Here is a 110,146-nt window from a genome sequence, read left to right as displayed (position 1 = left end):
TCCAGAGGGAAGTTAAACAAAATAAAATCAATCAATCTAAAACCGATAACAACAGAATCAGAATACTTATTCTGAAAGTGTTTCTGAAATGCCAAATGCACCTTAAAAACAAGCGCAGAATGAATTCAAGACTTTCGTTTCAAGTGACACTAATCTTGACAGGCACCCAAATATTCATCATGCTAGCTGTGGTTCCCATCTCTTGGGACCTTAAATCTTGCACATTTTGAAATCTCCCCCGCACTGACCTAGACTTGTTAAATCTCACGTTAAAATCAAACGGCACCCAGATATACTATTCCTGAAAGTGTAATAAACATGTGATATAAAATTTAACTTAGATAATGCATACAACGAAGTTTGCACTTCCGTTTCCAAAAACTTTATTTATAACAGTATTTTATTATGATAAATCATAACAGGACCGTATAACAGGCACTGCCTATATACATTGTAAGTCCTCTCCAGTAACCTTGACTATTTACAGTTGACCTTGAAAGCTCAGACCTTCATTCAATGTACCATTTTCTGATGTATTGACAAAAATCGGATGTATGGCTAAGATTTTGTGGAACGAAATTTCAGAAATTCCCTTATAGTAAATCTAACGTGTCATGTAACTTTAGAAACCATTAGGAATGGTACCAAGCCGAAACAGTAGACACATGAACGAGCGAGTGGATAAATCCTCCCTACAACTCTAAATTGTAAAACGATAATCACAAGGAATTCCTATTCTAGTGGCTTTGACCTCTTACACGTAACCTTGAAAATCAACTTTTTAGGCGGGGGACTATACCTGTTAGTTTGTCTAAGACATAGAATGCTTACCCTTACTGACTACCTAATCCCACCTCTGGTACGTGTTTCCGGGGTCCGTGTTGGCCCTGTTCTCGATTTATTATGATATTTATAAAATTGATAATGTACGTTATCTTTACCTTGGTATCTCGATATGAAATATTAAATATTTGATAAAGGTATTTCGTTCTACATTGCAAGCTCTCTTAATGTCAGCAAATTTGCGTTACGGTTTCAAAGTATCCACATTTTCACACCCAATCACGTGCAGTGGGAATGATTAGAAACCTGATCAGTTTATTAGACTAATTTGTAATTTGACGCTTGCGAAAAAAAAGTGATTATAAAGGAATAATCCATTAGGAATATCCACTCCAAAAGAGAAGCTTTTAGCTATTATGTATTTTCCTGCAAGTGAAATATTAAATCATGTATAAAATTTACGCATGTTTCATTGTCGGTGTAAAACCTAACATAATCAAACACTACAGAAAAGGAATCACAATGTTATCTTAGTGTGTACTAACTGCATTTAACAGAATGGAACAAATGTGTCCAGATTAGATCTAGTGAGGCCGGACATCCTATCCGTTCTGTGTAAGAAGATGGCTGCTGTGGTTGCAATTAATTCATTCAAGTCATATCCAATCACCGAACGTGCATGCCTGTCCCTAAATCTCGGGATTCCGCGCATGCAATTCATCAGTGTACCTTTGCTCAGCCGAGTTGATTTGCCAAACTCTATTTCCCAATAAGATGTAATAAAACTGTTACTTGATTTAAGCACACAGCACTTGGCATTGACAAGACACGCTCTTTTGTAATAGCAGTGAACGAGTTCCCTTCATGAATTGCCAGAACTTTAAAGCTGAATGAAAACTGATGATCCACGTATTTGCTTTGAGCAGAATAATTGCTTTACGCATTTGATTTACTATTTTATGGGAGTTCATGACCATTGTGTAAAGCTTTGTCTTGGAATGATTTTAAATTAACAATGTATAATTAAGCAACAAACACGTGGCCATCTTTAGCCAGACTCGGCTTGACTGAGAGTTGGAATGCTTTAATCTTGTGTTTGCATTTAATTTTACTTATACTGATAACTGAATTTTGAATATTAAGGTAAACTGGTCAATTTAGGGTTGTATTATGTATTATTCAGGGATAATGGCGCTGGTGATTGTTACAGGATTGTTAATCTTGGATGACTTGATGAATATGATCAGAATAACTTATCTTAAATCTCTCAATCTGCAATAGATGACTTTGTTCTGAAAGTACAAAATAGAAATATATCTCTCTCATCTGTCCCGTGTCATGGTTAGTGTTGGCACGATAAAGAACCTTTATTCGCTCAAACCACAATGAAAGTGGTACGTGAAATACAATACAGAAATTTCATGCATTAATACAAGGAACGTCAGAAGAATGTATAAACGTAGTGAAATATATACATAAATATACACAAAAATATATACATAAATATGCACAACAATATGAAGTTCTGTGTTGAGGAGAACATACCTCATGTATTTTTAAAATAAAAACACACAGTTTTCAAAGTTTTTAACATTACTTGTTGACATAATTTAATAAAATTTCATTATATTTGGCCCCCTCCTACATTTTCTGTGTAGGTATTCTGTTCTTATACTGGATAAAGCACTGCACTCTAACACAAAATGGTATTCATCTGCAATTTCTGTTTCATTACATGTAATGCATTCTCTTTCGTTATCTGGTATGCTAAACCATTGGCCAGTCTCTACTGGGAGGCCTGCCGAGTTCCTTAGGTAGCAACACCCCTTCACTTTGAAAATTGTCCGCCCGTGCACGTAGACTGAGTTTGATATATGTTGTATGTTAATGATTTATTGTTGGTTCTTATATATATATATATATATATATATATATATATATATATATATATATGTACATGATAAAGAGACTGAAGCAGTTTATATATATATATATTTTGCAAAAGAGAATATATTGAACAACGTCCAGGTCCAAAGTGTGGACGATTTTAGGTGTGCTTTCCAAGAACAGTTGAACTGTTTACAATCTGCTTTGTTAAAATCTGCTAGAACAATTTTCAACAACAGAGGCGAGACAATCAATAAAGATGGTCAGCAGACGGTGAAGCAATCATGAAAGGTGGGTGTGTTTTGTTAGTTGTATGTATTACACTCAGTCAGACACCTGCAATAATTTTTACCATTGTAGATACATGTGTCTTTCTAACAATAATAGATATTGGTATCTTGAAAGAATACATATATTTCTGTTATTTCTGGCAACCATGTTAGCAATCATTGTGATGCGAAAAAAGTCAGTAGATCGCACTATGTTGCAAAGACAGGACGAAATCTAAATTAATTCTTTCCATTTCATGCTCTGATTGTTTTTCTGTTTGGTAAAGCTGCACAGCGGTCCTGTGTGTGTGCGGAGGAATACTGCAATCCGCACCCTGGTTTCTGCCTATAAACAACCAATGAGGAGAGATTTAAAGACCACAATAAATTGTTTTATTAATAACTTTTTATTGATGTAGGACGGTAAAATGTATAGGAAAGACGGTTGCTAGAATGTTAATGAGAAAATTGACGTCATTGCTTCACAATGATAAATAAATTAAAACAAAAAAACCCGGAAAAGGTTGATACAATTATTTCAACCGAATAACTTTGACATATTTGCAAATGCAAAATTACTCAAGGAAATTGGTCACTTTTTTCTAACCGGTTAACAACAAATTCTACACAGTTCCAAATATCACAAGAAAAGTAAAAATACAAATGAATAAACAAACTAAAAGAATACAAACAAAAGTGGAAAGAATTTTGTATCCATCCTTTAAAAATGTCAGGAATTTTCATCGGAAGAGAGTCGTTTGCTTTTTAATTGAATGGAACTAAACTTTCGAACAGGAATGTTGGAGTTATTTGTTCGAAGTTCTGTTCCAACTCGGTGAAGTTTTCTCATTGGACGTGAACTTCCATTTCCAGCTGTCGCTTTAAGCGATTTACCGGAAGAAGAGGAGTTGTTATTTAGCGAGGTCTGCCTCTGCAACATAGTGGTTCGCCGGTAGATGACGCTGTCATATGTGGAGAGGCTGTACGTCCGGGTCATAAGGTTACGCAAACAATGGCTCCATGGGAACCAGTTGTGCAACAATACGACCAAATCTGCCTGTAGAAGAAAAGAGATTTTTACAAACATGCAAACACTCATTATAAAAATTCAGAGTTTAAATGAAAAGTCACACATAACAGGCAATGTCTTGTTTCAATTTAAGACGAAACATAAGCAAGTGAAGGCTATAAATCACAGTTTTGAATTATTGACCGAGAGACTGAATTTTAATACAAAATTTGGGTTTCATTGATATAGACGTTATTAAGAATCGGTGTTTTGTTTGGGAAAACATATCAACGAAATCCATTAATTTACAACACGTGATTTAGTTTCAAGTATATGCTATTTGTATTATAAATACATTTATGATCCTTAGCTCAAAATCACTAGCCAAGTGGACTGCACTCGTTTTTTGCTCAAAGCAGGCAAATCAGAAAAAGTTTAAGAATAGAAAATGGGCATACTTTAAAACCTGGCCTGGCCCCATTGGCCTGGCATTAAAATTGGCCTGGCCCCAATTTTGGCCTCTAATTATGCTCCATCCCAAATTTTGGCCTGGCCTCAAAAGTTTGCCTGGCCTCAAATTCGGCCTCTAAAAAACTTTTTGGCTTCAACCCAAATTTTTTTTTTCAAAATTTTGATCGAATTCATTGATTTATTATTGGTTTAAGTTTTTCAGTCATGTAGCAGATAAATGATATGTTTCTGTTGTTTTGTAAATGTGCACTTTAAAATAATCATGAACTACCACCAATCTGATTGATTTTATTGAATATCTATTGATCAGTTTATTGATCAAATCATTTTCTTTTCCCTTCATATCTGTATGTACTAGTACACTCCAAAAACGTATACACAACTAATGAAACGATTGGCATTTTGATTTTTTTCTTCAGAATAATGATTGATTTCATTGATTTTTTTTTTGTATTTTCAAAATTGTTGAACATGAATGATATGTTTCTGTTGTTTTGTGAATGTGCACATTAAAATAATCATGAACTACCACCAATCTGATTGATTTTATTGAATATATGTTGATCAATTTATTGATTAAACAATTTTCCCCTTCCTAACTTATGCACTATTACACAGCAAAAAAAGTATACCGAACTAATGAAATTATTGGCTTATTGATTTTTTTCTGAATTATGATTGATTTCATTGTTTTATTATTGGTTTTGAATTTTCAAAATTGATATCTTTGTGTTGTTTTGTAAATATTCACATTGAAAACTCTCATTTGACTAATTATCCACTTCACTTATTGATAATGAATTTAAAAAAAATAAATTCACATTAGTTTAATGATTTATCATCACACTTCACACACTGCAATGTAGCGTACTGCCTTTACTCCCATTGATAAGAACAATGAGTTTAATATTTAGGTATAAAAATACTACCATGAATCATACAGATTGAAACTACAACTTTGATGAATTCAGGATATTCATATCTGGTTAAACTATTTGAAATAAACATGTAACACTAGTACTGTAATGGAATATCAGATTATTTACAACATATTATTCTACAGCACGGGTCGTGACAGGAAGTCAAGGTTGAGGTTAATCTATGATATACGGTTTGAAATGTCACACAGCTCTGCACAGAACGTTTATTTTCAATAATTATCAGAATGAAAGATGATTTTGACGATAGTCTAAAAACGTTAAGAAGTAAAGCACAAAATTAAAGCTGCACTTTGTGAATTTGTAGATGCATAAATCTTTTTTCTCCATTATAAGACAATAGTGTGAGTATTACATGTATCCGATATTTGCTTAGATATACTGCTGCAGTGGTTAGATAAAGGTACAGTGATTTTTTTTTGGTTAACTAATTAATGCAGGCTTTGATATAAAATAAGTAGAAGGTGGACAGATTCAATGTAATAATTGTAATTAGTTCTGTTTTACTGTTGCTTTATCACAAAACCAGGAAAAAAATCACAATTTTGAAAATTCAGACAGACAGTTTTGTATATACCTTATTTAGTTTAGGCACAATCATTCTGTTGTATCGAACACACCCTATTTGCAAATGTTGGACTGCTCCATTGTTTCTGTATAATGGAATTTCCAACTTCAGCAAAAGTTTTCATCACCATCCTTTAATATGGTGATAGATATTTCCTTTATTCTGACAGGGCAGGCCTTCATAGCATGGGAACTTGTCACTTTTACAATGAGTATTGAAAATTAATTATGAAATCAAGAAAGAAATATTTATAATACATCATATCCGTTTTAATCTCCATTGTTCATTCAGAGTATAGATAAATGAACACTAAAATACAAATCTAAAATCCTTAGTTTATTGGCTATTATCATTATGGTAGCAAACATTTCAGTGTGTTTATTTTGATTTTTTGAAAATGTCATTTATCATGCTTTGAAAATTAAACAAGTAACACTAAATGTGTGGTATCTGCACATTGAAAATATTAAGACCACATGCTCTGTTCTGAATGTGCGCTGATCTTAAAATCGAATTCATCATAATGATAACACAATTGTAACACTTTTATAATTTGTAAATTGATATCAAATTGAATTCTATTGAATACAAAAAATATCATTAAATCAATCATTTCATCAGTATACTTTTTGGTGTACTAGTACATACTAAACTAATCAATAGATAATCAATAAAATCAATCATTCCATCAGTATACTTTTTGGTGTACTAGTACATAAGTTAGGAAGGGAAAAGCAAATAATTTTGTCAATAAACTAATCCATAGATAATCAATAACATCAATCAGATTGGTAGTGGTTCATGTTTATTCTAATGTACATAATCATTTTATTTCTACAACTTTGAAAAAATAAAACCAATAATAAATCAATGAAATCAATCATAATTCGGGGGGGGGGGGGGGGGGATCATTATGCCTATTGTTTCATTAGTTGTGCAATCTGTTTTAGTATGTACTAGTACGTACAGATATAAATCAAGGGAAAAGAAAATGATTGATTAACTGATCAATAGATTTTCAATAAAATCAATCAGATTGATGGTAGTTCATGATTATTTTAAAGTGCACATTTACAAAACAGCAGAAACATATCACCTATCTGCTATGACTTTGAAAAACTAAAACCAATAATAAATTAATTAAAAATCAATCAAAATTTTGAATTAAAAAAAAATTTTTTCGTTGAGGTCAACAAAATCTTTAGAGGCCAAATTTGAGGCCAGGCCAACTTTTGAGGCCAGGCCAAAATATGGGATGGAGCATAATTAGAAGTCAAAATTAGGGCCAGGCCAATTTTGAGGCCAGGCCAGGCCAATGGGCCAGGCCAGGTTTTATAGAATGCCTAGAAAATGTCATTTAGTAAATGACAAAAAGTATATACACTACAAGGGGTCATTAAAACCAAGTAAAAATTAAGATCATATGCTGCAAATGACTAGATGACCGCCTGTTACATACATGTACATGAATATTAACAAAATGAAGTGGATACGCAAATCAAAAATTTCCTCCGCCACAAAATGTAGTCCTTTCCAAACACTTTCTATATTCTAAATAACAAAACAAAAATTCAATTGGGTTAAGTAACAAATATATAATATATCTGGGCCAATACATTATTCTTGAACACCTATATAGTTATAGCGTGCTCAGATACTGAGGAGGTAACCTCCTTAAGGAAAGTAATATTCAATATAAACCTGTGAAATAGTTTATACGGGCTTTATTATTACTAAAACGCAAATCTGTCATGAATTGTCTTCCATTATTTATAACTACATTTTCTTGTATTAGGATTTTAATCTGAATCTCGACATTGTTGTTACATGTACAATTATAAATAACACGACAAAGTTGAATCCCCTACCAACTATCGAATACATTTCATTGATGTACTCAGTATACTGTGCTTATTATTGATTTACATCGCATAAAATCCACTACATGTATTTACTAAAGTTCCCCCGCATTTTTGTTGGTTGTTTGTTTTGGTATTTGAGCTCATGCTTTATTTTTGTTAATAATATGAAATGTTCTGGTATGGCCTTATATTTAGTCAGCTATTCAGTTACAGATCACATGTCGATAGAGTTAATTTTTCCTCACCCCCTTCTCCCAACGCATTCGTCCAAACCACTTGATTTTTATGATCATTACATTATACACTAAACTGGTTTTGTTTTGAACTCTTATACTTAGCATCATCTGATAAATTGCAAAACTGTCAGAGAGTACGTCTCGTGTTTTAAAAGGCAGAAAAGAGCGGAGAAGATAAAATTGCAATAATGCAAAATCTGATGAACTTGATGGCATCGTGTCGATTCTGTCTTGAATGCTGCTAGATGTACACGTTTCGGATTTAATATTCGATCACATCAATTGATAGGCTGATTTTAAAGTAATAGGGATGTTTTTTCGATCTCGTAGGCGACATGTTTGCTGTGCTTGCAAAATAGATAAAGCCTGTTAATTATTACGGAATAAGAAATATGACGTAAAATATCATTCACTCTCGTGACCTCCTTTACGAAAATGAAAAGTCATTTAAGTTTGATTAGATGAGCCTTTTCGAGAAAAAATGGTGTCAGTGTTAACACATGTCTTATTAAAAATTTTGAATGGATTTTTTGTTTGTTTAAAGCTGAAATGGATGCAATTTGAAAATATGGGTATTGCAAGACATTAAGGCTAAACTTTTCTAAACTACACCTACATGTTCGCATAAAACATATTATATATAACAATGTTGCCTTTGCATCATTGAGTTTGAAATTATTTTTTTTAAATCTGCGCTCTGTATACCTGTACCAGTGCATACACTGGTAGTCTATAATTTATTTTACTGGATACTCTCTCTCTCTCTCTCTCTCTCTCTCTCTCTCTCTCTGGTTTAAATAACCAACAGTGTGATGGCCTTTTCAGTGCTTTTATAAATCTTTTTTGACCTTGTATCTTTTTCATTAAGAAAGTCGGGTGTTATTGCATTTTCGTGTTTATATATATATATATATATATATATATATATATATATATATATATATACACACGCGGGGTTACAGGAGTACATATGGTAATTAAGGACACCCATCCTGCACTGTACAGTTATAATGTTTTCGTCTACGATAAAAATGGAATCTGGTTAAGTGTAAGTAGACTTGCCGCTTATTGAGATGGATAGATTGAAAACCTTATGAATGACAGAGACAGCAATAACACAAAAACATGTAACCAAGGTTGCTGAGCGCCATTTGGTGCAACATTTTGGAGAGAAGTATGGATCCATTATTGAAATATTTTTTGACGAAAAATCAAATTCTTGATGGATGTAAATTTACATTGGTATAATAGAACATTTATTGACTGTGGTTTCGAACAGCATATGTTTTGTTGGACACTCAGACCAAAACGATGCCAGTTCACGGCCACTCAGGCAGCATTGTAGTCCGAGGGTCCAACAAAACAAATTGTTGCCCTAGAACATAGTCAATAAATGTATAATATTCGTTTTATTGTCGCCTTAGTTTTCTTCGGATGAAGTTAGTATGAGAAGACGGTTAAACGCATTGTATATAAAGTTATAAGCAGATAATTTTCATTGGCTCAAATCGTAATTTTTGTGCGTTATGGCAACAGGTTGTTCCATTAATTTTCGTTAGTATCCAATTCCGTGGATTTTTTTATACAATAAAGCGTTCGATTGTATGTTTAAAACTTGTATAAGGTTAATTTCGTTCTTTTCTCTTATCTAAAAATGTACTTCACTGATTTCTTGCTTTAAATTTGCTCATACATGAAAACAGCAAAAGTTGGTATTCGACAAATAACGAAGAAACTACAGTTGTAATGTCTTTTAAAGAACTGAATATGATTCCATACCCTGAATGTTTCATTCGTAAATCCATATATGATTGGATTGGCAAAACTGTTACTCATTGCCAACCAATGGGCGCTAAGAAATAGGCCCAGTATGTGTTGATGCGGAACGTTTCTAAGAACAGTAGTGAAGTCTCCCAAGAGGTTAAATAAATGGAGAGGCAACCAGCATATGCCAAACATCACAACGACGATGACTAACATCTTCACAACCTGAAAAGAAATTAGTATGTACACTATAAGACTGCGTCAACGGTATTTTCATTATAGCGTGGCAGAAAACAAAGAAAAGTACATAATACACTACTGTGCGTACTATTTACAACCCATCAAAAACGGAATATCTTTAGAAATGCAACATTGGATACGATATCCATTTTACAGGTCTATAGTAATAAACTGGAAATAATTTTTTTTAACTACAAAATCTTACTTTTTTGTAATTAGGTCTCTTTAAAAACGAACCTAATTTTTTTTTTATCGTTCATGTTTCTAGCCACGAACCCTTAGTGAAAGTTTCGTAATTCGGAGTCCACGTATATCAACTCTTCGTATTCGTGGTAGGAATAGTCAAAGAGAGAGACGTGTCAAACTGTAAAATGCGTGTTTATATTGTTTATGGGGATTGGAAAACATCGACTAACTTTTTACGAAACTGATAAACATGGCAAACAGCGAAAACACTGTAATTAATGTGATTAGCCGATAGTAAGTAATGTTTTATTAAGGGATGTCATTAACGGAACGGATAGTAAGTAGTGTCATTAACGGATAGTAAGTAGTGTCATTAACGGAACGGATAGTAAGTAGTATCATTAACGGAACGGATAGTAAGTAGTGTCATTAACGGAACGGATAGCAAGTAGTATCATTAACGGAACGGATAGTAAGTAGTGTCATTAACGGAACGGATAGTAAGTAGTGTCATTAACGGAACGGATAGCAAGTAGTATCATTAACGGAACGGATAGTAAGTAGTGTCATTAACGGATAGTAAGTAGTGTCATTAACGGAACGGATAGTAAGTAGTGTCATTAATGGATAGTACGTAGTATCATTAACGGAACGGATAGTAAGTAGTGTCATTAACGGAACGGATAGTAAGTAGTGTCATTAACGGAACGGATAGTAAGTAGTGTCATTAATGGATAGTAAGTAGTGTCATTAACGGATAGTAAGTAGTGTCATTAACGGATAGTAAGTAGTATCATTAACGGAACGGATAGTAAGTAGTGTCATTAACGCAACGGATAGTAAGTAGTGTCATTAACGGAACGGATAGTAAGTAGTGTCATTAACGGAACGGATAGTAAGTAGTGTCATTAACGGAACGGATAGTAAGTAGTGTCATTAACGCAACGGATAGTAAGTAGTGTCATTAACGGAACGGATAGTAAGTAGTGTCATTAACGCAACGGATAGTAAGTAGTGTCATTAACGCAACGGATAGTAAGTAGTGTCATTAACGGAACGGATAGTAAGTAGTGTCATTAACGGAACGGATAGTAAGTAGTGTCATTAACGGAACGGATAGTAAGTAGTGTCATTAACGGATAGTTAGTAGTATCATTAACGGATAGTAAGTAGTGTCATTAACGGATAGTAAGTAGTGTCATTAACGGATAGTAAGTAGTGTCATTAACGGAACGGATAGTAAGTAGTGTCATTAACGCAACGGATAGTAAGTAGTGTCATTAACGGAACGGATAGTAAGTAGTGTCATTAACGGAACGGATAGTAAGTAGTGTCATTAACGGAACGGATAGTAGGTAGTATCATTAACGGATAGTAAGTAGTATCATTAACGAATAGTAAGTAGTGTCATTAACGGATAGTAAGTAGTATCATTAACGGATAGTAAGTAGTATCATTAACGAATAGTTAGTAGTGCCATTAACGGATAGTAAGTAATGTCATTAACGGATAGTAAGTATTGTCATTAACGGATAGTAAGTACTATCATTAACGGATAGTAGGTCGTATCATTAACGGATAGTAGGTAGTGTCATTAACGGATAGTAAGTAATGTCATTAACGGATAGTAAGTATTGTCATTAACGGATAGTAAGTAGTATCATTAACGGATAGTAGGTCGTATCATTAACGGATAGTGAGTAGTGTCATTGACGGATAGTAAGTATTGTCATTAACGGATAGTAAGTAGTATCATTAATGGGTATTAAGTAATGTCATTAACGGATAGTAGGTAGTGTCATTAATGGATAGTAAGTAGTATCATTAATGGATAGTAAGTAATGCCATTAACGAATAGTGGGTAGTGTCATTAACGGATAGTAAGTACTATCATTAACGGATAGTGGGTAGTGTCATTAACGGATAGTAAGTAGTGTCATTAACGGATAGTAAGTAGTATCATTAATGGATATTAAGTAATGTCATTAACGGATAGTAGGTAGTGTCATTAACGGATAGTAAGTAGTATCATTAACGGATAGTAAGTATCATTAACGGATAGTAAGTAATGTCATTAACGGATAGTAGGTACTATAGTCAGTAGTATCATTAACGGATAGTAAGTAATGTCATTAACGGATAGTAGGTAGTGTCATTAACGGATAGTAAGTACTATAGTCAGCAGTGTCATTAACGGATAGTGGGTAGTATCATTAACGGATAGTAAGTACTATCATTAACGGATAGTTAGTAGCGCCATTAACGGATATTAAGTAATGTCATTAACGGATAGTAAGTAGTATCATTAATGGATATTAAGTAATGTCATTAACGGATAGTGGATAGTGTCATTAACGGATAGTGGGTAGTGTCATTAATGGATAGTAACAGATTTTTCGATCAATATGAATTATAGCAGATAAAATAATTGCCTGAAATAGTTGGTTTGTGTTGCAAACAAATACATGTGTTTTCATATGATATAATTGCTAATAAAGATATTTAACTCTTTAATCTCCTAATCAGATAATTAATTTTGATGTTTAACGGGATATGAAAGAACATGTTAGAAAACATCCTTTAGCTCAGTGGTATATTGAGAACAGATCCATCAAATGAATGGTGCGTATCTCCATTAGATATAAAAAAAAAAACCAACATAGATCAGGGTCATCATATCTTAACCTACAACCATTTCAAAATAAGGAAAATCCTTGAAAAATATTTTTATTATCACCATGAGGCCATCGACCTGTGAATTCTAAATAACTTGGTAATAGATCATGCAGCCATTGCATTTGGTGGATATCATCGTCGACAGTTTACATTTTCACAATTCAATTATTTTCCCCGAAAAAATCTTGCCATACACCAATTTTTCTTCCAAAATTTATTCTTCATAAATGAAACGTATTTCAGAAATGTCTGCTGATTTCACGTAAGGTGAAAGTAAGGTGAAAATTTATGAGAAATTTATGAAATTAAACATGCCAGACCTCTAATTTCGCTGAAAAATTGGATGCCAGCGGACTTTTTATGCGGTTCTCCTCTGGAATCATTTTTGTACACATATTATTCGTACTTTAACCCTAATAAATCGTATGTTTTTCATGCATGTACACCCAAACTAACGTGCTGACTGATAAGATCCAGATTTCAAGTTAATTGTGGCCAGTTTGAATCCCACTTCGATTTATATATTATATATATATATATATATATATATATATATATATATATATATATATATTATACATTTTGTGGGTCAGAAGTGCAGAATCTCCAGAACGAAAGAATCTATAATTTAGCAGTGACGTAAAGTTCTCTGAGATACTGTAAATACATTAGAAATGGAACTCCTTACATCTGTTACAGTTCCCTACACATTCATACCACTCGGCAGGTTAACAGTTTGAAGTTTGTTGTGTTTCTCGATTATTTTGTTTACATGTGTTCTATATTAATGGCGTCAGAAGTCACAGGTATTGCGGGATTATAAAATGCTGAATATTGAAATCATGTATCAATATGATCTAAACACTTATACATAGTATCCACTAGTAACTAGTATCTAAACACTTATACATAGTATCCACTAGTAACTAGTATCTAAACACATATACATAGTATCCACTAGTAACTAGTATCTAAACACTTATACATAGTATCCACTAGTAACTAGTATCTAAACACTTATACATAGTATCCACTAGTAACTAGTATCTAACACTTATTACATAGTATCCGCTAGTAAGTACATGTAGCATGCCCAGCTTTGTATCCACTATGTCATACAAGTATTCTTCTATTTTTGTGCGAATTAAATTTCATAAATTTTCGTGCGAAATGAATTGCAAATTTCATGGTTTTCCTTTTGCCTAAAAACATGCCGTTTCATTGGTAGGTAATATCGTGAATAGCCATGTGATCATCTTCCATTAAGAGAAAAAATGCATTGGTTACTTGCGTTCGTGATCTCGCTCGTTCACAAAGAAAAATTGGGGTTCGATGAAAAATGATAAACAACTTGTTGTCTTGATGAATTTCACACATACAAACATAAAATAGAAATTAATATGCAGTGGACACTCTCAGTATTCTCAATGAATCTTTGAACAAATGCCAAAAATCTAATCTTCAATCTATTTCATTTTTTTTTTAAAATGTCAATAATGAAAATGTATAAACATCTTTAAAGTATTTATTACAAGTTAAGAGCAGTATTATTGATTAAAAAATACCAATGTATGTATCAGAAGACGAGGTATCGGAACTAGAAAATTTTGGAACTCTTGAAAAAAAAGTTACAAAAATCATGCGTCACTTCGGCAACTCTTGTATACAAATTAGTGATGATTAAAGGCTGCTCATTTCTGATACAGAAATATCTTCCCCTGTTTTGAAGATTATTTTTTAGAATGTTGTAAACGAATGCCCTTTTAACAAAAACATGGGTTATTGGATTAAATTTCTGATGTTTAGTAGCGGAGATCCCCCCCCCCCACCACCACCAAAGTTTACTTTATCTACAGTATGTGCACGTATAATGATATTTTCTCGAGGCATTGAAACAACCGACCGCTATGAAATGATATGCATGTAGCTAATCACAATTCGAGCATCGGTCTCTAGAGTGGCAGACATGTACATGCAGCAACATGTACCTCCCCCCCCCCCCTGTTTTCTTGACATGTGACGTACTTATCGCGTTATTATCACATACAATTGTACAACGTTTGTTATACATCTAAATACATGCAAAGACCGAATTATTAGCTGGTCATTTGTTATCGTGACGGTGAATGGTAGTGGAAATGCAAGGTTATACCGATGAATATTGAATTCATACATGTACTGAAAGATTTTGGGGGTTGGGCAGAACTGCTTTTCACTGTTTTCTTGAGATTGAAAAGAAACAATGCTCTCTATTTTTAGTACAAATATCATGTCTACTTCAAGGTCATACTAGAAAAATTATTGTACAGTAGTTTGTAGTAGGTGGGTTTTTTAAAACTTGATTTCATATAAGATTTACCATTCTAAAAAAGTTTGATTATGTGGTCATTTAATAAAAATATAAGTACTTAATGCATATCATACATTTCTATTAGTATACTGAATATTAAACCCGCGACGGAATCGGAGACGAATAATGGTTCCCATATTCTGTATTACAATTAAAACATAGAAATGCAAATGCTCTACACCAGTAACATACAAACAGCAGGACCTCTGTCTGGAAACAAAAGCGGAAACTGGGTTTTCATGTCCATCGAATTATCATTGTCAGGGGAGATAATTCGATTTTATAGCGAATGCGAAAATACATTTCGATCATTAGTTTTGAAAAGATTTTATTGTTTGGAACCTGTTTAACGCACTGATTGCATGTTCATGCATTGATAACGAAGCATTATTTACTTCTCCTGGGTTTATATCTGTACCAAACGCTCCTGTCACCACTAACAGAAACCTGACACTATTCCCCAGGGTGATAAGGTCCTGCATTCCAATATATGAATATGGTCAGAAATCATGTATAACAAAAGGATAGACTATTCACAGGAAAATAGAGGGACATCTTGGCGAGGAGTTTCACTGTGCTGACTAGTCTCCGGTTGAAATGCCAGTAGTCGAGACCACTCCCATATTGTGTCATTTCAATGAGCTTCCATTATCGACACATAATGCGTTTTATGGAGTGAGCAGTGTATACTCATCAGCCTTAATCATGTTTGTCAGTGGGGATATAAGGATTTGTTAGAACAAACGCTAGAAGGAGGGACAGTGTTCCGCGGACCACTCAAATCTGATTGACAAAAGCCTTCTCTGGTGTCTCTTTAAGAGCCTTTTCACGGACTAATTTGAGATCAGATGGGACAGTCTTTGGTCTTCTAAGATTTCAATTGAGATTGATTGAGAGAAAGATAGTGAAACCCAGAGAGAGAGAGAGAGAGAGAGAGAGAGAGAGAGAGAGAGAGAGAGAGCTATTAACATGTTGTACCAGTAACCACGTACCAATTGCTTTAGTTCGACTTTGGTCACAGAAGAAGGAACATAATTATCGATGGTGTTTGAAATATTTTTCAATATAAATTACATGTATTTGCAACCTATAGATTTTTATTTTCTAAGTTGTCGCTTAAGGGATGCTGAGTTATCAAGTTAAACGTGGGTAGAATGTAACTTTGGAAATTACACTAAACCAGTAATCAATATACACCTATATAATCGCACACAAAACAAGCACCTGCTAAATTTACCCATCATGTAGTTATCACATCAGACCGGTTTTATCTGCGTAATGAATGAGATGAAAATAGTCAAATCTTGACCCAACACAAAGAGATTAAACCCTAATGTTTCGTCCGATATTGTATATAAGCCGTCACTATGTATCCGATGTGTATGGCTCACAGTGGTATATCTACAAACTGAACGAAGCCTGACGGTAAACTGTTAAGATTCCCTTACGTTAAAAAAGAAGGATTAACATTTTAATCGATGGCTTTTCTTCCAGTTATTTGTTACAACAAAGAGCCCAAACCTCATGAGTTTTCATCTCGCATCGTGATGTTTTGATGAATGTTGTAAAATTGATTGCAAATCTGGGTCCTAGTATTTAAAAAATTGCAAAATCTCGGCTAACAGGTTGAATGAAACACACACAGAAGTTGCCAGTCTCTAATGATTCCGTTATCAATTTTAGTAATTCATCTTCTAGATTATGCTTGGAAAAACTCGAGTCACCAGGTACTTTCTTGTCTGTAGAAAGTCATTTATTAACGTGCTGATCGCTGTCAACTACATGTACATATTACATACAGAATGAGGGGGGGGGGGGGGGTGTTGTGATTTTAAGGATCTGGATTCTAAATCAGAACATATCCGCCATAAGACATCTCTCTCTCTCTCTCTCTCTCTCTCTCTCTCTCTCTCTCAAGATGTTTAACATTTCTAACGTTAAAATGGAGTTTTGGAACATGAAATATAAGGGATTGTATTTCTAGTGGAATCAAAAAAGATTTTCAGAACTATGAGAAGAAGTGGTAACTGACAAAAGGAACAAACTATATATATATAGTGTATATATATATATATATATATATATATATATATATATATATATATATATATATCTATCTTTTTTTTTTCTTTTTCTTTTGCAAAAGAGACACCCGCATTTTACGTAAGGAAAAAATGAAGAATCTTTCACGTGATCCTATACATACTTTATTCTACGTCGTTATATATCATATTACACCGGTCTTATTCTACGTCGCTATATATCATATTATACCGGTCTTATTCTACGTCGTTATATATCATATTACACCGGTCTTATTCTACGTCGCTATATATCATATTACACCGGTCTTATTCTACGTCGTTATATATCATATTACACCGGTCTTATTCTACGTCGTTATATATCATATTACACAGGTCTTATTCTACGTCACTATATATCATATTACACCGGTCTTATTCTACGTCGTTATATATCATATTACACCGGTCTTATTCTACGTCGTTATATCATATTACACCGGTCTTATTCTACGTCGCTATATATCATATTACACCGGTCTTATTCTACGTCGCTATATATCATATTACACCGATCTTATTCTATGAAAATAAGCAGTAGACGTACGACAAAAATAACGTACAATGGACAAAAATATAAATTATCAGAGGAAATTCGATCTACGATGTTACAGTATCTTACTGAATTTGCCAATGTTGGTTTTGCTTTGCAAAAAGAGAGTCCTGAATGTATTCATAAACAGTGCTTTTGAAATACTTGTATGCTTTGTATTACATAATGTAATAATTTATTCAACTTATGCTTGCTCTAATGGCATTTCAAGGTCCTTTGGTATGCAAAAGTGTGAAACACATTTCTTTGTGTGTCGCTGTCAAACTCCAACAAACAAGCAAATCAGTAAATGTACGCTCCTTTGGAAGTTATGATCAACTAGTTTGTGCTTCTATTCTTCATAAGTTTTATTGCTAAATCACAATAGTAGAAATCTCATTCACAGGTCATTAATTACTACATGTGAACTGGTAACCTTGACCTTAGACCTAAAAATAACAGATGTATGGAGGTGTCATCTTTTAGTTATGGATACTTTTCATGTGCAATAACAGTAATAAATGTCACACAGTATTTGGTATTTCACTAACACATTATTTCTAATCATATGTAACCGTGTTACAAAGAGTATATCCACTAGTAGCTGCAGAACTGTAGCTCTCCGGAAAAAAAAATATGTTGACAGACCGGTCTGTCAACATAATCTTTTTCGGAGCGTTACAGTTCTGCAACTAATCCACTAGATATTCAATACTTCTCACTTACAGTCCAATAGTCAATGTTAGATTGCTTTGCTACAGACAACAAGACAGGCTTTCGATGTAGAATGTGACGGTCTCCATTTATCAAATGTTAAATACGGCCTCGTACAAAATTTACGACAAAAATCAACAATATGGTACATGTTTGTTTCGTGTGTTTATTGTTCTATGTGCTTGTTGGTTTGTGTGTTTGTCGATCTGTTTGTTTGTTGTTTTGTGTTTGTTGGTTTGAGTTAATATTCTGAAAATATGCATGTTTATCGATCTGTGTGTTTGTCGATCTGTTTTGCTGTTTGTTAGTTTACTTATTTGTTGATTTGAGTATATGTTAGTTTGTGTGTTTGTTGGTTTCTGTATTCGATGGTTTGTGAGTTTAGCTTGCAGAATGGTATTATGCATCGACAATTGAGTTCTGAAATATTTTCAAAGCTAAAAGATAAAAATCGAAATTTCTGAGGAACAAATTCTGATATTCCTTTTGTACAAGAATATGAGTGCTGGCTTACATAATCTATAAAATCCGAGGCCCAAGTACTCTTGTCAGTTTCACAGCGTACTATGTGTTTTATTTTGATTCGGTTCGCTGTACATTGTATTCGTCACAGTGCGCGCAGCTGACGCCGTGACATCATAGATGTCACAGCTCCCCTCGATCTTACCACATTTAAACCAAACGATAGTGACAAGTGCATGTCTATCACGATTCCATCGTCAGCAGAGAACGAGGAACTACACTGTCGGACGTCCCGCGATTGGAAAGACTCCAATTTCTGATGGGAATCTTGGAGAGCGCTAGTATTGATGCGATAATGCACAATGTCCAACACAAGCCAGCTTTATCTGCACTCATATTATTTCACACAATAGACTTTCCGAAATTGCTACAATTATCACACCATATTTTTGGTATTTTGTACTTTTGAATTATTAATCATTCGTTGTCTGTGCATTTTCTTCTGTATTGAATCATTTCGAAGACATTTTCTCTCTCTATGATTAATGTTATACCTTCCTGCTTCTATTTAAAAGTTCACAGTGATGCGGTATTGGATATTGCTCTTTTCATTTCGTTTTGATCCTGCTGTGCACTGCTCTTAAGAAATGCTTGACAAAAGAGGGGGATTGCAACATGAAAATAAATATGTAATCAAAAGTGATTATTGTAAATAACCCAACGGTTTCGTATCTGGTTGTCTTATTTAAAACTTTATGATAACTTTTTTTTGTACTACATATGTTCTTGAGGAAGTCAGAGAACTTGACTTTTCCAAGATAGTGCGATAACAATTACAAAGACAATTACGATGACAGTCTTTTACGCTCATTGTAGAGAACAGAAAATTAATACAAGTACACTGAGTAAGAATAACATGTACTATTTATACATTTCAAGTTTTGGTCAGTAACGCACGTGTACTTTCTCATCACCGGTAATTCACGGATCTGTCTCTCATCACCGGTAATTCACAAATGTTTTAAATCGATTCTGTCTCATCACCGGTAACTCAAGGATGTTTTAAATCGATTCTGTCTCTCATCACCGGTAATTCACAGATGTTTTAAATCGATTCTGTCTCTCATCACCAGTAATTCACGGATGTTTTAAAGATCGATTCTGTCTCATCACCGGTAATTCACAAATGTTTTAAATCGATTCTGTCTCATCACCGGTAACTCAAGGATGTTTTAAATCGATTCTGTCTCTTATCACCGGCAATTCACAGATGTTTTAAATCAATTCTGTCTCTCATCACCGGTAATTCACGGATGTTTTATATCGATTCTGTCTCATCACCGGTAATTCACAAATGTTTTAAATCGATTCTGTTTCATCATCGGTAACTCAAGGATGTTTTAAATCGATTTTGTCTCTCATCATCGGTGATTCCCGGATGTTTTAAATCGATTCTGTCACTCATCACCGGTAACTCAAGGATGTTTTCAACCGAATTTTTCTCTTTCTCTCTCATTACCGGTAATCCACGGTTGCTTTCAATATATTCTCTCTTTCATTCTGGTAACTTACGGACATTTAAATCGATTCTTTCTCTCATCATCTGTAATTCACGGATGTTTTCAATCCATTCCGTCTCCTTTTCTCTATCTCCCTCATCACCGGCAACCAACGGATACTTTCAATCGGTGCTCTTTCTCACAACCGGTAATTTCCCACGGATGCTTTCAATCAACTCTCTCTTCGTGGGTAATGCACGGGTATTTTCAATCGATTCTTTCTCTCATAGGAATTTGCAAACTTTTCTTGAAATAATACAATTATCTCTGATAAACTGCACATTACGTTTTTTTTTTAAAATTATTGTTAGGCCGTTCTTGGCACACTGATTTTGACTACGGATTACTCGCTCTCCGTTTACCCGATCAAGATATAAGGCTCACGGCGGGTGTGACCGGTCGACACAGGATGCATACTCCTCCTAAGCACCTGATCCCACCTCTGGTGTGTCCAGGGTTCCATTTTTGCCCAACTCTCTATTTTGTATTCCTTATAGGAGTTATGAGATTGGTCACTGTTCATTATCTTCACCTTTCGTCTGTGTGATATATGCTATTTTTTTTAAATACAATTCCTTTTTTTAAATTCTGTGTATGGCGACCTAAAAACATTCACGGAATTTTTGTTCCCGAGAGTCATAAACCTCCAAGGGAAGACTGAACTTATTCGCTCAAACTTTTACATACGTGTATAGGATAAAAGATTGGACAATATTATCATTGTAACATGTACGACGAGCATGTAACATAAATAACAAAATTGATTAATTATTTATCGTCTACTTCAAAATCTAACTCTTAGCAAGATCATGAAAATACTTTTTAAATACATTTGAAATATCACTATGTGTTTAGCCTGTAAACTAGAATAATTATGACTGGAAGCAATCACTGCTAAGAAATTGATGTCAATTTCATGATCGATGATGACAAAAAGCAGTTCTTTTCGTTTTAAGGGGATGTTCATCATACAGGACGAGCAACACCGCAGTCACTGCTGATAAAACAGAAAACGTCATTAAAAGGAATAGGGTCAGCGAAAAGGAGGTCAAGGTCAAGACCAGGCTTTGGTATTATCTAGAATTCCCAAAATAAATGTTGATGACTGATCCCATAAACGTGAAAATGGATTGTGAAACTTTCATATCAATGAATAAAGAGATCAATGCCCGAAGTTACTAAATAGAAAACTATAAGAATATGAGATTCGTTCAATGTTTTATCAGTTTTATTTATTTTTCTATGTTTTGTAAATGAGAGCACCTATAACTGTACAGCGGTAATTAACACAAGGGAACCATTCTTTCAGTATGAAGTAGGCTAGCTACAGTTTCTAACATTACCACAACCGATTAAACAGATTGGGAAGCTGTAAATCAATCACTAACACATCGTAAGTGTTCACTAATTACGTGCTGATCCTCACCAGTCATCGAAGAAGTCCTCTCTATTTATAAAAATAATGAGATCATCGACACAAGTTTGCTTTTTTTCGATGAAAAAATGAAACCTGGCGTACTTAGCACTGAACAGAGCAAACCGCTGCACTTTTCTGGTGTCAGCTCCTAAAATAATATACACCCTGTCTGTTATATATTGGTGTCTTAACGTGTCAATCTGAAGTGACGCCCTAGCCCGGTCCTTTAATTAACCGTGCAAAATGCACCTCAGATAAATTAAAGTTGAGTTTATGTGCCTCTTCTATGTGTTAAAAAATTTTTAATTGCACATTCTACTCTCGTGGATTTTTTTTTGGTCTTTACATGATTAAATTTTGTCCATATATTTTAGACGGGAACGCAATATAAAGCTTGGCACGGTGCAGAATTTATGGACGTTTCAGAAGACACTTTGATGAACAAATTCTTTTCATTTCATTTCTAGAAAAAAGCCACTTATTGCCTCTTAACATCGATTCTATTATCATTGAAAAATGATGCAAAATGCATATTAAACTGGAATGAAAATTCTGTTAAAAATCTACTCCGTAGACATGCAGACGGCGGTCATATTTTCGTTATTAATGCACTCTGTTGAATACATATATCTGTAAAATTCAGCTTAATGTATGGGATTTATCAATTTAATCGGTGATATAGTGTTTTCACGCTATATTTTGGTTTGTTTTATTGAAGTTTCTGGTTAAAACCACTATAATGCGCAGTTCCCCCCAGACGAGGTGCTTGTCCGCCCCGGATCCAATGTTTAATACTCATTACAGACGGGTAAAATTCCGGGGGGGAAACCAGTGAGCGCATGCATATGAAATAAAAGACAATCGATTTCGTTTCAAAAATGACATAGGAATTGATACGTTCTTATGCCCCAGTCCCTTTTTTTGTTTTCTATAGATGATATACATTATTTGTTAAATTTTGCCGTGGAGAGAGTTCATTGAAAACGGACATGCTGTGAACAGTTCATCTCTCATACAAGATTATCTTCGTTAAGTCGTATTCATCCGTTCCTGCTGTTGGCGATACCCAACTTCAAACAAATTGAACGATACCTGTCACAATAAATTTTCGTGAGAAATGTTTGCTAGTGTGTTATTACTTTTATATTGTCCACGGAAAGGTCAAAGATTTTCCTCAGTTACGACAAAGTTGAACCAGCTTATGATATGGTGAATTTGGCGTCAACATGTTACTTTTTTTTTTGCAATCTCTCAAGCACCGTCTGAACTTTATCATTGAAACTTCACATGATATTGGCCTTCATGATTATGTATACTTTCGCAAAATATAGGGGTACATAAGAATCTGTCTGTCTATCCATACGTCTAAATCAATTTTGTCTAAGTCCTAACTTTCTAATTGAAAAAAACCCACCAATATTGCAAGTTCATACTTGGGACAAAGGTTGCTTATGGGAAGGTCAAGGCCGTTAGCAAAAAAATTGGAAGGGGGCTATAACTTTCTAACAGAACTATATCAGAAACTCATACTGGGGAGAACGGTTGCCCTTAGCCAGGTGGTGAGTTATAGCCCTCACATAGGGTCATTTGATGAATGTCAAGGTTTCGTTGGCACAAAAGAAAGTTTAAATTTTTAATGGGTCATAAGTTTGTAATGAAGAGACAATAAGAAATTGATAACAGCGAGGTTGCATTTGGTCCAGGTAATGGCCTCTAACTCTGACACAAGGTTATCCCTTTCATTCATTACTTGATCATCTACATACAAACTACACATTTCTTTTTTCATTAATTTGATTTTTCTGCGCAACTTGGCATTTAGACCTTTGATGTTTTGGCGTTTGGACCTTTGATGCGTATGGTTTAATTTTCATGATCTTTATAGTCAGTTATTACTGGTCTACTCCTCCCTTTTATTTGTTGAATTTTGATGTGTGTGAAATAATTTGATAAATACCTTAATTTTCGATCGCAGTTGATGCCTGTCTCTTTCGTAGTGTTTGTTTCCCGGAGCGGTTCTCTTCCAGAGCATTATCCCCACTATCGTGTAGGTGAGGAGGAGAATGATGAGGGGCAGCATGTAGGTCAAGATCATTATAAAGAGGGTGTAGAGGGCCCGGGAGTTAGGGTGGGGCCACTCCTCGTTACAGATCACTCGACCCTTGTACACCGAGGACCGACCAATGAAAAGTTGCACGACCGACAGAGAAAACGCACAGATCCAAACCAAAGCAATTACATATTTCCCACGTCTATATGTAATTCTAGAATGTAGGGGGAAGGAGACAGCCATAAATCTATCAATCCCAATGGCAACGTTGGTAAAAACACTTCCGCATACGGAGAAAATTTGAAAAAATAACACTATGGGACACAAGGGGGCCGTGAACACCCAGTAGCCCATAATACTGTCAGCAAAGGTGAAAGGCATGCAAAATGCGGCCATGATTAGATCAGAGACTGCCAGATTGATTAGGAAGAGCCTTAGATCCGTCCTCGATCGACGCCCTTTCACGAACACTAGGACCACTAAAACGTTTCCCGCCAAAGAGAGAAAGGTTGTTATAGAATATAGAAATATTAATCCTATCAAAGCGTTCGTTGACAATTCATCTTCACTTGCTGGTGTTTTAAAAGGAAACGGCGTGCTTCCAGAATAGTTACAGAATTCCGAAAAATTCATATCCGCTCCATCAACACAGGAAAAATTGAAAGAAATGTCAGCGGTTGTAATCTCCGAATTCTCGGTAATATTCGTTGATTTCATGTCTTAAATATATTTGATTCCCATTAAGTAAAACACATTTCTTCTCCTTACTAATCCTCATAGATGCATATCAAGTTCATATCGAGAAACCTTTGTCTGTTACAGCTATTCATCTCAAAACTAAAATCCTGGCATTAAATAGAAGTAATTTAAATACATCCTGTAATCCTTAAATCCTTCTTTAACAGTGTATAATTGGTGAAGTCCACAACTGGGAATACACGACTTCTTGAAAAATTGTAATCACTGACCAGCACTTCATCGATCACGTGACACGATATTGCTCTTGATGTTCAGGACCACCAGTTCAGCCCAAACGGCAGGAGAATGCAAACCCCATCAGCAAACATTCCTCCCCGTGGTTAAGTGCGTGATATATACATCAGAGGGTAAACGATACTAATTATTATCATTGTTCAGGTTGCAAGCTACCACTAGCACCAACCGAGAAGTGCTTTGTCAATAACTAGGGTTCTGTCAAGACGCGCTCTTACTTTAAGGATTTTTGGCTATATATATTGCAAACACGAGAAAAAAATCATGAACGTTTTGACTTGCTATAGATTTATATACATGGATGTTATTTTTTTTTCAGACAGAAAAAACGTGTTCAACACATTGAAGAGACTTTTAGAAGTTCTGCTCACCTGCATAAATATTGATAAAGAGATCTTAAAACCTAGAGTTGCAATCGTGATAATGGCTGTTGAAGTACGATGCAGAGAGGAAATTATTGACATGCTTTTCATATTAATCTGACATGGAAATAGGCTTAATAGATTTTCAGGAATGCAATAACATGAAAAATATGCTTCATGACTGCAAAGCTGGTTACATATCAAGACCAATATGCGCAATTATTACGGTTAAAAATATGCAGTCGACATCCGAAAATCTGTCTGTCCCCTTTTTGAAAATAAGCAAACTCATCACTTTATCTAAAACATTGGATCCGGACAGTCTCTTTCTAAAAGTTCGAGTCGAAATTCTGTATGAGATATCATCATTTTTTCAGCAGTTTACAAAAAAAAAAAAAATTATCAAAGAGTTTGGTGGAATGAAATCATTTACACATACATCTACAGTATATTTACATTCATTTCATGTAAAAATTTGTTTTATTTTCTAAACGAATATATATGTTTTTGAGTTTTGATATTTCTTATACGCTACACATGTTAATAATTTCTTTATTCAACATTTGCAATAATTTTTCATATGAATATAATTATGGCAATTTGTAACGTTGCATGTTCTCTAGGAGAAAAAAAATCATGAAAGTTTTGTTTTTGAAAACAACTTTTGTACGAATTCATATATACGATATGTTCAAATGAAATCAAGGGAACAATAAAAAAAATCTTACATCCAGAGGGGGAATTGTAAGTTTCTCACCACTTCAATAACTTATCTGGAGAGGTAGAACGAGTCTTGGTGACAGGCACTGGATTAACAGATCAAACGAGAAGCAACGCATCAAATTGGATTTAATGATCCGCACCTGTTTATTTGACTTAGTTCGAATCATGGGATCAAGTTCCTATATTATTGTAACCACTTTTCTGTACAAGTTAATTAATGAAACAACACGAAATGGAATATTACGTACTTAAACTACACTTTATAAATCACTTTTATTTTTTTTGGTACAAACCACATCAAAAGATGGTGACTACATATTATTGCCATGTACAAGTGTCCTGCTACTTTTAACACTGGGAGTAGATTTGTTGGAATTAATACTGATACGCATCTGCCTTCGAGTGCTGCTCAGGTGTGACCTTGAACTCAAGCTTCCGGTTTGATATGTCCGGAATGACACCGCCCAGGAACGGTGAGAACCGAAGGGTGAGGATTTGGAAACGCTGGCATACCGTGACGTCATGTGGCCGAATCTCTGGTTTCTGTATGGTAGGTAGCTCCGCAAACAACAACAGCAGGGAAAGCAGGAGTACAGCAGCGAGACAAGATCATTCTGAAATAAGATATCGTATAACTCATTCTTATAAGTTCATATGACTGAGGACTTGATAAACAAAACGTTTGAAGAGACAAAAATCAAAATAGTTAAAAGACCGAGTTGTTGTGAATATCAAGTTATTGAGGACTTAAAAAACAAACGTTTGAAGAAGCAAAAATCGAAATTGTTGAAAGCCTGAAATAAAGAAAACAAATTTGTTAAATTATGCAATAAATACAGTATCGTTGTGAATTATGTTATTGAGGACTTTAAAAACAAAAGCATGAAGAGACAAAAATCGAAATTCCTAAAAGCCTGAGTAAAGAAACAAAGTTAAATTATGCCTTGATTACAATGTTACTGTGAATCATGTTATCAAGGACTTAAAAAACGAAAGTAAGAAACAAAAATCGAAATTGTTAAAAGCCTAACTTTATAAATTTCATTTTATTTGATACTTGAATCACTTAAGTAATGATTTTCATCCAGCATCAAAGTCTGTTACTAGATTTGCTTTATGTACGAACTACGAACTGGTTGCTGGCACTCATCATTAACCAAACTCAATAAATAGAACGGAGATCATATTGAAGTCTGTGCATATTTTAGATACGGTAAATTATCTCAGTGCGCGATTTATTCCATCTGTACAAAACCCCCGTCCCTTAAGGCTTGCGACAATATATTAGTGTCTATGATAAATCTTCTGGGTGCTTCATATAAATTCGTAAAATGCATAAAGCGATAAATTCTGACTTCTGGTAGTCGCAAACAGCGGTCCAGTACATGTATAATATCCAAGATGTCGCAACCACTAAAGGTCGCTGATCTTTCTACACGGAGAAGTTAAAACAATCACCACAGCTAATCATTCATTGATCAAAGTATAACGAACTAAAGAACGCAGATCTGTGGAAGAAACGTTATTAATTAGAATCTTTGTGCTTGTTCATTCAACTTCTGGGGGAAATTGGAATGAGCCGGTGTCCTTAGTTACCAGTTAATAAAGTAAATAATGACAAGGCATGTACATTCATACAGTCTGTTTAATTCTATGTTGTTTTATGCAGTCTGATTGTTTGTACATTTGTTTGTATGATGTTTATAATTTTTTTCTTTTGTATGTTATTTTATACAGTCAGTTTTTTTCCTTTCATATGCTATCTTATATTTGTTCGTACCATGTATGTTTGTATGTTATTCTATATAGTGTTTGTACATTTGTTTGTATGTTATTTTATCCATTTAGATTTATTTGTATGTTGTTTCATAATTCTGTACGTTTGTATTTGTCTGTTTTTACAAACTGTATGTTTGTATACAGTCTGTGTTGGTATGTTTTACATTCTGTGTGTTTGTATGTTTGTATACAGTCTGTGTTTGTGTGTTTTTATAAAGTATGTGTGTTTGTATACAGTCTGTGTTTGTATATTTTTATACAGTCTGTGTGTTTGTAGGTTTGTATACAGTTTGTGTGTTTGTAGAGATTTTTTTTTTACAGTCTGTGTGTTTGTAGAGCCTTTTACAGTCTGTGTTTGTATGTTTCTACAGTCTGTGTGTTTGTATGTTTCTACAGTCTGTGTGTTTGTATGTTTATACAGTCTGTGTGTTTGTATGTTTTACAGTCTGTGTGTTTGTATGTTTTTACAGTCTGTGTGTTTGTATGTTTATACAGTCTGTGTGTTTGTATGTTTCTACAGTCTGTGTGTTTGTATGTTTATACAGTCTGTGTGTTTGTATGTTTATACAGTCTGTGTGTTTGTATGTTTATACAGTCTGTGTGTTTGTATGTTTATACAGTCTGTGTGTTTGTATGTTTATACAGTCTGTGTGTTTGTATGTTTTTACAGTCTGTGTGTTTGTATGTTTATACAGTCTGTGTGTTTGTATGTTTCTACAGTCTGTGTGTTTGTATGTTTTTACAGTCTGTGTGTTTGTATGTTTATACAGTCTGTGTGTTTGTATGTTTATACAGTCTGTGTGTTTGTATGTTTATACAGTCTGTGTGTTTGTATGGTTCTACAGTCTGTGTGTTTGTATGTTTCTACAGTCTGTGTGTTTGTATGTTTATACAGTCTGTGTGTTTGTATGTTTTTATATTCTGTGTGTGTTTGTATGTTTTTATACAGATTGTGTATTTGTATGTTTTTACAATATGTGTGTTTGTATGTTTATACAGTCTGTGTGTTTGTTTGGTCTTACAGTCTGTGTGTTTGTAGAGCTTTTTTTTTTACAGTCTGTGTGTTTGTAGAGCTTTTTACAGTCTGCGTTTGTATGTTTTACAGTCTGTGTGTTTGTAGGTTTGTATACAGTCTGCGTGTTTGTATGTCTTTATACAGTCTGTGTGTTTGTATGTTTGTATTCAGTCTGCATGTTTGTATGTTTTCACCGTCTATGTGTTTTTTAACTGATTTTACGACACGGTCGATAATTTGTCATTTATATACAGACACCTACAGCCATACAGGGTATGCATACACTATTAAAAAAAATTATCATTTAAAACAAAATACATTGTAAAGTAGCTGATTAATAGATCCACCATTGTATGCAGTTGAGCTTACAGAAACGACACAAGCAAGGAGAAAACTCCCAAGAAAAAAAGTTTACGATCATAATTAGATAAGGCGTAACAGTATACAGACAAATTTTCATAACGCGCTAACACGCGCTTTAAATACTTTATGCATCAACACACCAACAGCTAATGCTATCACATGGTAATGTTGAATTTTGGGGTCATCGGCTTCGGTGCCTGTGTACAACTGTCTGTTTCAGACAAAGTTGACAGCCGCCATCTTAAAAGGTACACTGAATACGTTATATTTGTGAGATATGGACACCTTCATATTCACATAAAGAATATGCTTTACCAACTGAAACATCAATAATCAAAAATAAGCAATTCAAAATTTTCAATCTTGCATTACGCATGCGCTGACCACAGCTTATCATGCCGGTAACCCCGATCCAGATTCTCCATCAGAATTTGTTACTATTCGAAGCAATTTGATTTCCATTATGGAAATATGATTGACTATAATCCACCTTTCGTATCTAGAACGACTGCAGGCTAAGTCTAACGCTGATCTAAAGACAGATTCGTTACATTTCGGAGCGATGGCCACTACGGTATTTGATTGGCTGAGAAAAAAAAAATGATTTCTACACTACAGCGCCTACATACCGAGTCACTGTTCCTTGTAATGAGTGAAATAACACATTTCACAGAAATGAAATAAAGTTGTGTGAATCACCGAGTCCCATACGTTTGATACAATATTCAAAGTTATGTATAATAAGCTTATCTCAACAACAAAAAGATTAGGGTGCTAGCGCCATATCTATCATCTACTATGCAAATAGAGGTCATTAGAAATGTTCGATTAATTGTAAAATTTATATCACAGTAATTTAAATTACTTAGAATTTATATAGTTTTAAAGACCTTTATTTTCTGCAAGTGATGTTTGGGAATTTTATTTATCGGTATTGCAAACGTGATAGAAAGATAGTGTATATATAATTAGCCTACATTCAATGTAATACACAGAATAGAAATTGGTAAATGACATTTATCCCTAATAAATGCGAGGTCATTCGCATTCACAGAAAAGGAAAATCATCCAGGGAAACTACATTAACCAGGTCTTGAATATGACCATCAAAGCCAAGTACCTAAGTGAAACGATCACTGGGAGTGAATATTTGTATATATCCCAAAACGGCGTTTTAAATCTTTGACTCGGATCTTTGTGTCCGATCCGGTTCTTAATTATCCGAATATCCAGCGTGGTATTTAAAACATTACAAGTGTATGAGCGTTATCAATGATTCATCATGTAAAACAAATTAATATATTTTAGGCTACTTGTAACTTAGTCTGGTCCCCGCCCCACGCCACTCATTGATCACTCATTTTGGGGACCACAAAACGAGTGATCAATGAGTGGCGGGGGCGGGGACCAGAATACAAGTTGCAATATCAATATGTGGAACCTGTGTACCATATAATTAGCCAGCAAAATAAAAATCAGATAGCTACTTGTAAATCATTGAACACATTTTTATTTCTTGTGTAAAAAGTTTTCATCATCAGGGATTTAACTGTAAAATAAAACTCGAGACTACTGTTCTATATAAATCCCAGAATGCCACACTATGGCGCACAAGCATGCGCATTAGCTGCAAACACACTAACGTATATGCTATAGCCCGAGGGCGCTAGCAATCACAGTCCAAAGAAATCCAATATGTTTGTTGGTATACCGGTACTGCGCACTGCATTTTGCATGCGTTTTTAAAGTCGTGTAGATTCTTTCGGATTTTGTTTTTATTTCCATTTTTCTAGTTCTCACACAACCATTAAAATACATTACTACATTGATTAATTACTAGATATGGTAATACCCACGTTTATAAATTTCTATCACAATTAAAATTTAATGAAATATTTGAAATTAAACTATTGATTGACTAAACATCCCGTTTTGCTTCTCTCTCATCCAAGCCCAGTAGGTGGTGACATATTGCCGGGCCTGCGCTCTGTAGCTACATATACCAAGCCCAGTGGGTGGTGACATATTGCCGGGCCTGCGCTCTGTAGCTACAGATACCAAGCCCAGTGGGTGGTGACATATTGCCGGGCCTGCGCTCTGTAGCTACAGATACCAAGCCCAGTGGGTGGTGACATATTGCCGGGCCTGCGCTATGTAGCTACAGATACCCTTCCATTTCATCAACACAGGATGCGTTTGTGGGGGAGGAATGGAAACAACTTAGTAATTGAATCGTATATCTATAGGTATGAAAAGCGAATCTTAGAAATTCCCTCTGTCTTTTGATTCAGCCAGTTATTAGCCATCATTAGTTGGTTACACCCTTGTTTTAAATTAATTTGTATTAACAAAATTCCGTATACATTTTACGGCAAACTGTATCTAAAAAAAAAAAACCCGGCAGTGAAGACCTTGTAAGTTACAAGAAACTGAAGATCGAACCATTTGTATTGATGTTTCGTCATACAATAAAATACATTAAAACTAAAGAAACAGGTGCACTTAATGCTTTTAGATGCTATGAATTATTGTTGAACAGCTTCTACATTTAGACATCATCTTGAAATGAAATCGTTGAACTTGTAACGCTGTAAGTAATAAAGAGTCTATTCAAAATTATTTCAAAATTTTTTAAAAAGTTTTGAAAATATTTTGGATGAAAAAATCACCTTGAACTTTGACCTAAATATATGAAACAAGTCATGATGAATACTTTTATATGGTGGCAAACTAACAAAGATATTCATAAATATCCCCCTTATATAACGTTACTACAGTAGTGAGGTTTCTAATTAATTCCCGGTGGCAACCTTCAGGCCACATGCCCTGATTTAATTATGAACGGACATCTCAGCAGCAACTGGAAAAATGACGTCACTAATTCATTCTGTATATCTATTGATATAAATTGGTACTTTTAAAAACTCTATATTGGTCCTTAAAATAACATCCTTTTTCATCCATCATGTGATCTCCACCAGGAACAGTCGTGAATCCTGGTTATCACAAACAGAAAGGCAAGTCTTTTAAGATTTACATCACTTTCCTGGCAAAGTATTGAGAAGTCATAAAATGTGAACATTTACATGTTCAGCTTGACCTATGTGTGGGTAAAGAGTGTGCATGTGTGCCAGAAACCACGGTCGTCTGCTGCAAGATAAGGAATCTACAAAAGCTTCTGCGTGTATAGCACACTTTAAAAAGGAAAACATAATCATTTCTTATCAATTTCTTTTTGGATTTTCAGATTTATTTTGAATGCTGTGTACGTCAGTGAATTTCAAGATCAAGGTTTAAGTATTGCATTTTTCCTTGTTCTCCTGAGAAAACATAAAAACAGGTGCCCGTAAAACACGCTGATAATCCAATATACGTACTGTACATCGAACGAATTTGATGTCGTTGGTCAGTTGATGTTGTAGTTGAGCATATAGGTATGATTTGAAATCGTACCCAGTGATCATGACGTAGCCGAATGACATAAAGTAGACTATATATATACCCCCCCCCCCCCCAATGTGGGGATACAACTTGCTGGAAACTGCATGGGACAGGAGACATTCAAGGTGTCTTTAATCATGGTGGACGAAAGTTGTAGGAAGTACGAATATACTTCTAACCCTTTCGTCGGGGGGGGGGGGGGGGGGGGGGGCATCCCCCTGCTCCTCCCTCTTTAGCTTAGCGCGGATAAAAACAGTAATGCCTTTGGTTGTTGTATTGGGTACTGCATCTGAATTACCAGGTTTTCATATGTAATTAAAATACATGTAATTATTTCCATGCTGATTAAATTTCAGTTATATTTTTCATAGAATATGCATCCTGTTCTTCATTGCTTTTGTGAATAGAACTTTGTACCGAAATAACTTTTCCCTAACAACTTCTTACAAAAAAAACTAAGCTCCTCCCGTACGGCACGCATTGTCAGCAGGTAAAAAATATGTCGGTGAAGAGAGAATCGCTCTTCTATAACCTGGTTTTCTAACACCATTCTAAGGTGGTTCACCACATTCAGCAAAACTTACTCTTTGAAAAAAATCCGTGTGATTTATCATGTTAATAATCAATTACGTAGTACAAAACTGAAGTATATCGAATTCATACTTGCATGCAGAATAAGACTTTTTTACATAAAAACATGTAAATGACCGCCTAGCGATAACACCCGTGCAAGTCGGTAAATACACATTGTAACTAGTATATTGCTAATGTTCATTCTTGTTATGCCGTACTTTAAAAATAAAGATTATTATTACTATTATCATTCTTATGCAAAACTTGTACATGTAAGCCTATGTATTTGGTTCAACTCAATGATCAATAGGTGTGGTAGCCAGTCAGTGATGTAGGATTTTCTGGACAATATTTTCTGAATAAACAAGATAATGGGAGACTGGTTGTGGTGGCTCAGTGATTAGAGCACTTGCCTTGTTAGCGAGAGGTCGCGGGTTCAAGCCCCGCTCGTACCTTGGCCGTGTCAATCACTAGGTAGTGACTATATACTCTGTCGCCCAACGCTCGACATTTGGATGAGTCGTGGGTCTTTCAGATGAGACATTCCGAGTTGTGGCTGGTTTTGGCAAAAACAACCAACCAACCAACAAACAAACAAACAAAAAGTCCAACAATAAACCGCTCCTCTCTCAATGCTTTTGTTCTAAGTTCTAAGCGTCATGTACATGTATGAGTCTACATTTGTGACACTTTATCGCCATTTTGAACATTTGATGATGTAAATTAAACACAAAACCGTAGTGACGCTTATATATCTCCGGAAAAGAATGTCATGTTGTTTGTCATTTTAGCTTGCTTTATCTAATTTAGTGTTTGTAAAAGTAGAAGCATACTTCCTTCCTTTAGAATGATTCAAACACACTGATACATGTAAATAGAATAACAATGAATAATTGAATTCGTTTCCATCTGTATAACTCCGATCGGTTCATTTTAATTAAAAAGCCATTGTAAAGAACATTTGTTTTCTTGAAAGCTTTTAACAAGAAGGCGTATTTTCAAGAAACATTCTGACACTCGCATAGTGAGATAGATATCGCTAGATCCTCTGCTTTCCGACATTTTTCACGTTTATAATAGAACTAGAATAAAGTGCTCTAATCAATTTATCATTTAATTTCTAAAAATCACATTGATACAGTTTTCATAGAAGAAAGTATAGCCTTTAATAGTGTTCATTGGTGTTCCGGCACAGGAGATCAATAACAAGATATTTTCTTAAAGCATGTGAACATGTTCTAGACATAAACACTATTTTAACTGCAAGCATTTTTATATGCACACACACCTGAAGACAGATGAATGAAATGGTGTAAGAAGGAGAGAGAGAGAATGTTTTTAAAAGGTCATGTTTTGAACAATTCCTTAATCAAGTGTGATAAATTATATACATGTTACAGTAACATATGTAAGGATATGAATGTTAACGTTAGTACATCTAGGTCACCTGAATCACATTATTTAGCTCACCTGAGTTAGATGGTAAGAGGAGCCTACACTTATCCCAATCGTACTCTATTCATCCTCGGTCTGTACACAACTTTCGTATTTAGAACTCATCATCATCAGCACCTTGTCCGTAAATTTGGGTATCAAAGAAAGGTGAAGATAACGAACAGTGATCAATGAAAGGTCAATCTCATAACTAGTGTAAGCAATACAAAATAGAGATAAAACACGGACCCCTGGGTATACCAGAGGTGGGATCAGGTGCCTTGGAGGAGTAAGCATACCCTGTCTACCGGTCACACCCGCCGTGAGCCCTATATCTTGATCAAGTAAACGGAGTAATCCGTAGTCAAAATCAGTATGTCATGAACGGCCTAACAATCGTTATGAAACAGACAGCATTTGACTCAATGATAGGTTGTATTGGCAAATTAGATCATTAGAATGACCACAGAATTTATGTTTTTTGGTTTTTTTTTGCGAAATGCTGACCGTAAAAGAGACTGTTGAAACCTCTGTAACATCAACTTGTTGTCAGTAGCCTGCCTCGATTTAAAAACTGATCATACGCAGAACAAACTCTTGCGTATCGAATGGTTTGAGAGATATAAACACCATATACAGGTGATAATGTAATATTGCTATATAAACATGGGAAGTTGACGATGGAGAAGCTGAAATCATTCTGTTTGTCATAAAGTTGAGGTATTAGTTTGCCGTTAATAATTATTTTCAATAAAATATCTAAATACGAATCAGATGTGGAGGACTATGTGGTGTCTTATTTCGAGTTCACCGGGATATATCGAATCGAATATGAATGAAAATGATTATTGTTAATGGATAAAACGTCGTCGATATATCTGGAAACGTCGAGTTGAAATTACCTAGAAATTATACGAACCTCTATTTAGTTAAAAATCGCCACTCAAATCCGGGTAACACAGGTCGAACAGAAGTTTTATATGATTAACCATATGAATGTACATTACAATATTGATCATGACAAACGCATAAAAACGTAAGAATTATTGTACATGAGAATTATCGAACGTGTATGTGAAAATTATTGTAACTGAGAATTATTGTACCTTAGAATTATTGTTTCTATGAATTATTGTACCTTAAGATTACTGTACATGTTAGCGTTATGGCCATTACCAGTGGGGAAACACCTTACTTTCGTTAACGTCATTATATTGATGTATGTCACATATTCTCTACATCAAGGCCAACTTAACCCTGATTGCGGCCAAACCTTACTTCCAGGAATCGGGAATAACACGGAAGAGGTCCCCAGATGTAGGTCATTCGTGACTTCATTAGATGCTTCATTGCGAACACCGTAAACAGCGCAAAAAGAAATTTATATTTCTAACTCCTTTCCCTTATCATCCGATTTATGTGTAATCTGAATAAATCGCTTCGTGCGTCTATACATTAAGACAACGCAATCCTCGTAGTGTCCCGATACAATTGAACTTTTACACTGTGAAAACGGACACCGTGGTCTACGCACGCTGGTGGACGAAATGCAGCTAATTACTAAACGTTATCAACTGTGGCTCGCAGAGATCTCGATATTCAATTGTAGTTATTGACAAATGTCTTGGGATTAGGGTGATGTATGACCTTAAGTGTCACAGGAACGGTAGTCTAATTCTCATAAAAACTCGTAACAGATTAATGTGCCAATCCTGTTTTATTGGCGGGAAATCCAAGAAATGTTCCTGATGTCATTTCACAAAGAAACAAGTCTAGTGTTAATCGGCAAAGAAATTTCCTGCGATGCTGAATATAAGGAGGAATAAGACTTTATTTCGAAAAGCAAACGCATAAATAAAGATCAGCCACACATTCTTTGTCTTCTTATGTATACGTAGCTGGTTCCCCTGGGACATTCATAGTTTTTAGTCGTGTAGGTTTTTAAAAAAAATCCCTTGTGACTTAATGATGTAACTACAATCAATAACTATATGTGGTAAATCTTAAATTTAGAATTTAAAATCTTATCTAAGGAAGCGTTTAGGGGCCATATTATTTTTTCCGTACTTATTTTACATGCAATAAAATTTACTTATCAACACATTTTCACGCAATAAAATTTACTTATCAACACATTTTCACGTAATAAAATTTTCTTTGGTGTGTCATACACCTTTGATAAAAACTACTCCATCCGTGACTTCGTCACTATTTGCGTTCATTTATGGAAGCCTGTTAGAGTCACATTGGTAGTAAAGAAATAGTTTTCGCGTTTAAACGCATAACGTTCGCAAAATAACGCCAAACGTTTCGCTTAAATGTGTTACTCTAGCGAAATAACACGTAACAAATTATTCACCTACAATCCACCTTAACTGGGACTCCTACGTCTTACTGTCTCATACACAAGGTGAATTTCGTGTGCATGAGTGGACTGAATGAATTTATTATGTTTTTACCATTGATAAAATTTCCCAGTTTCATTGTATTTCATTCTTCGATTTAAGTTCTGTGACGCCCATGCGACTTTTTGACTTGACATAAAATTATATACTGTACTTATTCTTCAAAAAGCCAAGTCGAATCTCTAGTTTTAATGTTGAGTTTTGTTTGTTTGTTTGCTTTGGGGAGTTTGTTTTGCTTTTGATTCTTTAGGGGGTGGGTGGGTTGTTGAATTGTTTTATTTATTTCTTTTTTTATATACTGGGTATTTATTTGTCTGGGAGCTTAATTGGTTTTTTTTGGGGGGGGGTGTTGCAATATGCGAAATTGAAAAACAATAAAAGCTCAGTATATCGCTCTGTATATCATATTAATGGACTTATCGATTTCTGATAAGAAAGACGAATAATACTACACAAAAAGAAATGTGCATGGTATCCGATTCGTGTTTTGAGCGCTCACGATCATTGTTATAAATATGATGTATGTAATTAGAATCATTGGTTTAAATTATTTTAAATGAAAAGGTGAAGATAACGAACACTGATCAATCTCATAACTCCTATAAGGAATATAAAATAGAGAGTTGGGCAAACATGGACCCGAGGCGGGGGATCAGGGGTCTGGAAGGAGTAAGCATACCCTGTCGACCGGTCACACCCGCCGTGAACCCTATATCTTGATCGGGTAAACGGAGTAACCCGTAGTCAAAATCAGAGAGTATAAAGAACGGCTTAACAATTGGGGCATGAAACAGGTCAGACAACATTTGACCCAATGATATGTTGTATTAGCAAACTAGATCGTTAAAACGACCATAAAATTTGCGAAATGCTGACTTTAAACGATACTGTTGAAACCCCTTTAATAATCAACCTATTTACATGTATCAGTGGGCTGTCTCGATTTGAAAGCTATATTCTAAAAAATATCATTACAATGGAATTCGTATACAATTTAAGAAAATGGTGTAATGCAATTTTTAAATCTGTTTTGATAGCATCAAATCTCTTTATGACAACAAGTTATTGTAGGTTTCCAAGATTGTATATTGCTATATTTACTTGAAATATCTATCTTCAGAAGTGAATCAAATGAATATTATTATTATTTTTTGTGTGCATAAGATGCATTCAAAATCCAATTTTTAATTCATTCTGGACTGAAAATTACGAAAATAGGAAATTTTTCATCGTTAGAAACAAGAAACAAGGTCATAAAAAAGTATTTCTTTTACAATATACTGCTAAGAAATATTAATCATGTTCCTTCAGAAATTGAAAGAAATAGTTCGTTTGAAAGCAAAACATTAAGTTTTCATTCGAATTGGTCATTTTCATTTATATTTTTAATTTGAATTTGCTATCGCCGGACAACCGTAACGCTTAATGAAACATTAAGTCATTAAGCGTTGCTATATCGCCAGACATCCGTAACTCTTAACGAAACAATGCGTCATTAAGCGTTGATATCGCCGGACATCCGTCACGCTTAACGAAACATTGCGTCATTAAGCGGCATTGTAACATTGGCAGACATCCCTCTTCCTGAGAGTTACAACAATAAAGAGTTCGACACACTTTTCTACGGGTCAATGTACGATAGACTATAAATATCTATTTTAAAGAAATGGGCATCACCTTGGGCCTTTGAGAAAAGCTATACTGTCACAAAAAATAGTTTGGTGATGTTTGGAAGTAAAAGAAGCATAACCCGGATCATAAATCAGCATCCCAATGAAATCAAGCAGACATCGAGGACTCTTGAGAAATCTTTTAATCTTCTCTCTAATGAGGCAGTGTCTGTGAGAAGTCAATACACATGGATATAGTTGTCACTTATCCACTGAATTTTAGGAGTCAATAACAAAAAATAAATTGCAATCGATTTATATATACAATACCAATTACGAGCATATTTACTTTTTCGTCCACACAGACTTCAGGCACAGACACAGGTTGTGTCATCATTAAAACATTAAAACCCTGTACTATACCACTTTTTTTCTGGACACGTTTATTTATCTTTATTAGGTCCCGCAATAAGGCGGGTGTTGTATAATGGTCAGCCCCCCCCCCCCCCCTCTCTCTCTCTCTGTATGTGTGTGTGTTTGCTTGCGTGCGTCAGAGTAAAGGCTTTACCGGACGTTTTTCGGCTATGCTTGCAGCTATTGAATTGGCAATTTATACATTAACTTATATCAAAGGAATACAAATGAAGTTTGAGCTTTTGTTAACCTATTTTTTGAAAGAGTTATGAAATCTAGTATTTACATGAAATATGGCTTTAATTTGGCAATATTAACACGGTGTTGTACTAGCATGTTTTTGTTAATCTTGATAAAAAGAAGAAATGGTTACTGATTAACGGCAATGGCTGCAAGACAAAATTTAAAATTTCCCTCGTGAAACATCAGGCTAGACTGGTTCTCTTTCTGACATCTCGTCGGATGATAGCAGATAGGTAGACTTGTTTCCAAAGTCAACTTATAGATGACGGTCATCGGGAATCGCGAAAACGAAAGCAGAAATCTGAATAGAGACATAAGAGCGCTACAACTAAGCTTAGTGCTTTAACTCCGGCACATATGATTTGAACCACATATAGTTTTATACCTATGAAGACACACATGCTTTTATCCCTATGAAATAACATGCATATGATTTATCCCTATGAAATGACACCCATATGAATTTATCCCTATGAAATGACACCCATATGAATTTATCCCTATGAAATGACACCCATATGAATTTATCCCTATGAAATGGTACATATGAGTTTAACCCTATGAGATGACGGTATGCGAGACTATATAAAACATTGGTGTCGTTTCGAAATGAAGCTCAGAATTCGCCAGTTTGCTATATTTTAGTTTCGCTATTTGATGCTAAATTTCCCGATGGGACAAGGCCCTGGTCCCTCTAGAGAGATCGTGCATACATCATTTATTTCGTCTATGCTCTCTTATATGGTAAAACTTTGATCCGCCACTAACTCTCACCTGTTTTCGAAGACATTTTTCAAGTTTTTTTTAATGCAATCCATTTCATATATAGATTCTACCATGATCCATTTATTAATTGCAACTGTTTGCAAAAATGAAAAACAATATAAACATATACAATATGAATATTAATAAATAGATCATGTTATTATTAATATTACTACAAATATGGAAAAACCAAAAGTTAATACTTGTTGATTGCGGCTTGGGGTAATTTATGGAGTGGAGAGGAGTGAAGTGGAGTCGTGGAGTCATGGATTCTCTGTGCTTCATAACTTATCTATCCCCCAACTGTAACTCTGTATTTTAGAGTAATGTAACTCAACACCCTCATCCGGTACAAATAGGTGTGTTGGAATTTGGTTCAATCTGTTTGTTCTACTTTAGTTGCACACACATCTGTTAAAATCCCTTCATCCCCTTAGGTGGGAGGAAAATTTTCCTGTCATAAGCACCAAGAATGAGGTCAAATTTATGACCTGCAATGTCAGATAATCACTTCATGACATTTTAACACTGTGTAATGCATGGCCTTAGCAATGGCATTTCCTATTCATGTGTTTATATTAAAATAGCTGAGGATTTTTTTGGGATCAATTATAGATTGATATAACCTATCAATATTATTATAGGAGTAAATCTAGTATTTTATTGGGTAGCACATGAGACAGCTTAAAATGGGAAGGTTTAGCCTTTCTCCACAGCAGTGTAAGACATTACATGAATGGGTTTTTTTTTTCAATTTATCTTGTTTGTTTGGCTAGTTATGTATTTATTTATTGGGGGGGGGGGGGGGGGGTAAATTCTGAGATAAAAATGAAGAGCATTAAGTATGTGGTGGGGTTTTTTTTCATTATATATAAAATTGTTTTGTTACATGTATTTTCTCAAAGTTTTTGAAATAAATAAATTATATAGTTTTTTGAATACTTATATTTGATTTTCATTAAGAAACTTTTTACATTCTTAGAGTTACATGTGTATATTTTATACATGATAAACATGAATATTTTATTCATTGACTCCACTCCACGACTCCATGACTCCATAAATTACCCCAATCCGTTGATTGCTACATAATTATATAGGAAAAACAATAGTTATTGAATGGCAATCAAGATCTTCGAGGAACTTATGTGCATTTGTTCTTCATGTTTTTAACACGTTATCCCATACTAAATTTCTGAGGATTACTTTAACAATTCACATCACGTTATTAAAATGTATTCACAGATGGTGTCAAAATCGGGAACCATTAAACGAAATGCATCGTCAGCAAAACTCGGTTTTATTAAATCCAAACATGCTCATAGTTTATCGCTCAAAGCCAACGTTTTCAGCCGCCACTTCTCCTCATAAAGAAAATAGCAACCACTCAACAGGCACGTTTAAAGAATCAATCTGCTTCATTTTGTAGCGGGTCTAAAACCGCCTTGGCTTCGTCAAAACAGGGAAAGCTTTGACCTAATCAAATATCTCTTAGAACGTGTCCAGTAATTCTTACAACGTTAGGAATCCGACAAGATTTGCAAACGGACAGAGGTAACATGACTCCTATCTACAACAATTAATGTGAAGATAACGAACATGTAATAATACATTATTTCTAGTTCATCATATATATTTATAATCTTGCATGCAACCAAAAATAAATATAGAAAAAGGAAATTGAAAAAAAAAGAAAATAATAGCAAGGTCATTCCTTAGAAGTCAGTGTATATTGTCATTGTGTGACTAAAATAAAACATCTTCTAACTTCTATATTAGAATTTAGACTGCATGTCATAATCGTAAACCGTACTCCGTTTACCTGATCAAGGTAGAGGGCCCACGGCGGATGCGACCGGTCAACAGGGGACGCTTACTCCTCCTAGGCTCCTGATCCCACCTCTGGTATGTCCAGGGGTCCGTGTTTACCTTACATTTAACTTGGTGTTCTTTATAGGAGTTATGAGATTGATCAGTGTTTGTTATCTTCACCTTTTCATAGAATACTAGTATTCCGTTTAGAATGACATTCAGTATAAATATTAAAGGTTTGACTGTAGAAATTCTTTACCCGAAATATGGAGTTTGTGAAGCTGTAAATGATTGGGTTGGCAAAGCTGTTGGCCATAGCTAACCAGTGTGCTGATATGTAAATGGCGGCCATCGTGTCGTCTGCTCTGCAAGATGATTCAGTCCGGAAGTTTAAGATGACATTTAAGATATGCAGCGGCATCCAGCAGATTCCAAACATAGCAACGACCACGATGAGCATCTTAACAACCTGTCAAGAACAAGGACTAGAATATTAGGCATCGCTTATTGGGTTTACTGGGTCAAAGATAACGTATTTCCCATATTTTGATATGCATTGCCAATTTTGCCACAGCGGGCTAAACTTGTGGAGGAAATACCCCATATTGTAAAATATGGCTGGTGGTATTTTGAAAAAGTGCATTATTAGATACCGATCCAATTTCCTATGCAACTACACGATGTCAATATCGATGGTCCTATCAAAAGTTTACATTTCCGCAATATACAGTAAATCCATCAAAACCCCATTACACCGATGCAATCACATATTTCTAGCGCGTATTGAGTTTCGCTCTCCCTGGAGATGATTGTGTGACGTAACCCCCCGTCTCATGGTGATTGTCTGCAGCTTTACTTTGAAATACGAAATACATTTTCTAGATATCCAGTGAGATTCCTTTTTCAATCGCAGGCTGAATCGAATTTCTATAATAAATATGCAGTTATAGAAGCATTTACAAGTCACACGCACATGCTATATTTCATATGTTGATTTCATGTCCATTTCCCTCCCTTTTCAAGTTAAAATTCACTCATTTCTTTCCATGTTTTGTGTTCTGTTTAACCACCCTAACGTCTACTCTCAATGAGACATCTTCCAAACCAAACAATATACTGAGAAAAGATTTAATTAATCTACCTCTACTCAGGAAAAATAGAAATTTCATTATGCAAACCAATTATAACCGATTTAGAATATAAAAAAGATGCAAATACAAACTTTCAACAAATAGCATTGCTAGAGTGCAAACACAGCATTCCTCGCACTCCACAGTATTTAATACCATTCAGGTCAGAAAAATAACATCCTGAAAGCTCTACCGAGGGCTTTTAATGCACAGAACTTTTTAAGATATTTGGTTTGAGGACAGAAATGGCTGTTGAATGATTTCCTATTTGTCTTGAACTAATGTAAATCTGTAAGTAAACACATTCCGAGGCAAATCTTACTTTAAAACACTATACTTTCCCCCCGTACTTGACTGTGATGGGGACCATTAGCTACATGTACCGAAGTCATGTTTGCTGATTATTACTTAAATGGCGGAAACAGATTCCTTATTTTACGCGAGTACTTAAATATCGCGAAATGACTCGAAGACGTCAAATCGTGAGAACGCGAATCCACGAGTAGTGTCTTGATCAATAGTTTTTATATGCTATTTAGCAATATGAAAATTAAAGCGAGTTAGTACGTTTCTCCCGAAATTGCGCGATAATAAATTTCTCGCATATATTTAGGAAACGTGTTGTTGCCTGTTATTTAAACACTCAAAGTCAATAAAAGCGTGCAATCGATGTCGCCTGCACTTTATTAGAAAATAAGCTATATCAAATCATATATTGTGTGTGCTATACATTCATGGACCCATAGCCTCCCTAGGCATGGTATACTTTTTATTTCCCCTTTACTTATAAACTTGGTAGGAAGCGTAGATACCCTAATTTTGTAACATACGTGACTGTCGCCGACTCAATTTTTTTTAAAAATTGAACAAGCAAATATAAAAATCTGAGAGCGTGTTTTTTTTAATTTTCTTTGCGTTAATATCATTTGTATTTCCTAAATTTTCATTCAATAAAAGTTTAACACCTTTTGCGTATGATTTTAAGCAGTGGTGTATATATTACTCCATGTCGCCAGATTATATTATGTGATCATAGGGTCAATTAAACACCCATTGTATGGACAAAGATTTCGTATTATCTTTATGTTTTTGATCTATTTTGGCGCTAAAATATTCAAAAACTTTGGGAAAATATTCATCAAGCGATATTTGGATGTGGCATTGAGAAGAAGTTATCATTATTCTCAAAATTTTGCATTTCGATTTCAGAAATGTAACATACGATACAATAACCTTTTTATGAAAACGTATTTGCAGAGCAAATGTTACCCCTTTTATGAAAATCTCGTAGTGTACAGAGAATGAAAATATAAACATTTCTTTTGTAGAAGTCATTGGTTGGTATGAAATTTGACAAACGTGTCAAGATGTAACATTCGTTACCGAGAAATTAATTAAAGGGAATGATCTAACAATTCCCCGCGTATTTTTGCTCTCTGCCTGCATGATGTGGTATACGACATGAACGTCTACTATGAACATTTTAGTTTGAAAGTCAATACGTGTTAAACTTTGGGAATTAGGATTAATTTTCTCTTACGGTAAGTATTGTTACAACAACTGCAATGTTTGATATATGTACAATATTGATTAAGCAGATGGAATGTTTTGGTCTGCTGAATTTGTTCTTCTGATATCAAAGAATGTATATCGTATTCCAAATATCTCGAAATTCCTCTGGTGTAAGAATTACGTTGAGTAGAACGCTGGTAATATACGTTACTCAAAGTAACGTATGTTACTTAATGAAATGCTTGATTAGATATCAAATATTGAACTACATATTGACAAAATATCATAATTAATGATATGTTTGTTGAATATCAACTATGTTATGAAGAAACAAATGTGTTATTGTTCCCGTATTCACTAGCATATACAGATATCCTCTGCAAGAAATACAGGCCATGTTTTTCTCTGCTACTGTCCTATTTATGATACATGTAACTATGCAACTCTACATTTATCAATTTGCTAGAATTCAGCATCTTTTCATAATATATCTTAGAAATGAAGGGATTAATCTCTGATGGTTGTTCTATGCAATCTTATAGAGAAATCATTAAAAAATATTTTATCTGAGTGTAACGTATGTTACCAGAAATTCCGTTACGTAATATTATTCTACTTGTTTTTAATTTTTTATTTATTTTTTCAGAAATGGCGCTTGTGAGAGCAGAAGTACAGAATAACTATCATGAAAAAAATGTATTAAAACATAAGAACCATGAAAAAATGTTTTAGAAATAAAATTATATGTTCCCCTTGTGGCAATACTGAAAAGGTAGAATGTCTGTATAGACAGTGAAAATAAAGGTATAACTACCGGTCAAAGGCTACCATAATGATACATGTAAGTTTTGTCTCTCAAAATACTTATAAGCAACTGGTCATTTGAATAATTTTGTATGACCTTTGACCTTGTGACTTGAAATCCAATGGGGGTCATCTATTCATAAGGGGGCACCAGTGTTTCAAGTTTGTGTCTATCAAGGAAAGACTTCTCAACGGACAATAGCGTATATCCAGAGTAGTTTAACCGTTCAAAATCAATAGGGGACATCTATGTCTTTTAAAAGGTTCACGTTAAATATTCATTCATAACACCGCGTGGTGGATTATACTGACAGTTTCTATGGAAAGGTATTCCAAAATAAGCAACAAAAACATAAGATTCGGTATACATTTAATCAAAATGTTGGGAAATTAAACATTTTCTTTATATTATTATTGTAAACAGGTTGTTAGAAATGGGTAAATGTTTCTTTCCATTTTTTTTAAAAATAGAAATGATGTGTTTATAGTAATGAAAGGAAAAATAAGAAACATACGTTACTTTCATTGTTTATTATAACAAAGAGCAATACAGGTTTCAAAATATGTGCCTGTTATTTCTATAAGAATCATGAGCATTTATTTAGCGAAACATCAATCTTTTACTTTTGTTTTAATCGCATATTTATTGCAAATTAACAAATTCAGAAGAAAAGACACATTTGGTAAATTTTTTTTGCTTGTCTACGTTATATTTCTATTAAAATTGTTATTTCCATTTAATTAAGTGATGTCGTTATGATTTTGCAACATCAATCGTAAAGAATAACTGATGATGACATCGTTTTGGCTTAATATTTTCATGGATTTACTATTGTGTAAGTGTTGAAACATACGTTACATAATTATAGCGCTACTTCATTTACATACAAAAAAGCTATCGTTCTATATCTATTGCTAGTCTTTTGTTTTCATGTTTCATACATATTGAACTGTTCGAAAATATTTGTTAATCAATTTTATTTTCTGCCATTTCAAAGATATTGAAAGTGATATCTAGTCGTTTATTTTGCGCTCTTAAAATCTTATTGCTGACTTTTACAGCAGATAATTTCTTGTTGTGTTGATTAAATATTTTCTTTGAAAACCTGTATTTATTGTCTTTCGCAAAATTAGAAAAATATATGCTCAGTCAATTCCAATACAAGTTATGGAATAATACATGGAAAATTAATGTTTATCTTACATATTATCATGTCAAGGACTCAGTAACGAAGGTTACATGTGAGAAAAATCTCGAAAAATATACCATACTTTCACCTACTGTAAAAACAAATCTGTCATACTTAACTTGAAACAATTTGAGGTGAGTGTTCAACAGATATTTACCATTAATAAACGCATGTTACCATATATATTTTGAATGGTCGATAAACCATGATTTTGAAACTCTCAATTGCAAGCTTTTATTGACTTTGGGTGTAAAGTCCTCTGTGACGCCATAGGTTTTTGCAAAATCTTTACTTCATTAAAATTTGTGCATGATAGAAATATATATTTAGGAGGAATTGTATTCACTGGGTATTATAAAAAATCTGGTTAACAATTTGATATTGAAAAAGGTTTATATTTTCTATAAATAATTAATTTAGTATATTACAAACATGTTGTCAAGGGCAATAACTCCTATGCTGGTATTTCTCTATTGCATGTTTATTACACAATGATGATTGATTGGTTGTACATGTAAATTGTTTAACGTCTCACTCGAGATTTTTTCACTCATATGGAGACGTCACCATTGCCGGTGAAGGGCTGCAAAATTTAGGCCTATGATCCGTGCTTACGGCCTTTGAGCAGGGAGGGATCTTTATCGTGTCACACCTGCTGTGACACGGAACCTCGGTTTTTGCGGTCTCATCTGAAGGACCACTCCATTTAGTCGGCTCTTCGACATGCAAGGGATACTGAGGACCTATTCTAACCCGGATCCCCACTGGCTATTATACAATGATATCCTTGATGTCCACAATTAATTCATATGTATTTTAAAGCAGCAGTTTTTTAAAACTATTAAGATTCTAATTTTGTCATTTTAACCAGTTTTTGTGTATTTATTTCATGCTATTTAATGAAAATGTGCGATTTTCTGATGTTGATTTTTGTATGTCTGACATCTTTAAAAATCTGGCAACATGTACACTTTCTTCGGTTATTGATTAAATTAACCATTAATTTTGATATGTCCCATGAGGGTGGAACTACCTTAAACATACGTATATAAAAGTTTCTTTTGTTTATATGGAAACAATGGGAGATATGTTGACATATAATTCTTTCATATCGGAGAATTTTTTTCTCATAAATTTCACAAAATTTAATCAAATGTTACACTTCTTCAGCTCGGGCATTTAGAAGTTCAGCGATTCAACCATCGTTTAGAATTAAAGATTTTGATATATACTTCCTAGTTTAAATGTTTAGTTAGTGAGTTACACGTGTCATCTAGCTCATTAGACATTTTCTCTGGCAGGCATTAAAAAAAATCCCAGTAATATTCACGGGTAACTACACTTCCTTGTTGGCAGGTTTAATCACACATATTAAACAGCTCATTATACATTTTCTATGACAGGTATGAAAAGAATCACAGTTACATGTATTCAAGAAGAATCCAAGACAACATTTAATCTGAACGTAAGTGATATTGACCAGAGGCATCAGAGTTTTCCAAAATCAGCTGTTGCCGACTAACTAGACAGGCGCAGGCAGTAGCCTTTAATCATACTGGTATCACTGTACAAATGAGATTATGTCAATCAGCAATGTTATATTCTAAACACACGGCTAGTAATTAGCGGTATGAAAGCCTCGTATTTCAATGTAAGTTCAGGGCAGCAGACATTTCATCTGCCGGACTTTCTAACCCTCCGTAAATTTTCGACAAATCGCAATAACTCCTGCATTATCAAGATTTATCGACCATAAAAATTGGTGTTATGATTAATTAGAACGTCCCTAGATATGCATTTCTGGTATTGGCCGCAAGGTTAGGATGTGGGCTATAAGCCGTTATCCAACATTTATCGTTACATAAAACGGAATACATTTACGGCCTCCATTTTGTGACCCAATATTTTAACCTATAGGTTAGTAGGTGGAGACGTCCACGCTAAAGTAATGTTAAATCGTGAATTCAAATGTAGCAGTACAATAAAGCGACAATGGAATGACGAAACATGCAAATTTTGCTCATTTGTTCAGGATAATGAAATAGACTGACTTACAAATAAATACACACGTGCAAGTTACAGTGACACTACACATTTTATAATCATAACCCACGCACGAAGTTGCGGACGGTATAATGATTTTGACCCGTCCGTCAGTATGCCAGTCCTTTTCTTGTCAGAGCAATTCCTCTGAGACCGCTCAACAGCATTTCGTGAAACTTTGTAGTTGATATTGCCAGGATTTCTGATTCAATAAGTTTTCTGGGAGTTATGCCCCCTTTGAACTTAAAATTTCTTGCCCGTCTGTCCAGTTACCATTCATTATGTGAAAAGATTGTGACCTTAAACTAACCTTGACCAAACCAAGAACCAAGAACCGCAACACCCAGTTTTATGTCCATCAACAGATATTCTGGATTATTCTATTTACCTGATCAAGGTAGGGGGCAATCGGAACTCCTCGAATGTCTCGCGCACTGTCGAGTGCGCGAGACATTCGAGGAGTTCCGATTGAGGTAGGGAGCTCACGGCGGGTGTGCCCAGTCAATGGGAAATGCTTACTCCCCCTAGGCACCTGATCATATCAAGGGGTCCATGTTTGCCCTACTCTTAATTCTGTATTCTTTACATGATTTATGAGAAGGTTTACTGTTTGTCATCTTCACTTTTCATCCAGGAAATTTCATAAATATGATATGGTTATCATTATTATATAGTCACTGGGTAAAAATATCACATCTCAAAGCGTCCAAAATCCATCTTTAAATGCGAAAATATTTACAACAGGTGGATGCAAGGTGAAGATAACGAACAGTGATCAATCTCATAACTCCTACAAGCAATACAAAATAGATAGTTGGACAAACACGGACCCCTGGACACACCAGAGGTGGGATCAGGTGCCTAGGAGGAGTAAGCATCCCCTGTTGACCGGTCACACCCGCCGTGAGCCCCATATCCTGATCAGGTAAACGGAGTTATCCGCAGTCAAATCAGTGTGCCAAGAACGGCTCAACAATCGGTATGAAACACATCAGACAGCATTTGACCCAATGCGAGGTTGTATTGACGAACTAGATCGTTATAACGACCATAGAATTTGCGAAATGCTGACTTCAATCGAGACTGTTGAAATCCCTGTGGATGTTCACAGTTGTTGATTTATCATAAAATCTTAATTAATTTTTGTTCAAAATTTATCCGTCCCTTATTGCATTATTCTTAATGATTGCATTATTCTTAAGGATTAATTCCGTGGGGATCCGGATTAGAATAGGTCCTCAGTACCCCTTGCTTGTCGTAGAAGGCGACTAAATGGAGCGGTCCTTCGGATGAGACCGTAAAAACCGAGGTCCCATGTCACAGCAGGTGTGGCACGATAAAGATCTCTCCCTGCTCAAAGGCCATAAGCGCCGAGCATAGGCCTAAATTTTGCAGCCCTTCACCTGCAGTGGTGACGTCTCCATATGAGTGAAATATTCTCAGATTCAGATTCTTTATTTCCTTAAGCTATACAGCTCATCGGTTATAAATACAAAAGATTTACAAATATATACAAATAAGACGAGAGGGACGTTAAACAATATTCAATCAATCAATCAATCTTAATGATTAAATCTGGATCTGCTCCCTATTTCTGCTTGGCTCTCCAAAAATAAAATAGGTAAACATGGCGGTGTTGTTCCATTGACATCGAAAAAGAATAACAAATGGAGAATTAGTTCGATTTTTGGGCGCTTTGAAAATATAATTGATAATTTGTTCCATTGTGGGGGATTTAGAGTCCCACATACCAATAGAAATAATCTAAAAGCAAATGATGACAGTTTGGATTTCCTGAGTATAGCAAACATGCAGAATGATGAAGAACGGGGGCTACGTAATGTAGCGTTATCGCAGCTAATTGAGATTTATCATGTGTGATCTAATTTGTCTTCGTCATTCTCAAGAATTAAACTGATATGAATATCGATACACAGAATCAGGCATCTCTATGTAGCTTTTGATTACTGGCGGACGGAAGAATGGCCTTGAAAGATTAATCGAAATCTACATTTAGAAACAACGGCCATTTGGTTCGTCCAAATTGAATATCTATACATTGCTCTGCATAGTTTCACTGAAATCAGGTGAATATCGCAGTTGTGTTTTCAACATTAAAAAATGTTTACGGATATCAGACAGATGCCAGAATAGATTAGTTTCACATTTCCTTGTACAATTTTCATTGCAAATGTACTACATATATGTTTTCATGACTTTACAAAAAAATTGTGGGAAACTATTTTTTCCGTTTGAGATCTTTTCCGGATACGTAACCTTGGTGACATAGATAAAATGAACGTTATTATCCCCTCGCGCAACTAGTTGCGGAGGGGATATAGCATCGCTACTGTGCGTGTGTCCGTGTGTGTGTTTGTGTGTGTGTGTGTGTCCATTACAGCTTGTGGGCAAGATTTAAAGAGAACATTTGCACTAACGATTCTCAGCCTTCGCATACATATGTGGCATTGTAAAAAGACGAACCCTATTCATTTCCAAGTTAATCGATGAAATATTTCTTAAAATATCGCGTCTTTACTACCTAAAAACCGTGAAATTTTATGTACGAGTTGACAAGACTAACTTCCGGTTAATTCAAACTGGTACCCTGTCAAGTTACGATTCTGGTCGCTTCGGTTGCACCAATTAACAGGGAACCAGTTTAAAGAAAACGAGACAGCTTACGTCTGCTGCAGGTAAGTTTGTATTTGTGCATTGTCATATTAGGCCTAGTGCACGTTAGCATGCGCAAAGACAGTCTGTAGGAATTAAAAGCGCTATCTCTGACATTGTATAAATAAAATAATTTGATGAACGTCGCGGTTTCATTACCAGATTACCCTACGTGTTTACAATACAGAATTAATTCAGATTACCACACGTGTCTGTTTACAGAATTAATTCTTGAGGCGTACGTAATTCTTGAAAGCTATACAGATTTTTCACAAGCTTTGTCGACCTGTCAACACCGGTATATTGTCTTTTTACATAACGAAAAAATATTGTTTCCGTGGGAATTTTCTGAGTTCATGCATTCTGCATACAACTGTGAGGTATATTCAGGTACGTAAATTACTGAAATTTAGTGCATACGTGATATGTTTCTGCTAGGAATAAGGGAAACTGCCCAATCACGTATGTATATGCCCTCCTCCCCCCCCCCCCCCGCAAGATAATATGCACCTTGATAGGTTTATTAAAAATGCCATATTGATTATCCCCCCCCCCCCCCACCACCACCTAATGATGTTAGAGGTATTTGAATTTTAAACAATAATAAATAGCTATATATATTTAACAAAAACCTATATATGAATATATAGAATGGGAAGAATAAGGGAAACTGCACAATCACATATCCCCCCTCCCCAAATGATATGCACCTTGATATGTTTATTAAAAATGCCATGTTAATTATGCCCCCCCCCCCACCAAATGATAATATAGGTATCTGAATTTTAATCAATAATAAATAGCTATACAGTATAATCTGTCTAAACCGGCTGTGTGTGGTTCCAAAGAAATTGGGCCTCAGTTATGCCTTGATAATGCATGCATATGTTCATGCTATTTCCTGCCGCGAGGGGATGCTCCGCTTAGCGGTGCCCCTGTCTTAATTTGTTTTAAACCCCATTCGGGTTGGTGAGGACTGTGGAATCAAGACGCAATCACATGTTATTTTGTTCGTTTTTGTCATTTATAATCTAAATAAATTTTTATGGAGGAGTTGTTCTATATCCTTGTGGTAGACAGACAGCCATAAATGTTTGTTAAATTGATACCAAATAACGCAGTTGGAGATGTTCTATGTTACCTGTTTCGTCTGCCGACACCGGAAGAACAACATCCTACACGGCATGTTCTAATTTTTCAAGACTGTCCTCACATCCACGTGTTTTTCACTTAGATAATGAAATGCTTCCTTTGGTTTGTTAAATGGAATATGAAAGTCGCAAACCCGGGGTTGAACTCACGACCTGCAGAACCTAAATCTCCTAGCAGCATTACATGCATTACATATATATATATATATATATATATATATATATATATATATATATAATTAATTATATTTTCAAGCGCATGAAATATAGATATCATTGACCGGTATATAATTTAAACGTTACAGATGAAAATCACCTGACCTTGACTTGTCTCCGTATTTGGTAATGATATCCATCAAGGACAAACTCTAAACTCATAAAATAAAACATCATATGATGTAGGTAAGCGTTATGAAAGGTGAAAATAGCGAACAGTGATCAATCTCATAACTCCTATAAGCAATACAAAATAGATAGCTGGGTAAACACGGACCCCTGGATATACTAGAGGTGGGATCAGGTGCCTGGGAGGAGTAAGCATCCCCTGTCGACCGGTCACACCCGCCGTGAGCCCTATATCTTGATCAGGTAAACAGAGTTATCCATAGTAAAAAAAATCAGTGTGTCAAGAACGGCCTAACAATCGGTATGAAACACGTCAGACAGTATTTGACCCAATGATAGGTTGTATTGGCAAACTAGATCGTCATAACGACCATATAATTTGCGAAATGCTGACTTTAAACAAGACTATTGGACCCCCTACATCATTAACTTGTTTGTCAGTAGCCTGCTTCGATTTAAAAACTGATCATAAGCAGAACAAGCTCTTGCGTATCGAATTTTTCATTCTAAATTCAAAACGGTAAAATATAAATCAGAAACTTGTTTTCCAACAATTTCAACAATGCCGCAAAATAGGTCGTGGAGTTCGTGGAATGTATAATTATATTCACACGCGGACAGACGACTCTAAAAACCAGATCTAACTAGATACAAACAAAATGGCTCTTCATAGTTGCAAATGAGAAGCTATGGATTTTAATATATAATAATTATTAATCAGAATACACATAGTGAATGTAAAAATATGTGTGTAAACAGCCCAAGTGCACCATGTAAAATAGCATCAACTACCAACGTCAAATAGTTCCTGGGTATAAACAAATTGATTATTTCTATACATTACACAAATTTCCTAATCAGGGAATTTTGCTAGGTGTGGTCATAGACACTCTTTATACATATTGTGACTTTTTTTCCTGTGACTTACTTTCCTGTGACTTTTTTTCCTACCCAGATTGTGATTTTTTTCCCCTGTGACTTTTTAAAAATCCCGTTTACCCATAAGACAGGAATTATAAAAAATGATCTTTGTTTTCTTTTGGTAACAATTTTCTCTAGCAAATTGCACCCCCTCTCCAAATTTGAATTTGAATCCTGATACAAAATACGAATAGTAAAAAGCAGTTAACTTGCAGCACATATGTAATCATATTGTAAAAAAAAAATTAGTTTTTTTTTACCTGAAGTATTTGTCGCTTTCTATATGCACCATACCCAGATGGGTTTTTTTTCTCTCAGTATTTGATGAAGTTGAACATTCACCTTGGATAGGCCACTCAGCATCGGGTACAGCATCATCTTTTAACTGAGCACGAGCATTATGATAACCTAATTCAGTTAACCGGGGTGGATAACGAGAATACTGATCTGGCGTAAAGTGTTTCTCACATATTATACTGTATTTGGTTAATGTAAGGTCTCTTCTATGACAGTAATGTACCCATGCTTTTTGAAGACCTGCATCTTTGGGGAAGCGAAAAAACGACACATTTTTGTCCACTTTTGAAGAGGTTGAACAATTATAAACAGCACAATACGGCATCCTTACAAACTATATGAATAACTCTTTAGATGCAAAGAAATATGACTGTGCATGTTCTGTGTTTATGACAGCATTTAACCCATTACTGGTAATTAGGGAAACTGTTTGTCTTTGATCAGTGATAAGAAAGATTTATAGTATCTCTTCTGTAGAAGCATATAGCATCTCTGTGCTGTAGCTCATCTCTGACGTCACCCCGACTGTTTCCGATCTCTGGGGTTTAGAATATGCATATTGAGGTCAGGCTGCTTATCAGTACAGTGTTACAGCTTTAGCTGTGAAATGGATGCGTGTTTAACAGATTCAGTGTGAGAATCTGACTTAAGGATTATAAAGACAATGATTGCAGATAAATAATTTTTTGTGTCATGTGTCCTTTAAGAGAAAAAGATATGGGAAAATGAGAAAAATCGCGCATGAAAAAATCAAAACCAAACCAAAAATAAACCAACCATTATTTTAAATAATGGAACTACAATAGACTAAGTTCACTTAATTATCGGTGTGATATCTTGCTAAATTCACATTGATCGGACAATTACCGGTGTGATACCTTGCTAGGTCCACTTTGATTGAACAGTTATGGATGTGATATGTTGCTAGGTCCACTTTGATTGAACAATTACCGGTGTGATACTTTGAAGGACATATGGTCCTTTCAGCCATTTGTTTTTAAAAACTATTTTTCCATCTCCTCGATATGAAGAGTTCTTGCACGATTTCTGAGATAGGTTTAAATCATTAGCGTAGTAATATTACTATACGTGGTATATCGGCCTGGTTAAGCTCAGTGGTTAGATCACCTAACTAGAAATGTAACGTTTACTGGCTCCATCTCCCATCGATTAATATCCTTCTTTGCTACAATAATTTAGTAATGTCCATATATATAGAAACTTCTTTAATATACAACGGTTTACATTTTTACTTACATCAACCAGGAACTATCAAAATACGCAAATTCTAAAACAGACATTGTAATATATCTACCTGAAATGTCACGGGGGAAAATGATGTTATTCCGAAACGTCATGCATGTCCTTAACCATGCACTATTTATAACTAATATATCTAGTATTATATCAGTCCTTATTCTATAACTAATATATCAAGTATTATATCAGTCCTTATTCTATAACTAATATATCAAGTATTATATCAGTCCTTATTCTATAACTAATATATCAAGTATTATATCAGTCCTTATTCTATAACTAATATATCAAGTATTATATCAGTCCTTATTCTATAACTAATATATCAAGTATTATATCAGTCCTTATTCTATAACTAATATATCAAGTATTATATCAGTCCTTATTCTATAACTAATATATCAAGTATTATATCAGTCCTTATTCTATAACTAATATATCAAGTATTATATCAGTCCTTATTCTATAACTAATATATCAAGTATTATATCAGTCCTTATTCTATAACTAATATATCAAGTATTATATCAGTCCTTATTCTATAACTAATATATCAAGTATTATATCAGTCCTTATTCTATAACTAATATATCAAGTATTATATCAGTCCTTATTCTATAACTAATATATCAAGATTATATCAGTCCTTATTCTATAACTAATATATCAAGTATTATATCAGTCCTTATTCTATAACTAATATATCAAGTATTATATCAGTCCTTATTCTATAACTAATATATCAAGATTATATCAGTCCTTATTCTATAACTAATATATCAAGTATTATATCAGTCCTTATTCTATAACTAATATATCAAGTATTATATCAGTCCTTATTCTATAACTAATATATCAAGTATTATATCAGTCCTTATTCTATAACTAATATATCAAGTATTATATCAGTCCTTATTCTATAACTAATATATCAAGTATTATATCAGTCCTTATTCTATAACTAATATATCAAGTATTATATCAGTCCTTATTCTATAACTAATATATCAAGTATTATATCAGTCCTTATTCTATAACTAATATATCAAGTATTATATCAGTCCTTATTCTATAACTAATATATCAAGTATTATATCAGTCCTTATTCTATAACTAATATATCAAGATTATATCAGTCCTTATTCTATAACTAATATATCAAGTATTATATCAGTCCTTATTCTATAACTAATATATCAAGTATTATATCAGTCCTTATTCTATAACTAATATATCAAGATTATATCAGTCCTTATTCTATAACTAATATATCAAGTATTATATCAGTCCTTATTCTATAACTAATATATCAAGTATTATATCAGTCCTTATTCTATAACTAATATATCAAGATTATATCAGTCCTTATTCTATAACTAATATATCAAGTATTATATCAGTCCTTATTCTATAACTAATATATCAAGTATTATATCAGTCCTTATTCTATAACTAATATATCAAGATTATATCAGTCCTTATTCTATAACTAATATATCAAGTATTATATCAGTCCTTATTCTATAACTAATATATCAAGTATTATATCAGTCCTTATTCTATAACTAATATATCAAGTATTATATCAGTCCTTATTCTATAACTAATATATCAAGTATTATATCAGTCCTTATTCTATAACTAATATATCGAATATTATATCAGTCCTTATTCTATAACTAATATATCAAGATTATATCAGTCCTTATTCTATAACTAATATATCAAGTATTATATCAGTCCATAGTCTATGACTAATATATCAAGTATTATATCAGTCCTAATTCTATAACTAATATATCAAGTATTATATCAGTCCATAGTCTATAACTAATATATCAAGTATTATATCAGTCCTTATTCTATAACTAATATATCAAGATTATATCAGTCCTTATTCTATAACTAATATATCAAGTATTATATCAGTCCTTATTCTATAACTAATATATCAAGTATTATATCAGTCCTTATTCTATAACTAATATATCAAGTATTATATCAGTCCTTATTCTATAACTAATATATCAAGATTATATCAGTCCTTATTCTATAACTAATATATCAAGATTATATCAGTCCATAGTCTATAACTAATATATCAAGTATTATATCAGTCCATAGTCTATAACTAATATATCAAGTATTATATCAGTCCTTATTCTATAATTAATATATCAAGTATTATATCAGTCCACAGTGTATAACTAATATATCAAGAATTATATCAGTCTATAGTCTATAACTAATATATCTAGTATTATATCAGTCCTTATTCTATAACTAATATATCTAGTATTATATCGGTCCTTATTCTATAACTAATATATCTAGTATTATATCAGTCCTTATTATATAACTAATATATTGAGTATTGTATCAGTCCTTATTCATCTAATACACTAGTACAGTATCAGTCCATAGTCTATAACTAATATATTTAGTGGTGTATCAGCTTTTATACATGGGATTGGGACTAGCTGAGACAAGTCCGATTCCGGCAACTCGGGCTTATATCAGGACCGATTCCGTCAACTTGGGTTTATACCAGGGACGATTACACCAACTCAGTTTACAATAGGAGCGATATCAAAACAATAGTGTGATATTCTACCTACAGTGTATAAAACAATAGTGTGATATTCTACCTACAGTGTATAAAACAATAGTGTGATATTCTACCTATACACAGTATCTGTTCACTCCAGTAATCGTGGGTTTGGTGGATCAAAATGAGATTTGCATGTCATCATGATATATGGGAGAACAGAATTTTCTCGTTCTTTCATTAGGCTCTAATACTAAAATTAATCACATTCAATGCAAAGTAACACATTCGTGAGCCCTACAGAAACTAGGTCAAAAGGATAATCGGTTTTGGTTCAGGGGTACTGATGACAACTGTTTACAGTCGAAACCGAAAGAATTTCAATCAATTTTCACATTTTTGACGTTAAGGACATTTTGCGGTATCTATAATGAATTATTCAAAGGACTTGCGGAACAAGGCGTCTAATATGTTTGGTCATTAGACAGAACACGTATAACATGCAAACCCAATGGTGTAATGCATGTTTAATCATTAGGTAGCTCAATGACAGTTTGGACGCCCAATGCATGGTGTTACATATGTTTGGTCATTAGATTGATTGATTGAATATTGTTTAACGTCCCTCTCGAGAATATTTCACTCATATGGAGACGTCACACTGCCGGTGAAGGGCTGCAAAATTTAGGTCTATGCTCGGCGCTTATGGCCATTGAGCAGGGAGGGATCTTTGTCGTGCCACACCTGCTGTGACACGGAACCTCGGTTTTTGCGATCTCATCCGAAGGACCGCCCCATTTAGTAACCTCTTACGACAAGCAAGGGGGTACCGAGGACCTATTCTAACCCGGATCCCCACGGGATTTGGTCAGTCGCCTCTTACGACAAACAAGGAGGTACTGAGGACCTATTCTAACCCGGATCCCCACGGGATTTGGTCATTAGACATGGCACATTCATTAGACATGGCACATTCACGGTATGCACAATCAATGGTGGAATACTGTAACAGTACATAAGTTTTATTTGGCGAGATCTTATTTTCGAGTGTATACAATGATGTATTTATTCACATGATATAACTTTCGTTAGTCATTATTCATTGCTTGAGTCTTCTATGTGGTTTGGTTTGAACAGATTGTATTTGTCCAGATATTATAAAACTAGACTGCTAGCTTCAGCCTAGTTATTATAACAAATGGATTGGATGTATGTGTAAGGTTATTCGCAAGAACTAAATTTTGGCGTAAATACGCGTAAATAACGTTTTCGCGAATAAAATGTTATTTACAGCGCATGTTTGGTCGTTAGATTTGCATAATTACAGGATGACCGCCCATTGGTTCATTATAAGATTGATTATTTTATCACCACAATGACAATATGCACTCCAATTGGTGTTACAATGTACATATGTTCGGTTATTAGAGATAGTGCATTTACAGTATGCACCTCCAAATAGAAAATTCCGGTGGGCATCCGGGTCAGAATAAGTCTTCAGTACCCCTTGCTTGTCATCAAAGGCCGTAAACGCCGAATTTAAGTCTAAATTTTGCATCCCTTAACCGACAATGGTGACGTCTCCATATGAGTGACAGATTCTCGAGCGGGACATTAAACAATATACAACCAACCAACCCAATGGAAAAAAGTATACTTGATTATTTGTCATAAACTAAACGGACATAAAGAGAGGAAACCGGAGTCATGAGGAATGTTCATCTCGCTCTTAATTCAAAACCAGTCCGTAATGATATCTGATCTTTGTTTTGTCAGAAAAGTGCCAAGTTAATGATTCTGTTAAGCTAGGGACACGCAATAACCATGAAAAATTTATTGTTTGATTGAATGGAGTTTCCCGTCGACATCAAAACTGAATGAACCATATCTTATTTGTTTTGTGTGACAATATGGATGTGATCTTGGTACAGGAGTATCATTTTACGCGTCCATTCATTGGGACACAAGTCTACGGTAAATCTCCTAAAGTCCGCTTCGTCCCCGTAAAAGGGCCACTGCTCTCTAACAATATGAATTGTGTTGTACATTTGATGGACAATCACAATAAGAATATACATTTTATGTTTGTTTACGTCCCTTCGATAATTTTCTCTCATGATATTAAAATGTTCCTATTTGTAACTATAGCTGACGTTCCACCATTTTTTACCTCTGCATTTCAGTTCGTGTCTACACTTTTTTGCATTCTTTTAAAAACTAATCCAAAATTGCTTAGATATCTATTTTTAAACAAAAATATTTATATTTGCCAAGTTGGAAATCATTTTTAAACATTATCTGAATGGGGTTTATCTAATATGGATAAAATTATGATAAATAATAATGAAAAGGGGGTTAAAATTTTGAATAGAATCACATAGGAAATCTTTTAAAAAATTCACTAAGAACCACGATGGTAATATTTTGGAAGAACAAAACCTTTAAGATTTATAAAGAAAGCAACCTCTTGTAGTCTTGTAGGATTCATTGAAGTTTATTCACAGGATGGAGTGGAGATGAGGCACCCTAGGATTTTACCGTTTCCCCCTGTACTTTGTGATATGTAGAGGAAATGATTGATCCTTTTTTTTCAAGAACTGCGGTGCAATTCATCAACAAAATATACAAGCATCCACAAAACCGCCGCAGTGGTAGAGCGTTCGCCCTGCATGCGGAAGGTCGGGGTTTGAATGTCGGCGGCGACAGACCTAAGTCGTTAAAACAGGTAGTGATAGTTCCATCGCCAAACGCTCGACATCAGATGTGAATGTCACGGGTTCTCGGAGATGACCTTAAAAACGGATGTTCTGTGTCACAGAATATGTGGCACGCTAAAGAACCCTCACTGCTCAGTGGCCGTAAGCGTCGAGCATAGGCCTAAATTTGAAGCCCTTGAGTGAAAAAATTCTCGAAAGGGACGTTAAACAAGATACAATCAATCAAGCAACCAAGTAGCAAAAAATGCAAGTGTCTTCACACCATGACAAGTGGGTCCAGAGTGGGCCCACAATCCGGGTTTACGATGAACGTAATGATACCGGAAAAGTTTTAGAATTCGTCTGCACTTGCCCGAGTTATCTCACATCCTCGTATAGTGTGGATTCAACCTGTTTAAATCATGTTCCCTTGGACATTGTGCAGGGCTACAATATAATGGTTTTATATTTACATAGAAAACACGAGGGTGGGAGTTTAATAATTCTCCCTTTCAAGAACAGACAAGGATACGGTTAATCTAATTATTATACAAATGTTCCCATGTAGTGTAGATTCACCCCAAAAATGTAGCCATTTGATTGGACGACAAGCCGGGAATATGAGGTCATGCATTCTGCCAAGAATCCATATAACCAATAGTATTCTCGTATTGAGCAAAGCGAGGCAGGTGAGCTGTGTGGCCCATGGAACAGTGTCTTTTGTAACCTTTCCCCGTCTACTTTATCGGCTTCTACTCAATTACGACGTAAATAAGGTGGATGCTTTCTTCTGCTAACGGAAATGATGACGAATTTGCACGTCGAGTTTTATAAATTCGCATAGAAAAACATAATAAAACAGTTATTGACCTAATGTTTAGAAATTTTCAAAATGTACGTTACTCATTTTTGTCTGCAAACATTCGCGTATGAGTTCCAAAACACACGCAAAAAGTAAACAATCAGTGCTGAAGTAAGATCATTGTAATGCTGCTGTGATGTGACCGTTTCACCTTTATATATAGGTCATTATTTTATTGAAAGGCTGGAAATTTGACCTCCATCTGGTCTTTGCGCGGATGCTGCAGACCTCGCGATGTCGTTGCGCTTTATTGCGTAAAGACCACATGAGTAGTGACATTTCCCGACAGTCAATCAAAAAACTATAAAGCAGTCAGGTAATGGGGGCATTGAAACGATGCTACCTTAAATTTACCATTTTTTCTACACACCTTTTCCGGTTTTCTTTCATATTTCTAATCTGGTCCATGGCTCATATTATACATGTAAAAGCACTGTGTTTTGTGTAGCTTTAGCTACCTTGAGGTAGTTTGTGTTATTCCATCATTTTTTTAATTTTGCAATCCGTACGATGTAGTTTTTGACAAATATGGTATTTCACTACATGGATATATATAATCAAGACCGGATCTTCCGGTTTACTGATTTGGGGGGGGGGGGGGGGGGGTCATTCTAACGCTATGAAATGTTTAATACCTTGTGTATTTTATTAGGTTGAATTAATCTGTCTACAATAATTTATCTTGTTATCGTAAGACGTCAGAATTTACTTATTAGAAATGTATGATCAAGACACCAGTCTACTAATGTCTGAAACATGTCATAGACTAGCTCCTGGCTATAGACCAGTACACGTCGGAAGAAAAAGAATGAAGATGGAAGTAGGGAAGTGGGCGTGAAGCCCCCAGTCAGTCCTGCACTATGCCCAGGGCGATATTACTGAGTTATTTATTTATTTTTGTTAATTATTATCATTATTTGTTTTTATGGACTTAGTTCAAATAATTTCAGTAACACGCAAGGCGTTGTACAGGTGCATTTTTAACGAAATGAAACCAGGGATCGAGAGGGATACAATGTAGCTTAAACAAAACATAACTCTGGTAGATGAAACCAGGGAGAGAGATAACTTAAACAAAACACAAGTCTGGTAGATGAAACCAGGGAGAGAGATAACTTAAACAAAACAAAAGTCTGGTAGATGAAACCAGGGAGAGAGATAACTTAAACAAAATATAAGTTTAACAGCGTTAAGGGTTTTGAAAATGCACACATCATCCTTAATTTTGTGTGAAACAATTCTTATATGTCTACATTAAAAATCATTAACTGTTTATCATTATCCTACAGTTTCAAGTGAAGAGTAATTCCACATTTTTGTAGGAAAGCCAGTCTTTGCTACAATTTTGAAATAAATCAATTTCATATGATTTGAAATTTTTTGCTTCAACTTTTAATTATTCGACACTTAATTAGGAAACTCTCTCTCTCTCTCTACATGTTCCAACACAGTTTTAATGGCTTTTTTGACAAAAAAAACTGTGTACGAAAAGCAATTTCATTGTGGACAAGATTGCATTTTGGAAATCACGTCATTGATAGTTTTTCTCAGAGAGGCAGGGATTAGTTTTTTCCCTGAAAATTGTTTCGGATATAATCTTCGTAGAACAATTTGTAAATTGTTTTCAGATCCGCATCATTATGATTCGTCAAAAGAAATAAAAAATAAAGAAATACGATACCTTTGTATGAAACACAAGGTAACTCGGGATGTTGTATTTTTGGAATTATTAACCGAGAATACCGTTTTTTCTGATTTAGCAAGCTAAATCACTACCTGTAAACAGCCGATACCATGCTTGCTTATTTTAACAGAGTCCTCAGGCGTAGTCATATATCTCTGCTTTAATCCCTTTGTCATTTCTCAGGAATATTTTTTTATGTTCTAATAACCATTACTGAAAACAAGATGGAAATTGGTATATTTGTTGATTACTTTTAACTCTTATGACGACAAAGTGGCAGAGGGATGGGCATATCAACTTACAAATTCCTCTCCGGCCAGTGTCTACACGACACAGTACAGTAATCTCCTCACGCAGTTTGCAAGTGTGGTCGTTGTATTTTGCAAAGAGTATGCAGCATGGATATTGAGATATGGATGGTGATGTTGATATTTTGCTGTTCCTCATATAATTACCAGTCGTTAACACGTGATTAATAGACATAGACCAATTCTTTTACTTTTTTATACGAAATCACTGCTTATTCCTATTCCCATCATAGCCTCTCATCCGGGTCAGAGATCGGAGCATGCGCCTTATCTGACAACTCATTGAAAACCAAGTAGCATGAGGCTCTTGATCAGATCATCAAAAATTAATGATTAAAATGAAAACATTAACAAATGCATGTCGAATTTCTTACACGCCAGTGTTGAATTGGTCATTTATACATATATGGGTGAGTAACAAACTCCCCGTCGAGGCCTCATTACGTCACCTACGATAGACCTCTCCTATGTGACGCACCACAATATACAGATTTGTATATTGTGAGTCCGCGATTATCACGCAGACAAATTACACTAAAGAAGTAGTTCGCAGTTAAAAGTCTGAAGATATTAATATTAAAAGCATTAATATAAAAGTATGGATTTTATTTTAAACATAAAATGATCAAAAGATCATTAAAAAGTAGGGAGACTCTGTTCAAATTATTGTGTAAAGTAATGAATTTGATGTTTACGTTCTTGTTTTGAAAGTTGGTTACGTTTGACGTTATGTTTTTTCGTCATTCTACAGTGACGTCACAGTATACACGGCCTACGAAATCGCTATCCCATAATGCCTAAGTGGAAGAGTTTGGTTTGTGAGCAAACGAACTCTGGTGGAAGTTTGGGGTGAGTAATACATACACACCTCTAATCCCCGCCCCCCCTACTCCCCTCCCCCGCCCCGTAAGTATCACGTTTCACCTGTTCTTGTATAGTATCCATTAACACGTGTTTGTTTTATGTGGCATTTGGAATAAAATATATATGTTCAATTCTTTATGATTAATATCAATTTATAGTATTCATATGCACGCCACTCAAATTCCAAACAAAACAATATTGCTAAAGAATGACGTCACAGATTAAAGTAAAATGTCAGGCTCCATAGCAGTCGGACATTTGACAATTCATCTTTTAAAAATGTGTCTATGTATTGTCAATTCTGCGCTACAGTATTCCCAGGACTACTTTCCCTAAAACCATATAAGCTATAATTGACAGTACCTAAAGTGAATTTATAGAAAACATGCTCAATGGCATTTCTGTTGAAACTAAATATGATTACCATGGTATTTTGCCTTTAAAATCGTTAATAATTAATAGAATAAAAAGTCTGAATTAAAGGCTGCCAACTACTAATTTCTAGCTTTTATCGCAATATTCGACATTAATTCGAAACACACTAATTACACATGTGCGACTAGTATTCATATTCATCAACTGTTTGTAGTTGGATTTTTCATCTAGGTTAAATATATTGCATTGTTACAAGTTGATATTGACTCAGATTACGCAAAAAGATTCCATTTTGTATGCCTCTGTTATCAGCATCCCGTCAAGATTCGGGAATGATCTTTTTTTGTGTCCGAGAAATAATGATGTAATGGCCATCTCAAAGTGCACAATTTTAATTCAACAGCATTCCTCTGTATTTTCTTATCAGTACCGTGAGATTATCTTAGTTTCATCAGATTAACAAGCAAAATATCACCGTTGATTATAGCTCATATATCAAACATATACTTTCGATATTTTCTTAAAGCTACAGTTTGATCACCATCTCAAATTATAACAGTGGGGATTTTAAATATCATACATCCTAATACATGTATATGCGAACATCTTGTTTTAAACCAAATTTCAGGTCCAATTTACAGGGGGAAAATGTTTTAGGTTCCAGTTAATGTAATGAGAATAAGTAAATACATCGAACTGTGATAAATCTCATAAATTCTACAAAGAATACAAAATTAAGAGTTGAGCAAACACGGACTCCTGGATATACTAGAGGTGGGATCAGGTGCATAGAAGTAAGTACCCCTGACGACCGGACACACCTGGCGTGAGCCAGGTAATCCATTGTCGAAATTAGTATGTGAAGAACGGCCTAAGGATTGGTATGAAACGCATCAGACAGCATTCGACGACTTTAAACGAGACTTTTGAAACCCATGTAACATCGACTTATTTGCCAATAGCATGCCTCGGTTTAAAATTGATCATGCGCAGAACATGCTCTCGTGTATCGAATTAGTTGAGAGACCTAAACACCATATGCAGGTAATGATGAAACATGGCTACATGAATATGGGAAGTTGACGATGTAGAAGCTGAAGTAATTCTCTTTGTCATAAAGTTGAGTTGTTAGTTTGTCATTCACGTCTATGTTCAATAAAATATCCTTTGGTGACTTTTATTTTGAGTTCATTTTGGGATATTTTGAATCAACATACCGTAGAGGTGAACTTTTAGCGAAACACAAATTTAGTGACTTTTCCATAAAAACGGGTATATAAATTTACCGAGAGCTAATTTTAGCGACTTTATGATTTCATGAAAGGTAACTATTACCTTTGATATGGAATAAATAGTTAGCGATATTCAATTTTAGTGATCACATCACTCGTTAATAATGCCAAAGTTAAATCCTCGCTAAAATTTCTGCTTATACGGTATAAATGAAAGTGAATATCGTTAATAGATAAAACGTCGTCGATGTATCTAAATGTCGAGTTGAAGGTCATAAGAACAATTTTTTTTTCTCATGTAGAAATTTTTGAATAAATTCTGCCTTCTAAGAATACAAAAAAAACCCAGGTCAGCTTAGTGCGTGCCCATGGAAATTCCAACGGACTGTTGGAAGACCTGATCACCAAAGACTACGTAGATATTGTCAATGAGGAACTCCATCATCTTTTTAACATCAAATGCATAGAATTGTGCGCAGAATACAAATGTACAAGAGCATGCAACATTTTCTGCGTTAACAGGAGCTTATACAGGTGTTTATATTACCTTAACAGGTGCTGGTATCATATCAACAGGTTTATGAAATCAGCGTGTGTAGGTACATGTTCTACATTATCAGATGTTTGTATTACATTAACAGGTGCTTGTGTTGCATTAACAGGTGTTTATATTAAATACACTTGTGTTTGTGCAACTGGGCGTAACAGAATTGGTTTTGCTAGTAGAAAGTTACAATATGTAAAACTTGTACGGTGTCAATTTTGATGCACCAGATGCGCATTTCGACAAATAATGTCTCTTCAGTGATGCTCAAGCCAAAATTTTGGAAATTCGAAATAACAATAAACTTGTAAGAGCTAATAGGAAAACTAGAGTGCTAAAAACTGGAGCCAAATTCGTCCAAGGATAAGAGCTATGTATGAGGGAGATAATCCTTGATTTTGAAATAAATTTCTAAATTTTATCCCAGCAATTAAATATAAATCCGTATTTTCAAGCTAGTAACGAAGTACTTAGCTACTGGGTTGTAGAGACCCTCGGGGACTAACAGTCCACCAGCAGAGGCCTCGACCCAGGGGTCGTAATGTTAAACTTGTACGGTACCAATTCTGGTGCACCAGATGCGCATAATAAATCATATTTTGATCGATGCATGGGGTTCAGGGCCATAGCAGTGGGAGCTATTTACCGTGCCAATACTTGCCATACTGTTTCCTACTAGTGTATTTAAGAAATAAATTTCATTTTTTGAAAATACATATAAGTAAAAAATTATTATTTTTTGAAAGATGCATATATGTGTAGCCTCGTAAATGCAACGGTGTGTGAATAATAATGGAATAATAGTAACACGTGTTAGCGCGTTATGAAAATTTGTTTGCACACACTGTTGCCGTTATGAGACTACATCTTTCAAAAAGAATAATTGGTTGTTTATATTTACTTTTTTAAAACCTTTTAATGTGTGTATCTTTTATCTATACTTTAAAATTCCCGCCCAATCCTTTGAGTAAGTAGCGATTAACAGAGCAGCCATAGTACAGCACATGTGATGTCATATCGTAAAACAAAAGAGTGCGCAATGCTGAAAAAATAAATAATCCAATTCTTGAGTTGATTTTCAATTAGATATCATAAATGTCATATTATCTTTTCAAATTTATTTAACTAATCACTATAAGGTAGTGAACCGGTACCAGTCGACCATGTTGTCACTTCGAGAAAATTGCAAGTACAATTACTGAATGAAGAATTCTTGAAAAATCACGCTTTTGGATTGATTTTCTGTGTTTGGTTGGTAATATTAACCACATTAGAGGTAAGATCAACTAATCTATGCACCGAATGAGGTGCATTTACATTGTCTGAGACGGGAATGGGCAATAAAGCTCTGATTTCATTCTGCACATGTGGGACCGAGATTCAGACGCCATGCTCGATTGTTCATACGCCTAACAGACTTTAGTGATTCGGCCTTTACAGTTATAAACATATATCACTAAAACTTTTTAATGCATTTTTTTAAGGATTAAAAAGTGAATATTAGTGTATGAACTGCAACGCTTTACGTAAGCATACTTCATGAAGCGCTATATGAAAAATATGCTGGCGTTAAGTTTTACAGTTCATGCCCACATGTATTTTCAAAAATAAAGTTTATTTCTCATATTTACATTATGCTTTCATTTCTATCACATTCCCAGCTGTAAAAATAGACGTAATGTATTTATCAAGATTCATACGCGCTTTGTTCACAGCTACAGCGCATTAATGAGGAAATGGCTATCATTATAATTTGTAAAGATAACATTGGAAATATAAACATAAAGAATTAGAAATATGCTGCTAGTACAACATCAATATGACGGACATCTGAATAAACATTTCCCGAACATGTAGTCTTAACTGGGATTAGTAATCCTCGTGTTCTGGACAGAACATTCAATAAAGTCTGTAGGTTGTGGATTCTACTCCCGACCTCTTCAGCCCATAGTCGTAAAAAGGTAGCGATTGCTTCTCCGCCAAGTGCTCGGTATTAGAAGTGAAAGCCACGGGTCTTCTGGATGAGACCTTAAAAATATCTACCAAACCTAAGACATTTCAGTAGGTAGTGATTGTTTATTTGCCACGAGAAGTAAAAATCACAGGTTTTCCTCATCAAAATTGTAAGAATCAATGCATCGTTGTGGTGTGGCTGTTAAACGGGACAAAATTTGTGGAACTTTACTTAAAGCTCGACATCAGTAAGATATTTTTGAAAATTTTACTTAAAGCTCGACATCAGTAAGATATTTTTGAAAATTTTACTTAAAGCTCGACATCAGTAAGATATTTTTGAAATGACGTAAAATTCTGATCAATCAATCAATAACTTGTCAGTGACATGGCTGATTCAAAACACTGCCTTCATTATAAAAGCGTCGCAAAAAGGGGGGGGGAGAAATTGTAGTCACATATATATTTCATGCCCATCAGGTATACATATTTTCCATTCACTGCACTTGTGGCATACCATCTTCACACACTAACAGTTGGCAAGTCTATCGTCCAAAGGAAATTTTACTCGAGTTTTAGAGATACAGGAAAGTAACCGACATTTAACTACACATCAACTATATATGTTACTGTTTATATTCCCAATGATATCTTTATAAATTGCGTTGATAGCCATTTCCTCGCGGATGAGCTGCGGTTGTGAACAATGTACATATGAATCTTTTCAAATCTTGATGTTTAAAAATACAGACAATATCCTACCTTGACTTTTGCTCTCAGCTGCAACAAATCTCTCACGTGATCCCTGTTTCCGGGAGACGTCCTCTTCCACAGAATGATACCAACGATAGAATAGGATATCATAAGCACCAACAGAGGTAACGCATAAGTCAAAATAAATATCAGAATGGTGAAGGTTTGGTTGTGCTTGTGACTGGGCCATACCTCCTGACATAGGTATCTTCCGTTGTCGTGTTGCACTCGTCCAACGGGGGCCACCATACAGGCTAAAATTAGGGACATCAACCAAATGAATAAGAGAACCAGTTTAGTGCGGGATTTGGATCTTTTACACTTTAATGGAAACAACACTACTAAAAGTCTGTCTATTCCGATTGCAACATTTATAAAAACACTTGCTGAGACGGAAATAGTTTGCATGAAGATGACGACGGGGCACATTGGTTCGGAAAATATCCAGGACCGAAAGACCACGTCACCAAATGTAAACGGCATACAAAACACCGCCATAATCAAATCGGCCACAGCTAAATTCACAAGATAAGGTCTTAAATCTGTTTTTGACTGTCTACCTTTAAAGAAGACTAAAATGACCATGACATTTCCAAACACAGAAAGTATAGTGGTTGCAGCGTACAAACACGACAGGGTCACCACCCATCTCAAAGAAAATTGCAGTTCTTGCATTCCCTGCTTGGTATGATTATAAAGTGACGATGCTTCTGAGCAGTTCATTGTTTCATTCATGAGAGACTTGAACATAATGCCACCGGAATTACTCCAAGATTCTGAATCATTCTTAAATGAGCTAGCAGTTGTGAAGGTTTCATTCACGATAAATGACGTTTTGCATAAGAGGACACCCACGTGTGACAAAAGGGCAATCAATGGACGGACTCGGAAAAGCACAGATATAAATGAGGTCCGTAGGAACTGCTGAATGAAAGTACAAAATGCTCTGTCTTGTACGTCACCAAGCACGAGTTTTCCTGATTTTTTTTTTTTTATATCGAACGCTTCGCTGAGATGCATTTACTATTTTGCCGTGGTATGTTACTACGGTTTAAGTATTAGATATGCGTATGACCACTGGCAAAACCAAATTTAATAATTTTTACTGAGAGTTTCTTATCGATAATCAATCACAGGTAGAACATTTCCATTCGTAGAAGGTTTGCTCAGTATCAAATCATGTAAACGAATTGGGCAAATGACACTGCTTAATATAAAATCAATGCATATAGACAGCTTTGTTACATAATATGTTTCCGGTGGGAATGGCAATCTTAAAAATAAAACACCAGACGATCCTCAAGTATATTAAATCCAACTAATATCATCTAACTTCAACTGTCTTTTGAAATTCATCTTTCCACTTAACAATGGTTTTAACAGAACTTCCCAGGACGACCCCTCATCGACTACGAGTGGGATGGAGCCACTAAATGCCTCTTCGCGCAATGCTGTCAATGTTTAATCTAACGAGTGGAAGTCAGAAAAGTTTGTTTTTGGTTTTTTTTATTTCTTGCAAAAACAAAATGCTATTACATTTATCTCCAGTCAGCAAATTCAATTATATTTATCAACTGAGGCGAATGTGTAAAGTATACCACAATAGAGCAACTTGCCGTGGGCAGGTTTTTCCGCGCACCACTGACACCATAGCATGTAATGTTCAGATCTAAAAGGTTAGTAAAACGTTTATTTGCAATTCTTATGGTATCCATAAAGCATTAACTATTAATTGGTCAGCTCTAAACCTGTAGCCACCGAAAATATGTATGCACATGTATGTGCGTATGGATTTTTGAAAATACATGGAAGTACTTTAGTACAATGCTTCAAATTGAAGATACAAAAATATTTGAAAGTGTGAAGTGCGATGCTTCAAATCTCTCTCTCTCTCTCTCTCTCTCTCTCTCTCTCTCTCTCTCTCTCTCCATCTATCTACATGTATATATCGCTGAAATGTTCCACGACACGAACATGCAGTCAAATTTTTGGGACGACTCAAGACGAAAGACTACTGAGTTTGACACTAGATAAATAAGAATGCATACAACAAAGACTGAGAAAAAGCCCAGAACGTTTACATATTGAAATTATGGAGCAATAAAGTTACCCAACGACACGAAAAAGGAAAATAGTCAAATTTTCGGGATTACCCATACCTTCCTCGGGACAGCAAAGCTGATTACATGTAGAAACTAGTATTACGAACTATAACAGCGCAATTAATAATGGAAAGCTAAACTGATTCAAACTAGTGTCTACTATAAACTGTGATAATTTTTTGGATGAAAAATTGAACTTCAAAAAACTTGTCCGATCAGTTGAACTTACTACTCGTACAATGCATGATTTACATATATTGTTAAAAATGTGATGAAATTTAACATTCCAGGTGATACATCCACGGAAATTAAGGATTTTACAACGTTATCAGTAGTTCAAAGGAGGTCAGGCAAATGCGATGATGCTCTCGTGTAATAAAATGACTGTGTTAATGTACCTTTTTTTTTTTTTATAATAACAATAAATATACATGTATAGCAAAAGCGGAGAAAATACTCAAGTCTAAATGTTGATTACTTGCATCTAATATTTATCTTGCACATATGTTTAAAAAAAAACTCCCGGTTAATAAAAAGAGTCAAATTTAAACATATACAAATGTTTTTATTTGTTTATAAAAATTATTTCAAAAGCTAAATGGATTCGAAATTTAGATTTTTAAAGTCCGTTTTCAGTTTTTGGTCTCCAGGCCTAATTTAGTAATGTAATGAATTATAAACTGAATACTTTACTTGGGTGTTGACGGTCTTCTCAAACTTAGAGACACCAGCAATCAATCTATGTATTAATTGCACCTTAATACCACGTGGATAAGGAACGTTGCCATGGACACCAGTAATAAGCATTGGTGGGTATTTAATGCGTGAGTACAATCATACAGCGTTAATGATAAACAGGAATACAATGTTTAATGATAGTTAAACAAGATCTTGTACTCTTAAATCAGATATTGTGTGTGAATACAATTATACTGTTTAATGGTATTTGAACAAGATTTTGTAATTTGTAATCATACGTTAGTGATATTTTCGAAAGAGACCTTGCGCTCAAATACAAACATATGATTGTTGGTGATATCTATTGGTTTGGAAACAAGACCACGCGCTTGGATACAATTTTCATGATATTTAAACAAGATCTAGCGCGTGAATACAATCACATAATGTTAATGGTATTTGCTCGAATACGATCATGTTATGTTTAATTGTATTTAAACAAGATCTTATGCAAAAATACAATTGTTTAATGTTTGATATCGTAAGTCCTAAACTCAGCATTCCGGTTTAAATATTTTCTTTGCAGAGGACCTATAATTTTTCGAATATGAAATATAATCAAAGTACTGAAAGTGCTGAAACTAGGTGCCGGACCATACAAAAAGTTACAAAGATAATGCTATATACATATACTATATATCTGTTCTGTTTCCCATGTTGCTGCCTTGAATATGAAAATCAAAAACAACAGGGAATCGGATCAAAATATAAGTTTGAAAATCCAGCAACTGAACTGCCTTTGCATATAAAAATTGTACCAGTTCCTTCTGGCTGGTTTGCAAAATAGATGATTAAGGCAGAAGCAAGATAAAGAAAGGACTATTGTCTTGAAAATCATCAATCATATGATCTGAGGAAACATTCGATGTTGACATATGGGTTAGTTGTTCTTGAAGGTAGAAATGATTTGAGAAATCATGTGGATAAGATCTGAATAGTTACATTACACTCTGACAAATCACCTTTCTGGAGCTGAGTATACTCTGCAGCCCACGCTCATAGCAAGTTTTCATTAACGTTCATATGAGCAATACAAAGACGTGAAATGACTACGCATTGTTTTAAGGTATTTCCACCCTCCTGTGACGTCATACGATTTTGCAAAAGTCAATGGTTTAATAAGATTTATGCATGACAGGAACATAAATTTTGTTGGAGTCTTTTTCAATAGTTATTGTAAAAGTTCTTGTTAACCATAAAATATTTCCAAAGTCTAAGTTATATATGAATAATCAATTATATGTTTCAAAATATTGAATCCAAGGGCAATAACTCTGTTTTCATTAAATTATTTGTCAAATCCATTATGCGATAGATTTCTTTTATTTTTCACCAAAATTTTGTATATTTTTTTTAAAGAGACAGATTCATGAAATTGTTAAGAATACTATTATATCGTTACACCAGTTTTTGTGAAATTTTGATAATGCTGTTTAAAGAAAATTGTAATTTTCTGACGCTGCTAACAGGTATATTGTGCTAATTGATAAAAAAAAAAAATATTAATACCACAACATACTTATTTTATCAGTTTTATTTCTTACTAAGATATATTGTTTGAAGAATCAACAATCAAATAAAAGATTTAACCTATAATTCTAGAAGGGTAGAATTACCTTAAATCTGCAACTTTCAGAACGGAATATTGGATTCCTGGTGAATGTTAACATATACACATTTCTATATAAAAATCTCCTTTTTTTCTTATTCTCTTCTTGGAATTTTTGTTGTCCTTTTATCTGATTATTTTATCACAATCAAGTTATCTTTTCACACATTTCATGCTGAGGGCACTATTTTAAACACTTAAATGCCACCTGAACTGCCATAACAAAAATGAAAAATATGGATCAAGATACCATATCAATTTTCGAATAAAAACTCTGATAACAGCTAGGTCGCTTTTCCTATGAATTTGACTGTACTTATCCGGGCTCTGTGATTTGTTTCCAAACATGATGATAGTTTTAAAACAATAACTACACATAGTCAAAACAATTACTTCTCAAAATATTTCAAGAATTTAAATTAATAAATGTATCATCTCTTTAAAGTGCTGCACTCTTACAATCCAAATAATTGCCATTTTTTGAACTGTTCATCTCTTGCAAGTCAATTGTGTCAACTCTTGCATTAGTTGTTCATCTCTAAAAGATTTGAAAATCATAAAATACGTCAATTGTTGAATTATCCGACTCTTGCAAATCATATTAATGTTTCATTTCTTTATTTCATTCGTATTTTTAATCTCCCCTGATCATCAAAACCTGCATTTACCTCTCTAATATCATTTTTTTTTTGTTGGTAATAATAAATTCGACTGCCACGCCCTTCTGTACAATACATCGCATACAAACAAAAGAAGGTATTGGAAATATAACTTATTAGAAATACATTGCACTATTACTTTTTCACTTTTACACTTTTCTCCGTGGGGATCCGGAGTATAATAGGTCCTTGGTTACTGTACCCTTTGGTTGTCGTAAGAGGCGGCTAAATGGGGCGGTCCTACGGATGAGATCGCAAAAACCGAGGTCCCGTGTCACAGATGGTGTGGCACGATAAAGATACTTCCTTGCTCAAAGACCGTCAGCACTGAGCATAGACCTAAATTTTGCAACCCTTCACCGGCAATGGTAACGTCTTCGTATAAGTGAAAGATTCTCGAGAGGGACGTAAAACGATATTCAATCAATCAATCAATCTCAATACAATTTCATAGCAAATACAAGTGTCCACACCACAAACTGAACATTTTTTCGCCAACTCTACATTTGCTCTATTTCCTAACTACAATAACATAAATTGTAAAAAAAAATAAAAATAAAAATAAAAAAAATAAAAAATAAAAAAAAATAAATAAATAAATAAAATAAAAATTAATCCCACAGGACGTTCAAGTGTCAATGATGAGAATAATACATTTTCAAAAATCTACTTCCGAAAGGTCAATGTTTTCCCTTGATGAAATCTCAGCAATGTGCCTCATAATCTCAATCAAATCTAAGTGTATAATCTCAATAGATCTCACATTCTAATTAAATATCGAATCAGATTTATCCCACTTAGATTTCGAAGTTTTTTTTAAAGATTGTTTTACATTTTATCTTCAAGTATTACACTTCTTAAAACATGTAAAAGTAATATAATAGTTTCTTTTCTCAAACATTTACTGTACTATAACGGTGTCCAATCCAGGGTACCCTAGTTGAGGCGAGGATTAAAAGGGAGTCTCCATGGAGACTTTAACTCGATTAGTCAACCTGTTACTTGATAATAAAGACTTGCAAAACTGAAAAAAAGTATGCCTAGATTTTATATAATTTTGGATGTTTTTCAAATGATTCCAAAACAATATTGTGATTTTCGCTCCTTTTTTATATATATAAACTTGTATCTTCTCAATGTACTAGAACAAAGAAAAATATCTAAATTTCTTATGGGTCTTGTAAGTTGTATTAAAATCACATAATGATATCTTTAAGTCAAAAGTTTGGATCTAAATATAGTAGAAGTAAAAGTTCTGTACCCGAACACACCAAGAACAAAAGTTCAATACACAAAGTCCACAGGCCTCATCATCGTTTTCGTTTCAATCATGCAATGAAATCATGAGTGCAGTACACTGATGATGTGACATAGCAACAGACGTAGATATCTAATACATATTCGTTTCAAGTACAGTCAAGAGTTGATTATGCAATCTGTCTATAAATACTTTAGTACTCCATTTCATACAAATCATAGGTAGGCAACTCGGTCCGATGATTTTTCCGCCTACTTGTTTACAAACTTCCAAACAACGAGCTCTCTTCCAACCCAGGCATTCTTTATAACCTGTGCTATAGGTTTCAAAACATGTCACAAAATATTTGCTTGCTATCATAGCACGAGAATATTTTAGAAATGATATTTGAACTTTACGGAACTATATATGATACTGCGTCGGTGTTTTAACACACACGCAAATTGGTGCGAAGAAGCCCCTGCATACATATTGTAGAACCCCATTTGTTTGTTCATTAGCCGATAGGGGTCGTTGATTCAATAACTGCTCAACCCTAATAATTGCTGGCGTATGCACCAAGCGCTTAAAGAGTAGGGTGATATATCAGAAGCTACGATACAACGTATTTCATCAGATATATAATTCCATAATGCTTCTAGTAGTTATACATCTATAATGGAAGAATTCAAATTGTGCTTAATTTAAGAATATTGCACTTCCCTAGTAAGCTTCACTACAAGTAGGTGGCTGCAGTAATTTGTCTAATTTGCATATTTCCAGACAGAAGAGCGGTAACTACGTTTCGTCCCCGAACCTTCAAGATCGGTAATTTTTTACCCCATTTTGAAAATGTACACGGGCAAATTTCATATCAGATATTAGTATAATGAACTCCATTATACTAATTTATCTCGTCATTATCCAGTGGGAGATAAGTTGTAAAACTCGTAAAATTGAAGAAACTGGGTGTAAAATGAAAATTGTAGAAAATCAAAGGTCAGCCATCTTGAAGCGGATAAAAACGAAGTTAACTACGTCACCTGATAAAAAATTGTCCTGTTCGATAAAAGAGTACGGATGTCAGAAGTGTGTATTATTCTGCAGCCTCTTTCTGAATAAATTGGTTTTTTATTCAACAAAGGAATATTAATCAAGTCAGGGTTTTTTGAAGTTATTTTGATATTAGACATTCGGGAAAATCTTCAGTAAACTTCATAATTGGATGACAATTCCAGGGGTATGTCACGAAACCATTATTAATGGAACTCGGCGTCAAACGATGAATATCTGCATGGACCTCAGTCACGGCGGAACATGAATTTTATAAAGTAAATGACTTTCAATCAAAAGGCAGTTTATACGAATGACAGCACATCTTACGGAAGTCAATTTCCAATTGTATACTGTTACGTTCGCTTTTGTTGTTTCTCTAATACGGTCTCAACGTAATACCGGGTACGTACCAGGATACAACGCGCGACATACGTATATATAATTGACTATTGATTAGGTTGTTTTCCTGTTTATTCGAGATCATTCATTATAAGGCTGTCAGAATCACTAAGACACAGTTCATTAAAAACGGCCATGTTCATTAACAATAGGAAATCTTGCACTAATTTCCCTGATAAGGTAAAACGGAGTGCACCGTGGTCAAAAGCAGTATAAAACGAACAGCCTAACAGTTGGTATGAAACACGTCGGGCATCATTCGAACACGTGATACAAATGTAACTTGTATTTGCTAGTTAGATCATTGTAACGATCATAGAATTTGGAGAAATGCTGATTTTGAAAGCGACTGTTGAAAGCCATGTAACATCAACATATTTTTCATCAGCCTGCATCGATTTAGAACTTGATCATCCGCAGAACATGCTCGTGTGTATCGAATCAGTTGAGAGACATAAACACCATATTAACGTGGTAATAGAATATTGCTACACAAATATGGGAAGTTGACGAAGAAAAGGTTTAAGTCATCTCGTTTGTCATAAAGTTGTATTGTAAGTTCTAACCAAGGATAATTTTCCTTAACGTTTTCTGACCCTTATGTTGTACCCCATGCTTGTCGTATTATGTGATTAAATGGGGGCGGTCATTCGGATGAGACCGCAAAAACAGAGGTCCCATGTCACGGCATGTGTAGCACGATAAAGAACCCTCCCTGTTTATTATTATTATTCTTTATTGCTGAAGACATACGTCTTATGGCATACATGTTTACAAAAATAATAAACAAGTTAACAATTGTATAGTATGGCATGGCATGACATTATATGGTAAGTTACACTATACTGATGTGAATTTATAGACAGAGAATGCTACATAAGTAAATCATTACGTAAATTAAAGGCACAGTAAATATATTTCCCCAAATTACACAACTCTTTGAAATTTTTTACACTTAATAACTGTATAAGTTTAAAAACAGATGGGTTTTTCCAATAATACTTCTTGATATATTTCCTACGTAATTCAATAAAGTAAGGGCATTTTAAAATGAAATGAAATTCATCCTCAGTATCTAAATTACAAAGTTTACAATAGCGGTTATTTCTTGCTACATTAAAATGACGTCCACTCTCAATGGCAAGATTATGCGAAGACATTCTAATTCTACTAATATGTTTTTATAAACATGTGGTATAGCCTTCATCAAGTAAAATTGCAATGAAAAATAGTCATAAATGTACATATAAATTTTACATCTTGGTGAGGAGTTGATTTGTTCAACAATACTCTGCACAAAAATATCAGAAATTCTTTGCTTAATTATTGGGAAATAAGTATTACAATATACGCCATTATATTCTTGATTACACCAAATATGACCCAAACCTATATCAAATAGTTTGTTTTTTTATATGGATAGCCCAATTAATCATACGATTTCCACCCTTGTCTGCTTCTTCACGTAAACTTTTGTAACATGTTTTCAAAATACAATTTTCACTTTGTAATAATTTAAACCAAAATTTAAAAATTCTAAACCAGCGAACAATGTTCATGGGCAGTCTGCCTGTTTCTATATACACCATACCATTATTTGTATTTTTCCTGACACCCAGTACAGACTTCAAATATTCCAAGTGCACTTTTTCAACATCTTTTGCACTATGGCTACCCCAAACTTCACAACTGTAATTAAGTATACTTGCAACATATGTATCAAATAAGGATAACATTGTTTCTGTGTTTAAATACATTTGGCTGACTTTAGATTTCAAGGAAAACATTGCTTTTCTGCCCTGGCTGGCCAATTGCTTTTGTGTGGTGCTAAACTTCTATTGTAATTCATTAAAACACCCAGGTATGTGAATTTATCAACAATTTCTATAGGCTCCCCATTCAGATGCCACCTTTCATTACTGCTAATTTTACTCCCATTTCTGAAAATAACTATTTTTGTTTTTTCTACATTCACTGAAAGATCCCACTTTGTGGTATAGGTAAAAAGTGTATCCAGCATGCTCTGCAAATCATTAGCACTTTCGGAAAAAATAACCATGTCGTCTGCATACATCAAGACAAACAGATTTAATTCTTGTATTTGTACAGGGATCATCCCTTTTGTTAAGAATTCGATCTCAAAATCATTAACATATAATGAAAAAAGTATGGGTGACAATACTTCCCCCTGTAATAAACCGATATCATTTTTGAAAACCTCAGACAACATTCCTGCTGATCTGACACAAGACTTCATATTTTCATACATCACACGAATAATACCGAGTAGTTTCCCCTTTATGCCAACAGTGCTAAGTTTTTTCCATAATTTTATTCTTTCAATTGAATCGAACGCCTTTTTAAAATCTATAAAACAGCAGTACAACTTTTTTTTCTTACATAATGTCATATCAATAATTGAACTCAGGCTAAATATAGCCTCAGCTGTGCCCCGCTTTGGCTGAAAACCAAACTGCGCATCGGTAATAACATCATTGGAATTTGACCATAACAATAATCTCTGGTTCAAAATAGAAGTAAATAATTTACAGAAACAACTAACTAAGCTAATACCTCTATAATTATTTGGGTCTAATACATCCCCTTTCTTTAGTATTGGAACAATGACCGACTTTGACCACATTTGAGGGGAAGAAACCTGATGAAAAAATGCGATTAAACAATTTGTGAATAATAGGTACAAGAACATTTTTAAATTCAATAAAATATTCATTAATCAACAAGTCCGTTCCATGCGATTTTTCTCTCTTTAATCGTTTGATAGCATCGGTGATTTCAGTTTCTGTTATTTCACAGTCAAGTTCTTCAAAAACACAGAGATTGTCGTTCGCACGCTCAGGGTTGGTAGTCGCAGTCGTGTTCGAATTACTTGTTAGTTCCTTAAAGTGTTCATAGAAGACACCAGGGTTAACATTTTTGGGCTGTCCCTTTTTCCTTTTAAATAGTCTGTAAAATGCATTAGGGTTGTGTTTGCGCATACTATCAAGCATGTTCCCTTCTGCGCGTTGGTATCGTCTTTTTAATTTCGATGCTAAAGCTTTATATTCCTTCTTTGATTACATGAGATTTTGATGCTTTACAGAGTTTTTATTGCGATTGAATAATCGGAGGTCACTCCTGTAGACATTGTATTTTCGTTTCAGCTCAGTGGTTACCCATGGCTTGTCAATAGGCGATGATACGTTTGAGAGAGCAATTTTACGCTGATAGTTTAGTCTAGATTTCAGTGCGAAGAACGGCTCCATAGCATCCGCGATCTCTGTTGTAAAATGGTCCACAGACGAATCAATCGTTCCTTGTTGCTCTCCATCGGGTGTTTCAGCTGCTGTCTGTAAAGATTCCACACACGATATCAGTGCACAGTTGGCTTTTTCTAAAGAATCGGCATCCCACCTAACTTTCTCAAATAAAGGTAAATCGGTATTATTAGGCCGCTCTTCGAATTTAAAATTCCCAGCTTTAAGTTGAAGATGTAAAGGTGCATGGTCTGAGTAAGTGGTGAAATTGGAGACAATGAATTTATCTATTAACTCGAATATTTCCGGGGTAGAAATACAATAGTCCACCACACTTAAACCCCTCGCTCCCATGAATGTATAATCCCTGTCCATTGCTTGTTTATGTCGTCCATTTAATATACGTAGCCCACTGGATTTACACATCGATAAAAGTTTGGAACCGTAATCGTTCAGTATTACATCAGGGTTGACTCGAACCGGCAAAATACGGTCGTTCTCATAAGTGATCATTTCGGCCACTTCACTTAAAATATCGCTATTAAGTATATCATCCGCTATGAAATCAGACTTGTTTGAAGTTCTTGCATTTAGGTCCCCAAGTATCATCACCTTCCCTTTAGCCAGATATGACACTATTTGATTCTCCAATTCACTAAAGATATCACAATCATAAAGTTGGTAAAAGCTTGAATTACTTGGGGGGATATACACACATCCTAGGTATAAATCATCATCCAAATTCCGCAGCACATTTTGTATTTTAAGCCATATAATGGAATCGTGTTCGTTTTTGACAAGTTTCACAAATTTACAGATACTTTTGTAACCGGGTGTAATAATAATAACTCCGGTTTCGTGGGTTTTATCTTTATTGTGGTGATGATTGTTGCATGACCCTGAAAATGAATACAATAACAATAACTCTGCATAAGAAGTTTTACAATCAAGGTCCTTATCAAAATATTAAAAGAGAGGTTAAACTACATAGAAATTATGAATTACAATAATTTCTTGAATCAATAATCTTTCCCTAAGCTTAGCATGAATAAGCTTATCATAGTAAAGAGTTTATGATATACACAAACTGAATAAATTCTAAATAATAGATAATTCATGCTAAACTGCTAAAGTACATGAATTGAACAAAACGAAAACTGACTATAAATGCTTTAACAATTTGCTTGTGAAATACTGAATTTATAGTAAAACATCTCTACAATTAACCTTACCTCCCATGAGGTGCAAAGGTCGGTGCAAACATTAAGAAATCCTCCTACTTTATAGAATGTGTTGATGTTCTAACTGCTCAAATACAATAAATCTGCATCCAATAAATCAATCCACTAGTAAAGAACAAACTACTATATGAAACTTTTATCGAACAACCCTTCTGTGCCACTTAAGCATGAAAACAAGAATACCTGTCCTCAAAAGAAATTTCCCTCCTAAAAACCATGTGACCAAACTAGAGTGATCTATAAATAGTAACAATTATCCTAAAGAAAAACCTGTTCTGCATAGTAAGCAGTAAAATTTAATAAGTAATGAAATAACAAGACAAACACAAGTCATAGTTATAATAATGATTTCAATTAGATAAAACTTTATTCTCATATCAAAATTCAAAACTCTGTAAAGAAATTGAATTAAAGCAATTTATTTTCAATAAATAAAATCCCTGAAATAAAGTATTAAAAACATGTAAAATTCACTCTATTACATACTCCCCTGTGTTGAAAAATGACGTCTCGGCATTTACCTTTTAAACTGCGCAACAATTTTTATTTGTTTGATAGAATTTCAAGAATTGCTCTGCCTGCTTCTTCCTGCAAATTGGAAAGTAAAGAAGAATTTGATGCTAAAGAAGTTATACAAAATACTTTCTTCTCCCAATCTTCTTTCCGAGTAGATGGTACAAGTGTTGCAGATTTATTCAGCAGGAAGTCGCCAGTTTGATAGCGGACAGGTAATTTCCGCTGTCTGGTAGATCTCCTTAGAGGAACTTCTTCGGTCTGTTCTGTTTCTGTCTGAGATGTTGCTGCATCCGGAACTTCTTCCTGAGCAATCTCCGTATCGCTAGCGCTAGCATTCTGAAATGAAACATTATTAGTCTCATGAGCAATCTCAGAATCATCAGCAATCACTGGACTGCTGTCTTCTTGCTCTACCTGACTAACTATGAATCCCCATGAAGAATCATCTTCTGAGTCACTCTCCCCAGATTCTTCTTGATGAGTATTCTCTGGTCCCTCACTAACTTTTGCTGCTGCAGGCTTAACCCTTGATTTCCTTGGAGCTGGTGTTGGTGCATCATGAATGAAACCCACTGGAAGTAAAAGGTTGCAATGTAGAGTTCGAGTACGTCCTTCACCATTTTCTCTTCTGACAGTAAAAACAGGAATATCACCATTTGGCTGTGCAATGACTGTGTAAGGCTCCTGCTCCCATCTATCAGCCAACTTGTGCTTACCATCAAAAGCAACTATTTTTACTAGTACTCGATCTCCAACTTTCACCGTTCCACCTCTCACCTTAGTGTTGTAGGTGTCTCTCTGCTTGGTCCTTGCTTTCTCAGATGCTTCTGCTGCTAGTTCGTATGCTTTTTGGATTTTACTTCGCAAGTCAGTTACATACTGAGTAGTAGGTTCCTTCTCATTTTCTCTAAGGCCAAAAGTCATGTCCACGGGCAATCTTGGGATTCTACCAAACATCAGTAAGTATGGCGTTTGTCCAGTGCTCTCGTGGCGAGTGCAATTATAGGCATGTACTAACGGATTGACGTATGCCTTCCAATTAGCCTTCTTGGTGGATGGAAGTGAACCAAGCATATCAAGCAGAGTCCGGTTAAACCTCTCACACATTCCATTACCCATCGCGTGATAACTGGTGGTCCTTGATTTGCTCATCCCTGCAATGGTACATAATTCTTTAATCACCTTACTCTCAAAGTTGGCACCTTGGTCAGAATGAATTCTGGCAGGTATTCCGTAATGAACAATAAAATGATTAAAGAATGCTTCTGCAGTTGTCCTTGCTAATTGGTTCCTGGTTGGGATAGCTAATGCATACCTAGTAAAGTGGTCCGTGATCACCAACATGTGTTGATAACCTCCCTTGGATGCTTCCAGAGTCAGGTAATCCATGCATACCAATTCTAGTGGTGCACTGGTCACGATGTTTACTAGAGGAGCTCGTTGATTGGTTGGTGTCTTCCTCCTAGTACATCTTCCACATTCGGTGATCCACGTCTCAACATCACTATGCATTCCAGGCCAATAGAACCTATCTTTAATGAGTGAAAGGGTTCTGTCTTTACCAGGGTGTCCCATGTCATTGTGAAGAGCTTCCATTACAGTTGATGCATGAGCAATGGGTAAAACCAGTTGATGTTTAATTCCTTCATCTGTTGTTGTTACTCGATTCAAAACTCCATCTATTAACCTTAAATTTTGAAATTGTCGCAGTAGGGAGTTAGATCCTATTTCTTTCCTTGAAGGTTTCACATTGGATTGTACATAGTCCTTCATCCTCTTTATATCAGGATCCAGATCCTGTGCTTTACACCAATCAATGATGTTTCCTGTGCTGGTCCCTCGTGGATCTTCATCATCTAATACTATTGATGGTGACAGAGTAAGAGTTTCCACATAGGCTGGTACAGTAGAGTGACAAATGGCTTGTACAGTCTCGATGTTGATAGTTGGCAAACGACTAAGAGCATCAGCATCTGCATTATTCCTTCCAGTTCTATATTTGATGTCAAAGTTGAAGGAAGCAAGAGCTGCTAACCATCGATGTCCAGTCGCATCTAGTTTGGCTGTTGTCAACACATATGTAACTGGATTGTTATCAGTTAAGACTGTAAACTGTTGGCCATAGAGATAGTCTTTAAACTTGTCACAGATTGCCCACTTCAGCGCTAAGAATTCTCTCTTATGTGGAGGATAATTTTTCTCTGATTTGTTGAGTCCTCGACTGGCATAACTAATGACTCGCTTCGCTCCATTCTGTTCCTGATAAAGGACTGCTCCTAGAGAATCACCTGATGCATCCGTATGCAGCTCATAAGGTAAGGTGCTGTCAGCATATCCTAATATCGGTGAAGACACTAAGTGAGTCTTGAGCGTCTCGAAAGCTTTGTCCTGTTCAAATTCCCAATGCCACTCTTTCTTTAGTTTCTTTCCTTTAGATTTCTTTGAGAGAGGTGATGGCATTAAGTCGGTCAATGGTCTGCTTACTCTACTAAAGTTCTCTATGAATCGTCTATAATAGCCGACAAAACCAAGAAATCTGCGTACATCCTCTGGTGTTTTGGGTTTTGGCCAGTTTACTACTTTCTCGGTCTTGTCTGGATCTATCTCAATACCTTTCTCCGAAACAATGTGACCAATAAATTTAACTTTCCTTTTGAAAAATTGGCACTTGGATGGAGCAAGTTTAAGTGTGGCCTCCTGTATTTTGTTGAATACAAGCTGTATGTTATGGAGATGTTCCTCAAATGTCTTGCCAAATATGATGACATCGTCTATGAACACACAGCATATTTTCAAGTTGAGGTCAGCTAGAATGTTCTCCATCAATCTCTGATATGTCGCTGGTGAATTTGTAAGTCCAAACGGCATACGATTGTACTCATAAAATCCTAATGGTCCAACGGAGAATGCTGTACGCTCCTTATGGTCCTCTAGAATCTCCACTTGATGGTAGCCGGATTTCATGTCTATGATGGAAAAGAATTTATTTCCCGCTATGCAATCAAAAAGATCTTCGACTCTTGGCAGTGCATAACTGTCCTTCTTGGTCAATCGATTCAGTTGCCTGTAATCGACGCATAGTCGTAGGTTTCCGTTCTTCTTTCTCACGAGTACAACATTAGATGCATATGGAGAATGTGATGGTCGTATGATTCCAATGTCAAGTAGCTGTCTCAGATGTGACCTCACTTCATCGTACATGGATGCAGGAATTTTCCTATACCTCTGTTTGAAAGATGTATCATCCAGCAAGTCTATTCTATGCTTCACTCTTTCTGTATGTCCTACATCCTGATCTCCTTTACTAAAGATATCCGAGAACTGCAATAGTAGATGCTTGCCCTTCTCCAACTGGTCATCTGATAGGTCACTCTCTGTTATGTTAATATCCTCTAATGGGTTGAACATCTCAGATACTTCAGACATTATGGGCTGTTTCTGTATCGTGACTGGTTGGATTTCGCATATAATACCCCTTGATGGAATTGTCAAAGTCCTTGTTGTAGTATTAGCAAGCTTCACAGAGACGATTCCATTGTTCCTGTAGTGATATGGTCTTAGAGCTGGCTCGACATCAAAATCTCTATAGTCTGGTGACAATACAGTTGATTGTAGTAGAGAAGCTGTACATTGGTATGGTAACTCCTTGTCGTAGAAACCTTCAACTTCAGTCACTGAATTCGGTGGTAAAGTTACTCTATAAGATGTTTTCACTACCGCCAGTCTGTTATCATTCTTCTTAAGTTCCTTTTCTCTGAGTGTCAAACATCTCAATGTCATAAACCAGGGTGTGGTAAGAGAAGCTGTCTGTAGATATCTAACACCATGTTCTTCTTTTAGGTGTTCAATCATTGACTGCAATACATTTGTACCTAACAGTACTGGAATATGTTGGCTGTATTGAGTATCGGGTACTATCAGCATTATGTTTCTAATCTCCATGTTACTGTTTCCAGGCGTTTTGATATCTGCCTCAATATATCCCTCATATGGTAACTGTGTACCTCCTGCACACTCAATATCCAAAATCTGATTCAAGTGTCTCATCTCGATAAAGTGTGATAGTTCTTTTGTGTAGAATGATTTGCTAATAGTTGATACTGTTGATCCCGTGTCTAACAGAGCTGTAATTCTCTTTCCTTCTAAGATAATGTCTGTCTCTGTTGGTTTTCCAAACATTCCTGGAGGTATAGATGTGCGTACTTTATTGTTCGTTATAGTGGGACCATTAATCCTTCTACTAAAGCCTAGTACTGGCCCCCTCGTCCAGGCTTCCTCGAGTTTAAAGGCTTCTTTGTATGGTCCAGTCTCACACGACATCCAATCTGAATATGACCTGGCTGCTTACATTTGTAGCAGTAGACAGTGTTGTCACTATTTTCTGCAGCTCCTCCTTGTGATGTGTCTTGCTGTTGATACTGATAATCTGCATTATCTTGTTGCTGTCTAGGTGGTCTGTTTTTTTCCTCCTTTTCCTTTGCCTCTATAATTATTTCCTCTGTATTGCTGCTGATGTCCTTGTAACTCGGTGACTTTATGCGTCAGCTGCTGTACCATTCCCTTGAGTTCTGAGATTTCATCTTTATCTGACGTATATGTAGTAATGGCTGCTTTTGCCGTCTTTGGCTTTGCTGGCTTCATGTGATCTTTTTCTAACTGTCGTAACGCAATGCGCAGCTTGTTGAAGTCTTTAATGGTGTCGTATTTGTGTCCACTAATATCCTTCAAGTTATCTCTCAATCCCATCCAAAGCATTCCATGCAACATACTGTTGACTTCTGAATGTTTTACTATTCCTTTTTCTAAGCCTTTTCCAATGATATCCTCTAGCCTGCCACTCCATGCAGAGATATCTTCATCTTCTCTTTGTTTTGCACTGTAGAATTCTGCCATTAATTGTTCCTTATTGTCCACACTACCATAAACACTGTCCAAAGTTTCTAAGATTTCACTTAATGGCTTGTCCAGTCCTTGATATATCAACATACGGGCTGCTGATCCTGTCAAAGAACGACGTATTGCGAATTCCTTCTGCTCTTTGGTGTAACCTGAATCTCTCAACACCATCTTCACTTCGTAACGCCAAATGTCATAAGCCACTTCTCCTTTGTTATCACCACCAGAAAAAGTTCTAACCTTTGTGGGGTATGGAGATAAAGTAACAGCTTTAGTCTTTGGTATTGCTCCTGTTCCATCTGTTGGAAGACTGATTGCTGGAACTTTCGGTTTGACATCAGGTTGACCTTTCGAATGCTCAATGTAATCCTTAATCCATTTATCCAATTCAACTGGGTTATCTCCCTTTGGATTCAATCCCATAGCCTTAAATGTTTTCAGCATCTGGTCATACATAATTATGTCCAAAGGTTGCGTCGTAGTAGGACTCGTTGGTTGCTTTGTTATCGGCTTTTCTCCTCCTTCAGCCATGATGGACTCCGTACAATGATCCAAATTTCAACAAATGAAAATAGAGTACAATGTATAAATTCAGAAAAACAAAATATTTACAAGATATATACACTAAACACCATTCAAACATTTATCAATAGTTCTGAATAATCAAATATGTATACAACACAAAGACAAAAAAAAATAAGCTTACCTAGTCAAAAAGATCTCTGCTGTCCTGCTACACTTCGATTGTATATACAGGTACACGTCAAATATGCCGGTATACAAACGCGAATGCAAACCACGAAAAATTATAGACTTGAAGTTTGATATAAGTGTATCGGTACTAGGTTTAAGATTTCAGAAAATAATTTTAAACTAAATGACTAAGTTGGTCACTCTGGTCTAACCTTGAATAGAAATCCACAAAATACACTATATCCTAAGACCAAATATACTCTAAACACCAACTAATCAAAGTTTCACCTGGCAATATAGACCAATACTAAAACTAGACACTAAATAAATTCCCTAACACAAACCACAAAGTTTTGTTTTGGATTGGCAGATTACAGGAAAGTAAGGAAGGAATAGGTGTGCATGGGTAGGATTAGATGAACAAACTGTTATTTCTGAAATGCATGCAATTTACTAAACCACTTTCACATCTCAATCATAACCAAGTTTTATTTATTTTTGCTAGGAGTTTTAAGTTTATCTTATATCCAAAATAGATTTTATGAAAGTTTAAATGTAAACAAAATTGATTTAAATTAAATGTGAAAAATGTTTACTTTTAAAATGATATGCAAACTGTGTTTCCTAATATGAAATGTTCAATCTAATTTCTTTGAAAGCAAAACCAAAAAAAACTTGGTTATGATTGAGATGTGAAAGTGGTTTAGTAAATTGCGGATCATAATAACTGTTCCACCTCCTTGAATACTTTTGCTCCTTTGTCTAGGGAAGAAGTAACAATCAAAACCATCAATATGTTGGTTATAGTTTTTTTCTTGCCAGCACTCAGTCAAAAGTATAATGTCGTATGTGAGAATGAAATTTCTGAAATTTAGCTCTGTAATTTTTGTGGAAAACCCTCCATTAATATTCCAGGATATTACTTTCAAATGTTCACATGGGGTATTCTCCTGTCCGCCCTATGCATCAGCATTCGAGTGACCGGTGTATTCGACTCCGTCAATATAGAGTTTGTCTTTAACCAGTGTCGTACTTTTCCTATTACGCCTTGCTTCATTCATAATAGGAATCAACATTTTCCTCTTCTCTTGTATTTTCTTTGGAAACTGTTCCTGTATACTGAAGGATGTTCCTGCCAATCTGTTTGCCTTCTCCCTCACTTTTTCTCTCATTCTGTATGAGGCAAATTTTTAAAGTTTAAAGGTCGTAGGCACCGAGCATATGCCTATATTTTGCAGCCCTTTATCGACAATGCTCCATATGAGTGAAAAATTCTCGAAAGGGACGTTAAACAATATAAAATCAATCCATTGATTGAGTTATTTACTGAATAAAACACTACACTTCGATTAACAAAATTGATTATGATAATTCTCTTGTATTTTAAACCCTTACAAACGTGCAATTCAGCCGCCGAAATTTCATTAATCTACTTATTGCAGATACACCTGAATTTTCGCTCTGTTTGGATAAGATGTGTCTATTTAAGCGAATGAGTGCATTTAAACCACACCATATAAGCAGATTAGTAGCGATTTTATAGTCACAATATAATATCAAAATCACATTTGCGCATGATAAATATTAAAAATTGGACACTTATTTCATTCCAATAAAAATTATAATGCAAAGCCTTAAGGTGAAGATATTGAACAGTGATTTATCTCATATAATGTCACTCCTATAAACATTACAAAATTCAAAGTAGAGCAAACACCGGTCCCTGGACACACCAGAGGTGGGACCAGGCGGCCGTTTCACTAAACGATCGTAGATCGTAAACGTAGACCTAAATGTGAACGTAGCACGTACGACTGTTTCACTAAAAGTCACGATTTACGATTTACGATCAGTATTGATCGTAACTCTACGAGTGGTCTAGGGCTATCGTAAGTGTTCATACATGTACGTAAATGAGCAATATGGCCGCCATGCTGGCCCCGCCTGAGATCATTTTGTGGCAGAATTTACCTGAGTTTGTTTATACTTTGTAGGAAGAAAACAATCACAATGACTTGCAGTCTGCTTTTGCACAAGAATATTGTACAGTCCGAGCCCGAATCTTAAATCAATTAGAGTTGTCCTTCTTTGTTACGCACAGCCACAGATATGCCAGTCTCACAGGGGTCAAGTCAGTTTTGGACCCGGGCTCTGTGATACCACAAGTATAGTAAATTCATTGTACCACAGAGTTCGGGTCCAAAACGGGCCTAGCCCCTGTGACCAGTCTGTTGAAATAAATGTAAAGGCAATGAATTCATATTTTAAAAAGTGAGGAGGGGGCCCCCTAACAACTGTTCTCGTTATTATTACATGCAAAGTTTGATATATTGACTACCCCCCTCCCCCCCCCCCCCCCCCCGGTAGTCAATATATCAAACTTTGCATGTAATAATAATGAGAACAGTTGTTAGAAAAGTAATGTGGGGGAGGGGGTATTGCTACATATGCCTGCATCACCGTTAGATTACATGTATATTTAACATTAGGCAGAATTCAAGACATTAAAATTTTCATAGACATGTTCAGAAATTAAGTTTCTTTAGTAACAGTTGATTTAAATCCGAGACGTTGCGATTCGACGTAATCAGCTTTTTTTCTTTCTTCGTCAGATCAATACCTTTGATGCAACTGACTAACTGCATAATACATGTACATTCGAATGATAAACATTACAAATTTTAAGGAAAATATGATAACATGATTTGGTAAAATGGGAGAGGGGTTAAAATTCCAGTTTTGCAAGAGGAACGTTTCTGTAGTTTTATGAAGGTCGTTAGTAATTAAACATACAAACTAGGCCTATATGTATACACAGACAAGGGAAGGGTCATTATCGGACCCTTGGGGTTCCGACCCCTTGTTATAAAGTGCACTCCCGTGGGGATCCGGGTTAGAATCACAGGGGCTAAGCCCGTTTTGGGCTCGAACCCTGTGATACCATAAATATAGAAAGGGGTCTAACTCTGACACAGATAAAAAAAAAAACTAACCACTCGCTTCAAATGCCTAAAAAATCTTAAACTAGGTAAGTTATGCGTAGTTTGTCGTTTTCCTTGCATAGATTAATGTTTTAACTAATTGCATGCCAAATTTCAAGTCACTGGTTCTTAAAATAACAAAGATATAAGTCATCGTTCTTTCGATTTCACTTGTTTATTTTTACTAGGACATTTACCGGTCCAGGTCACGGAGTCGTTTCTCGCCTATGACAGCAGCGAAATTCAGACTAGTATGGAAGATTTCGGACCTGCCAATTAAAATTTGTCATCATTTATACGCTACTTACTTCCTCATATTTTAATAATGTTCTTCGTGTAGACGTTACACGACTTCTTTTTCCTCAGCAGCATCGCACTTTGGCGCAGACCATCGCACTTTGGCGTGACCATCGCACTTTGGAGCGACCATCGCACTTTGGAGTCTTACATATATATTATGTATTTGTATTATAAAACTGTCTTTATCCCAGTACATTTGTTTGATTTTTGTTTATAAAAATAAAGACAAACTGGTGATTTATTATAATAGTGAGAGTGTGCAAATATTATATTCATATTAAGCAATAAAATCATTGTCATATTTGAAATCCTCATAATTATATAACTTTTTTAAATTCTGCTTTTCAAAATGTATTCATTTCACTTATTAGATGTATAGGAATGTCTTGAAAACAGATGTCGGACAATCATCGATGTAAGATCTTAAGTCTGTACCACCTCGGGCTCAACAAACCAAAAAAGATGGACTCTATTCCTTGCACTGTGCAGATAACTGAATTGTCAACAACAGGTAATCACATTTTGATGGGTTACTGCTAAGCTTTACATGTAAGAAATGTCAATATATATCATAAGATTTGGTTTCTTATAAATAAGTGCTTCTTTTTTATGTCAGCATTTTATAAGATTATTCTGTTTCAATCTTCAACAGCAATGCATTGGAAACTGGTTCCTGACCACCTGTACCCATAGACTTGGTGTGTCTACTGTGAAGGACCTGGTTTTAAGCCATAACTCTCTATCTACTTCATAACCACAAGACAGGCACTAGTTATTGATAGACTTGTAATCTCATGTCATTGACAAGAATATATTGTACAATTAATTTGTGTGTCATAAATGATCAAATACTACCACTCTAGAGGAAAAATCAATTAAACGTAGACTTGACTTATGTACATAAGTATCTACATTAAATTGTATGAAAAGAAAATACATGTACATGGTGTTGAAGATTTTCATCTTATTTTCAATTTTTAATCTGCATTTGTATATCATAAGATACGATAATACTTCAAAATTTTACCAACAAGAAAGTTTTTCAACACAGAAAATATTTTGTAGTGTTTTAAATCAACAAGAGCAAAGCAGCTTTCATAATCTGCCCTGGAATGGATTGCTCTGATAATTCGTTAATCCAGTGTCACTTTTCATAATCCAATAAACCACCAAGCAGTAGGCCCATTATCTTTAAATAAACTGAAATAAAAACAATTGTAAATAGCAAAGACGTATAGTGTACAAGGAAATAATAAATGCATTGTGTAAATGAAACTGCAGAATTAAGTTAAATATATGGAAATGAAGAATTACATATCCCTTCCATTGTTAGATTCAAGCATATTTTTCTGCATCTGCACAACAAATAAAGTTTGAGATTAAAAGATTGATTGATGTCTGATAAAAATCTAAATTCTGATACTTGATGGGTCAAAAACATAAATCAATGCATGAAAAGGTGTGTTTTCTACATGGGATATACTTTGATGGTATCTAAATATTGATATTGAATAAAAGTGAATCACAGAGCTACATGTACATGTATTAAATAAATGATTATATTGCTTTATAGAATTATTTGGATCAACATTCATCAAATTTAGTTTCGTAGGTAGGGGTCTTAGTGAAAATACTTACATGTGAATTAATGTAGCAATTTTAGTGTTTTGTCATGCATTTAAAATTTTGATGTGACATTCACAATATCCGAAACCCACATATGACACCACTCAGTCAAAAGGTATTCTTCATAATCATAATTCTGACCTGGGTTTTAGATTCATTTAGGTCATGCTAATGATGCTTTGGATTCTGGTATGAAACAAGTTTTACACAAGATTTCAGAATTGAAAACGTGCAAATGATATAAAACATGAGATTCTACCGTTACATGAAAATTTTCAGGTAAAATATTTATGAATGCATATATACATAAATTTTACAGACCACATGTATATTGTATTTCCATGGATAAACTCGATGAGAGTCTAATAGACCAGTTAATATTATTATTAAGCTTGTCATCAGTACCGTATGCTGTATTTCATAGATCCCATCTGTCTTCTCCCATATCATTGACGGATCCAGGATTTCCGATTGGGGGAGGGGGGCATGTAAAAGTCAAGTTATGAAGTATTAGCCAAAATACTCAGCCATTTTGGGTGCCAAATCTGGAGTTTTCATCTATATATGTCAGTAATGCCTTTGTGGCGGAAGAAAAGGAGGGCTAAAAATCCGCCACTATACGAAAGGCGAAACTATTAAACAGCTGTTAAATGGTGAAGAGAGGGGGGGGGGGGGTCTTTATCCTTCACACCGTCCTTAAACAGCTATTGCTTCTGTTGTTTTCAGTCATCTCTGGAAATGTAAATATATATTTACGTAATATTTATTCGTGAAATACAGAGACAACGCGTACATACGTGTTTTGACATCGATTGTTTACAATAGGCCTAGTACCTGCATTGTTTCCCCTAGTGCCTGCATTGTTTCCCCCGTTTTTTTCGCCAACCGGGAGTAGATAGGAACCTGGATATCTTGCATGCTCGCCGTAAACCAAGTTGACAACACGCAAACACGAATAAAAAGTTATGATCGTTTCTTTTAACTCGGATAAGCCAATTCATAGTCTATTGCTATGCTGAGAAATGTGTGCTTGTCTCCGGGAGTTCTCCACCGGAAGCGAGACTGTGTGGACCTATTGCTGGATTAGCAAGTTGCTGTTCGGTCAAAAAGTTGTTTTGTTTTACAATACGCTTAATATTGCTAATTCCTTTCACAAATCCGACGTTTATGGACTAAAACTGATTTCAATGTACAGATATTCTGACGATTCATTCAGGGAAACAGTGAAATAAAATTCATTAAAACTGTATTTGAGTCACACACAGAGGAGCTCCCTCTGTTTTACAGGGGTATTGCTAAAACGCGGAACGGAAGACGAAACGGAACGGAAAATTTAAGAATTAGAATGATTAATGTAGCTAAAATAACACCAAACAATCGGAAGAAAATACTTTATGATTAAAATCAAAATTTGGGGAATTCGTTTACAAGTGGTAAAACAATTTTATCTTAAAATTCTCGGCCGGGTTTCACAAAACTATCTTAGATTTGTCATAAGATAGATCGTAAGAGTGTCTTAAGATCTGTAGGTTTTTCAATATTAAGATGTGGTATGGGGAATTACCTTATGAAAATCATAAGATACGGCAGTACCGTTTCATAAAACTATCTTAACGTCATGAAATCTTATGATAGATCATAGGACGTTGTTACATGTACATTTATATTCGTTACATTGTAAAATACCGTGTTTCCTTTATAATCTTTTAACTGCTGGGATGAATTTAATGTTACATGTATATGAAAGGTTAAAGTATATAAAAATATAAATAGGAAGTTAAAATTACGATTTTAGGCATTTGTAATTATTTAATATATTTATAAAATCTAATACATTGTACAATGTACTTCTTTTTAAAATCATGTGACCTTACACTTTATTTTGTATTTCAAAAGTTTCATTAGATTCGTGTACGATTTGATTTCAGAAATTGTGATACAAAAATTAAAACATTGAATGATATTTTTATAGAAACACTATATCGAAGTCTGATATATTTTTTTCTCCCCCATTTCTCTCCTCCGAAAATAAAATATTTGCTTAACTAATTTGAAATATAAAGAAAAAAGACAATATGATTGATGCGTTTGTTACAAGTTAGCAACGCCGCACTTGTTTTATTCAACAAAATAATATACTGAATACAAAAAAGGTATTCAGTAAACGAGGGTGTGGGTGGGTAGGGAAAACCAATGACACAGGTAATACTTAAGCAAATTTATAGCGAACGTCGCATTAATCAAGATTATTTGATACATATCAAATAGTCTACAATTAAGATTGGCTAATACATTTCGTACCGTTTACGAAATAAACCTGGTTCGAACTATCTTGCCTCTTACAATTCCGCCTAACGGGGAACGAGTTAACTTTCATTCTGCTCAAACCATTGTGAAAAACAAGTAAAGCTTTTTAAAAAAGCTTGCCGTCTTTAGCAGCAACTCTATAGAGCGAAGTTGAATTATGTCCCTTGTCTTCATTATTGAATTGAGCTAAAATAAATAATCTCACGGACATCATGTCTACAAAGCTGTGTCCTGACTCCCATTGTAAAAGTTTGTATTTATGAAGGGTATATGTACTGGAAATCAAAATCACTGTTCCCTGTATTAGCACTGATTAAAGCCTCTATATCAAATGAAACTGAGATTTTCAGTGTGTATATCAAAATATTTATTTTTAACAAAGTTATGAAACAAAACAAACTAAAAAGATTTAAACCTCTTCATTTGAAAGATCATCGTTTTGAATATTTTACACATCATTGCATGTCTTGATACAGTATCAATGATTATATAAAGCACTGTTTGATATTTGTAAGTTATTGGCAGTACCAATGCAATTTGATTGGAGATCAGAAAAATTTCTCAATGAAGTATCATCAGTATTCATATTTACCTCGGTCAAGAAGTGTCTATGGGAATGATCAAAACCTTTCTGTGTCTTTACATTATTATTCGGCATACTGTTAGGTTTATCAGTTACAGTATACGAGTGATTTAAATACGACATCTGAGAGCAAGAATTGAAGGCCATTGACACATATCCTTGATTAACTGCAGGAATTTGCACAGCTCCCTGTTCAATTCTGATTGAAACAGGAGACAAGTTATACTCCAGATTTGCATAAAAAGTACTCAAAAATTGAACTAATTCCATTATGCTTTCAAAATTCAGTATTACTGCAGTACCGTGGTTAAAGCATACATTTCCTGCAGCATCTCTTGCATGAGAATCAAATACGTAAACAGAATTGCCATTTGCAAATATACTAATGGTTGTACCCCCAGCGGTGAAAACATGAAAGTTAGACATCTGAAATGCATTTTCAATTGCCATTTCAATACTATACAATTGTGCAATTGGATTTCTGTGTTGACCAATAACCCCATAAAATAATTCACTGTACACTTCCAAGTAGGATAGATATACCGTCTTCCAAGGAAAACGGTAATGACAATCCATTGCCATCGAGCTAATTTATTAACGGACCTTTCTAACCGGGATCTCCACAGGACTGGAGCTCGAGACAAGGACGGCATACTAGCCAGGCAATGAAGCACGACAACGCTGGTCCTCCCCCTCCCCTGAAGGCAGGAGGTACCTATTCAGCCGGCGATAGTCGTCTAATCCCTGACGAAGGCTACCATCCCTTCTCAAGGTCAACATGGTGAGTCGCTGCATTTATTTGATATTCCTTAATATTCACTTAGTTCAAATTCTACCGGCTGTCGTAAAGCACTCACACAACATAGCTCGTAGGGCGATACCATACCCAGACTTAGTTTCTGTATGTATCTTCTGGCAGCCGCCTTATGTAAATTCATATCCTGGTCATGTCCTACACCACCTAATATACCTAGCATTGCCGGTGCTCTATTATTATGTATCCCAATGGCAAACCTATGACACAATTTTGATTGTATCTAATTGGCCAAAATGCCATTCATGATTCAAGGTACTTGGTTAACGTAGGTTTCATGACCTTTCAATAGGCATGGCTAGCGAGTCGGTCAAGCAAAGGGCACCAGATAGTCAGATCATGCTACAAATTCCAAAGCTTGCTTACTCTTAATTCGTCCCATTCTGTAATCAGTTCATTATGTCTCGTTACTTTGTATTTATTCATTTACATGTCATACACAGGTGAACCTGGATAACGTTCAGGTATACCTGATTGTGCCAAAATGTCGGCACTGCATAGACCAGGGGCTCGGACCTCAACCTATCACGAGGTTCAATTTGCAATGTGGCCAACCACTACATTATCTCGTTAGGTTTACTTGCTATGCATTATTGGGCCCAAGTTTCAGGGTAGGCATTGCTATTCACGGCCACAGGGGTTCACGGGTTTTACTACAGCACGATCACAATTTTAGGTACCAAGGACCTCACCGGTCAATTTATGCAGAGTTATTAACTTCATAGTACTTATCTATTATTAACATCCCTATGCAATTACGTGGTATTCTTGCTATTTCAGCAATTTGCCTCTTTTTAATTTATGTAGTTTACAGATGATTCCGACAACGTACGTGACGTGGAGCGCTATATGCTATTTCGTACACACGTTTCAGGTTTGTGCTAGAACCAGCATCACAAAGCACGAGTCGCAGTATATTCTCACCTTGTCGTTCTTTGGATATTTAGCACTTTCCATAGCACAGAGACCCTAGATCCATATCATTAGTTGCATTTAATTGCAGTTTTTGTTTCCGATAATTGTCCACAATCTCAATTTTAGTTGGGACTTGCAGATTGTTGATCGGTTCGTTGTTGTTTATTCTCAATGTCAAGCCTAACCAAAAGTTATTGTTTGGTTAACTTTAAGTCAATCACACTCCATTCCATTTTCATGTAAATAATTGACTGGTCTTGTCTCAGATGTATTCGGCGTTGAATTTTTTTTTCTTTCCATAATTCATTCAATAGGCATTTATTGGAGTTTGTATGGTTCCAGCAGTCGAGAAACCACGTCAGGAAGTGTCATGTTTTGTTATCCAACTTTTTCCGAGGAGGCGTGGCTTTGAGGGTAGAGGCTAAGGGTGTTAAGGGGCTGGGTAATTTTCGTATTTTGGCTCGAATAATCGGTCTTAATTTTAATTCTTAGCTGAGTTTGGGTTAATTCTCACTGGCTCTGGAACGTTTGGATTAGTTTGACGAATTTATGAGGAATTTCCGGTCTAAAAAGTTTGATCCATTACAGTTTATTGTTTTATCTTAGGAATCGTCGAAAATGGTATTTAGCAATGTGCCATTCTGCTATCATTACCTTAGTTTTTACGGAAGTATTTGGGACTTGTAGTTAGATCTTTTTTGACGGAATTCAGACTTCAAAATTATTCTAGAATTTTCTGCTGAAACTCTTCAGAATCAATCGGAATCCTTTAGAGGTATACCAGTTTCAGTTATGGGACGTAATTTTCCTCCAGTAGGACTGGGAGATGGTTTGCTAAATTGGTGTTAGGAAATTAAATTTTTGCTTTCCATCATAGGAGTTATTCAGAGCTGACAAGTCTTATGGTCCGCCTGAACTGCGACCACTTTGTTGTTAATCTTACGTCACCTTTGAGATTACACATTTTGAAATGGTCATTTCAGAATTCAGTCTACTTTTGGTCAGGAATCCTGAAGTTTTAGCTATTCCCTTGAAAAATACAGGGAATTCAAATAATTTACAACTTCATAATCACTATCAAAATGTGTCAATTTGGTGATACCAGTGACCTCTTGGTTAAGTCACCATTGCTTGAGAGTACGCAAGGGGGTTCGAAGGGGGTAGCATAGAGATAAACGCTCTCCCATTGTGCCTCCAGGGGGCCTGGGTGACGGATGAGTGTGCACGTCGCCCACCCTGCAGAATTGAGATGACCTTATTAATTTATTACCTTCGAGCGGAGGTTACACTTTTTGCAATGATCAACTTCAGAATTCAATCTAATTACTGGTCGGAAGTCCGGGAAGTTTTAGATATTCCCACGAAAATTACAGGAAATTCAGGTAATCTTCAAGTTGAGAGCGATTACCAAAATGTGTCAATTTGGTGATAACTTGGTCTTAGTAACCATCGCTTGAGAGTGCACAGGGGGTTCGGAGAGGGGAGCGTAGAGATAAATGCTCTCCCCTCGTGCCTGCGGGCCCTGTGCGACGACGAGGGTGCACGTCGCCCACCCCACTGTTTAAGTGCCTCCAATTTCAAGTATGCATGAAGAAAAAAGGAAAAACAAACAAACAAATATCAATTTTTGTGAGGGACATTGTTCCAATGTCTGTGGCGGACTGGGGAGTGCGTTGGGGTAGTTGATCACTAATTCTGCGCCAAAACCGGCTCTCCTCCCACCTACTACTAAAGCAGGGGGCAGGTATTTCACGTGTACCCTCCAGACGACCATTAAACTAGGTCAAGGGTAAGTGGATATTCACAGAAAATACTAATTTCTTGCATAAGTTGCTAAAGTTTAATTCGTGGGGCTCTCAGCTAGTTCATAGCTGGGGCCACATCCACCTCCTACTCAGGGAGGGGATGCTGCAGGCTGGTGCATGTTGCGACAACTGTAGGAGGGTCTACAAGCTTGCTAATTAAACCAGGTAGCACGCAGGAGACCGGTGAGATGCGCAGAGATCTCTACCTCCCTTAAAACGTGGGGACTCGTTCAGGTTCGGGCACCTATGTCCACATAGGGCCCCCTGTGTTGCCCCTACTTTGGTAGTCAAACTGGCACACTGGCCGCCTCCCCAGTTCCCCACAAAAAGTTTGCATGCGACCCTTTCCACCATATATGTAAATTTGCATCCTGTTTCTGATCAAATTAATAAATATTAAACTTGTATCACTCTTGTCATTCCGGCTGCTAAGCAGCCTATGAGGGATTACAGGGCAGCCAGTTAAGCTTCGACACACCTAATGGTCTATTCAGATATTAGGTTAAGGTCACTATTCAATTCGGGCAGTAGGTCAGATGTCTTGCGGCTGGTTGTGCTGTATATTAAGTTTAATTTAGCACAATAGCTTCTCAAGGTCATGGTCATGAAGCCAATTCTTTTATTAATCGAACAAAACGCATACGTGTGTTCGACTATATATACATGTACATGTTTACTGGGCGCAAAGGCTTTCCTATGTGAATAAAGCCAATACCTGAATGAAATGAAATAATACGAAAACTTACACTGACTAACCAAAACATAAAAACGTGAAGAATAAGATTCACCCAACACTGCTTTTGTGTCTACAAACAATAAATGAATGGTATTCGAATACATTTACTTGTGGCCACACAGCGGCTACGAAGTCCATGTGCATGCACTCTGACAATTCGGTGTCAAAAGATTTAAAGGGACTGATTCACGATTTTCCCCAAAATTTTCTTTTCCACTTTTAATGATCAATATCTACTGTTTAGGCTAATGTGTTTAAAAGAATTCACATAAAAATTAAGGTTATACATTATCACAGAAGGTCATTTTAGAGAGTTTATTATTTGTCTTGTAAACAGAGATTGCGGTATGTTATTGTTTATGAAATTTTCAAAAGAAATGGATATCAATCTAAGTTTATTATATCTTTCACATTTCAAGCATTTTTGGGGTAAATGTGTAATCTAAAAGTCAAAATTTGTGACTATGCAAAATCAAGATGCTTTATATTACCAAATCAACATTTCACTTGTTTGTTTGTATACATAAAAAGACTCGAGTCTTTGCTTACATAACACAGATTTAAGGCTAAAATATTGCTTTTATTCTTGCATTCAGAAGGTCAAACTTTTGGCTGTCAGTATTAAAGAGTTATATTTTTAATGTTTACCATCAAAAATGAAAAATGTGTTTATAAAAAGTCGTGAACCAATGTCTATGAAACGATGTCCAAACTTTTCAGTCGCTGAAATATCAGTATTGTTTGACAATAAAAAAGACATTTGTTTTTAAAATACTGTAAATTCAACAGATTATGTCGGGTCGGAGGAAGAAATGAAGAAAAAGTGGATATGCCTAAACAGCGAAAGTAGGAAAAAATTGGCTGTGGGATATTCTAGACGAATATTGAATTCATCACGAAGATCACATGTCGCGGTATACGAAGCTTATCAATGATGTCCACATCCTCCATATAGTCTACTAGATTGTCTCTGTCCCTGAAACCACGTTCCCTACGGATAATCTACCTATCTCTAAGCACAACATAGTTCAGTACAGACTTAAGACAAGTATCTGGATGTCTTAAGATTTTTAACAATCTTAAGATTATCTTAAGATATGACAGTTTTGTGAAATAGCTATGATGGATCTTATGACAAATTATGGTCTTAAGACAGATCTTCGTCGCAAGATAGTTTTGTGAAACTGGCCCCTGCACCATAAATTGATTAAGCGAAGTTAAATGTTTGTACAGTGTATAAGAATTTACAAAGCGTTTTACAAGAATTTTGAAATGTCAGCATTGACAGATGTGTTAGTGAGCTGCGTGCTGAGAAGCAACACCTATGGGTAGAGAATGGAAAGAACACATGTACTTAATATCCTTCCGGTGGCAAAACGCCATTAACGTACAATTACATGCAAATGTACACATGATACCTTGTATGTGTGTACTGACCACAGGGAGTGTGGTATGTATATAACAACGACAATTCATGATCTTATTAAGTCAGCAAGTTAAACATCTTGTGTTTGATACATAATTTTTTAACTAACAGAGACTTTGTGCCCGCAGCACTCCAATCCTACATGTAAATAAGGAGGACTTGTAGCAGTTTATTTCTAAACTAAATACGTTTATCTTAAAGGACATGTCCCATGTTTGTGAATTATTTAGAAACTGAAGTAACTTTTATCACAATACATATAAATTTTTAAAGCAAAAGTTCAGGTTTAATTTAAAACTTCAATCGATTCCTGATTTCGAAATCTCTGCTATTAAATAAGGATTACGGGTCATGTGATGCCATGCCGTGACACATCTCTCGCCGATCAGCTTATTGTGAAGAAACCTGTTATTATTTAACTTCGTTTGATACCAATGTGGTACGGGTAGATATTTTTTTTTACATCAATGACGAAATTGTTTTTATTAGATATTATTCCATTACATTAAAACTGTTCAACAAGAAAACGACGAATGGAATTTATTGATATAGCCTACCGCATATCGTGCATACTGACATGCATGTACACGCATCTACATTACGTTAACATTTTGTTTATTTGCATTATTTATAATTTACAGTCATTCAATCAATTACTCATGTTCTTCGTTTCTATATATATATATTTTTTTAAATCATGCCTTGATATGAATATTTTACTTATAATCCACGCGTCTATCGAACGAAGTAAACAGCGAAATCAAAATAAAAAAAAAGTTGCTGAATTATGATTAACGAGCTATAACTGTGTTGGGATGCCAATACAAATGTATCCGAACACCTCCCCATGTCAGAAATGTTTTTTGATGCCAGATATGGACTCAGAATCCTCCATAAACCCTAGAAAGTAAATTAGAATGAAATCCGACGGACTAGATTTTTGGCCGCCATTTTCTTCAATGGCGGCCATTTTGAATAATTTGCTTGGAAGGAAATATTGATGCTAGAAATGAACTGTGGACCCTCAATTGACCCCAGAACCCAGAGGTAGTATTTCGAAAAAATAATGTCGATGGTGGAAATGGACTCGGGGTCTCCAAATTACCCTAAGAATAGAATTTGGTTGAAATCCGACAACCTTGATTTCTTAACGTTTTTGGTGGCCATTTTGAAAGTTTGGAAAGTTGATTGCACCCCTCCTCGTGATCCCCTATCAGCTCACAAAGTTTGAAGTGGATCATGCAGTCGAAGCATTTGCATATAGATTTTTATAAAAGGTTTGAACTTTGTTTAAAATTTCAAACTGATCATAAACAGTATATTGTCCTTCAATATCTACCCTTTTAATAACTTTATTAATGTAGTTACGTGATTCTAAGTTACAAAAATATATCATTGGTTTTTGACCCTCTTCCACCCATCTAGCACGTGACCTTATTAAATGACCTTGCATTTTTTCTCTTCTCAATTTCTCAAGAGAGAATTTTTTCTCTTCAAAAATATCAGTATCATTCCTGTTTTCTGGTTCCAACCTTTCAATTTCTTCAACTAGGGATTTCTCAAGTTGGTCTCTATTCTTTTTCTTATTATATACTTTCAATTTCATCTCTTCTTTTTTCTTTAAAAGTTTGCGGGCATATATCACACGATATATGCCCGGAAACATTCCGGCCCGCAAACATTACGTCACAATCAAATTTCTACGCCGTTAATTTTCAATTTTTTCGTGTTTTTCGTCTTTTACTCATTTAAACCAATAAAGAAATTGTTAAAAATAAAATTATTGTTAGTTTCCAAATGAAATTGAAAGTATATAAGAAAAAGGTTATAGACTTTGTATGGGAAATATGACGACCTCGTTTTTTGTCGTGAGCTCGGTCCGTCTACACGCCAAAAAACTCGGGTCGTCATATTTTCCCATACAAAGTCTATAACCTATAATTATATGATGGGTATGAAATGGTTATTCCCCGAATTTCCATAAGGAAAACTTCAAGAAATGCACTATCATCGATACTATCAATATAATTGTAATCATTACCATTGGATGTAGGATTTTGAAGATATTGAAACTTAACACTCAGAATAGTTTGTTTAACTTTTATCTACGCATGTCTTATCATGCAATAAACTGTTATTAAATTTCCATAAACCACAACCCTTTTTAAAAGAGCTGAATTTTAATTCTAAAACAACAATAGAGTGATCAGAACGATATCCTGGTTTGATCGTGAAATTTTGTACCAAATTAGACAACCCTTCCGAAATAAGAATATAGTCGAGACGACCTTGTATGCAAGGATATCTTTTTTTCCTCCATGTGTATACATTTCTTTCTGGGTTCAAAACTCTGTAGTAGTCAATAATTTGCAAATCCTCCATAATTTCTAACAATTTTTCTCTAGCCTTTGGATTATTAATATTTTTATAGTTGTGTGTATCAATCTTGGGGTTAAGCGTAATATTTAGATCACCACATAATGTAAAGAAATCATTATCAAATTCCAGAAATATTTCATAGACATTGATAAGCGTTAATCTATTGTCCTCCACAGTCAAATCTAAAGCCACTAGATTTCCTTCACAATCTCCCTTTTCCTTATGAATTTTAAATTCAGATTGTTATTAAATAATACTTACGCCACGAGAATTGGATCTAAAAGAGCTGAAAACACATTTAAAATCCCATTGTGCTTCTATATATGGCTGTAATTCATATATGAAGTGTGTATCCTGTAAACATAGAATACAATACCATTTTTTCTTATAGTAGTTAAAGACATCTTGCCGTTTCTGGGGTGTTGCTAGTCCTTGACAGTTCACCGTAGCAATACTTATAGCATTATTCATTAATCAAAAATGTAGTTGATAAATAAAGCAACCTCAAAGCAAAACAACTAATAAAACATACATCACAGTCATGCTGAATCACATTTTCACACTCGCCTGCACAAAGTAACAAACAAAATGAAAAACTTAGCAATGATAAACGAGTTTTGATATCTAGTCTTGTAAATGACACAACGCGTCAAAAGAGACATGACACCGGAAGTTCATGAGGGATATGTAATATGGGACCTCAGACAGAGGGTTTAAGAAAATTCCGGATAATTCACTTCACTTGCTGGAAAATTTGATTTTGTTGTCGATGTCGTCAAATATGTCGAATTTGACTCGACGGCCGTTACCATTCAGTTTTGCAAAAACTGATCCATTAAAATATCACGCAGAGTCAATATTCTCATGGTTAAGGAGAGCCGTGATGAGTTCAGAGTTCTTCTTGGTCATATCATCCACCAGCTTCAGCCCCTTCCCTTTTTGTTTGACGTCCGATCGTTTCTTCATGACTCGTGCCTTAACCTTAATCTATATGCAAATAGAGACTCGGAACTTATTGACTTAGATCTTAATGATATCATTGATCATTCTGAAATTAAAAAACTTGATGAAAAATCAATAAACGCCCTTGAAAATGATATTGTAGAGAGTGAAGTTTTCAATGTCCGAAAAAATAAAAAGAAAATAAAAATAATAATAAATCACAAGGTAGCGATGGTTTCACTGTTGAGTTTTTATGCCCCCGAGATCGGAGATCGGGGGACATATTGTTTTTGTCCTGTCTGTCATTCTGTAATTCTGTCTGAAACTTTAACCTTGCTAATAACTTTTAAACAATAAGTGATAGAGCTTTGATATTTCACATGGGTATTCCTTGTGACAAGACCTTTCCGTGGGTACCAACATTTTTACCCCGTGACCTTGACCTTGGAGTTTGACCTACTTTTTGAAAACTTTAACCTTGCTAATAACTTTTGAATAATAAATGATAGAGCTTTAATATTTCACATGAGTATTCCTTGTGACAAGAACTTTCCGTGGGTACCAACATATTTGACCCCTTGACCTTGGAGTTTGACCTACTTTTTGAAAACTTTAACATTGCTAATAACTTTTGAACAATAAGTGATAGAGCTTTGATATTTCACATGAGTATTCCTTGTGACAAGAACTTTCCGTGGGTACCAACATTTTTGACCCGTAATGTTGACCTTGGAGTTTGACCTACTTTTTGAAAACTTAAACCTTGCTAATAACTTTTGAACAGTAAGAGATAGAGCTTTGATATTTCACATGAGTATTCCTTGTTACAAGACCTTTCTGTTGGTATTGAACCTTTTGACCTTGACATTTGGCCTACTTTTAATTTTTTTTTTTTTACATTGGTCATAACTTCTATGAGAATTAGAGTTTTCATATTGTACATGAACATTTCTTTTGACAAGATCTTTCTACTGGTACCAAGATAATTGCCCTTGTGACCTTGACTATCTTCGGAATTGGCCATTATCGGGGGCATTTGTGTTTCACAAACACGTCTTGTTTAAATTCTTTTGGAAAGACTTAAAATGTTATATTTTAAGAGCAATCAATTGTATTTTTAAAAACAAAGAACTGCCAATTTTGCAAAGACTTGGTATTATTACATGTATACCCAAAGGTGATAAACCTAGACAATATTTAAAAAACTGGCGTCCAATAACTCTGTTGAATGTCTTATATAAACTAATATCTGGATGTTTAAGCAAAAGGAGGAAATCTTCATTAAATGTAATTATTTCAGATACACAGTCTGGTTTTATGAAAGGTAGATATATAGGTGAAAACACAAGATTTATTTATGCTTTAATGTCTTATACAGAATCCAATAACATAACAAGTCTCCCAGCGCTAGTTGATTTTGAAAAAGCATTTGATTCAGTATCATGGTGTTTTATGTATAAAACATTGAATTACTTTGGTTTTGGGAAAAGATTTGTTGAATGGATTAAAATTTTGAACACAAACTTCAAAGCATCAGTTCTACAATATTGTCATTTATCCAATCTAATTAAAATAAGATGTTAGATCCGCTCACATACTCGCTACACAAACATCTAACAACATCCCACAGAGGGTCACGTCAGAGGTCAAATTTGCATGAAAAAGTAACCAATCGCTACAAAGGCGAAAGTGATATCGGCATCCAATGAGAATCATCATTGTATACTGTATTTGGTTACTTATTAAAGATGGCGACCGAAAAAGAAATGGAAGCGATTAAAACCGCTTTGAAGATATTTGATCTCGAGGCTTTGAAAAATGAACAAGAACAGATACTTAAATGTCTTTTTTGTTGAAGTATACATGAAAAGATCCCCCGATGTCGCCATAGTTTAAAATTCAAATAAAAACACGCGATAAACAAGTCACGATCGTGGGTGCCGCCATTTTTTCTCTTCCTTACGTAAACAATACATGGAATTGTGGGATAATATCCTATCGATATGAAGCGAGAAATTTGATTGGCTGTTTCACATTTGACCTCTGACGTGACCCTCTACGGGATGTTGTTAGATGTTTGTGTAGCGAGTATGTGGGCGGATCTAACATCTAATTTTAATTAGATTGGCATTTATCTGACCAAATTCATATTCCAAGAGGTTGTAGACAGGGAGATACCATTGCTCCATACTTGTTTCTTCTTTGTGCTGAGATCCTTTCCATCCTTGTGAAGCAAAATAAAGACATAAAAGGTATCACCATCTCTCAAAGAGAGCATAAAATTTCTCAATATGCCGACGATACTTCGCTTGCCCTTGACGGTTCACCAACATCATTGTTTGCAGCTCTAGATACTTTAGATTTTTTTTTCAAAATTATCTGGGTTAAATATGGGTGAACATTGATGATTTCATCAAATCACTTAAATGTTCTTGGATGAAAAGACTGGTAACTACTAATGATAAACCTTGGTTAGATATATTTTTTGCCATTAATGGAAATGCTGTTGTGAAAAACCTTTTGGATTTTGGAGATTCATATATTTCAAATGTTCTAATGAACAAAAATAATATTTTTGGAATGATGTTTTTAGCTCATGGCAGCATGTTATGAAGAAAATAGATCAAGATAAGAATATGAAAAATAAAACGTTCACTATTAATTCCAGTATGGTATAATTCAAACATAAACATTGGTGGTAAATGTATTTTTATAAAGAATTGGTACCAACAAGGTGTTAAAATTGTTGGAGATTTTTTGTCTGATGGATATACTTTCTTATCAAAATCTATGTTTGAACAGAAGTTTCATATCCCTGATATAGATGTGATGGAATATAATAGTGTTATTTGTGCTCGTTCAAAATGCTTCAATATTTTGAAAATTGAGAGGACCTGTATGTTGAAAATTTGTCTTCCTTATTTACCATTTTATTTTGAAAATATTCTGCCAAATGTCAGATGTACAAATATTATTTATAATTGTATAAACACAAATGAGGTAACTCCTACTTCAATACCAAAGTGGATTGTAGAGTTATTTCCCCATGGTGTCAATGATATATGCATAAAGGATGTTTTCAAAGTTTGTTTCAAAACTACATCAGATTCCTCTGTACAGTGGCTACAGTATCGACTTCTTCACAGAATTCTTCCTGTCGGCTACTATCTCAAAAAAAAAAAAAAAATCAAATCAAAACATCAGATGTTTGTAACTTGTGTAAAAAAGAAACAGAAACTATTCAACATATGTTTGGGAGTTGTAATGAGGTATTGGATCTTTGGAGAGCTTTAAGTTTGCAAATTTACAGGACTACTTCAAAAAGGATTGGTTTTAATTTTAAAAATATAATTTTAGGAGAATTACCACTTACTAAAGACAACATGAAAATTAACTTTATTATTTTGTATACTAAACAGTATACGGTATTTTCAATACCTCATTACAAGGTAAAACACTAAACATTTTAGGTCTTTTGAACCATTTGAAAATAAAATACAGTATTGAAAGGTGTATATCTATTTACAATTCCAATCAATTATCTTTTGAAGAACAATGGAATTTGTGGAACAATATATTTGAACCCACTGAATAGTATATTTTTTATTGCATGTTTTGTATAAATTTATATAATTTTGATAATATTATAGCACCTCAATAATAATTTTTTTCTTGGGTATAATTTCAGTTAATTTTGAAATGTATGAGTGGAGTATGAATGGTTGGTATGAGTGATTATATATCCATTGTACATCTTACCTATAAAAGTATATAATATGATGCACTTAATTTCTATTGGTACAATGGACAATGCTAATAATAAAAAAAAAATGCAGTCGAAGTATGTTCATGAAATTGCGTGGACAAATTTCTCACTAAAGAGGAATAATGAGAAGAAAAGAATAATACGAATAACTAGTAATCCTAATTGTTCGCGAACAATTAGAGGTCTTTCCACCTTTTCTGGATTTGTTTCTTGACCTTCAATCTTGATCCATTCTTCAGTAGGTCAAATGAGGCCAAAAAAGTTTCAAGTCAATGTAAACTTGGAAAACTTTCAGGGGCCATAACTATTTAAAGGGGTTGGTGAATCTTTTCGCACTGAATAGATTGAAGAGTCTACTAAATCAGTACAAAACATTAATGATTAAGGTTTGGTATCTCCAGGGTGAACGGTTTCGAAGGACTAGTGATAACAAGCTTTATTTGTAAGATGGGCAATCATTTTTAAAGGAGCCCGGCTTAAGACCAAGAAAGATGTTTTAATTGGTTTTAAAAGAACATACTAATGATGCAATGAAAAATGATGTATGTTGAAAGACAAAAGAGATATAAAAAGAGATAAAATCTCAATATTTGAAGTAACTTTGACCTTTACCTAATATTCAAGGTCAAAGGTCAATGATCACATTGCAGTTGGTCCCATGTTTCTATGATTATCCGTTTAAAAGTTAACGATTAGCACAAACACATAAAAGGGCAATAACTCATATAAGGGGTCAGCGGATCCTTTCACACTGAATATGTTGAAGTTGTGCTTTGAGAAACCGAAGACATTGGTGAAGGTTTGGTGTCTCTATGGTCTATGGTTTCAAAGGGGTAGCGATAACAAGGTTAATAATGTAAGGGGCAATAACTTTTAAAGGGGTCAGTCTTAGGGTACAGGTATCAAATCTTTAAAATGGATTTAAAAGGACATACTAAAGATTCAATTATATGTAGTATATGTTGAAAGAGGAAAGAGATCTAAAAAGAGCTAAATTTCTCATATTTTGAATGACCTTGACCTTTGACCTTGATATAAATCAAAAGGTCAAAGGATGAAGATTCTAATGCAGTTGGTCCCATGTCTCTAGGATATATGGTTTTAAATTTTTTCAATTATTTGTAAAAATCAAAAACTTTCAGGGGCAATAACTCATAAAAGGGGTCGAAGAATATTTTCGCAATTACTAGATTGAAGAGTCTCCTTGAATAGTTGAAGACATTGGTGAAGGTTGGTGTCTCTACGGTCTATGGTTTCAGAGGAGTAGCGATAACAAGGTTAATACTGTAAAGGGCAATAACTTTTAAAGGGGTCAATCTTAGGGTACAGGAATTAAATTTTTAAAATAGATTTAAAACGACATACTAAAGATGCAATGATATGTAGTATATGTTGAAAGACAAAAGAGATTTAAAAAGAGCTAAATTTCTCATATTTTGAATGACCTTGACCTTTGACCTTGACAGAAATTAAAAGGTCAAAGGATGAAGATTCTAATGCAGTTAGTCCCATGTCTCTAGGATAAATGGTTTTAAATTTTTTCAATTATTTGTAAAAATCAAAAACTTTCAGGGGCAATAACTCATAAAAGGGGTCGAAGAATCATTTCGCAATGAATAGATTGAAGAGTCTCCTTGACTAGTCGAAGACATTGGTGAAGGTTTGGTATCCTTACAGTGTACGATTTCGGAGGAGTAGCGATAACAAGCTTTTATAGCAAAAGGGGCAATAACTCCTTGAGGGGTCAAAGTTCATATACGCAGGGTGAACTGCCAAAATCTTTTAAGGAGTACATTCTTATGGACTATAAATCTTTTCGATAAATCTTGAAACTCAAAATCACAGGGAGGAAAAATAATAATAATAATAACTAGTAATCCTAATTGTTCGCGAACAATTAGAGGTCTTTCCACCTTTTCAGACATGCAAACAATGTCTCTGAATACAAAAAAATGTGTACTTTATATGCTTTAAACGGTATAAAAATTGCTAATTTTCAAAGTTTCTAGATGACCTTGACCTTTGACCT

General features: G+C 34.9%; 2 protein-coding genes, 1 long non-coding RNA gene and 1 other non-coding gene across 6 annotated transcripts; 2 read left to right on the top strand and 2 right to left on the bottom strand.

The window, feature by feature from the left end:
* Positions 1-3,327: 3,327 nt before the first annotated feature.
* LOC125671436 (RYamide receptor-like) lies at positions 3,328-25,223 on the bottom strand. Of its 2 annotated transcripts, XM_048907179.2 has the most exons (3): positions 23,965-25,223; positions 9,803-10,012; positions 3,328-3,996 (listed from the first exon to the last, which is right to left on the bottom strand). In XM_048907179.2, exons 1-3 carry the CDS (start codon positions 24,772-24,774, stop codon positions 3,670-3,672), a joined length of 1,347 nt encoding a protein of 448 aa, XP_048763136.2. In that variant the 5' UTR covers positions 24,775-25,223; the 3' UTR covers positions 3,328-3,669. The 2 variants fall into 2 exon arrangements, with proteins under 2 accessions (XP_048763136.2, XP_048763137.2); XM_048907180.2 differs by lacking the exon at positions 9,803-10,012 and having other exon boundaries at positions 23,965-25,211.
* Positions 25,224-26,406: 1,183 nt separating this feature from the next.
* LOC125671437 (RYamide receptor-like) lies at positions 26,407-70,551 on the bottom strand. 2 transcript variants are annotated; one of them, XM_048907181.2, is made up of 3 exons: positions 69,144-70,536; positions 42,249-42,458; positions 26,407-26,749 (listed from the first exon to the last, which is right to left on the bottom strand). In XM_048907181.2, the coding sequence occupies exons 1-3, from the start codon at positions 70,152-70,154 to the stop codon at positions 26,447-26,449; spliced, it is 1,524 nt and encodes a 507-aa protein (XP_048763138.2). In that variant the 5' UTR covers positions 70,155-70,536; the 3' UTR covers positions 26,407-26,446. The 2 variants fall into 2 exon arrangements, with proteins under 2 accessions (XP_048763138.2, XP_048763139.2); XM_048907182.2 differs by lacking the exon at positions 42,249-42,458 and having other exon boundaries at positions 69,144-70,551.
* Trnat-ugu (transfer RNA threonine (anticodon UGU)) lies at positions 33,688-33,761 on the top strand. Its single transcript has one exon. It is a non-coding gene; the product is annotated as a tRNA-Thr (tRNA).
* A 181-nt stretch (positions 70,552-70,732) lies between the features above and the next one.
* On the top strand, positions 70,733-91,751 carry LOC130053750 (uncharacterized). Its single transcript, XR_008802099.1, has 3 exons — positions 70,733-70,810; positions 91,190-91,329; positions 91,471-91,751. It is a non-coding gene; the product is annotated as an uncharacterized LOC130053750 (long non-coding RNA).
* Positions 91,752-110,146: the final 18,395 nt, after the last annotated feature.

Source organism: Ostrea edulis, chromosome 4, assembly GCF_947568905.1.
Source record: "Ostrea edulis chromosome 4, xbOstEdul1.1, whole genome shotgun sequence".
Taxonomy (NCBI): domain Eukaryota; kingdom Metazoa; phylum Mollusca; class Bivalvia; order Ostreida; family Ostreidae; genus Ostrea; species Ostrea edulis.
This window is presented reverse-complemented; position numbering and strand designations above follow the sequence as displayed.

Coding starts and splice junctions, on each gene's coding strand:
- LOC125671437 (XM_048907181.2), bottom strand. CDS start 70,154: ATGCATCTCAGCGAAGCGTTCGATATAAAAAAAAAAAAATCAGGAAAA. Junction 42,459..69,143: donor AGCTGAGAGCAAAAGTCAAG/GTAGGATATTGT, acceptor TGTTCTTGACAG/GTTGTTAAGATGCTCATCGT. Junction 26,750..42,248: donor TCACAAACTCCATATTTCGG/GTAAAGAATTTC, acceptor ATCTTATTTCAG/AATGATCTTGTCTCGCTGCT.
- LOC125671436 (XM_048907179.2), bottom strand. CDS start 24,774: ATGAAATCAACGAATATTACCGAGAATTCGGAGATTACAACCGCTGAC. Junction 10,013..23,964: donor AACTGCGATCGAAAATTAAG/GTATTTATCAAA, acceptor ATTTCTTTTCAG/GTTGTGAAGATGTTAGTCAT. Junction 3,997..9,802: donor TTACGAATGAAACATTCAGG/GTATGGAATCAT, acceptor TTTCTTCTACAG/GCAGATTTGGTCGTATTGTT.